Here is a 144179-nt window from a genome sequence, read left to right on the forward strand (position 1 = left end):
CCAAAAGGTAGTGCCTTGTGATGGAGCACTCCGTGGCTGGTCTCTTCCCTGGTGGTGCACCGGACTTCACTTTTCTTCGACGACGAGATCATCTCTACTCTTGGCAAAGACCCGACGTGCATCCACCACCAGGAACAACTGCCCCCGTCGGAGATGACTCTCCACAAACAAGGTACCGTACCCGCCTGGCTTCCCTTTCTGCCGGATAGAGTGAGGTGTCTGAATCCTCGCCTTTCCATTGGGTCGCCTCCAAGCGTTCTTTAACTTTCTGTTCTGAACTGGTCCAACCTTTCCATAACAATTTGCGATAAAGACTCGAAGCGCATTTCCACTGAGACACTTTTGGGACATATCGCCTTGCCTCTCTCCGAGTGGGCCTGGCCTCTGAACTTTGTGATCTGCAGTAGACCCTGCCTTACTTGCCTTGCATTTGTCCGTAAAGTATTGGTACCGAGTTGATTTCATAACCTGCCTTATTTTTCTCTCCCGTCCTAACGAATACTAGAGTGCCATCTAGGTTAAAGCATACACCTCTGTCTGCAGATAAGTGATGCCAGTGAACCTAGACTTGTCGAACTATTGTTAGGGGGATTGATCTTTTTCTTCGTATAGTAATTGTGATTGAAGTTGTTTGCCGTATTAGTGCCAGAGTGTTTTCTAAAGATGTGTTGTTATAAATAAATACCCTTATATCTTTACACCGAAGCCTTGTTCTGTGTTTGCTTGTTCTACTGTGTAGATTGCCCTATATTGTATATTCCACATACTGCCTAACTCTTCTTGAGGGAAGTCTGACTGCTCAGCCACAGCTACCAAGTGAATCTGTGTGGTACAGACTGCTACCAAGTGGGTTTACTGCCAAACACCTGTAGTCCTAAATCTTTTGCAGTGGTCCCAGAGGGAACTGCACAGGTTTCCGCCTAACAGTGCCCCTGGATGCTGGAGGGTGGGGGTGCTGGGAGACATGAGTGGGGGCCTGGTGGAGGGTGCCCCTGGATGCAAGGGGGCGGGGGTGCTGGGAGACATGAGTGGGGGCCTGGTGGAGGGTGCCCCACAGTGCTGGGGGGTGGGGGTGCAGGGAGACATGAGTGGGGGCCTGGTGGAGGGTGCCCCTGACTGGTGGGGGGTGGGTTGCTGGGATACATAAGTGGGGGCCTGGTGGAGGGTGCCCCTGGATGCTGGAGGGTGGGGGTGCAAGGAGACATGAGTTGGACATGAGTGGGGGCCTGGTGGAGGGTGCCCCTGACTGGTGGGGGTGGAGGTGCAGGGGGACATGAGTGGGGGCCTGGTGGAGGGTGCCCTGGATGCAGGGGGGTGGGGGTGCTGGGAGACATGAGTGGGGGCCTGGTGGAGGGTGCCCCACAGTGCTGGGGGGTGGGGGTGCAGGGAGACATGAGTGGGGGCCTGGTGGAGGGTGCCCCACAGTGCTGGGGGGTGGGGGTGCAGGGGGACATGAATGGGGGCCTGGTGGAGGGTGCCCCTGGATGCAGGGGGGTGGGGGTGCTGGGAGACATGGGTGGGGGCCTGGTGGAGGGTGCCCCTGACTGGTGGGGGGTGGGGGTGCTCGGAGACACGAGTGGGGGCCTGGTGGAGGGTGCCCCTAGATGCAGGGGGGTGGGGGTGCAGGGAGATATGAGTGGGGGCCTGGTGGAGGGTGCCCCACAGTGCTGGGGGGTGGTGGTGAAGGGGGACTTGAGTGGGGGCCTGGTGGAGGGTGCCCCTGGATGCAGGGGGGTGGGGGTGCTGGGAGACATGAGTGGGGGCCTGATGGAGGGTGCCCCTGGATGCAGGGGGGTGGGGGTGCAGGGAGACATGAGTGGGGGCCTGGTGGAGGGTGCCCCACAGTGCTGGGGGGTGGGGGTACAGGGGGACATGAGTTGGACATGAGTGGGGGCCTGGTGGAGGGTGCCCCTGGATGCAGGGGGGTGGGGGTGCTGGGAGACATGAGTGGGGGCCTGGTGGAGGGTGCCCCACAGTGCTGGGGGGTGGGGGTGCAGGGGGACATGAGTGGGGGCCTGGTGGAGGGTGCCCCTGACTGGTGGGGGGTGGGGGTGCTCGGAGACACGAGTGGGGGCCTGGTGGAGGGTGCCCCTAGATGCAGGGGGGTGGGGGTGCAGGGAGACATGAGTGGGGGCCTGGTGGAGGGTGCCCCACAGTGCTGGGGGGTGGTGGTGAAGGGGGACTTGAGTGGGGGCCTGGTGGAGGGTGCCCCTGGATGCAGGGGGGTGGGGGTGCTGGGAGACATGAGTGGGGGCCTGATGGAGGGTGCCCCTGGATGCAGGGGGGTGGGGGTTGCAGGGAGACATGAGTGGGGGCCTGGTGGAGGGTGCCCCACAGTGCTGGGGGGTGAGGGTACAGGGGGACATGAGTTGGACATGAGTGGGGGCCTGGTGGAGGGTGCCCCTGGATGCAGGGGGGTGGGGGTGCTGGGAGACATGAGTGGGGGCCTGGTGGAGGGTGCCCCACAGTGCTGGGGGGTGGGGGTGCAGGGGGACATGAGTGGGGGCCTGGTGGAGGGTGCCCCTGGATGCAGGGGGGTGGGGGTGCTGGGAGACATGAGTGGGGGCCTGGTGGAGGGTGCCCCACAGTGCTGGGGGGTGGGGGTGCAGGGGGACATGAGTGGGGGCCTGGTGGAGGGTGCCCCTGGATGCAGGGGGGTGGGGGTGCTGGGAGACATGAGTGGGGGCCTGGTGGAGGGTGCCCCTGGATGCAGGGGGGTGGGGGTGCAGGGAGACATGAGTGGGGGCCTGGTGGAGGGTGCCCCTGGATGCAGGGGGGTGGGGGTGCAGGGACACATGAGTGGGGGCCTGGTGGAGGGTGCCCCTGGATGCTGGGGGGTGGGGGTGCTGGGAGGCATGCGTTGGTGGGCAGTAGTGCAAGGTGACATGTGGGTTGGCTGGGGGGTATGGCCATGGTGGATGGGCTGCCTGCGGGACATGTGCAGGGGTGCAGGGTAGTCCCCTGTGGTGTGGGCCGCCTGCAGGGGCCGTGGAGGGTGTAGAGGGAACAGCTGGGAGGACCCACACGGCCAATTCATGTGTGGGACTCCCCGGCACCCCAGAAATACATGTAGGCTGCTGGATTTGCGTGTGGAATTTGCCGCGCACCGGGAGTACACGTACCCTGCTGAAATTGCGTGTGGAACTTCATGCGCACACCGAAATACACGTACCCTGCTAATTCACGTGTGAAACTTCCCCTGCACACCGAAATACACGTACCCTGCTAATTCGCGCGTGAAACTTCCCGCGCACCCCGAAATACACGGACCCAGGGCAATCGCGTGTGGAACTTCCCGCAAACCCCGTAATACACGTACCCTGCAAATTCGCGTGTGAAACTTCCCGCGCACCCCGGAATACACGTGCCCAGGCCAATCGCGTGTGGAAATTCCTGCGAACCCCGTAATACACGCACACGCTAATTTTCACACAGTGGGTGTCCGTGTTTGTCGATACCCCTTTGCACCTCATTTGTCCTAGAGGGCCACTGTATGGACCATTATCATGGCTGTATATGGGTGCTTTTTGTTACCGCACATTTTGGCGCACATTTATTTCAGGCGCAGGGACGCTACCGCCTGCTTTCTTGTGGCGTACTTGTTTGGCCCTGTGCGCGTCTTTCACCGTGCGCTGGTTTGCGCTATTCGATTCCATGAATACGGGTTGTAGGCGAGCGTGTGGGCGTTCCGCGCACTTGCCTCCTGTACTTCCCCCGTGACGCCCATATTTTCACGCGTTGTTCCCCATTCCGAGTTTTACGCCCCGTGTTCCGCCTACTTTTGTGATGTGCGCTGCGCTATGTGCGATTTCGCAGTGGCCGTGGCGCATGTCGTTGGATGACCTGTGCGCCGGTGTGCGCCGTGCACTTTTTCAGCGCACATCCAATGTTTTTCTTGTGAACGGACTTCCATGAATCGATGTGCGCTGGTTTCCCTGCGATTTTCGCACTTTTACTGCGAATCGTACGTTTTGGCACCTCTGCTTGGGAATTTTCGGCGCACATTAATTCCATGAATCAACCAGATAGTCTAGGTATGACTTTAAGGACACTGCACCAGCCTGCATGCAGAATAAAAAAGGCCTGCCCTACCTATTCATGGAATTCACTGCTCAAAGTAACCATATTCACAAGTTGTGGCTCGAATGCCCCCTACATGCCCACACGCAATGCATAAACAGCCAGAACAGCTACCTTTGCTCTCTCCCCCGGGTGCGAATGCATGCACCCTTCAAACAGTGCGTGGAGTCCTCCACGAGTAGACCTGCAACTCAGGGATAACAATGGGGGTCCTTGATGTCCCTCTGCCAGACATTAGTCCTGGTTATGAGAGCCTTACCCAGAGTCTTTAGCTCATTATCTTTCACAGAGGAGAAATATCCAAAACGTATCAGTCTTTGTCCTGCCCTGGGGCAGTCCAGCACCGAAATGCTAGGCAATTCTCCTCTGAACAAGGGTACCAACAGCAACGCCAGACACGTGTTTCGGTCTGGTTGGATCTCATCAGTAGGATGGAGCTGTGCCTCTCTAAGAATAGTGAGCAAGGGGTCCCCCACGAGTATGCTTGCAACTAGGGGACCCTGCACAGGGTCCCCCATAACTGTTTCCGGCACGCTGATAACATGCGTATGAAAAATCGTAACTCGGTCTAAACCATTCCTGCACCCGCTACACTGCTTAAATGCACCCCTGAGTAATATCAGAACCCTGATTGTGTAAACACACCCCTAAATCTGACACACAAACCGACCTCGACACGGTGAATCCTATGCCCAAGTATACTTACGCATTGCCTTTGGGTGGCGGATAGTATGAAGGACTTGCATGGGCAATTTCCTGCCAAGTGTGCGCAATTCCATGAATACGTCTTGTGCCGTACAATCGTGAGCATGCGAGGGAATGCCTGCGGGCCATCTCTCGCAACGTCCACTTTTGTGCATGTTCTTCCCCATTTTCTGTGTTCAGCCCCCTACTCCACCCTATGCACAGGCCTCACCTACGGTCTGCGGCGTAGTGTCTCACGCAAGGTGCTCGACAGCTCTCAGAGACATGCCGAGACAGCACAAACTCCACACAAGTCTTGAAAAAGTACAGCACATTTGATTCCATGAATTGACAAATGCGGATTGGCGCACAGTTTGGCGCGCAAGTTCTCTATTTTCTGCACAGTTCCATGAATCAGGCCCCAGAAATATTAAAAGATGATTTTAGTGCTTTTGGCTAAAATCGAATTTTGGTGTGCATCCACCACCACTTTGGACTGTTTTTAGTGCTTTTGGCCAACATTGAATGTAGGTGTGCTTCCAACTGTGCATCCACCACCATTATGTACTGCTTTTAGTGCTTTTTGCTAAAATCAAATGTAGGTGTGCATCCAACTGTGCACCCACCACCATTTTGTACTGTTTTTAGGACTTTTGGCTTAAATCAGATTTAGGTGTGCTACCAATGTGTTAACTGTTTTGTATATCTGGGCATATCCAACATGCTCAATGATCTCTATATGCTTGGCAGTCTGGTATGTTTCTACGGTTACATTGTGTTTGACCCTCTCCCCTGGTATCCTCTGGCTCCCTCCACCTCCTCCTCCTCCTCCTCTTCTCTCCCCCCCATGCCTCTCTCTGTCTCCCCTATCTTTTCTAACTGCTTCCTTTTCTAACTGCTTCTTCATCTCATATCCTCACTCTGTCACTAAGCCTGGAAGGTAGAAATTTAAAAAAAGGTATTCCTGACTTCCAACCCTGGCCTGCCCATCACAGGCACCTAGACCAATGCCTCCTCTAGACAGACTATCACTGACATTCGCTTTAACGTTCCTTCTTCAAACCTATGGACCCCCCCATATGGTCTCTGTCCTCTCCCCTTTCTCCACCACTTCCCATTACAGCACCAGATGGGAAATGCTCTTGGCGCACTTCACATCTTCCAAATGCACCATTAATGTCTATCATAATGGCACTGTCATGGCCCAGGGTTCTTGGTCCAACCTCTGCCTTCTTGACAGCTGCCTCCCTCTCCTCTAACGCCTCCTTACCTCATCCTCCCTCCTCCTCCCCCAGTGGTGGCCCCTCATACCTGGGCCCCCCTCCCAAATCTTTTAAAGGGGGAAACCAGATTCACTTAGCCACCCTCAATTCTCGATCTGCTATCTAAACTTTCTCTAACATCTGTCACCTCCTTGAAGACCTTGACCTTGACGTCCATGCTCTCACTGAGACCTGGTTCAACACCAGCTCAGTCGCTGCTTTTGACACTCTTCTGCCTGAAGGCTACCAGATCCTGATCAATCCCAGTTCTTCATGGGCTGGTGTTGGAGTAGCTCTGATCTTCCCTGAATGGGTTCCTTATGTAGGAGATTTTGTCTTTGAGGCTAATTCCTGATTTGGCAGTATTTTAGTATGGTGGTAGTTCAGTATTACCCTATTTTGGTAACAGTTCAGTACTATCATATTTTGGTGGTAATTTTAGTGGTGAGCATATCTTCTATAATACTGCCCCATAATAAAACAAACTTTCCCTCTATATAATTATGACCCACCTTTGGCTGACGGTAGATAACCTTTTGGACTTGGCACACTTTTAGAGAACCCAGTAAGATTATACAGAATGTCACTTATTGCATGTAGCTCATGTTACTGATTTATTTACTTCAGTAACCTATGTGCCTTGGAGGACACTGCTTTGTCTTCAGCATGCAGAGAAGCACATTCACATCCACACACATGCACTCTATTCTACCTAGACAAATATCCACTTTTCTGTGATTTTTACCACCAGTGGTACATTTTTACCACTGTGGTGTGAACATCAGAACCCTTTAGACTCTTTCTCACCCTGAAACAATGATCACCAGATGTATGAAGTGAAACAAGAAACATATCACCAGCCTTGTTTATGCAATTATAATTATTGTTATTATTGGCTTTGAACACAGCAGCACAAATCAGAAACAATATTTTACATTTCATGAGATCATAATCTTACTAACAGCGAGCACAGTTTCTACCCTCTAAGAGATAAAACACAAATACATAGCACAACATGAAACACATTTATCAACATGGCATTATATTCTCTTTGCATGTACAAGAGAGAGAAAGAAAAAATAAAAGGAAGGAAAAATGTGACACTTTGTTTTGAACATAGACCCCTATGCTGACTGAATGAATGCACCCATTCTACGTTCTCCTCAATTTTAACCAGCACTTACAATGATTTGGGAGGCTCCCGTTTTTCGCCTGGTTTATCTTTTTCTGTTGTGGCTATCTGCAAGGGAGTACTACTGCCTTTGCACTGCCCAAGGATTTATTTCAAAGCCAGACATAACCTCCCCCAGCGCTATCTTCAGCGAGCGCCTTATCGAGGCACCAGAAGCCAGCAGAATCCCAGAATGAACTGCCAACCCCTCAGCTCAACTGCCTATATTTTCTCTGTCCGTCCATCAAAGTTAGCTCTGCCTCCCCTGACATGGCCCTGACACCCCCAGACTTCTACCAATCACATAACAAGAGCTTTCATGTAACAAATCATTTCCTGCGAGAACAGTGGAGGCTTTAGTTTGCACAATAAAACAGCTCATTTTTTTTTACATTTCACTTCCATGAAGAAATACCAAGGCAAAATCTCCATGCGAGTTTACTGATCTTGCATTTCAATGTTAATCAGAGTTAAGGTTTTGTTAATATGGAAGTTAGCGTTGTTATATGTTATTTTCCAAATGCAATTCTTCACAGACTCTTCACAGATAAGAATGCCTCAGATGGGAAGGCTCCTAATTTTGTCTATGTGCACTGCACACCAAATCCACTGTTTTCTTTCTGCATTCTGTTTTGCCATGAAATGCCTGAATCACTGTCCCACTGTTCTAATAACCCAATGTGGCATTTCCTTCAGGTTAATCCCATTGCCATGCTGAAATGCACCCCTATATTGCACCCACTTTAAAATGACTGCATGTTTCATTTAGTGTTTCTTAAAGTGCACACTCATTTCACCGGTTTGTTACTGAAAACTTCTTGCTGAGTGCTTTTAAAATGAGCACCACATTTTACTGGTTGCTACTAAATACATACTGTCATTTTAAAACACTGCCAATGAACACATTGCCCTTCACACGCATTCTGTAGTGGCTGCTTTAAAAAGAAAACTGCCAATGAAGCACCCTTTTTGCTTCCCTTGGAAACACTGCTACCTACACATGTGATGTCATTTGCATGAATATATATATATATCCCTACAGTTCCTGCCTTCATCATTCCTACTCAATCCTATTCATCCTTTGAAATCCTAGTCTGCAGGCTTTCGGCCTCACCTACTTTCTCTCTTACTCTCTTACTCCGGACCATCCTCCCTCTTCCTCTCAGAATGGACCGACCTGTCCTCCTCTCTTCTTGCCTCCTCCCCCAAACGTATCTTCCTTGGGGACTTCAACATGTATCTCACCTCTCTCAATGGGGCCAATGTTCTCTTCCAGAACCTTTGCAACACTCTTTCCCTCTCTATCCTTCCTTCTGGCCCAACCCACTCGGCCGGACACACCCAAGATGCTCTCATCTCAACAGACCATATATCTAACCCTCTCATTACCCATCTCTCCTGGTCTGACCACTCCCACCTCTCTTCTCACCTTGACCTTCCCTGTCCCCTGATGCCTCCACCTGCAATGTCAGTCTCCTTCTCCATCATTCGGCCGATGAAGCGTGTGTCAGCTGCTGCATTTGCCTCTTACTTCATCCCTCCTCTGCCCCCCTCATTGACTCTCCCTCTGACTCTGCTCTTGCTAACCTCAACCTCTATATCTCAAACACCCTGGACATCCTTGCTTCTGTCATGAGGATCTGCATAAAGCTTGCCTCCAAATGCAATTTTTGGTATGACTCCAAATTGGTCGCTTTTGAAACACAAATGCAAAGCTGTAGAGCAGAAGTGACTGGCATCTAGCTCATCCTCTGACAAACTGACCTGCCGCCTTCTCTAAAGGCAATACCACTCTCCATCTGCTCCAAGGAGAGGGCTCATGTCCAAGCCCATTTCTCAGGAGCCACTAACAACACGACTGAACTCTTTAAAATCTCTAATGAACTTGCCAACCCTACCGCAGTCTCCTCTTCCCCTCCCTACTTGCAGGCCTTCTGCTTTGCACTGGACGCCCACTTCTCCTCCAAAATTACTTTGGACATCCCATCCGCTCTGTCATCTGCTTCCCCCTCCATCTCCACACCACCTCTCTTGCCTCCGTTGTCCCTACCCTCCCCCCATACTCTCCTCTTTCTCTCCAATTGCGTCTGAGGAGATCTCTAGAGTTGTCCGCTCTATGAAAGTCTCCTCTAAACAGGTGCTTCCCTGCTCCTCCAGAACCTTCAAGGACAACATTGTCTCTCTCTCTCCTGCCTTGACTGAACTCTGCAACCACTCATTTGCCACCAGCTCCTTCCCCCAACCCCTCACACACTCTCTTGAGCACCCCCTCCTAAAAAAGCTGTCTGCTGACCCTTCTTGCCGGGCTAACTATCGCCCTATCTCTATCACCTCTTTCTTGGGCAAACTCTTCCCCCAACTGATTCTCCAGAGTTACTTTTTTGCCCCAGCACTTTTTGCAACTACACTTGTGCAAAGTTTCCGTAATGCTGCCCATGCATCGAATTTCACCACTACCCCATGCACATTTAAACACGTGGTTCAAAACATACATTTTATTTTACACAAATCATTTTTGCCAGTTTACATCATGGATGCTGTAGGGGTACATTTAATGAAGATGAAATGTTATTTAATAAACTAAACACAATAGGCTTGGATTGTACATTTCTATTATGAAAATGGAGGGAGACATCTTTAAAAGATCAGCTTTGCACACCACCATATTGAAAATCTGATAGTTTCCCCTGGGAGGTGTAACACTGTTCTCATAAGTTTGAAGCAAATTGTATATTTACAGTGTTTTCAGATCTGTAATATGCACCGCATTCAGAATATGTGTAAATCAATATTCTACTTGGATTAATGCTTCTTTCCATGATTAGTGGATTTAACTGATGCACTACCATTTCCCTAGATAAATATGCCCCCACATTCAAGTTGTTTGTGAATAATGTAAATTCGAACTCTGCGAGTTGTTAAAACTGTGCATGGAAACAAAACTGCATTGTGAGTGCATTGGATAATTTTGTATTACATAAACATTCGTTTATGCGTTTATGTGGTCTCTTTAAGACTCAAAGGAGTGCAACTCAATTCTATCAATACATGGTATTGGAGCTTTAGAGGCCACTGGTTTTGAAAGTCACAAGTCAGCCATCTGTCAAAGCCAGGCCTCTATCCTTCATGAAATAACCCCATTAACATGAGCTGCATCAATCGAGTCACATGCTCAGCTTGAAAAAATAGAGCTAAAATACTCTTTTAAAAATACATTTCTTCTGTCTCCACTTTCATTTTATAGCTGGGAGTTGATGGTATGTTGGGAAGTCCTATTTCCAGAAACAAAGGATCACATAACTTAATTCAACTCAGCTATGACCTTTTCTAAGATATAGTTTAGCAATAAAATAGCTTCTGTCCAGCCCTTATTGAATGGTTGATTACTAAGAAACTTGAGCCAGTCCTATTTCAGATAATGTACCTCATTTTAAGGCTGGCGGCCATGGTATGAACAGTGCCGGTAAGGCACCGGCAACGTTCATACCGGGCCGCTGCATTACGAGTTCTGCTCGCGGATTCCTGACAGCCTGCCAGGTCTTACCTGGCGGGCTGTGCGGCACCCGCGAGCAGAACTCGTGATTGCACTTGCGCCGTTGTCAACGGTGCCTGTGCAACCATGCTCCCCACCCCCATTCTGCCCTATGGATCAGAATGGGGATCGGAAGCCCCGCATAACCACCACCCACGTATGGGCAATTACCAGCCCACTCATCTGGTAATGGACCGGTTATTGCCCAATCAGGGGAGGCGGTGCCGCCAGCGAGCATGGCGGTAGCCGTGCCTGCCATACAGGCACGGCTACCGCATTTTCGTAATGAGTCCCAATGAGTAAACATTTGATCTCCGATTCAAAGAAAAGTATGCACATTTTACTATGTAGATTACTATGTAGTATGCAGCTTATCTTTTTCTTGATAACTATGCAACGAAAAGTAAAAACTGCTGGGGAATTGGAAGAGCTTGTGCCATGCGTTGCGACTAACAATGACTTATGAATATTGACATACTTGTAATTATTTTGTCAATGTTCATGCAAATGGGACATATTGTATATGCCCAAATCAAGATTTGTTTGGCAATTCTGAAAATCGATATAGCATTAATGGGATATGTTCCTATCAAAAGCTATTAAAGAATTATGGATTTCAGTCCAAAATTCTAAAGAACCAAAACGTGTCACATGTCTAAATATGATGAAGTTATCGAATAAAGGGTGTTTTTTCTCAGAGTTTCAACTTTTTAAGAAAATAAATGGGAAGATTCAACTAGTCAAAAATGATGATGTCAAATGACACTGGGCCTCATTACGACTCAGGCGGTAAGGGTTTTACGGCGGCGTTAACAGCGCCGACCCTTACCGCCTGAGTACGAGGTCCCTTAGCGTCATGGCGGATTTAACACCTGCTTTTATCAGGTGTTAAAATCCATGGCGCTAAGGGACCATGGAGTTAATTACGCCACCGTAATTTACGGTGGCGTAATTAACGCCTTCCCCACTCCCATTATGCCCTATGGGGCAAAAATGGGAATGGGGAAGGGTAAATGGGGATTGGGGACTTACCGCCCCGCCAAGGTCGGAATGGGGCGGTAAGTCCGCCAACCACCATGGCGTAAACGTAGTTTACGCCATGGTGGTAAAGTCACGGCCCAGGCGGTAACTTACCGCCTGGGTCGTAATGAGGCCCACTGGGCCTTATTCTGAGTTTGGAAGTAATTTGTGGTAATTATACCGAATCCCTGCCAAAATCGCTAACAGTTACCATTTCTTTACTGGTTACTGTTACCGCCACTTGGTCCCATGGGTTTGCCACAGGATTACAAGTGGTGGTAGGGCAGTGTTAGTCCCCATTTCTTGAGTCCTTAGGGGATTTTGGTGGAAATACTGCGAGCGAGAGCTGTAAGATGTTTTTAGCAGACCTCCCAGTTCTGCACCTTAAAAGAAAACCCTGAAGTCTTCAACAATCAAATGAGAGCAGTGACACTGAAAAAGAAGGGACTGTGGGACTGATATAAAATAAAATGCTGTAGCATTTACCAGCACACAATGCACCTTGCTCTCTGACAATAAGCAGAGTAAATGGAGAACTGATGTAAAACAGAATCATGTTACCATTTTCTGTATGAAAATAACATTGGGCCTCATTACGAGTATGAAGGTAGCCATGCCAGCATGGCTACCCTCATACCGGGTCAGGGTTTCAGGAATAGGGAATTACTGGGCCATGGCGACTTTGGCGTGCCCGGTAATTCCCATTCTCGGGACCCGGACCCCATACATCCCCATTCCCATTTGAGCCCCCATAGGGCTCAAAGGGAATGGGGAGGATGCTAACAACGGGCCCGTTAATGATGGGCCCGTTGTTAGCATCCTCGTCTGCTAGCAGGTCCCGCTAAGGACGTCTGGTCTGACCAGGCGTTCCAGAGCAGGACCCGCTGCAGACCTCGTGATAGGGCGGCACCGAAGGAACGGTGCCGGTCCCTTACCGGCACTTTTCATTCCGCGGCTGCCTAACCTGTAGTGATGACCATTGTCTTTTAACAGTAGCTAAGTAAAAATAAACACTGGGCCTTATTAGGAGACTGGCAGTAGCCGTGCCTGTAATACTGGCATGGCTGTCGCCGGTATTCTTTTTTTCAGGTGCCCAGGAATGGGTAATTACCGGGTCATTAGGGGGTTGCTGGACCCGGTGTTTGCCCATTCCTGGGCGCCGGAAACAATTCTTCCCCATTCCCATTTGTGCCCCATAGGGCTCAATGGGAATGGGGAAGACGGATGCAATGGCACCATTATAAACTGAGCCGGTGCATCCGACATGCTGTGCTCGCGGGTGCCGCTCTGCACGCCAGGTTATACCTGGCGGGCAGAAAGACACCCGCGAGCACAACTCATAGTTTGCCTGTCCGGGAACTACAGTACCGGCAAGCTTTCTGGTACTGTAGTTCCCGGACCGGCAAATTTATAATGAGGCCCACTGTGTTTCACAGGAATATTCGGAAGCTGGAATTGTGAACTTGTATGCACCACTTCATAATTTAACAGTGGGTTGTTACATATTCAACCTGTGGAACCCATGATCAGTCAAAGATACTTTATTTCGGCTGGACGCCATAAGAGTCGAACACAAATAATATTACCTTATTTCACATCATAATTAGAATACAGTGCAAAATAATAAGCAGGTACATTCACAAGCCAAAACACAATATCAATCTAATGACCTAAGCATATAAAGTGCAAATGCATTATAAATTATAAGTACATATACATTTAAAATGTATGGCATGAATGTCAGAAACACAATTGATCACATAATGCCCAAAGACATTCATCATTCATAAAAACGATAGATCCTGACCATCTTGGCCATTGGGCCACTCTTTATGTAAGCTTCAGTGTTGCCAATCTTTTCAGCCATGAACTATATACATACTTGACCCCCCGTTGTTATGTAAAAGAAGAATTCTGAGCCCAGCCATACCCTTCTAGTGCGATGTGAGGGAGACTAGCTTGTCCTCTACCTTTCACGAGAAAATTATACAATTTAAAATTACCTTTGAACCCCTTCTCTAGACAGAGTACAGACAGGAGAGGACCCTGTGTTAGATAGATCCAAATTGGTGTATATTTTCCTTTCATAAATTTATAACGTTATTAGCCTATGTTGTGTGACAGTACACATATTTTGTGCTCTCTGGAAAATGAGAGCACAGCTTCCCTTAACCTAAGCCTATAGGTTCTTAAAGAAACCGACCACAGTTTAATTTTTTACACATCATGCATACACTAGAAGACAACATCACTCGATAGCTATACAAGCATGCTACATAAGTGAGCAAACATATTTGAATATTGTGTACATATGTTTCATGTCGAAGCATTCTCTCTAATACCAACACTTGTTGATATCAGAGAAAATACATTTTATTAAATTGTCTGTGGTCAGTTAGAATAAATGAAGCCCTGAGTGATGTCACAGGTAGAGAGAAATCCAGGAGGATCAGAACAGAGGGAGAGTTGGAATCCAGGATGGAGAGTAGGTCTTCACGGGTGATCAGGAGATCAGTTTGTGTGCCTCTGGCAGCTATAAAACTGTACTGGTGATCGTGGAGTCAGCCGGCCATTTCAGTGTAAAAAACATGTTCTTTCAAGGCATTTGTGTATGAGGACAATGTTTGTCCTACTTCTAGCCCATTGCCTTAGTGCAAAAATGCATTGAAAGAACATTTGTTTACACTAGGGTAATCTTTACATAGTGATGAAAGCACTTTCCCCAATGCAGTGTTTCTTAATGTAGTCTCTCGTATGTTTGTTGTTGGGCCAGAGTCATCCAATGACATTAATTTTTCGATATTCTCAACTACTTGTATTAGAAAAGAAATAGAATTTCCTGGTGAGAAAGGAGAATTTGCATGTATCTCATGAGATGAGTGTTTTGTTTTGTTGTTGTTTTTTTGTTGTAAATTTAAACAGGTCAATTTGTAGATCTGTCACATTACAATGTTGTGTTGGATAACATTTCTGACACTGCTTAAGAAGTACTATCTTCGCTGTGGTCTTCGGGAATACTCTGGATTAACAATGTTTGAGTGAGGGCGTTTCACTAGATCACATTTGCCTCTGGCTCAAGTGGTTCCATCTACCTCCTCAGTTGATGTGCGTGATCTGGGGTTGCTATCAGTGTCACTGCTGCCAAATTTTGTGTTGCTCCGAAATTAGGGTTTGTTTTGAAAACTGATTTGTTTGGAAGGTGGCTCTTGTTTCCAGATGGGAACTTTCTAGCCCCTTCTAAAAAAATAAGTCATCAGGGTTTTGGTAGTTGACATAGTGGAAATGCCTCTTCCTTCACTGGATCTGGGAGCAATTGGAGCCTAGCACGAGCCAACATCGTGTTCCACATCAAGTTAGGACTAAAAGAGTTAATTGGCTGCATTGTTCAATGGCTTCATCTCGCTTGTCTCAAGCGCCTGGTAACGATCTTGTAGTGCGTGTTTTATAAGCTCCAAAATAAATACGCAAATACATAAATATATACAGGTTAGCACAGTTCAGCAATTATATTAACAATGCAGATATACAATGTTTATTATTGTGCCTTCCTTTTTTCAACCTTCCCATCACTTCTATCACTCCTCACTGCTTTAATACACAATGGTATGTAATTGTGACAAATGATGGCACTAATAAATGGCAATAGATGTTCAGGATGTTCTGTTTCTGCATGGGGCGTAATGTACTTTCTTCCTCCCCGCCATTTTGGCAACTGCACTACCCTACATTACACGGCAGTGGTTTCATGTGAACCATGCTAGACATTACAACTTATTCCGGTTACATATAAGTAACACAAGCCACAGAACGATGCTTTTTGGGTCAAAAATAGTATTTTTGATTGGTAATTGGGGGTCTGTGGTTTACACAATCTGAGTAAAAATATAAAAATGACTATGCTGTTGATAATGCTGTAGCGATTTCTACAATTATTTCGAATACAATTTCATGATGTCATTTTTGAAAAGTGGGCTACCTCTGTTTTTTTTATCTTCATAACCTGTAATAGCTCATCACACACACAGCAAGCAGTTCGATCTCTGTTTACTTGTGTAGTGATTTAAAAGCCTGACAATGGGGGATCATTTTATTGGGGGCGGAGTGGTAAGTCAAGGTGTCAAACAAGGAGTACAAATGAATGCTTTTGGTCATCTGTCCGCCCCATTTTCAATAACTTTGAAGACAGAGAAAGGACACGAAGCCGAGTTAACTTCTCTGCATTTCCTTTCCCCACCGTCTTAAAAATAGAATTTATTTTACGCCTTAATGAGATTTCCATGCAGGCTTAAAATTAATGGATTCCGTAGGAATGCTTTGTAAGCGTTGTCTGCAAAGCATAATTAGCAGGATGCATTTATTTTACTTTTTTTTATACAAAGCGTAGTGTACAAGTAAAGAGTAACGACAATTTCGAATGGTTTTACTCTTTACTTTTACACGTTTACACTCCACTTAGCAAAGGTTATCCACTTAGCAAAGGTTACATGCATCCTATTAAGGCAGGCAGGCAGGCAGCCTCGTGGTTCAGCCCTCTATCCCCTGGCCACCACCACAAGCTGCTGGAGTAGCGCAGCCACCACCACCGACAAGGTAAGCCGTGACAGGCTTTTTGATACCACTTTTGCAAAAGAAATGAAAACGTGAAACGAGCGCTCCACTCCAACTGCATTCATTCCAGTCAGCCTTTGCATTCTCTGCTGTTAAGGCGCGCACGTGTTGCAGCGTTCTAAGGAGTTTTTACTTTAATTCAGTGAGCTTGGCTATTCAACAGCATATTTCGTAAAATTGCTCCAATATGCCTCTGCATATTGATGCATCATTAGACAGGCCCCTTCTGTGATTGGGCAGCAGTATCCTGAAACCCACCAATCATGTGCGGCAGCAGGCATAAGCCACCCCCTGCATCAAGGCCCCGAAGTAAGGCTCCTGCCTGAGCCTTTCCGGACCGAATAGCTTGGAGGGCTCCCTCCCTCTGGCCCCCCCTGCGCTCATCAGGAACCAGTTGTTGCCAACTTGGTCTGTCGCCCCTGGATCCCCACGCTGCCTGCATGTCGTCAAGTGAGTGATGGCTGAACTTTTCCACTGCCGCCTCCAATAACAATTCAAAGTTTAAGTGTGCCTCTCTCATTCAGCCTCCGGTCTCACTTTATCTTTCTCTACCACACTGCATTTTTTACTGTTATGATTCTCAAACCAGGAGTTGTGCCCTTTTACATCCTGCACCCCAGATTGCATTGCATCTTAAACCCTGCTTTCACTCTCAAACGTAGGTGTTGTGCTTGTTAACACCCTGCACCCCAGATTTCATTGTGTACCCTGCTTTGACTCTCAAACTTAAATGGTGTGCTTCTTAACATCCTGCACCCCAGATTGGATTGCATTTTCTTACCCTGCTTTGACTCTCAAAATTAGGTGTGGTGCTTTTTAACATCCTGCACCCCAGATTTCCTCTGATTGTGTACCACTGCTGTAACCACCTGACAGCCTTGTGATCTGAGCCAGAATTAGCAGTGAAGCCTCACTCCTCTTTCCTTCAAATATTCTCTTCCACCCTCATGGCACTCACAATTTATCCTATTTACTCCAACTGCTATCGCCTACCCTCCCTCTCTTACAAAGTCTGGAAGGAAAAAGCACATAAAAGACATACTGAGAGCCAACCCTGGCCTACCCATCGTAGACACCTATGTCAGTGCACCTTCCAGAGAGGGCTTCACCGACATCCTTTTCTCTGTCCCTTCTCCAGATCTATGGATTCCTCATCTCATCTCCACTCTCCTCCCTTTCACATCCTCTCCCATTAATGGTGGCACCAAGTGGGTAGTCCAGGTGGGTCGGCTTCTCATCATCACGCTACTTCATTAATGTCTACCACACAGGCACTATCTTGGTTCAAGGCCCTCAACCCAACCACCTCCCCTTTGACTGGCGCCTGCCATCCCTCATTAAATTCCTTCCTTCACCTGCCTATCCTCCTACCACTCTCTCTGTCCTTCCCCCACTGACTGGTGTACCACGCCCCTGTACTCCATCTCTGAAAACCTTCAAAGTCAGAGACCTCCTTCACCTGACTACTCTTAACACCCGCTCAGCCAATAAACACTCCGCCGACATCTGCTTCCTTCTTGAAGACACTGACCTCAACATTCTCGCTCTTACCAAGACATGGTTCAATGCCAGCTTAGTCACTGCTTTTGACTCCCTTCTCTCTGATGGCTTCAAGATCATTTCGAAGCCACAACCTCACTGTGCTAGCGGCAGGATTGCATTAATCTTCCCCGAGTAGGTTCCTTTTTCTGTCTTACCCACCCTGCTCTACTCTTCCTTCGAGAGCCTGGTATGCAAGTTGTCCTCTCTCCCTCCTCCTCTCTGACCATTGCTACAGGCCCCCCCGGCGCTACCACCCTGTTCCTCTCTGAATGGGCTAATTTCTGTTCCGCCCTACTCTCAACCACCTCCAATCTCCTCATCATGGGAGACTTCAACATCCAACTCGACTCCCCTGTCACAGCATCTACCCTGTTCCTTGACCTCTGCACTTCTCTATCCCTCCCATTCTCCCTTCTGGTCCCACCCACTCAGCTGGATGCACTCATCTATTTTGACCTCTCTGTGTCTCCCCTCTGGTCACTCCAGTGTCTTGATCAGACCATTCTCTCCTCTCTTCTCACATGGTCTCCTCGGCCCTCTGACTGCACCTGCCCCAGCCCTGCCAACGTCGTTCACGAACATACATCTGATGAAACGAGTGTCAGCTGCTGCCTTTGCATCCTCCTTCATCCTCCGTCTCCCCAGCAGACTCTACCACCAACCTGCCCTCAGCAACCTCCATTTGGCCATTACAAACACCCTTGACATTCTTGCCCCAGTCATGAGGATCCACCTGAAAGCCACCTCCAAACGTAACACCTGGTACAACTCCAAACTTTCAGCCCTGAATCTTAAGTGCAGAGCTGCGGAATGTAAGTGGCAAACCTCAGGCTCACCCTCTGACTAACTAGCCTGACACCTGCTCCAAAGACAATACAGACTCCCCATCCATGCCAAGAAAAGGACCCACATGCAGGCTCAGGTATCTGGTGCTCCCAACAACACAGTTGAACTCTTTAAAATCTGCAGGGAATTAGCCAACCCTTCAACAGTCCCCTCTTCCCCTCTTCCATCCCAGGCCCTTTCCAGCGCACTGGTCACACACTTCACCACTAAAACAATGGACATCCTGAGCACCATGGCTACCCTCCTGCCCAACCTGACCCTCATTCCCCTGCCTCCTATGGCTTCTTCATGCCCTCCTTCCTCCTCTCTCACCTCCTTCTCCCCTGTCACACTTGAAGCAGTCACCAGAGTTGTCCGCTCCATGAAGGTCTCTTCCAAACAGGGTTCCCCTTGCTCCTCCAGAACCATCAAGGACAACATTGGCTCTCTTGTCTCCACACTTTCTGATCTTTGCAACCACTCTGTTGCCACTGGATCTTTCCCCTCCTCTCTCAAGCACTCCCTTGTGTGCCCCCCATCCTGAAAAAACCTTCAGCAGAGCATACCTGTCCAGCCAACTACATCCCTATTCCTATCACCCCCCTTCCTTGGGAAACTTCTGGAGGAACTGGCCTTTCCACAACTTACCTCACACAGTGAACTTGTTGGTGGTCTCCACAACCATGAATCTGGATTCTGAGCATCCAGAGGCACAGACAATGCTCTTCTGGACACCTGTGAAGAACTGCATGCAACTCTGGACTCTAACTCTCCAGCTGTCCTCATCCTACTTGATCCCTCCTCCTTCCTAACGGATCAATCGTTTCAAGTCATTTTGGGCACCTTCTCCTCACCTACTTTCTTCTCTACCTGTGGTGTCCCCCAGAGCTCAAACTTCTCCCCCTGGCTCTTCAACACCTACCTTTCTCAGCTGGAACTCCTAATTTCCTCCTTCTACATCAACTTCCAGTGCTACACAGATGACACTCAACACTTTTTCACACTTCCCTGCATCTTCCATCATCCACAACTACCTATCTGCCATCCATTCCTGGTGCACTTCCAATGATCTCTGCCTTAATGCCAGCAAGACTGAAATCATTCCCACTGGGAACCCTGCTGCCTCTTTTTTCCCTTACTTTGGCCATCTTCTATGGGCTCTCCCCCTGCTCCTTCATCTGAACAAAGAAACATTGGAGTCATCCTTGACTTCTCTCTCTCCTTCCTCCCTCACACTCAGGACATTGTCAAGAAGTCCCAATTTCAACTCTTCCTTCTCAAAAAGAATTCTCCCTTTTCTCACTTTCCCCAGAAGAACAATGTTACCCGAGCCCTGGTTCTCTCTAGGCTTGACTACTGAAATAGCCTTCTACTGACTCTACCTTCTTTAACTCTATGACCCCTACAGCTAATCCAGAATAGGAGAGCAAGACTTATCCTTGTCCTTAAGTCGAGGGACCACATCTCTTAAGTCGAGGGACCACATCTCTCCTACACTAAAAACTCTTCACTGGCTCCCGATTGCTGCACATATTAAATTGAAATCCCTCTGCATCATCCACAAGGCTGTCTGGGGTCTGGGTCCACACTATCTGCAATGTTCTCTTACTAAATACTCTCCCTCTAGACCTCTAAGGTCTTCTGGCACCAACTCTCTGTGTGAAAGTGTTTAGCTAAACAGAGGGCCAGAAGCTGATCACTTTCTTCAACTGGCTCCCTCTTATGGAACAGCCTCACCCTTCCTCTTCATCTTAAGCAGGACTTCCTCAAATCAAATAATACAAACAAATACAAATGTATAGACTAAATGGAGAGGACAAAGAAGAGTGGAAGGTAAACATAGAAGTATGTAAAAAAGAAGAAAGACATTTATTTTTTGAAAAATGTTCAAAATGCAGTTAAGAGTGAGAACCTTGAACAAAAATAAGAAAAAGACGTAAAAAGGAATACGTCTGAAAATATATACATTCATAAATATAGAATGAAGGGCTGTATAAATGCAAAGAACATATCTAGGTGCATGATCTTAAAGAACAAAGTCAAACAGAAGTTATCGGCATGTGTGATGGAGCAACAGGATTTATACCTGTAATTTATAATCAAATCATAGTTTTCACAATCTGAAAAAGTAAAAATATTACTGTACATAAAATAATTGTCATACTCATTCAATTTCATACAATTTCATCAAGTAAATTAACACTTAAAACAATATGACATTACATCCATATGAGCATACCAGTTCAATATGTGCAGACAATAAGCAGATAACATCATCTGGTATTGTGAAAAGCACTATGAGAATTAAATCAAAAATGAGCATCACAGCTGACCATAATAGAGGATATTGATTAGAAAACATTTAGAACATAGTCACAAGGGGCATAAGTGCGGAGTGGAGTGGTTGAAAAGGGTGTAATGGGTGGAACGGGTGAAGTGGGTGGAATGGGTGAAGTAGGTGAAACGAATGAAGTGTTGTGGACGATACGGGTGAAGTGGGTAGAATGGATGAAGTAGGTGGATGAACGGATGAAGTATGTGGATGGAACGGGTGATGTGGTTGTAACAGGTGAAGTAGGTGGAACCGGCGAAGAGGGTGGAACCGGTGAAGTGGGTGGAACGGGTGAAATGGATGGAACGTGTGAAGTGGGTGGAACGGAAGAAGTGTGTGGATGAAACAGATGAAGTGGATGGAACGGATGAAGTAGGTGGACAAACGGATAACGTATGTGGATGAACGGATGACGTATGTGGATGCATCGGGTGAACAGGGTGTATGGAACGGGTAAAGTATGTGGATGGATCATGCATGGAGAACGGATAACGTGGGTAGAACAAATGAAATGAGCAGACCGAGTGATGAAGGGATAACATGCATAGATCGGATTAGAAGGAATACATAGAACTGATCAAACTGATTGTGGGCATAGAACTGAGCAAGTACATGCAACGGATGGAATGCATGGAACAGATAGAGGGCACAATATGAAACTGTACAAAAATGATTAGAGTGTAAGGAACGATCGGGAAAGCATAAAACGATTGAAGTGAATAGAATGGTTGGACTCCATAGAATGGTTGGAGTGCATAAAATGGTTGGAGTGCATAAAATGGTTGTAGTGCATAAAATAGTTGGAGTGCATAAAACGGAGTGAATAGAATGGTTTGTAGTGCATGGAACGGTTTGGAGTGCATGGAACGGTTTGGAGTGCTTGAGACAAAGCACCTAAGTTAAACCACCATACCACATCTCCACGCTTAGTCTCTTCTATACACCACCACTCAACTAGAACACAGCGATACTATGAAACCATTCGGTATAGCTGTTCTCATACCATCACTTGCCTCATACTCCCCATCATCCTATCTAAACTCAGCTGGTTACACACCCTCCAGCCTGGGCATTCTCCTCAGACCTAACACAGCCAGAATCGGTCTGGATAACAACCTCCCAGAACAAACACATACTTTTGATCTCCCAACCACCACACCTACCGCTAAGAAGCAGCTATCACACGAATGCCACACCTGCTGCACACATATCCAGTGCTCACACGCACCTTATGACTCTCTCTCCTCTCTCTACTACTTGAACTTCGGTTCCTGTGGGCGTTCAACCTACCAGCACCTTGAAATCATACCAATGGTACATAAGGCGCTATTTGATGCAAAGTAACATAACATAACATAACAAGAGTAATCAAGATCATAGATCTCAGTGCAGGCTGAGCTCTTCATTCATACCCCCTGGAATAAGGGTGTAATGCTTCTTTATCCAAAATGCTTCTCTGTGTGTCAATATTCCTATAAATATCTCCAACAAAACAATGTGTATCAATCACTTCAAGAAACTGAAATGTCATTTGGGCTATCAAATGTTCAATGAAAAGAAGATCAATTTTGTCTCAATTGTCCCCTTCTTTCCATGTACCTGACACTGAGGGGGTAATTCATAGAATCCAGCGCACAAGTGGCGCACGCGGCTGGCGCACAGTGTGCGCGTGCGAATCCCTGCGCCAGCCGCGTGCGCTAAAATCCAATTCCGCGCACAGCGTATTCATGGATTCCAGCCACCAAAACCAGCCGTGGCGCACAGTGGCGCAGCGACCCTGCAGCAGCGCCAGTTACGCCCCCAAGAACGCCTCTCGCGCAGGGAAAAGCCATCAATATACCCAATCCAGCACAAAGGGCTGCGCTAACCCTGTACCAGCACAGCAAGCGGGCTACGTGTATCACTGGGGTGCGCGGGAAGTAACTCACGCGATTCCATCAGGGTACGTGTACTTCGGGGTGCGCGTGAAGTTCCACACGCGATATCAGCAGGGTACGTGTATTTCAGGGTGCACGGGAAGTTACACACGCGATTTCTGCAGGGTACGTGTATTTCAGGGGTGCGCGTGAAGTTCCACACGCGATATCAGCAGGGTACGTGTATTTCAGGGTGCAGGGGAAGTTACACACGCGATTACAGCAGGGTACGTGTATTCCAGGGGTGCGCGGGAAGTTCCACACGCGATTCCATCAGGGTACGTGTATTTCAGGGGTGCGCGGGAATTTCCACACGTGATTGGGCCCGTGTGAGCAGGGTACGCGTATCTCAGGGGTGCGCGGGAAGTTCCACACGCGATTCCATCAGGGTACGTGAATTACGGGGTGCGGGGGAAGTCTCACACGCGAAATCAGCAGGGTACGTGTATACCAGTGGTGCGCGGGAAGTTCCACACGCGATTCCATCAGGGTACGTGTATTTCGGGGTGCGCGTGAAGTTCCACACGCGATATCAGCAGGGTACGTGTATTTCAGGGTGCAGGGGAAGTCTCACACGAGATTACAGCAGGGTACGTGTATTCCAGGGGTGTGTGGGAAGTTCCACACGCGATATCAGCAGGGTACGTGTATTTCAGGTTGCAGGGGAAGTTACACACGCGATTACAGCAGGGTATGTGTATTCCAGGGGTGCGCAGGAAGTTCCACACGCGATTCCATCAGGGTACGTGTATTTCAGGGGTGCGCGGGAATTTCCACACGCGATTGGGCCTGTGCGAGCAGGGTACGCGTATCTCAGGGGTGCGCGGGAAGTTCCACACGCAATTCCATCAGGGTACGTGTATTACAGGGTGCGGAGGAAGTCTCACACGCGAAATCAGCAGGGTACGTGTATACCAGGGGTGCGCGGGAAGTTCCACACGCGATTCCATCAGGGTACGTGTATTTCGGGGTGCACGTGACGTTCCACACGCGATATCAGCAGGGTACATGTATTTCAGGGGTGCGCGGGAATTTCCACACGCGATTGGGCCCGTGCGAGCAGGGTACGCGTATTTCAGGGGTGCTGCAGGCACCTCATCCACCATGGCCATGCCCCCCAGCCAACCCACATGTCAACTTGCACTACTGCCCACCAAAGCATGTCCCCCTGCACCCCCAGCCACCAGGGGCACCCTCCACAGGCCCCCACCCATGTCTCCCAGCACCCCCACCCCCCAGCAGTGCAGGGGCACCCACCACCAGGCCCCCACCCATGTCTCCCACCACCCCCACCCCCAGCCACCAGGGGCAGCCTCCACCAGGCCCCCCACCCATGTCTCCCAGCACCCCCACCCCCCAGCCACCAGGGGCAGCCTCCACCAGGCCCCCACCCATGTCTCCCAGCAACCCCACCCCCCAGCACTGTGGGGCACCTGCCAGCAGGCCCCCACCCAACCCACATGTCAACTTGCACTACTGCCCACCAAAGCATGTCCCCCTGCACCCCCAGCCACCAGGGGCACCCTCCACAGGCCCCCACCCATGTCTCCCAGCACCCCCACCCCCCAGCAGTGCAGGGGCACCCTCCACCAGGCCCCCACTCATGTCTCCCACCCCCCACCCCCCCCAGCACTGAGGGGCACCCTCCACCAGGCCAGTCCCCCACTCATGTCTCCCATCACCCCCACCCCCAGCCACCAGGGGCAGCCTCCACCAGGCCCCCACCCATGTCTCCCAGCAACCCCACCCCCCAGCACTGTGGGGCACCTGCCAGCAGGCCCCCACCCATGTCTCCCAGCACCCCCACCCCCCAGCACTGTGGGGCACCTGCCAGCAGGCCCCCACCCATGTCCAACTCATGTTCCCCAACCCCCCCACCCCCCAGCACTGTGGGGCACCTGCCAGCAGGCCCCCACCCATGTCTCCCAGCACCCCCACCCCCCAGCACTGTGGGGTACCTGCCAGCAGGCCCCCACCCATGTCTCCCAGCACCCCCACCCCCCAGCACTGTGGGGCACCTGCCAGCAGGCCCCCACCCATGTCTCCCAGCACCCCCACCCCCCAGCACTGTGGGGCACCTGCCAGCAGGCCCCCACCCATGTCCAACTCATGTTCCCCACCCCCCCACCCCCCAGCACTGTGGGGCACCTGCCAGCAGGCCCCCACCCATGTCCAACTCATGTTCCCCACCCCCCCACCCCCCAGCACTGTGGGGCACCTGCCAGCAGGCCCCCACCCATGTCTCCCAGCACCCCCACCCCCCAGCACTGTGGGGCACCTGCCAGCAGGCCCCCACCCATGTCCAACTCATGTTCCCCACCCCCCCCACCCCCCAGCACTGTGGGGCACCTGCCAGCAGGCCCCCACCCATGTCCAACTCATGTTCCCCACCCCCTCCACCCCCCAGCACTGTGGGGCACCTGCCAGCAGGCCCCCACCCATGTCCAACTCATGTTCCCCACCCCCCACCCCCCAGCACTGTGGGACACCTGCCACCAGGCCCCCACCCATGTCTCCCAGCACCCCCACCCCCCAGCACTGTGGGGCACCTGCCAGCAGGCCCCCACCCATGGCCAACTCATGTTCCCCACCCCCCCACCCCCCAGCACTGTGGGGCACCTGCCAGCAGGCCCCCACCCATGTCTCCCACCACCCCCACCCCCCCCCAGTCACCAGGGGCAGCCTCCACCAGGCCCCTACTCATGTCCCCCTGCACCCAGGTCCTCACAATCCCCAATCATGTGCGTTATGGTCAGCCTCCACAGCCAAAAGGCCCTACCAAGTCACCCATTCACCCACATGGAAATGGAAATTACATGTTACACCACCAATGTTCATAAACTAAATGAACCCATGTCCGTCACACACAATGGTTGCAAATGAATGGGAAAACACCCAACATGACATGCATGAAACCAATGAGATGATACCACACAGTGAAGTATGAAAACAAAATTGTATTAAAAAAAATTGAATGCAAATGAAATGAAACAAACTACAATGGCAATGAAAAAAAGATAAGCTGCATGTCCGTCCAAAAAAATCAAAACTACAAATCCAAATCCAAAAAAAAGTTGTTCAAAGTCACATTAAAAATAAAATCAATCCAATGAAGAACTATGTACAAAACATCCAAGGGTCCATGAGCCCAACTGAACAAAGGAAACCTACAAAAAACCCTAACTAAAATGCAACTATATACAAAAAGTGGAGCTGTGTCCGTCGACTCCAAATCATAAGAAGAAACAAATGAAACCTAAAACTAAAGAACTATATACAAAGGCGGCGGGCAAGTCCAGCGGCTCACTCCGTGGTGTTCCGGGCCAGGGCATCATCAAACTCCTCGTCTATGTCCCGTAGGCGGTCCTGTTCCATGGCCCCGAGGGTCCGCAGGGACGACGCCATCTGCTCCTCCAACCCCCTGCGGATTGCCTCGAGGCACTCGGCCCGCCTTAGGGCCCTCCGCATGGAGTTCTCCGCCCTGACCATTGTGAGCCGCGCCTCTTCCGCCCGCCGCCGCTCCGCACCTATATGTTGGCCCAACCGCTGCCACACGGAAGACACTTCCCGTCCTGGGTCCTCCTGCCCTCCGGCCGATGCCTGCCCCTCCGATGTTGATGGCCCCGAGCCATGATGCCTCCCACGTTGACTCCGCTGTTGCCTCCGACGCCACTGCCTCTGCCAGCACGACGGCATCCAGGCTGATGGAATCCACCGACGCCGTTGTGCACGTGCCCTGCCTGATGATGCCGGCACATCCTCCATCTGCTGGGGTACAGTTGCTGTGGTGTCCACCCCTGCTGGACCTCTGACTCCCGACTGTGGCAGGGATGGGATCCCCACCGAGCTGGCTGCATTGGTCAGGGCAGGTCCACAGGGGGCCCTGGTGGCATCTGGGCCGGAAGACGACAAGGAGAACGACTGGCATATAGTCTCCACAGAGGAGGAGAGGGCCGCCAGATTGGCCGACACATGCAGGAAACCCCCGAACATGGACGATCCCAATTGGGCCACGTCGGCACGGTGCTCTTCACGAATCACAGCCGTGCGCATCGCGACCCCAATCAGGACCTTCTCCATACGGCCAGGGGTCCCCTCGTCCGCAGGTGGAGGGGAGTCAGATGACATGGACATCCCCTCTACCTGCGGACGGGCCTGGGACGGGGCATCCCTGCTGGTGCATGGTGGTGCACCCACAGGGTCAGGGACAGCGACATGCACAGGCCCCTCCACGGTGACCTGTGCTGCCTCCTGCCCCTGCCCCTGGACTGCACCACTTGCACCAGCAGGGATGCCCCCACCAGGCCCCATGTGCGCCTCAGTGGCGGCCTCCTCCTCCTCTGTGGAAACCACCAACCTGGATGGCTCCTCACCGTCTTCCGCCGTAGCAGGCCCCTGTGGGGGCTCACCCACCCCTTCCGCTGCAGCCGTGGGGGCATCCCCGCCGCCTTGCTCCACAGCGCCGTCTCCGCCCTCTTCTTCACTAGCCGCTGCGTAGAGGGAGACATAGAACACAAGCATCAGGGTACTGTACAATGGTCCCCTAGACAGGAAGCAATAGCAGATGAGTGCCACTGTCAAAGTACACTTCCATCATGTCCCTCCACAACACATGTGTCAGTCCAGGCAAAACACACACAGTGACAGTCATGGTGCATGCCATGGACATTTCCATACATGTCCAATGAACTCTCGAAACATACAATGTAATGGAACTCACATGCATCATGGGTCATGCCTATCACATGCACACACTTCACATCAGTCACATCCATCTGGCCCCGTACACCCCAATCACAGTGGATACAAGGATGACTAGGCTGCATCAGTGAATCTGTACATTGTCACAGACATGTGTCATGCATCCATGGCATCCACAAGTCACAGACACGCAGGTCAGGCACACAGACATGGACACCATATATGTACCTGGCATCAGCACCCATCCATCACCCCCACCCATGTCCAGGAACAGAGACTGCCGTGCTCTCATGTGTACAATCTGCATAGGGCTCCCCATGTCGCATTTAAACACATGCAACAACCGTGCGGTTCACACATTACTGGTCGCACATGCATTACCATGATGTCCCTGCACACATACATGCGTACATGGCCTATGTCACACATACAGGCAAGTATCAGACAACCAGCACACTGCAACATGCCCTGTCTCACACAGCAATGCTTGGCCACTTACCGCTCAACTCCAGATGGGTCTCCCTCTCAAGGACCTGGGCGTGGAGCGCTGGGTGTACGCGTTCCAGGACCCCCATCTGGATGGAACTCATGCGGCCCCGGCCCCCCTCCACGAGGCGCCGGGCCTTCATGAGGGTCCTGGACCTCATGTCTTCCCAGCGCTTCTTGACCTTCTGGATGGTGCGGGTTGCCACCCCCTCTGCGTTGATGGCAACCACACAGTCGGCCCAGATCCTCTCCCGTACTTCCTTGTTGGCGCGGGACGATCCGAAGAGGGCATCATACTGCCCCAGGACTTGCTCCACCAGGACACCAACTTCGGTGGCAGTGAAGCTGGTGCCCCTCTGCCCCTCTGGCCGGGGGTTGCCACTGGTGCCAGATGTGATGTGCCCGACATGGCAACCCCAGGGGCAGGAGTGGGTGGGCAACTGGGTCCTGGGGCTGGGCTGTGGAGCGATGTTATCTGAGTCGGGAGTCTTCTGTTCCAGCAGGGGTGGACACAGCAACTGGACCCCTGCAGATGGCTGATGTGCAGGCACCAAATGGCAGGGCACGGTGGCAGCAGGCAGGCAGGCAGGCTGGCAGCAGCAGATGGCACGTGGGAGGCTGCTCGGGGCACTGGGGGGCAGTAATTTGGCCTTCTGGGCAGGAGCGTGGTCTTCCGTGTGTTTTCGCGTGGCCAGCTTGATACGGAGTGATTTGGCACGTGAAAATCCTGCACGTCAGCGTGAAAATCGAGGAAAGGCCCTTAGCGCGTAAGCGCGTCAGCACGCGTACGCGATTTCATTGGATCAAAGGCCCTTACAGCGTAAGCGCGTCTGTGACGTTTTGCGCACGGGCGTTGCCCTGGCAGGGCTTGGAGATCCCGCGAGCCTTTACACTGTTCTGTACGTGCTTTTCGTGCGGTGCGTGTGTTTTCCATCCGTTGGGGTTCACACGCTATTACTTCACAGCGGGTGTTGGCTACGCGTTCTTCTACACGCAAGGCAGACGGTGAGTGGTACCCCGCTCCCCCAGGCCCAATCGCGTGAAAAATTTCACGCGAACACCTGAAATACACGTAGCCCGCTCCCCCAGGCCCGAACGTGAAAAAGTTCACGCGAACCCCTGAAATACACGTAGCCCGCTCCCCCAGGCCCGAACGTGAAAAAGTTCACGCGAACCCCTGAAATACACGTAGCCCGCTCCCCCAGGCCCGATCGCGTGAGAAACTTCACGCAAACCCCTGATGTACACGTAGCCCGCTCCCCCAGGCCCGATCGCGTGAAAAAGTTCACGCGAACCCCTGAAATACACGTAGCCCGCTACCCCAGGCCCGATCGCGTGAGAAACTTCACGCGAACCCCTGAAGTACACGTAACCCGCTCCCCCAGGCCCGATCGCGTGAAAAACTTCACGCGAACCCCTGATGTACACGTAGCCCGCTCCCCCAGGCCCGATCGCGTGAAAAACTTCACGCGAACCCCTGATGTACACGTAGCCCGCTCCCCCAGGCCCGATCGCGTGAAAAAGTTCACGCGAACCCCTGAAGTACACGTAGCCCGCTCCCCCAGGCCCGATCGCGTGAAAAACTTCACGCGAACCCCTGATGTACACGTAGCCCGCTCCCCCAGGCCCGATCGCGTGAAAAAGTTCACGCGAACCCCTGATGTACACGTAGCCCGCTCCCCCAGGCCCGATCGCGTGAAAAAGTTCACGCGAACCCCTGAAATACACGTAGCCCGCTACCCCAGGCCCGATCGCGTGAGAAACTTCACTCGAACCCCTGAAATACACGTAACCCGCTCCCCCAGGCCCGATCGCGTAAGAAACTTCACGCGAACCCCGCTCGCACAGGCCCAATTGCTGTTTGTTGCCACTTTTGTAATGCGCAGGGACGCAGGGACGCTACCGCCTGCCTTCGTGTGGCGGACGTGTTTCGGCTTGTGCCTGTCTTTGGCTGTGCGTGGCTTTGCCCTATTCGATTCCATGAATATCTGTGGTTCGAGTGCGTGTGGGCGTTCCGTCTGCTTCCCTGCAGTACATCCCCAGTTACGCCCTTATTTTCGCGCGTTGTTCCCCATTCCGCGCATTACGCCCCGTGTCCCGCCCACTTTCTGGTGTATGCGCCGAGGTTGTGCGCTTTCACTGTGCGCGTCGCGCACGCCTTTCGGGATGTTGCAGTGACTTGTGCGCCATGCACGGGTTTGGCGCACATCCCGGGGTGTACACGCGCAGGGACTTCCATGAATGTTTTTTTCCGCTTGCGCCTGCTTGCGCCTGCTTGCACCTGCTTGCGCGTAGATTTTCGGCGCACGTTTGTTCCATGAATCGGCCCCTGAATATTTTCATAAGCTTGTGAAAGATTAAGCTAAACAACTACCAATACAAATTAAATAAATTAACAAATAAATACACATAAATACACTATGTGGCACATTTTTCCATCATAAATCCAGAGCCTCCCATTGTTAGCTTTATACTGCCATGGTATACACAGGTACTTCAACCATAGTTTAGATTTTTCCATACAAGTCTCAAATGTGCCAATCAGCTGTGATGCATTGTCAACATAATTCCTGGTATACATCACATCATATGCAAGATCATGGGCAACAGAAGGCAAGGCACAGTGGAACAGATTACCTGAGGCCATGCACTCTTCATAATACACAACCTACCTTTAGGTACAGTAGCTGTAGTAGCTATGTTTTAACATTATATGCCTAGATGCTCTCATCATAAGCCAAGTCTTCAAATCAAATGTACAGGATTACCTTTAATTTGGCAGGTACTCAAAATATACCACAGGTGCTCCCACAACATATCAGCTTTTCGTCATCAAATGCCCAGACATGTTAATCATTTACTAAGTGTCACCATCATATAATGTGGTGATAATTTCCTTTACAAGTTATTTTCATCCTATGCCCGTATATGAAAATGTGGTATTGGGGCGAGTGGTCAAATAAAAGGGTCTGACAATGTGACTGTTTGTTAACAAGTGGTCACATGCCTGGACTAGTAGACCCTTTAAACAGGTCAACCTGTCCAACTTGTCAGACACCTACTGACGGTCAGGGCACACAGCTAGAAGGTAAGTAAGGGACTGAGGTGGGAGTGGGTGGAAGAATGCATGGTGGGGTATGATTGGGAGGTGGGGAGAATGGTGAGATAGGAAGAGATGGGGGAATCCATGGTGAGATATTGTGGTAAGGTGATAGGGGACTGTGGTGGAGGTGGGTGATTGCATGGTGGTGATATGCGTGAAAGATGGGTGGTGGCTGGGGTGAGGGGTGAGGGAATGCATGGTGTCTGTATATTTCTAGTATGGGCAGGGTGCTTTGGGATGGCTGGGGTAAAAGGAGAGTATGAGGTAGGCAACTACAAAGTTGAAATGGGACAGGGAAGGTAGAAGATGATGTAGTTGAGAAGTGGTAGGTGATAGAGTCAGAGTGGATGGGAACATGAAAGAGAGACAGATGGGAACCCCCTGAAATTAAGTGAAATGTTAGGGTATTTTAGGAGAGGGAAAGGGTATTATGGTAGGTGTAGTGATTTGTTTTTCAGGGGGGATGAATGCCATTTGTCTTGTGTCGACTTAGAATGCCCTTCAGCTATGCCCAGTGAGGGGTGTTCACTTTGCTTGCCAAACAGTGTACCTCGACCATAGTCAGTGGCTTGTGATCATAGTGGTTTTATCACATCATCTTTGATGCCCTGGGTGTTAGTTTTAGCAGTGCACGGAGGTAGCACAAGTTATGGTTGCTTAGCTTACCATAGCTGGCAAATTCCAAGTTTTTTTTCTCGGTTTTACTTGTAACCATGACGTTTCTTTAACAATGTTTTTTCATGGAATTTCATGGGTTTTTCTTAGTGCAACTTTACAATAATGTCCCTTTAACAAAGCTTTTTCAGAATTTCATAGATTTTTATTAGTACAACGTAACCATAATATATCTTTAACAAAGCTTTTTCAGTGAATTTCAAAGGTTTTTATTAGTGCAACTAACCATAACGTTACTTTATCGAAATTTGTCAGTGAATTGGGTTTATACTCATAATCTCGAATACAAATATGTCGAAAGTCATAATGTCGAAAAAATAAAGTCGAAAACAAAAATGTCGAATTTCTTTTTTTTTGTTGATTTTTATTCGAAAGGGGGGGGTTCCCCCCAACCCCACTTTTTTTATTTTTTTTAATGTTTTACCCCTTTTTTTACCACCGGAACCCCCCAAAAACATGTAAATTAAAAAAACAAAAAAATTCGACATTTTTGTTTTCGACATTATTGCTTCGACATTATTGTAATTCGACATTTTGTTTTCGAGATTATGACTGGACACCAGTGAATTGTATAAGTTTTTTTACTAGTACACCCTTAATCTGCTACAAGTTCCTTATATGTGGCAGATATGGATTCCACGGAGAGTGCAGTAGTTAGCGCCCATTGGAAGGCATTCACAAAGCCCAGAATCATAGGGAGACCCAAAGAAGTTGTACCCATCAACTAACAAACAGATGTACATAACATCATTACTAATGTTTACAGCACTCAAATATACCTTTTTGTACAAACAATTATTTCAAAAGATATTTTTTTCATTTAGCACTCATTATAATGGAACGCACCAATCAGAAACTATAACTGTACTTTTCCTATAATCTCCTCAGTAGAACTCTGCATATGGATTGAGAAACACCAGGTGCTTATTCGAAAACAAATGCTCACTAAATAGTAAGTACATTGTATTTATTTCTCTATTATTAGCATATATTATGTAAACATGCATTATAAGACAGATTTTTTTTTTTCTCACAGAAATCGCAAACACACTCGAGTGGTTAGAGGAGATCTTCCTAAAAGAAGAAATGAGTGAAGATAACATCTCTAATGGTGCACAATACATATGTTAATATAAACAAATAATGTAATTTTTACACACCTCAGTAAAGTAATAATTTCTGTTTTTCTTACAGTACATAGTCTTCATGAAGAAACCACACCCTAATTAAATGATATACAATCCGAAGAATCACAAAGAGAAGCCCTATCCCCAACTGTACCTAATCAAATAGTGAATTTGTCTACCAAATTGAATGAACTAAGTGATGATTTTAAGGAACCTTTAAAATATGTCACAAATCATGTCATTAAATATTTTCCCTATAACTGTCCTTCTTGCACCTGCCCCCCTTGTCCCCAGCAATCATCCCCATCAAATTCCCGACATTTAAATGAAAGGTGCTTTGATGAAACCTCACTCCCTTTCTCTCCTCATTATTATTGTACAGACATGCCTAATTCTCTGATTTATGTTTCTCATTCCGATACCCCATCTCTGTCTTAAATGTATGTTTTATTCTGCTCTGTCACCCTTATCTTTTATTTAACTGCCAGTTTTGAGTCCGCGGACAATACGACTGTCGTATTGATTCCCCCAGAGAGGTGCGATTTCTGGACATGTCAGTTTTCGCATTACGAACTTATAATTAGTCCGCGGACACTGTGCCTGTTTTACAGACACCTAGCACATATGCGCTGCATCTCCCGCCCAATGGGTGACTGGGCACAGCCTTCATGGCTGCGGACGTCCCCAGACATCATCATGTAATCGCATCCATGCGGCATGATGGGAGTGTCTGTAAACTGGGTTTGTGAATGCAGACAGTTAAAAACTGTATTGTCCGCCAAACTAGGCTGTTTCAAGTTGAAGGTTTACCCCTCTAGAGCTCCTAGTCCCATTGATAGTTGATCTCTCAACTTTTTACAACTTTCCAAGGCCTATTTTCGAATCAGTAGTAGGCAGAGGGTGCGTTTAAAGAAGAGGAGGATTAAGAAGAAGATGAAGATGAGGTAGAGTAAGTCCCCATCTCTAACACCTGGAGTGAGTCCTGGGTGTAGCAATTTTTCACCACCTTAGGGTGTGTACCACAGGCAGCCAAGGCTCAATGAACTCAATCACGGAAAACCGGGCTCGTACTCCTATGGGACCACCTCCATGCAGTGCCACACCAAGTCCAACCACCCAGGGGCAGTGAGGGAAAAGAATGTTGACACCCTCTACCCCATCTTCTTCAACTGCTCCTGTCACCATAAGGATTTCTCCTTTGGGGCAGAGGATCCCAACGGCCACCTCGCGGACAATACAGAACACTGTTGACCTTTACCTTTACCTTTACCTTTTGAGAGTCACAGTACTATGTATGTACTGCGATGCACCGATCTGTAGGGGATCTATAGGGGAGATATTTTGAGTGCTTCTGAGTCTGCGGTCAAGGAGCATGAGAAACACTGCCACCTACCTGATTAAGACCCGGCCAACATCTTCCTCTCTCCACCTGCATCTTCATCCCTGTTTTTAGTGTCCCTTCCCTCCCTTTCCTCCCCTGCAAAAAGAACCCAAAAAATTCCAAACATAAAAAGGAACACAAAAAAGGTTCCTTTAGGAGCCACCATTCACAGTTGAAAAATAGAACTGAGAAAAAAAAGTCACACTTAGAAAATTCTGTATCTCCAGAAAACACTACCGAAAACCTCTTAAACACTGACATCCGAACAAAGACATAAAAAAAATTGTTTCAAAACACATTTTCTGAAAATAGCAGACCAATTATGTGTCTGTTGTCGCAGAACTTTTTATTAAAAGAGCACAAAAAAGTAGTCAAAGCCTATAAAATAGAGGACAATGAGGAATTCCAATGGTTCCAATTAGTTTTTATGTCTAACAACAGAAACTAAATAAAAAATAACTGACCCCTCAATAGTTTGCAAGTACTGGAACACAAAGCTTGACCATAACCAAATGCCATCACGTGCTATCAATAATAACTTAGAAATATTCCAACTTCCAAAAGCTCTCCAACAACTTAACTTGTATGAGAGCATTAAAATCCAAACCGTACACCGATTTCAAGCTACAATATGCCTTTAACCGAAATCAGCCAAATTACCCCCATCAGAGTTACTAAAGTTCATCCGTGGCAAAGTAGTATATTTGCAATTTGATCTCAAAGAAAATGTAGAAACTCTAGGAGTTCAGCAGCCAATAGATCAATCTTTCATTGTAGTAGTTAATGGTGTACTAACAAAAGACAAAAAAAAATGGCAACAACTAGTCGACTTAAACAAAGTCAGACAAGCCCTACAATATCTAAAACAAAACAATGAATACTACAAAGATATACACATAGAGGAAAAATTAAGAGAAACCAACCAAATAATTCAAGACTCACTAGCAACTGGCCAATTTGAACATGTAGATCCTGTTATTGCAGCCAACATGTTAAACCAGTATACATTTATCCACTACACTCCAAAGACACCATTGAGGATGCATTAGAAACATATCAAATGGATCAGGCAAAAAGATCCCCAATGAGCATATGGGAAAAAAGTGTAGAAACATGTTCCTTTCCTCTTCTCTTTCCTACAGGAAAAGGGGGAAGATATGATGAAAGGTCCACACAAATTAGTGTATCAGAATATCACTCTTTAAGAATGTCTTCTGAAGACCACAGAATCAGACAAAATGTCAAATACATTGTCCACCACCTTTTCGAAAGTGAACAAGCAACTCTATGTTATGGATTTGCACACACATTGAAAACAGGCCAAAGCTTTTTAACCATGTCTGCTATCCAACTGCTTAAAAAGATAAAAGACCAAGATGAAGTTTTGCAGTCAAGTACCACAAATCTCTTGGCAAATATTTGAGGAAAAAAAGAATACTTGTTCTGATGACATACTGGTGTACGTTGTATGCTAAGGAACCTATGCCTACCCACATGGTTTGTTACTTTAAGTCATGCAGAGTATGCATGGGATGACTTTCACGACTTCGTAAGCATTGCAAACCAAACTAAAGACAGAATAGATATTGAAACACCAGGATAACCCTGTTCTCTTGACCCTGTCAATGTATCAAGGTACTTTCACCATCACTTCATTGTCATGCTGCACTTTATCTGCAATAAAACTACACCTCTGTTTGGAGAAGTGCAACACTTCTTTTGAAGAAAAGAATATCAATCCAGAGGAGCACCACACATCCACATGCTTTTTTGCATACAAGATGCTACAAGATTTGCCCATGATATTGACACCACTATTTTACAGTTTATTGAAAAAAAAACACCTGTGACATCACTTCAGAATACACAAATCTTACGCTTACACAAACATAAGTGTTTCAAATACTGCTGACATAGATATAAAAACAAAGGCAAATACCAAACCAAATGTTGCTTTTGCTTCCGTAGATCAGTTTGCAAAACAGGACAAGTAAATAGCTTGTTAGACATAACGTAAAAAGCACACCCTCTAAAACACATACAACGTTAAAAGGGATGAATTAGAATGGAATCATTGTTGTCCTATCGTGGAATGCAAAGGTAGACATACAATACATTGCAGACAATTCAACTGCAGTTGCAAGATATTTAATTATTTAAAATACGTTTAGTTCATAGAACTTTTCGTATAGAAATTCACATTACACATAAAAAATATATTGATATAAAAAATGTCACATCACATACATTGTATACTTCAATTCATCTACAATGTACCCTAATGCAATATGTCACAACCTTTCTGACCAAAGTTGAAAAAACAGAGCTTACAGACCTCTGGATGACATATCATCTGACAAAACACTATCACAAAAATTGTACAGCTTCGGTATAAAAATGCTCTCCCATAGAGAATGCGGGTGCTGCAAAGCTGCAGACCGTTAACAGCTACAGCCTTATATGGCAAATCTCAACACATTGTCTGCCTGAACTTTGGTGCAACTTTATCCCGAAAAAGAGTATTCAAATCATAGTAAGAGATTGAAACGATAGCCACAAATGATCCCAACAACCAGGTCATTTTAAAAATCAATTTAATTGACACATACTACCCAAACAGAAGTGCTGCTTTGGAAAACATGTGTTTGTATGACATTGCCTAAAACCACACCGACAAAAACAATGTCATACCAAATGAGGCAACTGGCAAATATTCAGTCTCAACCTCTGAAGGAAGCCTAGTGAAACTCACCAAACCCAGTCTAGTTAATCATATAAAGTTATTTAATTCTCCACATCATAGCGACCTGTATGACATGGGCCTACTCTAACTTTTTAAACCTTGGAGACAAGAAGAAGAATTATTAGCTGACTATGACTCATTGGAAGCTGCATTCGAAGCAAATGAAACCATTACAACAAATGACAATTTCAAACAATACAGAGAAATGTTGGAAAATGAATGCCAACAAGAGCAAGAAATTGAAGCTCAACTAGTAAAGACGCTCCAGAGGGCAGTCAACCTTCCCGTAGAGTAAGTCAAGAACCACTTGGAGAACCACTCATTCTAAATGAAGCAGAAATAGCCATGACTTAGGTAGAAAATAACATATATCAATATAAACAACCTGAGGAAGACTTGGCAGTGCCCGAATCACAGCTAAATGATGAACAACTCACCATTTATCTAGAAGTCACTCAAGAAATTGAACATGGCTTTAAACATGAAACTAAAACCTGTAGCTGTAAAAATGATAAACATCTGCTCCTATATGTAAGTGGTGAAGCTGGTTCTGATAAAAATAAATAATTAAAATAATCAGAAAATGTTGACAAAACTTAACAAACAACATCCTTTCAGCTGTAGTAATAGCCCCCACAGGTTTAGCTGACTACAACATAGGAGGTGTAACTTACGCCGACTACTGCTCCTCCCCGTAGAACACCAACACAAATTGGAATACTACAAATTATCAGCAAATGCTGCTACTGAAGTACACAGCATTCTGAAACAAATGAAATTGCTCCTGATAGATGAAGTAAGCATGGTTTCCAACCTCATGTTGGATTTAATTCATGTTAGAATGCAAGAAGTCCTAAAAACCAACTACGAAGAACTATTTGGAGGAAAACATGTTATTGATTTCGGAGACCTCCTACAGTTAACACCAGTGAAAGGTCAACCTATTTTCAAAACATTAGGACACAAACAATGCCTCAATACACTCGACAGCATTGGAAATGTAAATCTCTAGCAACATTTCACTACAGAGAACTAACTCAAAACATGTGTCAGTCTGCAGACCTCACCTATGCTAACATTTTAAAAAGCATTAGAACTGGTCTGCTTACTAAAGATTCAAAATCCATCTTAAATAGTAGACTAATCCATGTGCTATATGGATGAAACACATCTGCTCCTGATGTTATGGAACAATGAACTCTACAAAATATAAAATGCATGTCCCTAATGCCAACCCTTGCAAGCTGTAGTCAATTCAACGAGACAAGGTTGAAAAATGAAATGCAACCCGTACTGCATATCAGCTCCACAGACAAACTAGAAGTGCCCTCCTGCGTGTCAATAAGCAACAGCACAACTAAATAGCTTAGAAAAATCTCTAACACAGCTGGATTGGAGAAGATATTTACTTTTTGTCTAAACTGCAGAGAATTTCTAAAATGTAACCTTGATGTAGAACAAGGTTTAGTCAATGGAGCAATTGGTACAGTTGTTGTCTTCCAAACATATCAACATGACAACAACATTCAGGTCATAAACATCCACTTTGACAAACTTGCAGAAGTTAAACAAATTGGCCACACAACAGCATGTTTCCTTTTTTTCAAAGACATGTACGTACCGGGAGAACCATTTTCTCTATCTCTTGCATATGCTGTCACTATTCAGAAATCGCAAGGTCTAACCCTCGATCAAGCTTTGATTGACATTGGCAGCACAGTCTTTAAAGAAGGTATGAGTTATGTAGCACTTTCACATCTGCGTACACTCAATCGTCTATTCCTAGTTAACTTTGATGCAAACAAAGTCATCGCTGACATTCCTTGCATCCTGGAATACAACAGGCTATGTGCACTATACACCCCCATCTAGATATATACCCTGTACCTCAAAAAAGGAAACCTTTCAAAAGAAAACAAATACAAACCAAATCTTTAACGGATCTCCCAACAATACTGCTAAAGAAACTCTTTCTGCATCCAAGAATACAACCACAAAAATTGTCTATTACAAAGTCAACTGCATGTCCATTAGAAAACAAAGACACAAATGCCTCTTCTCCAGAAACATGTGCAGGCCTATCAAACGATCCACAAACAGAACTCTCTGGTCCATTCGAATTCAGAAACACAACTGGTGTAAATTGTTATGCTAATGTAACAATCAATTGTCTTTTCCAATTGCCACCAATTGTTTACAACATTTATTTAAACCGCTCAGACCAGTTCTGTTTGAAAATGCTCATGCTTCATAAAAATGCCACAAATAATCCTGACAACACTAACAGTGTCTCTGGTATAAGGCAAGAATTTGACTACTTTGCAAGAATGATAAAACGAACCATAAAAACACAAGAAGATCCACCATAATTCCTAATTTACTTACTACAAGTACTTGAAACCAAAAATGTCCCTACAAATGAAATTCTGCAGATTTCATACACATCAAAACATACATGCACTCTCTGAAACCATGTTTCACAAGGGTACATCCCTAATTAATGATTTGTATATGCATCCATACCAAATTCTGAATTCATTGCATTTCACCAGCTTCTGCAGAATGCAAATCATGGCATATAATGCCCCTTTTGCAATTCAGACAATTGTTCTACCATACAAATGAACTCATATAGCCAATATGTCATACTAGTGCTTCTAAGGTACAATGCAGATGCTACCAAAAATAAATGTACGGTTACAGGCTTCACACATGGCCAAGTACCTCTCGGAAAGAAAACCTTCACAACAGTAGGTATAATATACCACACTGGTGACACAACCACTTCAGGGCAGTGCACTGCATATGTCAAAAAAGAAAGTGGTTGGTTTTAATGTAACAACACCTCTGTTACCCCAAAACATAGGTTGACAGCAAATCTAAAAAATGCCTACTTAATATTCCTTCAACCCAAATTTAGTCACTAAACTATAGCACAGTTAACAGTTAGAATACTCCAACAGGTATCAAACTACATCCATAATACTACAATAGTACTTTTAAAAGTCAATATAGTTACAATACGCCAACAGGTATCCAACTCCTTAAAAAGTATCCTTCATTGCAAAACACTTCAAATACAACAAAAAAATATTCTAAACTCTAACGTAGTTAGAATACACCAACAGATATCTAACTATATTAAGCATTCTCTTAATCACAACATACTTCAAACAAGCATAATATCACACGTACACTCCCATAATTGTGATCAATGTTTTAAAATCCAGAATGGATTTTATTTCCCAACAATTATTTAATGTCAATACAACAGCAGTGTGTCATACACTAATGTTGTACCAAACATAGAATGTACTGTTAATGAGGGCCTAAAAAGTAAATGTATATGTAAAATTGTATACAATGAAAGCTTTTAAACTATCCTGCTTAACAAATTATACAGTTTTTTTCCACAAAAGACGAACCAGAGATTCCAGCTTCATAACGCTATGGAACTAAGTAACCATATAATCAAATACATATTCTATGAGCACTATTCTCAATTGTACTACAATTATACTACAATCATAAATACCATATACAGTTCAATTATATCATTCCATTGTATTACAAACACTAAACTATTATTACTGTACACATATTGCTACTGTGGTGATTCTGGCCATACTCCTACTACACTACCTATAATTACTATACACATAATTACTACTGTGGTGGTTGTGGCCAGTGGACAGATTCTTGGGGCCATGGCCTACCACCATGCCCCCCAGAATCTGGCCACTCCCCACAACCACCACAATACAATTAACCATATAACAAGTAGGTACAATACACAGTCAAATAATAAAACTCACCCTGAACCCCCTGCAATGGAAATAATGTTCGCGGACAACAAAATTGACTGCAGACCCAGTGGCATTTCCAAACCCTTTTTATACCTAGAAAAACAACTCCATATCACCTTCATTAAACTCCCCTCTTCTTCTTACCTTAAAAAACAGCTTCATATCATCTTTATTCCACACTCCCCACCCTTTCCAGCCCCTTTTCTACCACCAAATAACCCAAAATGTGTTTTCCAGACATTTTCCCCACCGCGCTATGCACGGACACCGGCCCTTCTCTGCGGATCCACCATGGTGGCCATTTCCAAAAATATGACGCACCTCACGCTCTTCACCATCCAATTGTATTTGTATTTGTATTTTGTTTATTTGTAACGCGCACCATCCGGCCCAGGGGCATCCGGGCGCAACTAAAGGTTCATATACATACAGGTAGTATTCATACTTGGTTATATACATACATGATTATATACAAGTGAGTGTGCAAACATGAATATATACAAACTAACAATAGGAGTTAGAAGATAGGCCTAGCGGCAGAGGTGCCTTAGTTATGCTAAAAAAACAGAATTTCCTTTTTTGCTTGAAGGTGTTAAGAGAGTTTACAGATCTGATGGTGACAGGGAGGGAATTCCACAGCTTGGAGGCAAGGGCAGGGAACCTTGTACCCCCCGCTTTTTGAAGTTTGAACCTAGGGATAGAGAGGCTGTGGAGCTGTGCAGTTTTTTGCGGTCGGATGGAGGAATGGACGGAAAGCCGGTTGCAGTGGTAAGGGGGGCCTTGTTGGCTAGGCATTTGTGCATGAGGGCAAGTGATTTCAGTGAAATTCTTTGCTTGACAGGTAGCCAGGGTAACTTGGATGTAGATTCGGAGATATGGAGGTTTCTGGGGATGTTTAAGGCTGCCCTGATGGCATTGGTCTGGGTGGTTTGAAGTTTATTCAGATTCCCTTGGCTAGTCCCTAGTATAGAGCACTACAATAGTCAATCTTAGACATAATGAGCGTTCTGGCTAAGGTGACACTGTTCGGAGTGGTCAGGAACAGTCTGCAAGCTGTAATGAGTTTGCACGTGTAAGCCGATGCTGACCTGACAGCATTGGTTTGTCGGGTCAGGGAGAGGGTGACGTCCAGGTAAAAACCAAATGTTTTAGTGTCTTTGGAGACTTTGATGGTATTACCATCTATGATAAATTACTGGTAGGAGGGATCAAGCTTGCCAAGACGTTGCGGTGTGCCCAGGATGAGGAGCTCCGTCTTGTCGTCAATGAGACATAATTCATGTTGGGCCTGGATGACCAGATAAACGTCATTCAGGGCCTTAGTGTCAACTAGGTAGTCGCCAGTGATGGGGATGAGTATCTGGGTGTCATCAGCATAGTTAGTATATGAGACACCCAAATAATCAAGTGCATCAAAGAGCGGCTAAGTGAAAACATTATAAAGTGTGGGTGACACACAAGATCGTTGTGGAATGCCACAGTGAATTGGAGCAGGGTCAGCGGCTGCAGATGGTGAGAAGACCCTCCTGGATCTGTTGATTGGCGTCCGTGGACATCACAATGGACCCTAGACTAATCGGAGGCCTGACCACGGAACAAACATGTCAGTGAGTCCGCGGACAGAATCCAAATATCACTAATTTACTTTAGCCCTACTTTTTGGCCATTTTAAAAATCAACTACTGGACAGATTTACACTAAATTTACAAAAGCATGCTTTCAGGACCAAGCCATCGTTCCTGCCACAAATTTGGAGAAAATATGTCAAGCGGTTTAGGCTGTAGGCGTGAGCAACATTCTTTCCATTGCATCTATGAGGAAAACCACACATTTTGAGACCCCCCTTATAACTGCCCCACCTGAACAAAACCTCACCAAACTTGACAGAATCAATTTGGGGTTGGGGAGGGGAATACATTTTTTGCAAAGTTTGGTGAGGATTCGTCTAGGGGTGGCAAAGTTATGTCACACAAAAAGTGCTCTTCTGATGGGTTGAGCAACTAAACCATAGCTACAGGGCCTCTACCACAGGCCCTGTAATATATATATAGAAATTCAATGACAAAACTTTGTTAAAGCGACATTATGGTTAAGTTGCACTAATAAAAACCTATGAAATTCAGTAAAATAACGTTGTTAAAAGGACGTTATGGTTACAAGTAAAAGCGGAAAACCCCTGAAATTCCCCAGTTATGGTAAGCTAAGCAACCATAACTCGTGCCACCACTGTGCACTGCTAAGACTAACACCCAGAACATCAAAAATGACATCACAAATATCATTGATGACATCACATGTCTAGCCCCTTCTTCTTTGTTCACTGCCATATCTAGGCCAGGTGCTTTTATTTACTGAGTCAGAAACTTAACTTTCAAAAGGTATTACATTTATAGATATTGCTATTCTCACATGTTCTTACACTCCTTTCTTTAGAATTTAATCACATTTTATGTTGTACATATATAGAGGAAAAAGCAGGCCTGAAACACAGCAATAATTTTTGTGCGCAAATACAGTCATGTAGATTATACACAGTTGCTAATGATACTGCCTCTTGTTTGCTTACTTTACTCTCCATATATAAGCCCCATATTTGCATGCATTGTAGTCTATTTATGATTTGTGTGTATTTGTAGAAATATGTAGTAAGTGATGCATTATTACCTACTTAGTACATGTTTCACAGTACGGAAAAGTCTGATACAGAACATTCACCGTTTTATTATATAACTTTGGAATTTTACAAATATAGCACCTCTGTGGTGTATGCTGCAGCCAATACCTACATTTCTGTATCAGTAGGTTCCTGTACTAGAAAGAACACTGCAATGGAATGTTCTTTAGAACACTACATTGCGTAATGAAGTATGTAGTTTATTACACATTTCCCGATAATACCTAATACTTTTTTGCCAACATTACATTCACAACCCCTTGTATGAAAAGTAAATGCACATGTGATGTCATCAGTGATGTCATCAATGATATTTGTGATGTCATCTTTGATGTCCTGGGTGTTAGTCTTAGCCGTGCACGCTGGTGGCGCGAGTTATGGTTGCTTAGCTTACCATAACTGGCGAATTTCAGGGGGGTTTCGATTTTACTTGTAACCATACTGTCCTTTTAACAACGTTTCTTTTACTGAATTTCATAGATTTGTATTAGTGCAACTTAACCATAACGTCCCTTTAAGAACGTTTTTTCAGTGAATTTCATAGGTATTTATTAGTCCAACTTAACCATAACATCCCTTTAACAATGTTTTTTCAGTGAATTTCATGAGTTTTACCAGAGTATGCAATTTTCCTACAACTTACTAATATCATACTTACCAAATATAACAATATTTGGGTCCAATTTACAAAGTGTCACCTTAAAACTCTGCTGTTTCCCACCTTCTAGAATCATTTTTAACACTTCTATATGCTTTTTGCAACTATTTCTACTAGTTTTGCATCCATAGACGTCTACGAACATCTGACTTCATTGCGGGCCTTCAGGGCAGCACCACATGACCATGCGCTGACGCGCGGCATGATGACGTGTCTGAGAACCCGTCCACACTTCACGATAAGATCCGTCCGGTGCGGACAGTTCGGAACTGTATTTTTGACTGATCTAGGAACTTTCAACTTCAAAATTTCCCTTGCACACCTCCTACACCTGTTCATACTCATTATCCATTACCAATCTAGTACACAGTACATACTTGGAAGAATTTTATCAAAACTGCTATTTATCTTAAAAATGATTTCAGTTATTGCCATCCCTCCTCCCCAAGAGCCACCACCACCACCAGCTGGAGGACCTTCACAACAAAAAAAGCGCAGTACTTTCAAAGACAATGAAGAGGACCAAGAAGATGAGGTAGAGGAAGTGCCTACTTCTAGCACCAAGATCAAATCCTGGGTGTGCCAGTTCTTTGCTACTGTCGGGAGTGTACCAAAGGCTAAAGCTACCAAAGTGAAATCCACTCATTCGCAGACTATCTGGACAGTACTCCTATGGGACCACCTCCATGCGCCGCCACACCAAATCCAATAACCGCAATGGTCTCAGAAAGTTTGTTCCTTTCTCAGGAAGTAGTAAGCTGTCTTCCTCCATCTTATCTTCCTCAACAAATACTGTAACCACACAGCCTGATGTCTGCGGGCATTGGTGTGTTATAAATAAATAAATAAATAAGCAGGGCTATGGACCATTATCATCCATTGCAGCCCCTGAAATGGGGGATAAAGGCCATTAGCACCCCTGCTTCCCAAAGCGGGAATCCAGGGTGCTAAAACATAGATTTTTCTTCCTATAGCAAGATGCCTAGGAAGGAAAATCCTTTTCCAAGACAGCCAACATGGAAAGAGAAGGCGGGGTTCGGTACACAGCCCCTCTTCCCTTGCCATGGCAGCCTGCAAAACCCAATGAACTTATTACCACAAGCACTTTTTTTCCCTTTCAAACCTATTCTACCTTCGAATAACTTTACCACATAGCCGGTCCCAGGTAGACATAGCCACTTTAACACAATTTTTCGTCCCTGGCGGTCATGGCCAGTAGCCAGATTGTCCGCGTCATGATCTTATGCCATGACCCAGACAATCTGGCTACTGCCCACGCCACAGGCTATACCTCAGTCACCAAAGGTATATGACTATTTCTTGTACCTACATTATTACACTTGTAAAAAAATAAAAGACGGGCACATTTGCAAAACCATGCTTTAATGTCCTTGCCAATGCGCCTCACGAGTTTGGTCGAAATCCGCCCATGTTTTTTTGTTTAAAGTGTCAAAATGTATGTACATACAATAGTCATATAACTTAGCTCCCACTTGACAAAATCCATTCAGTCTTTACACAAACATTGAAGGTTGGGTCTATAATCTTTCTCAAAACTTTTGTTCACATTCGTCAAATAACAACAAAGTTATCTAAAAATGTTAAGACCCCCCTCTAATTTCGCCCTCTCTTGAGAAAATCCCACCAAACTTTAGAAAACCATTTATATCTAGATTCAAAATCGTTTTGCCAAATGTTCTGCACATTCGTCAAATGACACCACATTTATATGCCTCTACAATATTTTGGGACCCCCCTCTAATTTTGCCCCCTTTGACAGAATCCCACAAAACTTTGCAAAACCATTCACGATTAGTTCTAGAATGAAATTGCAAAATTATATGCAGTTTCTTTGGATGGCGCAAAAGTTATAAGCCATCCAAAAACTGCGTTTCCCCAATCCTGTAATGCAGAAATAGGTACAGATGTCCTAGGACACATGAAGTGTCCGCGAACACCACAGCACTCCCCCAGGACATCTGGAATGTTCGCGGACTTTCGGGGGTGAAACAACCCGTGTTTTGGCTTCTTATGGACATATCATTTCCAATCTTCATCCCCCCCACATCCCCAGCGATTGTTTGTTGAGTGTGACAAGTGAAATGCTGCTTTTTAAAAAATGTTTTCACTGCGCTGTCCGTGGACCCCAAAAAAGTCTGCGAATCCAAGTTGGCGGGCTCTTCGGGAAAACCGACGCATTTCACGTTTTCCCACCAGCCAATCTGCGAGCGCGTCCCGATGTCTGCAGACCACGCAAAAGTCCGCACATTTTCTGGCCAACTGGAGGCCAGGCCGCGGACCGAACAGGGAAGTGAGTCTGCGGAGCGAACATAGATATCGCACATTTTTTTGCCTCACATTTTAGTCATTTAAAAAAAAAACTACTGGACGGATTTACACCAAATTAAAAAAAGCACGCTTTCGGGACCAGGCCACCGCTTCTGCAAAGTTTTTTCCCTTTATGTGTATGGAAAAAAAAAAAATTTTGGGACCCTCCTATAATTTTGCCCCTCCTGGACCAAATCTGACCAAATTTTGCGAAAAAATTCAGAACAGGCCATATACTAGCTTGCAAAGTTTGGTGAGGATTCGTCCAGGGGAGCGAAGTTATAAGCCGCCCAAAAAGTGCTCTTCCTATGGGATTAGCAATTTAACCATAACTCCATGGCCGCTACCGCAGGCCATGTAATATATTATTAGTACCCAGGGTGGGGGGAGCAAACAATCAGGCTGCTCGGATCATAGGCTGAATCTACCAATCCAAGCCCACGCTCCGAGCAACCTGATGGCTGATTCCCCTGCCCCGCCATTTTACCTCCACCGTCCCTTCTCTTCTTATTTTTAAATCCAGCCAGCCCCACTTTCCTGATTACTGCAGCTCCCGCCGCAGTTGCTTCCCTCTGTTGTCTCCTCTGGCTGCCATAGAAATGGAAGAGGGGCTCTGTATGGAGCCCCGTCTTCCTGATCCATGCCAGCCATCTTTAGAGAGTATTTTGTTTGAATGAACGGGACCCTGCAATGCGCCCTGTTCAGTCACACACAATACATTGCTCTTAGCACCCTGCATTACCGGATTGGCAACCCAGGGTGCTAATAACAATATTCAACCATTGCATGGGCTGGAACAGGTGGAACCGGTGATTATTGCTAAACTTTACCTTAAAAAATCTGCTGATTTACAGGTGCACAATCACTGTTTGTGGTAAATCTGACAAAATACCCCTGTATTCCTATAAACTATGAACAAACACTGTTGTTACATGACGCATAATCCCACAATAAATGTATGGGACCATGTGGTGCTAATTACCACCCAACTCACAATGAAGTACATTGTGTTTAATATCTATATCCTGCCAAAAAGTCAACATAATACTATAAAACAGAAAATGTATTAATTACTGCAAGATACTTGTTGGAATACCCAGAAGATGTTTTGATAACAAGTGTCAGGTAGCTATGCTATGCAGTATTGCTGCATGGCAAAGCACGTATTTCAAGGTGCCAGTACTGATCAAGAGAAAAATAAATATTAGCCCATGAATCTGTCCATATACTGAATTGGAATAAAAGTAAATGGACCACGCAGATGCAATAGACTGTGTTATTTTGTCAATTAATATTGCTAAACTACAAGAGCAACTGAAGATACGCATTTTAGTAGTTGAATGTGAAGGTATCTTCGTAGAAAATTGGAATGTGCATAAATAGATTTATATTTGTAAGAATGAATAAACCAAAACAAGTGAAATTAATTCTACCTGTTATGATCATTAGGTGCTTGCACAGAAATTAGGCACTGTTATCGATGCAGTGAGCAAAATGACATGTCTTCAGTAGGAGAATCTGGACAAGATTATAAAATACTAACCGGAAAGGAAAAAAGTCAACATAAAGAGCGAAAATTGAGTAAAACATTAATATTACAGATATCAGTTAATACTTTCAAATAAAAGACATTCCAGAGATTTCTGGAAATGTCTACCTATTGTGTAGCAGTTGCATCGGAAAGGCCAATGCAAGCCAGTGTTGTGGTGCACAAATATTGGCTGGACGTTATCACTGAATTGTACCACAAATGGAATTGCATCTTGAATCATGGTTTTGCCTGGCAAGAGAGTTAGGGCCTGATTCATGGAATCGGGCGCAAAAATGCTGAGCGCTGAGAAGGACCTTGCGCTTGCCGTGGCACAGATAAAAAGTTGCACGTCACGCATATTCATGGATTCCAAGAGGCATACTTAGCCGTCGGGCAAGTAATCACTAGCTGTGCAAGGAATGCCCCCAAAACACCTCCACGCACACCAAAAAGCAAGTGAAAGGACTAACACGGCGCAAGCTTCCACGCCATCCCTGGCCTAACATCCAACACAGAAGCAAAATCATGTGACAACTCCTTGCAATCTCCGGCTGCACCCCAGACAAAACAAGTGCCATCCCACGCAAGCCAGGCCATACCCCAGTGAAATCGTGCAACAACACCTCGCAATCCCTGGCCGCACCCCAGACAAATCGCATGCCCTCCCTTGCAAGGCCAGGTCGTACCCCAGCAAAATTGTGCAACAACACCGTGCAATCGCCGTCTGCACCCCAGACAAACAGTTTCTAGAAGAGGCCATTCTATGAGGTTGGAGTGGTCTGTGCGCAGGGGTGGTTGTTGTATAGTTGATCTATGTTTATCTTGGTGGGTTGACTAACCATGTATTTAGCCATTTCTCGAAGGTTAGGTGGTCCTATGTTGTTCTTATTTCCTTCAGGACTGAGTCCTATAGTTTGGCTATCAGATAGGAGAAGTCGGTTACTCTGAATGTTCTTTTCTCGTAGTGTATTGTACTGTCTTGTTTCTATTTGGAGGTCGGTGCTGGATCTTAAATCTCTTTTAGGTTATATTGGGTGATTTATGCTTGTAGGAATTTGGCTCTTGTCTGTGTAGTGATTTATGGGCAATGCACTGGTGTAACAGGGGCCCCCGCACCTCCTGCGGTGTGGGGGGCCCCGCAACCACATGTTCTGGAAGGGGCCCCCACTTGGAGTAAAAAAAAATGTTTTTATGTAAATTTCTTTTTTTTTACATTTCTTTTTTAATTCACTCTGCATTTCTAAAGAAATGATTTCTGTAACAGAAATAATTTCTTTATGAAGGCAGAGTGAATACAAAAAGTCAGGTGGCTACCCCCACCCCATGACATGAAGACCCTAGGCTGGAGGCCTCCATGTCATGGGGTGGGGGAAGCCCTATGACTTCAAAAATAAATATTTTATTTTTGAAGTCACTCTGCCTTCATAAAGACATTATTTTCGTTATGGTTCAGTCCTTAACGGAAATAATTTCTTTAGGAAGTCAGAGTGACTTCAAAAAGAAACAATGGGCCTCATTACGAGCATGGCTTGCTACCGGCACCTCCTCCCGCGATTGGGCAATACCGGCCCATTACTAGATGAATGGGCTGATAATTGCCCATTCGCGGGTGGCAGTATTGCCGGGCTCCTGATCCTCATTCTGCCCATTAGGGCAGAATGGGTGTTGGGAGCATGGTTGCGCCGGCACCGTTTATAACGGTGCCGGCAGAATTATGAGTTATGCTTGCGGGTGCCGCACCGCCTACCAGGTAAAACCTGGCGGGCTGTCAGGGACCCACGAGCCGAACTTGTAATGCGGCGGGACGGTATGAACGTTGCCAGTACCTTACCGGCACCATTCATACCGTCACTGCTAGGGTCCTAATGAGGCCCAATGTATTTTTGAAGTATTATGGCTCCCCTCAACCCATGACATGTGCGTGTGTAAGTGTATGGTGAAAGAGTGCACACATATGTATGGGTGGCTGGGTATGCATGTGTGTGTGTACGGTCAAAGGATGCACAATTAAATGTATGGGTGGCTGCTTGGGTGTGCCTGTATGGTGAAAGTGTCCACACTAAATGTATAGGTGACTGTCTGCGTGAGCATATGGTGAAAGGGTGCACACAAATGTATGGGTGGCTGGGTGTGCGTGTATAGTGAAATGATGCACACTTAAATGTATGGGTGGGTGCCTGGGTGTGCCTGCATGGTGAAAGGGTGCACACTTAAATGTATGGGTGGCTGCCTGGGTGTGCCTGTATGGTGAAAGAGTGCACTCTTAAATATATGGATGGCTGGGTGTGTGCGTGTAAATATGGTGAATGGTTTGTGTGCTTGTGTTCAGGGGCGCAACAAAACCTACATTTCAGGGGGGCTAACTTTTCAAATGTTGGGAGAGGTGCTAACTTCATGTGTGGTGGGGAAGAGCAAACTTATTTTTGTGGGGGCATCTAACTTCTTCACGCATTTTAATGAGACTATTTTAGTGCAGCTTGAATGTTACAAGCAGTTAACTCTCTCCTTTAGGTCGGAAAGCACCCACTTATGGGCTGCTGTGAGAATGACTGGTCTCCTGTTTCCGCTCTACCCTTCCAATCACTCCCATGCCATGCAAGTACTAAATCCACATCACAATTTCAATTACTTAAAAAATGTGGCATTCGAATGCAGGTACAAACAGTGAAATGCTGTACATTAGTAATTGCTGGGCCGGCCCTTGTTAACGGCAAAACCCAGGTGCTGTTTAACATATGTGTCCTTTTCTGTCCGGCAACTGCTCTGTAGGTCAGCCAGGTCAAGTCAACATAGCCCACAATTTCAGTGGGGGGGGAATGCTGCAGCCCAGTCAGCTCAATGGTGTTGCACCACTACTTGTGTTTAATGCCTTGATTAATTATTGGTAATCTTCTTTACACCTAGTCCTATTCTTCCTCATCCCAGTACTTGTGTATGAGGCAGTACTTGTGTATGAGGCACTATGCCTCATACACAAGAACTGGGATAATGTAGAGGTACATGAAGGTAATGCCTGACTTAGCTACCTGTAATCTTCATTACTCCTAGTCCCACTCGTCCTCCAGTACTTACCAGTGAGGCAAGGAGCCTTATACGTAAGCACTGGGACAAGGAAGAGGGACAGAGGTAATTCTGGGCCAATGAGCTGATTTTGGAGGTTGGGGTAGGGGATGGGAGGGAGAATGGATGTGTGGGGGGTTGGGGTTGTGCAATAAATCATAATGGTCGTCCATGTCCATGCTAAGCAGGCATGATATGTGGTATTAGTGGCTCTAGAGGCATTTTTGTGTAGCCAGTCTAGTCATTCCTCAATTTGGTATGACTTTTTCTGATAAAGCAGTCCTGCTAAAACACTTGTGTACAGGTTGCGTTATATATATGACTTATATCATAACATAAAGCAGTCCTGCTAAGTGTAATTACCTGGCTAGACTGGCATTTGGGTTCTGCCAGTCTAGCCGTTTCTTACTGCGGCACTGTATATTTTTCTGGGCATCTGTGATAAAATAATATGTTATGATATGATAAGTCATATATAACGCAACCTGTACACAAGTGTTTTTAGGCACAACAAGACAAGAGAAGGAAAACTGAAGGAGGACGAGACAAATTATCTTACTAAGCCTTGTGTCATTCAGATTGTGCAAGTGGAAGAACGAGAAGTGCAAGGGGGAAAGGAGGGGGGAAGTGCAAGGGAGAGGGGAGGGGAAAACAGGGCAGCAATGCTCTAAGTAAGTGCTGTCAGGGCAGCACCGCTCTGGGTAGTTCAAGGAGAACAAGGGACTGTAGGGTTACAGTTACAGCCCCTAACTGCGTGATAGGCCTGGAGGCAGTGCAAGGGTGACTGATCAAGAAAGAGCCTGGACTCAGTGAGACAGAGGGTAGCCAAGCAACCAGTTGGTACAGCAGACAGGTAAGTCAGGTAGTTCAGCAGGAGAGGGAGAGAGAGAAAGCAGAGGAGAAGAGGAAGGTTTTGAGCTGATTCCGGAACTTCAGGTGGTCCGGCTCAAGTTTGGGAGGGTCAGGGAGGCCATTTCAGAGGGAGGCACCTGCAGGGGAGAAGGATCTACCCCCCCCCCCACTCTCTGCCTGGAGAAGCATATAACCCTTAGGGCTCTAGAAGGAAGGTATTTTGGAAGATAGCGTTGGATGTAGTGCGGATCCCAGATCCAGAAAGCCTTGTGGACAATGAAAATGGTCTTGAACTTGATCCTTGCAGCCACCGAGAGCCAGTGGAGAGATTTCATGGCTGGAGAGATACAGTCCCTGGGCTTGAGGCCAAGGATGAGTCTTTCAGTCCTGTTCTGGATTAGTTGCAGAGGGTGGAGAGTAGAGGAGAGCAGATTGAGAAAGTGGCTGTTGCAGTAGTCCAGCTTAGAGAGAGAACCAGAGCTCTGGAGGCAGTGAGCTTTTGGGGGAAAGTGAGAAATGGAAGAGTCTCTTTGAGGAGGTGCAGCTGTTAGTGGGACTTCTTGGCGACGTCCGATATGTGAGGAGAGAAAGTGGAGTTGAAGATGACACCAGGAATGAGCGAGAGAGGAGAGTAGGCTGAGGGGAGCCTGAAGGAAAGCTGAGTGTCATCCGCATAAGACTGTAAATTAGAGGAGAAGGTAGAGATCAGGTGGTTCAAAGGGGCCAAGTAGAGGTTGAAAAACCAGGGTGAGAGGATAGAGCTCTGGAGAACGCCACATGTAGAGAGAGGTGGCGGAGTGAAAGGGACAAAGTTGGACCTGGGAGGGGCTGTCCAAGAGGAAGGAGGTCAGCCACTCCATGGCCTCATCCATGATGCCCAGGTTCTCACAGAGTCAATTGATCCGGATGGTTTGGTTGACCGTGTCGAAAGCACAGGAAAGTTCTAGGATGATGAGGACAGAAGGAATACTGGAATCAAGGTTAGAGATAAGATCTTCACAGGTGGTCAGGAGAGCAGTTTCCATGCCTCTAGCAGCTCTTAAACCAGACTGATGGTCATGGAGACAACCAACAAATTCAGTGTGGAGAGTAAGCTGGCAGTTGGGCAGCTTTTCCAAGAATTTGGGAGAGGGGAAAGTTCCAGTGGCCAAAGAATGATTACAGAAATCGGCCAAGGCTGGATCAAGGGTGTCAATGTGGTGCTGAATGGTTCTGGAGGAGCAGGCAAGCACCTATTTCGACCACACTTCCATAGATGGGACTTGTCTAGAAACCTCATCAGGTGTTAGAGAGAAAGAGGAGAAAGGAGGAGGAGAGGGAGAGATGGCCAAAGGGAGCCGAGAGGAAGAGGGAGAGGAAGAGGAGATAGTGGACAGGATGTCCTGAGTTTTAGCGGAGAAGCTAGAGGCCAAAGCCGTACAGAGGGCCTGTTGAGGGAACAGGAGAGGAAGAAAACGTAACAGGATTGGCCAGTTCCTTGCAGATTTTAAAGAGTTTGACTGTGTTGTTAGAGGCCGCAGAGACTCAGGCTTGAATGGGTGCTCTCTTCTTGATGAGTCTTATTGCTTCGACTGACATTTTGGTGCAACCAGTCTAGGTATGTCTTAATGTGGCCTGGCATGCTTTACTGTAATGTTATTATGTGTCTACACTGGTCTACATTGTGCAGCCAGTTGGACATGTTTTCATTGTGGCATGGCATTTGTAATAGCAAAGCATTAATGTTCATGTGCACTGTTGGTGACTTGCATGTTTTGGATTGCTGTTACCCTACACAACAATAGCAAAAACTGTGGCTTTTTAGTAAAATATTCTCAGAAAGTGTGCTGTATATTGCATGAAAACACATATTTAGATCTTTCTCCTAGTACGTTGTGTGGCATACCCCTTAAGCAACACGTTTTTGCGTATTGCGCAAGCGTGGTAATCTTTGGTGGCCCAGAATGTGGTGCGACTCGTGATTTGTTGCAGATTTACGGTGGGGCCCCCCTCAGCGTGGCTTGCAGGGGGGCCCCCGGAGCTTGTGTTACGCCACTGGGGCAATGGAGAGGGCTTTGAAATTGATGTGTGTCCACACTCGTAGCCAGTGTAGACTTCTGAAGCTGGCATGATGTGGTCTCTTCTATTTAGTCTTAGTAGTAGTCTGGTGCCAAACTACATACACATGCTGCCCCCTTGAAGTATGCCAGGGCCACCTTTGGCTGTCAAATGAAGGATAGGCCTCCCAATATGTTGTGACAGACATGTAGTCAATTATCAGAGTACATTGATAGTGTCAAGGGAAGTTTTTGCACCATGGACTGCTGTAGTTCCTGCCTGTAGTACCCCTTTGGGGAGAGAAAACATCAGTCTGAAACTGCCCAGCAGTGACCCACTTTTCCCATAAGGTGGCAGAATCCAGGGTTTTCAAAAAAAGAATAGTACATAAGATATAGATCTGCAAAGTTAAATCTAGATTTAACATCAAGCAGGAGTTGTTTGTCTTGGGACTTGTGATATTTTTGGCCACGCTCAAATGCTTCCATAACTCTGCTCTGATGTAATTGTGGATCACTGGTATGTGCTACTGGGGTAGAGTTAGCTGTCCTACTCCCAAGCACTTTACATAGCTGCATCATTTTCAGGGGCTATTGTGCAGACTGGTGGCAATAAGCTGTTTGTATGATGGTATGGGGATGAATACATCTGAGATATTTTGACTTCTTGATTTGTCTTTTCATGGTGCTTGATCACATGTGACCACATATGTGTGGTACCTTAGTTGGTTCCTGGTTTCCCTTGGCAAACCATTTACCAGCAGAGTGTGCAAGTGACTAGTGTTTGTTGCTGTTTATTATCTGTGAGGCATTGCTGAACATGTGACTTTCAGAGTGGGCCACCAGACAGGCTGGGTTCATGTGGGCATGATGATGGTGTTGGTGGTACCATTCTGGATGCCACATAATATGTGGTGTGCTTTCTGATCTGCAGGAGGAAGGCATGGGTAGCTTGTTCCATATCCAGCCAGTTCAAGAGATGGCTTCCGGCTGATGTGGTACTCACCTCCCTGAATCTCTGCTGCACCCTTCCAGAGAAATCAGGTCTGAGGGATTCCTGGCTCCTCCCACTGCTCCTTCAAGCTTTCACCCAATGGCATATGTCTTGGCCACTCCATTCAAAAATCAGACATTGACTGATGTGTCACCCTCCTCCCTGTGTCTCTATTGCACCATTGTGGCACACATCTGATTGACTCACTTCAAGAGATGGACACTGAGTGATGTTTCAACTACCTCCCTCAATTTCTGCTTCACCCTCTCACCAAAATCACACAAGTGTCTTTCTTTCACAAGCTGCACTCAGGGTTCCCAGGATCCTCCTACTCCTCCTTCCAGGTGTCACCAGATTGCACATTTCTTGCCCACTCACTTTAATGGATGAATTTTGACTGGTATGTCACTCACCTCCCTGAACCCCTTCTGCTCTGACATCCGAATGTCAGGTGACCATGTCTCTCCTAGAAGATGTTGTCTTAAAATATGTCATCCAAGGCATGTCTTTTGTCTAATCACTTCAAAAGACAGGAACTGACAGGTGTGTCTTCCTCCTCCCCAAGTCTCTGCTCATGACATCTCTGTTCTTCGCCCACTTCAAATCACTGTAGGTGCCACACAGTGATGGGTAAAAAAACAACACACTTTGACTGGGTGCCAGTCACTCATGACCTCTTCCTACCCTTCTTCCTACAATGAATGCAACTCTGCTCCTGTTTATTAACCCCTCCCTAAATATCCCAACCCTGCCTCTACTAGCAATGACCTTCTTCCTTTCTGAAAGCAGCCTGAGACTGAATAGGAGCTCCATACATATCCCCCGAACCCTTTCGGCCATGAGGGTGAAAACCTCCTTCAGACAAACCTTTAAAAAAATCACGAGAACTTCAAGTGATACATTTTTCTGTGGGAAAGTTCTTCTAGGCCTAATGGCAGTGGTCTAGGAATCCCCCACATCATCTATGTTCAGCCTGCCATGTTATTGTACAAAGGAAAAGAACGTTTGCAAATCAAGCTTGATCCCACCCAAAAAGGAGCAGTCCAGAAAGAACTGCTAGATCCCTTTCCTTCGGCATGACAGCACAAGTGACAACAGACATTTTTTGATATCATTAGTGAGGTATAACTTGGTCTATAGGCAGGGGAGCTGCGTTTGCATACGCCTATCCCACTCAGCAGGAAATGTACAAAACTGAAGATTGATGGTTGGAATGTTTGGAATGAATTGTCATCTCTGGCAGAGTGCTAGGCAAAACCCTAGACAATCACTTCCAGCCTTCTCTGCAGTTACAAAAGGAGGAAAACCAAATGAAAATTAGGCTTGGTGCCACTCCAAAAGGGGAAACCCCTCCTGGCAATTCTCCCATTGTATTCTGTATAAGAAATCAAGTGGTCGTTATAGGACTCACTCATACTGAGCACTGATGCAGCGTTTGGCTTTTTCCTGATGTCCACTTCTATTCTGGCTATTGTGCAGCATTTTCACACTTTACAATGATGTCTACAGCTTGGTACTACCTGTGCAACTCCCTATGGGACACAGGTCAGTCCTCCTCACATTAGACATTCAAACCAAAAGCTTTCCTTATCATGATAATCAACATGTTTATTTTGCTACTGGGAACAAGCAGTGCTTCGACAATAGGTATAGGTTTATTGTGTTCCCTTTAGAACTGTTGACGGTATGGGGACAATGGAGGGTGAACGTCGGGTCAGTGAGTCGGAGAGAGTAGGATTCAACATCCATGCACTGTTTCACAGTATGTACATATGATGATGCAGGACATAGCCAGTTCCTCTCCACCTTACTGAATGTCTCAGTGTTTAATGATTTGTGTTGTGTAGTACTTGTCTGAAGTGTTGTAGCTAGTGATGTACCCCAGAATGTTGACAAGTGAATGGTGGAATGCTTTGTGTGAGAGTTCTGAGTGGTGGCAGTTACAGCTGGCCTGCCTGGGTGATGGGAGCCGGTGCTGCAATAAACTTATATGAAGTCATCATAAAGAGCTTGGAACCCACTTAATTTCATTGGCGACGAGCTGGTCTCTTTGTGAATCTACGCTGCCAAGCTGGGAAAGGAAACACGAAGAACCTGCTGCAGGGGGTGCAGAAAGGACAAGGCCAAGCAGCTGGAGAAGGAGAGCACTGCCCCCGAAGACAGTAAGTCCTATCACCCAGGGCGCAGGGGAAGGAACAGGAAAATGGCCCCATAGCTGAGGGATCAGCAGTTGGAGCTGGAAAGAGAGCTGAGTCCCAGGGGCTGGAGAGGAAGCTGGACCCAGCAAATGTAAAGTAAATGTGCCCTTCCTAGCAGAGGATCAGCAGCTCATAGGTAGTAGGAATGCTCGGTCCGAGGGCTTAAGGGAAGAGTGATAGCCAGCAGGTGAATTCACGTAAGGTGGAGTAGTCCCATCAGCATAACGGGGCTTGAGGAAAACGCTGATGCAAGTCGTGGAAGAGACAACGGAAATTTGTTGGGTTTTTTTATACGTAAATTGCCCTGTACTGAACAGTTAGCTTCAACGGAAAAATATTCTGAATATGAGCAGCCCTGGAAGTGGCTAGGGCATAAGAGCCCGAAGATGCCGTACTTGCGTGGATCGAGTAGTCGAAGGTGCTGTTATGACTGTCTCAGTGTCGGTCACCCAACTTGGCGTTCGTTGGGCAAGGAGATCTCTGCTCTGCTCCGTGGAGCATGGGTGTCTGATGACATCACACAGCTCTTTGTGGGAGTTGGCGACGGAGAGGAACGCGGCCCTGCTAACGTTCTATCCAGCAAGCCCATAGTTCTTGGCCATGCAAGTGCTGAAGTGGTATACGACTGGATTGAGAAGTGAACCGTCAGGTTTCGAGTAAAGGACTCATCCTGCTGAACGCAACATGATGAGGACATCAGGATGAAGTCATAATTTGAATACTGTCTTCGGCTGGTGATGCTGTTCCGCCTCGGCTTGCGAGGTGTTAGGAAGCGGCCAATGTCAGGAATGTTCTCCTTGATGGAAACGGAGGCCTGGAGGAAATGTGATACAAAGGTCGCTGCTCCGCCCAGCTACTGAGGCGTACTGCAGCGGCAGGCATTCACTAGATAATGCTCCGCTTCAGATAGTTGGGTGAACAGAGGCGGCCCACTGCCAGGTGTAACAGTGGCAGTTTTTATTTGTATTTTTACTCCACTTGACGTGCAACTGATGATGTAGAGGCTCATCAAGGGTCGGCAATGTTTGTACAGAGGTATAGTTCTTCCTGCATTTGGATGTAGAGTAATGTGTTATGTACATGATTTAAGAAGGGTCAAGCATATCACATGTGGAAGAATACATATTTTGTCAAGAGGAATGTATTTTTAGTATAATCTGTTTAGGCATAGGGCAAAGATGAAGGTATAAGTTTGCCCTATATGGTTGATTATGGCATGTGTGAGTGCTGCAAAGTAGACATGGTTTGAGTATGTCTGTGTAGCACTTCGGTAGGATTGAGGTATATTGTTACTGCAGAACTTTTACTAACTGAGGATTTGCAGGGATGTGGACTATGTGAAATTGATATTGATATCGGTATTTTATTTCTATTGCGCTCATACACAAGTGTTTCAGAGCACGACAAGGCAAGGGAAGGGGAACAGGGGAGAACAAAAACAACGATCTTACTAGGACCAGTGACATTGAGAACGTGCAAGTGCAGGGTAGAGGAGGAAGGGGGAGAAGTGCATGGAAGGGGGAACAAAAGGAGAGTGCAGAGCGAGAAGGAAAAAACAATAATAATAATAAAATAATAAATAAAAAGGCAACAAACAATGGGAGTGCAGCCAGCAAGTGGCAAGTGCTGGGTTTATGGCAGCAGGCCGGGTAGGTCTGAAAGTGCAGGAAGAAAAGGGGAGGGCTGTATGGGTACAGATACAGACCCCAGTGCAGGGGGTGACCCGGAGGCAGTGCGTGAGAGTGGCAAGATGAGCAGGTACCTGGGCCCGGAGGACAGAGGTGGCCAGGTGCATGGTGCCAAGGGAGAGTAGGATCAACTGGGGAGAGGAGAGGAGAAGGCAGAAGCAAAGAGGAAGGCTTTGAGGTGCTTCCGGAACCAGAGATGGTTCTCCTAAAGTTTTAGAGTGGCAGGGAGGCTGTTCCAGAGGGAGGTCCCAGCCGAAGACAGAGATCTACCCCTATCTCGTTTCTTTGAGAAACGACTGACCCTGAGGGAGTTAGAGGTAGAGGAGCGGAGTGCTCGAGATGGGAGGTATTTTCAGAGGGATAGTCGAAGGTATGTTGGACCAACGCCCCAGAAAGCCTTGTGGACAAAGCTGAGGGTTTTGAATTTAATCCTTGCATCCACTGGGAGCTAATGGAGAGATTTCAGAGCTCGAGAGATGCGATCCCATGGCTTGAGGCCAAGGACAAGTCTCGCAGTCCTGTTCTGGATAAGTTGTAAAGGGCGGAGAGTAGAGGCAGGTAGATTAAGAAAGAGACTGCTGCAATAGTCCAATTTAGAGAGAACCAGAGCTTGGGAGACAGTGAGCTTCTGGGGGAATGAGAGGAAAGGAAGAATACCTCTGAAGAGGTGCAGTAGGAAGTTTGACTTTTTTGATACATCAGCGATGTGGGCAGAGAAGGAGAGTGTGGATTCAAAGGTGACACCAAGGTTCTTGGCCTCGCAGGTGGGGCTAGGAGGAGGGTCAACGGCCCTGTGAACAACTTAAAAATGTCTATGAATGTGAAGAGCTACTTGTGTTGATGCAGAGATTGAAGTGTGGATCTTATTTGAGTGAACAAGCTAGATTAACACTTTTCGGAATTTTAGGTGTTAGGTTGTTGAGAACAACAAGGAATTTTAGGTGTTATAATCCTAATCTTCATACAGAGTTGTAGTGATTAGAGTTGCATGAAGCAACACAACGTGGACTGGTAGTGTTGAAAATGGTACGTTTAGAGTAGTGCCCATTCAGGTTTGTGGACTGTTAGGTCTGCTTTAGAGCCTAAAAAGGCTACGGACTTGTAGGCTCATAAAAGTGTAGGTTTAGGTGTTTTGCTTTACTTTTGCAAAATATGGTTATGGCATTTCACTGTTAAAATGCATATGTTTCATTGCTGTTTTGCCTTAATTACAGCAAAACATACGGTTAGAGCATTCAATGGTTTTGGAATGCATGTTATCAATCTGACTCTGATGACATTGTATATAATATGCAATGTTTGTGTCTGGATGGAGAGAGTCAGTGAGAGCTTGTAATGGATTGCACTCACAGTGAGCTTGCAGTATGTCTGTGAGTTTTCTTTTTTGGATATGCGAGGTAGCAAGTGCGTATGGTGTGAAGACGATTTATGTACAAGTGTTGCGTTGTGCAATGCATGGTTAGAGTTGTTTGGGTGATGGCTGTAGGAGCTATTGTCTTTCTGTTTGGGTATTGGTCTGGTTTAGGAAGTTTAACTGATTTGGTAAACGTTGAACAGTCATGCGGTTGTTCTAGAGCGAGGTAGCGCCTCAGCTCTTTTAGCACAAGGTGGTTTGATTTTACTAATTCATGTTTGGGTATTGGTCTGGTTTATGGAGTTTATCTGATTTTGGTAAAGGTTGAACAGTGATGTGGTTGTTCTAAGGGTAGGTAGTGCCTTCTCTAGGGTTGGTTACCCTTCTCATCACGGGGGACAGTATGTAGCTGGTGGCAAGGGGGTAGCTGGGGACGCCTGGCAATGACCCATTGGAATGGGGTGTGGTGGTGTCCTGAGGTGATGAGACAATTGTTTTCTATGTTACTTGTACTGTTGAGTGTGGACCTTGTTTTATGCTATGGGTTCAATGTTCTGACTTGTGTGAGGATGTCATCTGAATGGATTGGGGCGTTTAGTTTGCCAGTATTTGTTGATGGCATTGGGAGTGTGTGGCCACCGTTCCCAATGTGTTTGGTAGGTTTGTACAACGTAGACTGGTGGTATGCGCTCTGTTTGTCGTGTCAATGGTGTCTGTGAAATGAGTGATGTGGTGTTTCCACTATGTGAGTTCCTTGCTGGTTTGAGGTTGTGGTTGGCTTTTTGGGGGCTTTGAGGCCCAATTGTTCTCTAGAGTGGCAGTCTAGAGGCTGCTGGAGTTCCAGGTTGGCAGTCTGGAAACCTGCGATATTTGAGGCGGGGCGGGTAGTAGGTGGCAAAGAAGTTTTGTGGTGGTGTCAGAACATAGGTGAAGTAGCCCAGACTCTGGGCAGGTTTGGTCCTGGGGTGAGAGCCTGGTTGTCTGTTTGTGGCAGGAACAGACAGAGGGAGCATGGTGATTTTGTGATAGGCTCAGGGAATGTAGTTCATTCTGGTGCGTTGTTCTGATGGTGGGATTTGCCGTGGAAGTGTTTTGCCGTGGAAGTGTTTCCTGTACCCCCTGCAGCAGGTTCTTCCTGTTTCCTTTCCCAGCTTGTTAGCGTAGATTCACAAAGAGACGTGTAAGTGACGTGTCCTGTGTATGTGTGGTTGGGTAAAGGAGGGAGGTGTGTTGTGTAATACTTGTCTGACGTGTTGTAGCTAGTGATGTCACCTGGAATGTTGAAAAGTGAATGGTGGAATGCTTTGTGTGAGAGTTCTGAGTGTTGGCAGTTACAGCTGGCCTGCCTGGGTGATGTGAGCCAGTGTTGTCCTAGCTAATGTCCTGTGTACTCCTTATATGTCTTGTAATGGTACTGTAACTTAAGAAGCTGGAATAAACTTATATGAAGTAATCATAAAGAGCCTGGAACCCACTTCATTTCAATTTTGTTAGTTACATCTAATGTTACGTCGCAGTCCCTGTCATGGTTTTCGACAGGTCTTGCTCCCATCACTGCACAATGAGAAGGCACATCATTTTACTTTGATGTTTTGTTAAATGTATTGGCCTGGCATGCAGTTCATATTAAATACATTACATTGCCAATGCTGTACGATAGTTTGACCCAATGGGGATGTTCAGTTGGGGAACATTTTAATTCGGTAGACCTAATGTTAATGGGAGGCTTTGAAATTGTGTGAAGCTAGAGGTGGATGAGACTGAGCGATGATAGTCTAGGGAGTACGGGGTGATGTTAAGAGGCATCTTTAAGCAGGCATGGATTGAACCCATTTATATTCTTCTGGCAGTGCTGGGTATGATACCTATAAACCATGACTGGAAAATCTGCACATTCATTGTTCTCAAATTAAGAGGGAGGGAACCATCAAGGTTAACATTTTAATTATTGCTGACTCTGTAAGACAACCCAGCAAATGTTTGAACATAATATGTACCATTTCACCCAGCGATTATTTGGGGGTGCTCACATTGACCTGCTCATCACCCAAACACATGGCTTGTCATGGCTAGTCAAGCCAGGGTGCACATGCACTCTTCTTCATTGTACCCAATGAGGACTGGGTAAAGGGTAAGGGCGTGCAAGGAGGAATCAATGTTACCCAGCTGACAATATCCTGTACACTTGGGGAGTGTTGGTGTAGGGGAAGATGTCATTGGGAGGCTGTCAGGTGAAGGTGTTGTGGATTGTATTGGTGCCAACAGGTTCAGTGCAACCAGCTGTCGTGATGGATAGGCAGGGTGTCGAGGGTAGGTGAGAATGTGTTGTGTGGGGTGAAATATAACCCCTGAAGGCTAGAAATAGAGTCCAGAGTGATTTGTAAATGCCCATTGAAATCAGGGCCAGCACAAAAATGGTGATGTCAGACATGAGGCCTATTGAACCAAAAACAGGCCCAAATCACCAAGGAAAGAAAGTGGGCAGGAAGTTCAAAAGTGCATAGATATGCACAATGCATTTTAGCAAGGAAAAGAAAGACATGTGAGTGACAACGCCATTTCACTCAATCAATGGAGATGTTCACTTTTACTTCAAGAGACAGCAGTGCATACATTATCTTCAGTGTAATTCCAGATTGTGCTCCAGCCAGCTAAAGTGATACCCAGCTCATTGCATTGACAAGAAATAAAATAATTTCCTTTTCATGTTTCCCTCATCCAAATGACAGTATGCTAAGAGACATGCTCACTGGACTTTCAAAGTTTGAACATGGTTTCCTCATGTAACTGCCGTATACATATGGACAATCCAGAAGTGATACCCATGTATTTTGAAATTGTGAAATTAAAAAGAAACATATGGATAAGGCCCAGTAAGTGCACACAAACACACAGTTATGTGGAATGCCAAAGAGCTCCTAGTGTTGAAATGACTTCACCCATGAAGCTCTATTGGCTTTATGTTTGCGAAAATGAGGAGCCAACTAGTGGCGATATCTGATGATAAAATAGCAGTTTTGTGCAAGAAAAAAAGAGTGACATGTTGAAATGTTGAAAATGGTGAAATGTTGCTCTGAAATACAGAATGTCATTTGTCATTTGAGGATGTTATCAATATACGGTAAGTTCAATTATGCACCCAACGGCTGGCAGGTCTCTCTGGGTACAACCCAGCAATGCCAGTGTAGTATATCACTGTCTACCATTTATGTATTTCATTGCCATGCCACTGGGATCAGAATGATTGGAACATTGTATTACAAATGCTGGAATGTTATGCAAGCAGAGTCTAGAATATAGAACATTTGGGTGTTTTAGGAATGATGCACAGTTAGTCAGTTGCTGTTGTAATATTGATTTGGCCAGTGGGCTTTACTTTTACACTGAATAAACATAAATTGTAAAATCAATTTGTGTGAGAGAATTCATCAGTGGCGACGAGGAGGTGATCAGGAGAGCCCACCAAGTAGCTGTTCGCCATGACATACATTCCACCGCGTGAAACTTACAAGGACCTGTCACAGGGAAACAATTGCAGCCTGTAACTGATGCCTGAGGAGATGGAGCAAAATAATCATATCTAAGAAGAAGCTATCCAGGCTAAACCAAGTGAGCAGCAAGCAAAGTATCTTTAACAGTAGTAAGTGCAGAGCGCATACACAAAGGCTCTATTTCTTAGTCCATACATATTTGAACGACGGAGCGGACAGGCAAAGAAAGCTAGAGCGCATATGCTACACGCTTATAAACCTAAGCAACTACTTGATAGCATCACTGCGCGTAAGTAATTGCGAGCCAGGGAAACAGCAACGCGTACATAAATCCAAAGGAGCCATATTGACTACTTCATAAAATAAAAGAGTCACATTGACTGTATAATTGAGAGCTGCGTAACTGCCGAGATCATTTTATGTGTAAATACAATATAGCATGCTGTATTATCACGAACAGACTGCTACTTTGAAAAGAAACATTATTTGAAGAGCAAAATTATTCTCAGCAGAGTATATAGTTTTGTTCTGTCTTCAGCCAGGCCAAACAATTCCAAAACCTTCTTCTTATTCTTAATTATTGGGTGCGTGGGCGGACCCACGCAGGCGCTTCCCCATCCTAAAGGATGATGTGCACCAGGCCCACCAATCAATACTTGTCTCACATAAACTCACAACTCCTCCCACCGCCCCGTCTGCCTCACAAAATCCAACATCACACTGTTCCTCCTCCTGCCTCTCACCCCTTCACCTCCCAGCAAAGCCTTCCCATTCAGCTCAGCCACATCCAGCGCAGATAACCGAACCCTCATCAATTCTCTCGATTCAACATGTCTCTCACATCTAAGCAGAAAATGTCCCACAGTCTCAGGCACCCCACACACTGCACAATCCCTCGTCTCACGCTTCCCCACTCGATACAGACAGTCATTCAGCCCCACATGCCCTATCCTCAATTGATTCAGCATCACCTCTTCCCCCCTCCATCCCAGACTCCATGCATACACCTTCACTGACACTTTCCCACGAACACCAAACATCCACCTGCCCTTCACCCCACTCACCCACCTCTCCTGCCACTCATCCATGACCCGTCTCACCACCACAGCCTTCACCTCATCCATACTCAAAGGCAGCCTCACATCAACCGCTCCCCTTCTCATACCCTCACCCGCCGCCAGATCCACCAACTCATTACCCAAAATTCCACTGTGACTGGGGACCCACGCCAACTCCAAATCCATTCCCCCATGCACACACCGATCAATCTTCCTCCTGATGTCCAAAATCACATCCTTCCTGTCGCCATCCCCTGCCACAATCGCCTGCAACCCACTCAATGAATCTGAAAACATCACCACCTTCTCTAACCCCAACTCGCACACCCTATCAATCGCCAATGCAATCGCCACCAACTCAGCCGTAGAGATCGACACATCATTCGTCAATCGTCCCACTTTATACTCCCCAGTGCTTTCCAGGTAATACGCCATACCCACTCTCCCAGACACAGGGTCTTTCGAACCATCCGTGAACACCTTGCATCCTTCCTTTCCTGCCACATACGCCTGACCCAAAGCTTTGATCTCGCCCCGCAATCCTCTCTTCTTCGACACCACATTCGCCAACCCCAAACACACCTTTGGAGACCCCATCATCCACCTCGGCCATCTCCGATTCCAAAACCGAATCGTGATAGTGATGCAATGCAAGCAATATTAGAGGAGAGAACCTAAAGACTTAAATAAATGTGCCGCCATTTTAATTTTCCCGTTGTCACGGTGTTCATTACCATAGTAACAGCTGTGAAGCTAAATCAACTGAGGGTGCTTTCATTGTTACGACAAAAGTAATGCTGCAAATTCAACAGCACTTGTTTAAGTTGCATCATGCACAAAATGCGATATCACTATTGCAGTATTTCTTTACAAAATAAAGGGACATAATTGTTGTTGTGGCAGATCAAATGTGAAAGAGAAATTCAAGTTATTAAAAGCAACGCTAGTAAATGTAATAACAAGCCAGTAATTGTATGATACAATAGAAGGTTTCCACGCACATCAAATTGAGTTTAAGATAATAGTAAACAATATCAGCAGCACATTTCTTTGGGAAAATTATATGAATACAGCAAACAAACAAGTATTTTAACCTAAATACTGTCAGTTAACTGCAAATTCAGCATACAGTGCTTGCGTATTCGAAAGTAGAAACAGTACATTTTGTGATCACACAAACCACTTCCAAAATATTTTTTTAACACAAAGGGTGACCCAACCAATTCGTGGAAACGATGGAAGAAACGCTTTGACCATTATCTGTTCACAGTGCATGGTTTGAACTTTTCCAGTGAAAGGAAAAAGTGTTTATTAATGCATTGTTTAGGAAATTACGGACAAGAACAGTTTGAAAATCTGCCTGCACTGTCTGAAGAGTATGCTTCAGGTCTCACTGAATATGAGAAATGTATCAAAATGTTAGATGCACACTATGAGAAATCAGTGAGTATCATTCTGGAGGGATATCATTTTGGAAAGCGCAAAAAAGAAGATGGTGAAACAGTGGAACAGTTTATTACAAGTTTACGGGGCTTGGCTACTTCGTGTGAGTTTGGTAATACCCTAGATGAGCGACTTCGGGATCAGTTCATGCTAGAATACAGAGACAGTCAAATAAGGGAAGCACTCTGTCCAAAGGAAATCCTTCCTTGGATGCACTACTTAGGTTTGCAAAAGAAGTAGAACACACTAAAAAATGTGTAAAGGAACTAGAAAAAAGAGTAGAGCATGAAAAGAAGAAAAAGAGATATCACAAGCACCAGAAATTCTGGTCATTCAAAGAAAAGATTCTGCAAAGAAGAAATTACATTTCAAGAAAGATCAAACATATGAGAAGAAGAAATCTTCTGGGTTCAAGGAAAGGAGAGAAATGAATGACACACAGAGGTGCTATAGGAGTGATAGTATTCATCATTTAGCAAGCAGTGAAGAAAATGTGCTGGTATCAAGGAGTTGTGCAAAAGGTGCAATAAGAAGGGACATTTTACCAACTGCTGCAGGACCAAAATGGAGAATATAGATTATGCTGATGAATTATGTGAAGGGCTTGAAGAATGCATGTTTGCAGTAGAAGGTTCATTGCATTACTCAACAATTTAAGATGATGATGCCGACATGGAGAAACCCATGGCAGTTGTAGAGGAGGTCCCAGACATGGCCTGCACCCCTTCCCCTCATTTTCAGGTACCAGGAGCGTACTCGCCAAGGTATGTGACGTATGAGGAGCAAACGAACCAACAAAGAGCTGCACTGGGACTCTGCCCAGTATACATCAGAAGATCCATACCTGTTGAAGCACCCATAACCAGACAACCCTGGGCAGCACGGTACCCTATCAGACAGCCGTACCAGCCACAGATACGAAACGAAGAGTACCTACAGATGGTCCATGAAGAGACCCAAAGAGCCCTAATGGAAGGCCAGTAGAAATGACTCAAGGGCCTGAACAGACTTGTGAATGAACAAAAGCAGCTATCGAAGATTGCACGCCAGAGCGAGTAACTACGAAAATAAATGTAATGGACACAGAGAAGAGACAATTTTAAAACGTGAGGAAACATTGCTACGAGACAAGATGGGAGCAACCGATGTGTCAAACATGTGTAAATAGGCTTGGAACGCAAGAGGCAAAATAAACGCTACTGCTTGCAATGCTTAGTAGAAGATTAGAGCGACAAGCGTCAACCATATATCTACCTCAATAAGGCACATTATACAAGTGCGACTGCATTTTGTAAAAGCAGAAATGTACCCAGGCTGCCAGAAGCCTGACAGGCCAAGTTTCGTAACCCAGCCAAAGGCAAGAGAAGGAGCGGAATCGAAACTCAACAAAGAGCGGCTCATGCCTAGGAAATCGAGGTCAACCAGAGAAAGGGAGGAGAGCATCAGCTAACAAGACTCAAACTTTGGAGCGTACCAGCCTGCCTCATGAAGGTCAAGATAAGGGGGGCCCATGCAGGTGGCGAGGCTGAAACAGAATTAAATGCACTAAAAGCTGGAAACTGAAGCAGATTCATGGTGAACTAACACGTGTCCAGTCATGCGCGAAGAAGTACCACCGCCTGATGTCATCCAGGACCCGAGGATGCCATAACTTTTCCCGATAAGAGACTACAGTTTCGAGGCCATCCTTAGCCAACTAATTGACACATAGCCCTAAAACACTGATTGATAGAAGGGAGGCAGGGTGAAACTTGGGACACCAGGCACCTGGTTGTCCATTCTGCATGCTGCTAATTAAAATGGAGATTTATGTCTAGGGGTGTAACCTGCCCAATCACAATGGACCAAGTTATCTGGAGTCCTATAGATAGTAGAACCAATAAGACATCGTACTTGTAGTGACATCAATCACGTGTGGTATAGTGTGATGTGCGTAGACACCCACCCGATAAGAGTTATCCAATCCGCATGCCCTATTATCATATACAGATATAGCACCTATACTTAAGTTCCCTTTCCTAACCAATTATATTGTATGTTGAGTTTTGTAGAGTTAGACGTCAATGATGACGAATATTGCCTATAAGAATTGCTGTTCAACTGAAGTTCGAGGAAGTCGGAGCGAGACAGGTGATCGCAATGCTGCTGATTTCCATTTGTTTCTCTGTTTGATGTACTTGTCATTAAACGGACTTCCCTTTGCCAACTTACTCATTATTGAGTCATGTTGGAGTAAATGAATCCTGCACCCCCTGTCCTCACTTGGCGCAGCTATTTTGTCTTACAAGTTCTAGAGGGTGAGCGCTGGCCTATGGGCCCGTCAGTGAATTCCTCTCCTCCTGAACACTTGGTAGCTTGAGGATGGTTTCGGCCATTAATTATGGATTATATAATACTAAGACACCTTAGACCAATGGCACGAAGTAACTCCGGGCCTTCGGCAATATCACAAGTCCTTATGCCATTCCGGCTGAGTAGACTTAGAAGCTCCCCGTGGACAATGATAGAGTAAGTCCATAAAAAATCTTCAGTGGGTTTGAAGGAACCCGCCTTTCCAAGCATAACCCTTCTCATTCCCACGGGCAGCCAATCAGACAAAAAAACCTTAAAAGGCTGGAGGAGGAAGGGGCGGTGATCCTGAAGTTCCAGAGAAGAAAAGATGCGATCGGTGAGTGAACCAACAAACTCGTTACTTTGGCAAATGTCCTAGGCATTAGAGCCAGTAAGAGAAAGTTAATGGTGGGTGGCGGATAAAAAATTAAATAGTCAGAATTAGAGAAGACTGTATATGTATAGGGGGTAATGACTCGAGCATAAGAGATAAAGAGTGGATAACGGGGGGACACCCGAGAGAAAAACAAGGGGTACCGGGGGGACACCCGAGATAAAAACGTAAGGATTACCAGGGGGGCACCTGAGATAAAAACGAAGGATTTGCCTTATTCCTGCGATTTAATACAGCGGTCAGAAGAAACGTGAACTCAGCGCCCACAGTGGGGGAACAATTAGGCTACGGTAACGTTTAAAGACGTCATCAAGGGAGTTTGTTTAAATCCCATGATGGGGTATTAATTAGAAGGCAGGTATACGTATGACCAGCTGGTGTTCGTCTAGTCTGTCAAGTGTCTGTAATACGTGTCTTGTTGTATGTCAAATGTAAAAGAATTGTATTAATGACTGTTTGAAATGTATTTTGGCTTTACGCGATTCTGTAACTAAGAGGGAATCACCATTGAATTGATGGGTTTTGAGTAAAATGTTGGTATACATTTTGGCGGGAAAAGATTGGATTGGAGCTTGCGTATGTGGTGCTCGCTCATACTGTTGGAAGGTTAAAGAACTGTATAAATACTGTTAGTGACGAAATCAAAAATGGAGGAGGTCACCCCACTTGCGCATCTGTGCATGCAACTACTTAAGCATGCACCAAAACTCAAGAAGTATAGCACAGAGTGGGTTAAGGGTACCGCCCACAAAATGTTCATGCCTTGGCCACAGAATGTGTCCCTTTCTAAGGCTGTTTTACAGCATATGACAACCTTCCTACATGCCACATATACAGGCAAGAAGCTAGAGAAGTGTCTTGCTGTTCTAGAATTGTGGAAGATGTTTGAAGAAACGAAGGTGGAAGAACCACCCACAGACTGGATACTAAATGTATGTACAGAGGGGGGTGAGACGCCTACCGCGCCACCAGCCCTGCCTGAGCCAGTCATTGAAGGGAGTAAAACCGAGGGGCTTTACCCACTAAGAGAACTTAAGGCAGCCACGGGGTATAGCAACCCTGAATATGAGTCGCCTATGTACAGTAGTGACAATGATAAGGGAAAGGAACAGGAAAACAATATCGCCTCCGCGGTCTCAAGGGACAAAGAGAGATGCGAAGATGAAGGAAAAGATTGGGCACAAGTTGTGCACCTCCAGATAATGAGAAAGAGGGAAATAAACGTAAAGGAAATGAGGGTAGAGGTGATGAGATAGCATTCGCGAAAGACAAATGGATGGGAGGTCAGATATTACTGAAGTTGGATGGAAAAGGAAGTGATGATTTGGGGCCAAGGGAGAGGTCTGATGAGACGCAAAGGAGAGAGAGAGAGAAAGAGATGGAAGTAAGGGATGAAAGGACAAGAAAGAAAGATAGGCAGAGGCGAGAACAACTATATCACGAAGAGCAAGGAGTACCGCTCAGTCGCGCACAATACGCAGCCTATGAAAAGTACAGGTAGAACATGTTAAAGTTAGAGGAAGAAAGGAGAGTGTACGAAAGGACAGTAAAAAAGCAGGAAGATGAGGAGATTAGAAGGGCAAAAGAATGTAGAAATGAACGAATGAGAGAAGTAGATAAGGTTAGAGAAGAAGCAAGGAAGTGCAAGGAAATAAACGAGGAAGTAGAACGTAAGCGCAGACAGAGGGCACAGGATCTTGAATATTTGGAGCGGGAAGTCATTAAACCCAATCCTACAGTAGAATGGGAAGACATAGAAGAATTCTTTCCTGCAAGCGATGCAGTACCAGGTACAAGCGGGACAAATATTGAAGATGACTTCGACACCAGAAGCATCGGGGAAACGATTGATAAAATATACGATGAGATGGGGCTAGAGCAGATATCCGATGGGGGAAGGGAAGATGAGCGCTTAGAGAGCACTCAGCTATATGACACTGAGGATGTCACCCGAAGTAGTGGGAGCAGGGGACTGTCCCTAGACAGGCTGGAGATTGGGCAGAACCAAGAAGATGCAAGGAGTTGTGTAAATTGGGAGCATTCAGGATCTGACTCTGGTGGGGAAACGGAGGATGTGGCACATGAAGAAAGAAGATGGTGTGAAAAACGGTGCCCAGGGGACCGAGGGGTACGATGGTCAGACACTAGCGGGTTCACAAGTAGGACACAGAAGTCTGCCGAGCAGTCCGGCCGACAAGAAGGAACACCCCCCAGTTAGAGGGGGGTCGCAGCACCTACCTACGCAGACAGATTAAGGGCATTGCCAGGAAGACGGCAAGGCGGGAATGCCACCCCAGCGGTAGAGAGAGGAGCTATTCGGAAGGAAAAGGAGGACAGCGCATTCCAATTCCCGTTGCAAGAAAAGAAAAGGGGGGAGCAAGACCACAATATATTCCATGGCCACACATGGACCGAGAGAACTTAAAAAATAAGCTTCCAATGCTGACATCGGGAGCCGGGAAGCGGATACATGAGTTAGAGAAAATTACGGGGGGTGTTACCCTAGCTATAGGGGACATTAAGGGTCTCCTAATTGCTATACATGGTGAGACAGCAGATGATGTATGGAAACGGGCAAGCTACCCTAGGATAACCCTAACTAACTCCTCCCATGATGAAGCGCCATTTAATAACTGTAGAGCAGCAGTGTGGAAAGTGCTGCAAACGTTATATCCAGACATGTCTGATATGGGGGCTATAATGACTCGGAAAATGAAAGAGTCAGAGGATCCGTTGATTTATATCCAGAATTTTCAAGACGCGTGGGTGCTCGAAACGCATGAGTCTTGGACAAAATCTATCCTTGTATTCTACCATATATTATGCCAAGGGTTGCTGAGCCAGTGCAAAAACAGCTCAAGAAATTAGTAGGAAAAGAGGCTAAACCATGGGCTGAAATACAGTTGACAATTGCACATTACTCTAGATTGCTGCAAGAAAAGAATCGGAAAAAGGAAGCAACCCGTAAGGGTGAGGAGGCAAAGCTGGTGCAAAAGAAACTCTCAAATTATGCTCTTGAGGGAGCCATGCTGACAAGCTCAGCTGAGCCAAGCGCACAGCAAGCAACTAACCCACTGCAGAAAAATCAGGGTAATGCTGGATTTTACCCGAGGGCAAGGGGTTTTGGAGGAAGAGTATGGCAGAGTAATCAGGGAGGGTTTCGAGGTAACCAGGGAGGCTTTCAGACTAATCAAAGTGGCTTTCAGAACGCGCAGATGGACGATCCAGCTATGCCAGATGGACAGATGGCCCGACCACCGCCAGTGTGTTGGCTGTGTGGAATAACAGGACATGTGGCACGTGTGTGCAGAAGCCAAGGCATATGGCAAAATAGCCAAGGGAGGGGGGCAGGCATGGTGAATCAGCCTGTCGTCCCGCAGCAGGGCACTGCACAAAAACACACAGTGCAGCAGCAGGCGCCAGGCCTGCAGCAAGGTGCACAGCAAGTGGTTCAACCCCCGGACATGGGGACCGTTCCGCAGGGACAATCCCAGCAGGCACCACCGCAAATGTCACAGGGCACTAACTCCAGAGGGGGAGTCAACCCTGGGGATGGGGGAAATCAACAAGTATACAGTGGGCCAAACTTATATATGAAATAGGACAGCTCACGGGGGACTCTGATGTGTTCTATCCTATCAGTGACACCAGACCCTAATAGGGAACCTAGGGTGAATGTCGTCATAGGGGGTAAAGAAAATTCCTTCTTAGTTGACACGGGTGCAACGCGCTCGTGCATACGAGAAGGCAAGTTTTACTTGTCCTGCGAGGCCATAGATACTCAGAGTTTCATGGGAGCTCACAGTAGAGTTCCCTTTACAGACGCACTCCCAGTCTCTGTGAGAGAGCGTGAAATGAATGTACCCTTATTATACTCATGTCAGACCCCAGTAAACATCCTGGGTCGGGACTTAATGACTACGTTGAATATGACAATCTCGTTTACCGTGAACGGTATAGTGTGCTCCACTTCAGGAATGCATTATTCGAACGTGTGCAAAATGTCAGAGCATACTCCGGAAGTATAGCCATGAGAGCTATAGCGTTAGAGCCAGAAGTCTTCGCATATGGGGTGCGGGTGCTCATGGCGGGATTGCCAGGCCTCAAAGATAGAACTATGAGGACACCTGATGAGTTTTCATTCAGAGCCAGAATAGCTATGCACGAAGAGGAGGGACAAATATTTCCCTTAATGATACAATCTGCCGCAGTGCGAGGGAAGGTGGTATTGGTAGAAGGATATGATGACGAAGGCAGACAGTGGTGTGCTATTATTGCCATCGATGAAGGGTATCGAGTGACTGACGTCACCGACGATGATCTGTTTGAAGAACACCCTGACCTGGAAGAGACGAGGGTGGAAGTAAGTCTCACAATTTGGGTCAAAATGATCAAACGGGAGGTGCCACAGAGAATGATGTTGGCGCTGATACGTTCAGAATACTTTGATGATGACATGGCGCAAGTGCCTGCCGCGGTATGGACCACAGGGCCCTATGACGTAGGCCTCCAGAAAGGGGCAGGTGAAGTAAAAATTAAACTGAAACCAGGAGCAATTTTACCACGAGTGCGACAATATCCCATGTACAGAGAGGCAGATGAGGGGATCGCAAAGACCATTTCCGCCATGGTGGAGCAGGGCATCCTAGTGACGTCAGAATCACCTTGCAACACAGTTATTTACCCTGTCAAGAAATCAAAGGGAGGGTCTTGGCATTTAATCCAAGATTTACGAGCATTAAACGATATAGCTGAAGCCGAATTCCCTCTAGTTCCTAATCCATCCACAATTCTGTGCAACATACCAAATGAGGCAAAATATTTAACGGTGATTGACCTGAAAAATGCATTTTTCTCAATCCCGTTGCACCATGACTCTCAAGATCTGATGTCATTTACTTTCAGACAAATGGGCCTGAAAAGCATGAGGCTGCCACAGGGGTACTGTGAGTCTCCATCCATTTTCAACAGAGTCCTGCAGATGGACCTAAACAATATTGCAGTAGACAGTGTTGTTTTGCAGTATGTGGATGACATTCTGATCTGCAGCACCACTGAGGAACAATGCAGGCACAACTCTGTCCTGCTACTGACAATCCTGTCTGAGAAAGGATATAAAGTTGATAAGGAAAAGTTACAATACTGTCAGCGAGAGGTGCTGTACGTAGGCCAGCTAATCTCACACGAAGGGAAAAAGGTAACCCCAGGAAGGGCTGAAGCTAACATGAACACGCCTAAACTACTCACAAAAAAACAAATTCAAAGCTTCTTAGACCTGTGCAATTATGTCGGAGCATGGGTTTTCGACTACAGCTTGTATACCAAGCCCCTGCTTCAGGCTTTGAAGAGAGCCCAGGCAACAAAAGGAGACATTAAATGCACTGAGGCAATGGAGAAGGGGTTTGCAGAACTTAAGGGGGCAATTTGTAAGGCCCCAGTTCTCGGGATTCCTAATTATGTAGAGGAATTCTACCTGTTCTCACATTCTGGTGGTAATTTTATGACGGCAGTGCTTGTGCAGTGAACCTCACTGGGGTACAAGCCCGTAGCATATTACAGCGGGAGTCTGGACCCGGTCATGAGGGGCCACTTCCTATGCGAACAAAATCTAGCTGCTGCCGCGTTCGCTATTGAAAAGGCATCATCTATTGTGATGGGGTGCTCCATGACATTGTATGTCGAGCACTCATTATTCGCCATACTAGAGAAGCCAAAGGGCACGCTGACATCACAGAGAGCATCTGCCTATAAGGTGATTATCTCCAACCCATCGATCAAAATGAATTCCCATCTCACTATTCTGCCCAAGCTGCAGAACTGTTGGCGCTGATACTCACCATTTAGAATTATGCAGATCAGGAAGTAACTGTGAACAGTGACTCCGCCTATGTGATGTCCACAGTACATGCAGGTCTAGCGGGCTGGAAGAGGAGGGGCTACCACGCCAGTGCAACACACAGCCTTACTGGACAGGTTGATAAAAGCACTACAGCTCCCAGTGGGCATAGCGGTCGTGAAATGCGCCGCCCACACCAAGGGAACAGATTTCGTGTCAAGTGGAAACCATGAAGCGGACATGGAAGCCAAGCGCATGGCATCCAAAACAGAAACAATCATGGACGTGGAGGTGGCACGTACCCATGAGAGGATGATGGTAGCGCGAGCCACACCAGAGGCCTATAGTAACATGGGGCAGACTTAGCTAATGGAACTCCAAGGGGAGGCACCTCAGGAAGAGAAAAATTTGTGGAAGCATTGAGGGTGTTCCTTAAACCCCTCTGACGGTTTGTGGAGGCAGGACAGCACTGGTAAACCAGTAATGCCTGTCGCCCTACTGAAAGTAGCTTTGTAGCAGTTACACTACCTTATACATATGACAAAAGAAAACCCTGCTGCAACACTCGCAGAAGACTGGTTCACACCGAATTTAGCAGAGCATGTTGCATTTTTCATGGTGAACTGCATTATCTGCCAACAGTTCACCGCTGGGCACACATTAAAAGTAGTGAGAGGAGTTATCCCCTGGCCGAATGGGCCATTCCAGCACTTTCATATCGACTACGTCGACATGATTCAAGTGTGCAAGGGGTGCAGGTATTTAATTGTGGTGGTTTGTCCATTCTCTAGATGGATAGAAGCAGGTCCCTGTACACACCCAGATGCTACCTGTGCTGCCAAATTCCTAATGAGGGTAGTGTCCCCTAGATGGGGGGGGTGTGTGAAGTAAATAGATCAGATAACGGGGCTCACTTTGTTAATGTAGTGTTCGAACAGATCAGCTTGTTCCTTGGTATAAAGCACAAGTTCTCGTCGGTGTATCATCCGGAGGGGAATGGGATATGGGATATGGGATATGTGAGCGGCTCAACAGCCTGTTAAAGGAGAGGATAGCCAAGTTGAAGCTCACATTAAGAAAGGGATGGCTGCACTGTCTACCACTGGCATTGTATGCACTTCGGAACCAACCCGGCTCCGACCATCATCTTATGCCGCACAAGATAATTACAGGCAGAAGAAGGATGAGGACCCCTCTTGCCTCCGAGATAGAGCTAGATGTGATGCCCAGCCAACTAGAGAGGTGCTGGGGACAGAGATGCAGGAGTACCTTAACTGCATGACATCCAGTGCCGCTGTCATTTCAGGCCAACTGCTGCGACGGCGAAAAGTGGACAGCACAGCACGAAACACATCAGGAAGTGCTGAAGTAGACACCGCACAAGGTATACATGCGCCCCTCGTCTTCTCTGGCGATAGAGTACTCATAAGGAACTTTACCCGGAAAAGGTGGGACGAGCCAAGATTTAATGGCCCTTTCATCGTAGAGGACTGCACCCCCTCCGCCGTCAAGCTCCAGAGCAGAAGGGCATGGATCTTCATAAATAAATTAAACCGTATATAGGGGAGAGCCCTCCTGCTGCATGCAACTGCAAAGAAACCACAGACAAAGGGGAAGAACTCAGCATGTGCAGACAAGATCCATGGCGAGGAAGAAGGACGCATGAGCAGCATAATAAAGGCAAAAGGAACACTGATTTAAAGTGTGGCTTATAAACAATTCATTTTCTCAAACCAGTGAAAGATAATAAGGGACATAAAATGAACACTCTGTGCATCCCAGTTGCAGGGTAAAGAGAAACACATCCAAAGCCACAACAACATTGATAAAACGAACTTTTGAAAGCACGTCATGCCCAAGTAGTACAAAGAATCAAGACTCTGATAGACTGTAAACAAAATATTCTCTGAGAGTGCAACACGGTATCCTGATGCGACCAACATTGAGACTTTGTGCAAAGAATTTATGGTACATGCCAGCAGAAATCTCAAGTGGGATGTGCTGACCTATTTTCAACTCGTGGTGTTATCATACCCATCACTGATAGTGAGAGGAGCCAGTGTCACAGACTTTATTCAAGATCCAGCTAACAAAAAAGTAATCAGGCGGCTGCTAACCGTCATCGCAGAGGTCTTCGCTGAGTTACCAGAGCACAGTGAGAAGGACACAAATGCTTCCTCCGCAAACAGACGTTGAAGAACTCACCTTCGCATTGTTCTTCCGCATAATTGAAAGTTGCCCAGGACTCGTTGGAAGAACAACTGATACCCATATGTTCATCAGGGACCCAAGACATATCGAAAGTTTGAGTCAACTGTGGACCAAACTACACAATCTGGTGGTAATCCACGCAACGGGAAGGTGCAAAGACTGTGCAAATCAAAAGAAAAGCTCGTGATCAGGACACAGCCAAACAGGGATATGTCCCTATCACCCGAGGACACCCGGCTGGCACAGAACGTCCTGTTTAGATTAGTCACAGACTATCTAGAAATGGTAGGAAGGCCAACAGATGTTAATGTCATCGCCCTCCTTAGAGATCCGGCCAACGCCCCACACATGGGCACAATTCTCCATGGTATAATGCTCCAAGTGGAGCTGTCCAACTTCCAGCGAGAATTCCTAAAGAGATTCCAGTGAGACTTTCCGCAGGGGACAGATCAAGGAGACAGAGACACAGTTCTTCATTCTTCCACCGAGGACAGATCAAGAAGAGCAGAAACGAGGATTACGACATCTTGTTGCTAGTTTATTTTTTATATTTTCTCTATTTTTTTTATTATCCTTTTCGTCATCTTTCCGCCGTGGAGCAGATCGAGGAGAGAGACACTGTTCTTCAACTTCTCGCCGAGAGACCGAGCAAAAGGAGCAGACCCAAGAACTTCAACATCTTATTTTCCTTTTTCTTCATTTTTCTCATTTTTTCCTATTTTTTCATATGTTCACTTTTATTTTTATTTTTGTTTTATTTTTATGACATTTTATTTTTGTGTGATTTACAGCAATTCCATCTGTTCAGCCCTTCGCATTGAACAGATTCCAGCATGTCCTCAGGGCCAAGGCAAATTAGAGGAGTGCACTGGGATTTTGTCTATCATAGAGATGCAGAATGAGTGTGATGTGTTAAAGACGTTAGTCTAACCCTTTTCCATAGTCTAGCACAGGAACTGTACTGAGTGCCCAGAGACTACCGTCGTCACTCACATTAGGGGGGACATTTGGAAGGCACTCGTCACTTTAATAGTAATGAACTCTCGAACTACGAGACCAGAGCAAGAGATGGAATAAATATCTGACTATGAACTCATTCGAAATAGGGACCCAGAACAGTAACTTGGTTTTACCACCAACAGAAGGGCGCCCCCACTTCCTTGGAAGAAAATGCTGCAAATTGTGGTCCGAACAATTATGTGTATATGTATAGTTATTATTATTGTTTTTCTGTCATTAACATTCAGAACTGCTTTCTTTATTGGTGCACGAAGTGTCCCAATCTCAGTGCACCCACCAGATAATGAACGTCTGGGGCCTACGAAAGCACCCAGACCCTATATAGTCATTCCAGTCCCAAGAAAACCTGATGATAAAAGTAACAAACTAAAATTAAATGTAATTAGCAGTAATTTAGACACATTTGAGGTCACAAATGAAGAGAAAAGCTGGAGACAGGGTCAGCACGGAATGAATGCAAACGCTGTATTGACAACTGCACACACCCACACACAGGATGCACATAGACAAGGGCAAATGTCAATGGCTATAGGGCCTCCAACGAAGTCAGCAGAGAGGGGGAGACTGCCTGCCAAACAATCAGTTCCAGAAAACAGTGGAAGTACCCAAGAGGAGCCAAGTGAAACACTAGAGAGAGAGGGCATAGCAAAATCCCTCAAAAGAACAGAAGTAGCCACAAAGGAATTCACAGAGAAAACACAAAGGCTGATAGACTATTTGTTCCCCTTCATAGTCAGAGCAAAGAAACTGCACGAGGAGCTGAAAGGCAGGACTATAGAGACTATAACAGCAAGCACACCTGCTCCAACACAAGGAACAAGCCTCAGGCCTACAACATGACCACGCATTGGGAGGTTGGGTATCCAATGGCGGTTAGAGGAAGTCTATGACAAAATACAAAAGGGAAGGAAAGGAAACACAAAACCTTCTCCTACCACAGCGATGCAGTCGAGGCAGCCTGCTCCACTGAGACACCCAGACAGCAAAAGCTTGCCCAGACGCATTTGGAGACATAGTCATAGCAAACTACAGAAGAACGCTGAGAATCAAGAGAAGCCTGCACAAAGATAACAATGAACTTAATGATTACCTGGACAGCACAGCCCATCTCGGAAACAACATATGGTACCAGCACATGAAGTAAGTAGGGCGAAGGCAGTCGGAAGGAGAATGCTTCGTCTGTGCTCTCCTACCATACAGCATGGGAAAATCCAAGATCTTCGTGGCTGTGCTTGATGTCCCTACAACACACTATATGTCACACGTAGCAATGTGCAACACCAGAGGACAATTTATGGGAAGAGACGCTTCACTGATATGGGCCACCGAAAAGGACTACCCAGACGAAGATGGCTACGTCCAGGACATTAGAACAAGAAACAGGGCGCACACCAGGAATCACGTGATCCGATACGAGAATCCTGATGTCAAAGGATCAGGGACACAAAGGGTGACAAACCCGAGACTGAACATTCACAGGAAAACTGCAGAAGTGGCACAAATCTGGAAGAACAGAAGCCAAATGCAGATTTGGGGAACAGTGGTTTCCCCAAATGGATGGGAAGAAGGAGTAGTGATCTGCCGAGCTTGGATGGTCCTTGGAGCCTGCAAAGAAGCAATAGAAAACTCTCAAAAAAACTGTGTAAACCCCTATGGCCAAAGCTAGTAAAGTTACTAACATGGGTCGAAGATAGAGGGGGACCCCTGCAGATAGTGCCACTGGAGAGCCCGAAACTATGTTTCAGAAACGATGGCACAAGGAAGATGGGAGAGAATCAAAACTGCGGACAAATCTTTGAAGCTCCAGGAATGAAACAAGGAACCACAGTTATTATGGACCATTACTGGGCGTGTGGATCCAAGGCATACATAAGGCTGCCGAAAAACTGGGGAGGCATATGCACACTAGTGAACGGCCATGATCCCGCGCTAGTGATCCCTAAGAATGACCTGAAGTTGGACAGTTTCCCGAAAGCAGATGCTCATCTAAGAAGAAGGAGATCTGTGGAACTGGTATCCCGGATGAAGAGGGAAAATGTTCTCCCAAATCAGAAGAGGCATTCCATGCAATCCCGTACGAACACAGGCTATTCAGCCTCACCCCTTACAGTATTCACAACACTACTCCTGCCCCACATCCAAGTTGGAGTGGATGCTATATGGTTGCAGATAACCAGATGGGAGTTATTGCAGACCATCAATACCACTATAAAAGGATTCAACGCGATCAAAGAAGAGCTGAGAGCAATCAGACTGATGACCCTCCAAAACAGATATGTGCTTGACATGATCACTGCAATGGATGGAGGTGTTTGTGCAAAAATCAGAGAATCATGTTGCACATATGTACCATCACACGATGAAGAAAACGGAACCCTAACAGAGGCCATAAGCATGTTGACAAACCTGAAAAACCAGATGATCGATGAAAGTGAGGAAGTGGATGATGACAGCTGGTTTGTAGATCTATTCTTGTGGGTCCCACAATGGATGGCAGATATATTCAAGTTTCTGGGAGCTCTACTAGCAATGGTATTGCTAGGATTCTGTGTTATCAAGATAATCATTACACAGTGCCAGAAAACTGTGAAGAAAGCCATAGGAATGAAAATAATGTTTGGCGTCGAGCCAGGGTGGAAGCCCAGAGACCTGACTGATGAAGAAATAAGAGACTTTGTGAAGGCCAGCAGATTTGTGCCAGAAGGAACAAGGTTCACATACCCTAAGAAACAAAGAAGGTATGAAGGATAATGGATCAACTGCAGCCCAAATGGACAATGCCAGCTAATGACATGGAACAAAGATGAACATGTGAAAACAGCAGGGAGTTTGAAGGGAGTGATAAAAATATGGACTCCAAAGGCTCACACATTCATACCATCATGTACAAACCCTGAAGACGATGAACATGACACCGAAGAAACAAAAGAAATAAATGCAAAAGAGGTTGCAGAAGTGGTCGATGAACCGACCAGACGGGGGAGTGTAGAGGAGGTCCCAGACATGGCCTGCACCCCTCCCCTCAGTTAGAGGTACCAGGAGCGTACTCGCAAAGGTATGTGACATATGAGGAGCAAATGAACCAACAAAGAGCTGCACTGGGACTCTGCCCAGTATACATCAGAAGATCCATACCTGTTGAAGCACCCATAACCAGATAACCCAGGGCAGCATGGTACCCTATTAGACAGCCGTACCAGCCACTGATACGAAACGAATAGTACCTACAGACGGTCCATGAAGAGACCCAAAGAGCCCTAATGGAAGGCCAGCGGAAATGACTCAAGGGCCTGAACAGACTCGTGAATGAACAAAAGCAGCTATCGAAGATAGCACTCCAGAGCGAGTAACTACGAAAATAAATGTAATGGACCCGGAGTAGAGACAATGTTAAAACGTGAGGAAACGTTGCTACGAGACAAGATGGGAGCAACCAACCTGTCAAACGTGCGTAAATAAGCTTGGAACGCAAGAGGCAAAAGAAATGATACTGCTTGCAATGCTTAGTAGAAGATTAGTGCAGCAAGCGCCAACCATATATCTACCTCAATAAGGCACATTATACAAGTGCGACTGCATTTTGTAAAAGCAGAAATGTAACCAGGCTGCCAGAAGCCTGACAGGCCAAGTTTCGTAACCCAGCCAAAGGCAAGAGAAGGAGCAGAATCGAAACTCAACAAAGAGCGGCTCATGCCTGGGAAATCGAGGTCAACCAGAGAAAGGGAGGAGAGCGTCAGCTAACAAGACTCAAACTTCAGAGCGTACCAGCCTGCCTCATGAAGGTCAAGATAAGGGGGGCCCGTGCAGGTGGCAAGGCTGAAACAGAATTAAGTGCACTAAAAGCTGGAAACTGAAGCAGATTCATGGTGAACTAACACGTGTCCAGCCAGGCGCGAAGAAGTATCACCGCCTGATGTCCCCCAGGACCCGAGGATGCCATAACTTTTCCCGATAAGAGACTACAGTTTCGAGGCCATGCTTAGCCAACTAATTGACACATAGCCCTAAAACACTGATTGATGGAAGGGAGGCAGGGTGAAACTTGGGACACCAGGCACCTGGGTGTCCATTCTGCATGGTGCTAATTAATATGGAGATTTATGTCTAGGGGTGTAACCTGCCCGATCACAATGGACCAAGTTATCTGGAGTCCTATAGATAGTAGAACCAATAAGATGTCGTACTTGTAGTGACATCAATCACGTGTGGTGTAGTGGGATGGGCGTAGACGCCCACCCAATAAGAGTTATCCAATCCGCATGCCCTATTATCATATACAGATATAGCACCTATACTTAAGTTACCTTTCCTAACCAATTATATTGCATGTCGAGTTTTGTAGAGTTAGATGTCAATGATGACGAATATTGCCTATAAGAATTGCTGTTCAACTGAAGTTCGAGGAAGTCGGAGCGTGACAGGTGATTGCAATGCTGCTGATTTCCATATGTTTCTCTGTTTGATGTCCTTGTCATTGAACGGACTTCCCTTTTCCAACTTACTGAGTTTTCATTATTGAGCCGTGTTGGAGTAAATGAATCATGCACCCCCTGTACTCACATGGTGCAGCTATCTTGTCTTACAACTTCTAGCGTGTGAGCCCTGACTTATTGGCCCGTCAGTGAATTCCTCTCCTCCTGAACACAGTAATCGAAGTAGATTACAAACCGCTATGCATGGTAATTGACTCAGGTGCAAAATATACCTTATTACCCAAGTTTTTATTTGAAAAGGATTTCCAAGCAAGCACCGTATTGAATAAGGTTGATGTCAGGCCTGTTGCATCTGGTAGCAGGTGCATTGAATTGGAAGGATGGTTCTGATCTGTGATGAAATTCAAAGACAGGTCTGCGAAAGGGAAAGTTTATGTCTCAAAGAAAGGCATGCAACCACTCCTGAGCTAATCACATCAAAGGCGTTTGAAAATAAAATTGGATCCAAATGCAGAGGAGGCAGTGTATGCTGTGGATCAAGAAACCACCAACAAGACTCTTACTCAACATTCAGTGTTTAGAGAAGAACTAGGAGTTTTAAAGAATTTTCATCACAAGATTAAGTTAATCATGATGCCATTCTAGTTCTACAAAAAGTAAGACCCGTGCCTTTGGCGATAAAAGCAGCAGTTAAACATGAACTTGAAAGAATGGAGGCAGAAGGCATCATTGAAAGAGTAGAGTCATCTGAATGGGTTTCACCTTTAGTGATAGTACACAAGCCCAATGGGAAGTTAAGGCTAATCATAGATCTCAGGAGTTTGAACAAAGGTGTAATCCCTGATAGGCATCCCTTGCCTAATGTAACTGAAATGCTAGGAACAATTAAGAATGCTAAGATAATGAGTACGTTGGACTTGAGATCTGCATATCATCAAATTATGTTCAATCCTTTGTCCAGGAACATTACTGCTTTTATGACCACAGAAGGTTTATTTTGTTGTAGAAGGATGCTGTTTGGGCTGGTATCCGCTGCCACAGTTTTCCACTGCGTAATGTATCAATTGTTCTATCAAATGCAGGCTGTGCTATGTTTTCAAGATGATGTATTAGTCTATAGTAAAGATCAGAAAGAACATGACAGTAGAGTCTATAGAGTATTGAATATATTTAAAGAGGCTGGTCCCACACTCATTAAAGAAAAGTGTAAATTCAACAGATCTAGCATATAATATATGGCCCATGAAGTTTCAAATCAAATGAAGGTATTAAGGCTAAGGAGGAGTTGGTTAATACTATTATACATTTTCCATGTCCAGATAGTAAAGATAAACTGATTTCATGTTTGGGTATGCCAGAGTATTACACAAAATGTATTCCTGGATTAGCAAGTAAAATGTATCATATGAGGAAACTAGTGAAGAAGAATGTAAAGCTTGATTGGAATGGCTGTTGTGAAGATGAGTTCAATAATGTAAAGGCGGAATTAAATAATGCTCCCACATTGAAATTGTTTGATACTAATAAAAGGAGTATACTCACCGCAGACGCCAGTAATTATGGTTTAGGGGCAGTGTTATCACAAATAGAAGATGGAGTGGAATATCCCATTGCTTTTGCTTCAAGAGTACTAAAAGAAGCGGAATGTAATTATTCCACTATTGAAAAGGAGTTACTGGCTGTGATATGGGCAATTGAAAAGTTTTGTTCATTCATATGGGGAACCAGATTTGTGGTGAGGTCTGACCATAAACCGCTCAAAGAGATTCTTACAACAAAAGGTCTTGATAAGGTTTTGTCAAGAATTAGGAAATAGTTGGCAAGTCTACAGGATTACAAATGGGACATAGATTTTGTTCCTGGTGTGAAGAATAAATCTGCTGATTGTCGGTCGAGATTGACCAATTTTGTTGAGACTGTAGATGATGAAGGAAATGATGAAGAACAGATATTGAGTGTGCGCCAGGAAATAGTATCGGAAGATGATTGGTTGGAAGCAATAGAGTCTGATGAAACTCTAAAAAAGTGAGGGAGCGAATGGGAAGTGGAGCGAGGAGTAATGATATTAAGAAAGGTGAGCTCCTTGATGCTGTAAGGCATGTATTTGACAAATTACACATAAACAAAGGTTTAGTGTTGAAGAATGGAAAATGATATCCACTGTTTGGTATTATGAGGTAAATACTGCAGATAGCACATGAGGGACTTCTGGGTATGACCAAAACACACATTTGATTAGGCAAGATTTTTGGTGGCATGGTGTAGATTTAGAAGTTGAGAGATTGATGAGAGAATGTTGTAGTTGTGAAGATTCTGCAAAGGGATATGTTGCAAGACAGGAACCCTATCACATCCATACCCACCATACCTTGGGACCGTGTTGGTTTGGACATTGTGGGTCCAGTTAGAAGCCAAGGTATGTTGAAATATTGCATAGTGCTTATTGATATGTTGTCCACGTGGATGAAGGTTAAATGGGTGCAAAACATTTGTTCAAATTATATTATTTAATTTCTGGAGAGTATATTCAAACAGGAATGTTATCCCACTACAATCATTAAAGACAATGGAGTGCAATTGAAAGGGAGAGAGAGGAAACTGAAAGATGCTAGGGGGGTGAATGGAAGAGGTAGGATTTTATAGAAGTGCGAAATGAGGGGTATGAGGTAGTTGAGTTGACGGGGAGGCTAAGGCGGTTCCAATGGAAAGGAGTGAGAAGTTGGAAGGAGCGGAAGCGGGAAGGGGCACAGGGTGCAGCGGGAGGAGAGAGAAGAAATGAAATAATTTCTCAATGATAATGGGGTTGAACACAGGACAAGTTCTATTTATCATCCCCAGACTAATGACTTAGTCGAGAGATTCAACAAGGTAATTAAGAATAGTATTAGGTGTGCTTTGGCCAACAATTGTGATTGGAAAAAGGCAGTTGAAGATACTGTTGTGGCACATAGATTCACTCCTCATTCCACCACACGTGTTTCCCCTTTTGAAATGTTAAGAGGTCATAAACCAAACATGAGAGTATGTCCTGTGTGGTTAGGCAGAGCATGTATCAAGAACATTGACTTTGAGAAGGTGGGGAGGAATATGTGTCAGAGACATAAATGTAATAAACCATTGTTTGATGTGAGGAAGGCTGTCAGGAAATGTCTAGTAGAAGTGGGAGATTGGGTGAGAATCAAACTTCAAGTGGGTAGTGGTAAAGGTCTTCTTCAATGGTCAGATCCTATTCAAGTTGTGAAAAGGTTTCATGGGGCCATTAAAGTATCGGAAGGAAGAGTGTGGAACAGTAACAGAGTGTGCAAATGTTCCAAGCAGGAGTGCATGATTAGAAATAATGATAAAGGTAAGGAGGAGGTAAAGAAGGATATTCTATCTGGAAAGAGTCAATGCTTGGAGAATGTGTGCACTAAACGGCCATGTAAAAGACCATGTAAAAGACTATCATATCTCAAGGATTATGTGAGTTGAACTCATGTCATTATGTCTTGCAGTACATATCATTCAGTACAATCTGTGTGATGTATTGTATTGTATTTGTATTTATTTAGATTTATATAGCGCTTTAATCCAAAGTGCTTTACATGAGAACCAAGCAATTAGAACAAGCAATACATAACATTAAATCAAACCAGAAAACAGTACAAGAAAACATTTACATTATTAGTGACGTTAAGTGCATATGGAGGGGGACCAGAGTGAGAGAGGAGGGTTCGAAGGTGAAGGAGGAGGAGGATTCAGTGGAGAGAGAGGAAGCTGAAAGATGCTAGGGGGGTGAATGGAAGAGGTAGGATTTTATAGAAGTGCGAAATGAGGGGTATGAGGTAGTTGAGTTGACGGGGAGGCTAAGGCGGTTCCAATGGAAAGGAGTGAGAAGTTGGAAGGAGCGGAAGCGGGAAGGGGCACAGGGTGCAGCGGGAGGAGAGAGAAGGAAGAGATCCACAGAACCGAGAGAACGAGAAGGGGTGTAGAAAGTGAGAAGGGAGGATAGATAGGGAGGGACAAGACAATAGAGGGCTTTGAAAACTAGACAGAGGAAGTTACATTTAAGCTGGGAGTGAAAAGGGATCCAACCTAGTGAGTCAAGGGAAGAGGATATGGAGTTGTGAGGTGAGAGAAGGCTGAGGGAGTGGATAGCGGAGTGATAGATGGATTTGAGGGGGGAGGGATGAGAGGAGGGGAGTCCAAAGAAGAGAGTGGAACAGTAAAATAGTCTAGAGAAGATGAGGCAAGAGATTAGGAGTTTAGTAGCATGAAAGGTTAGGAGAGGACACATTTTACGGATGTTGTGGAGGTGGAAGCGGCAAGATCTAGCAGTGAGAGAAATGTGGTGAGAAAGAGAGGGGTGGGGGTAGGTGTGGAGACCAAGGTTGCGGGCATGAGGAGAGAAGGGGAGTTGGGAGGGGGGAAAGAGAATGAAGGGAGGAGGAAGAGTGTTGGAAGGGAAGAAAAGGAGTTCAGCGTTGAGAGAAAGGAAGTGAGAGGATATCCAAGATTTCATAGCAGAGAGGCAAGAAGAGAGCTTAAGGTGGATGTGAGGTGATAAGGAGGAGAAGGAAAGGAAGAGCTGGGTATCATCCGCATAGAAATGGTGTGATACACCGAAGGAGGAGATAATGGGAGCTAGGAAGGAAGTATAGAATGAGAAGAGAAAGTGGACAATTTGTATATAAATATCGTGTTATTTATTCCTATTCGGTTATGTTATAGATGTGTCAGTTAATATTTTGCAGCATCAAAATGCTGTTGTTGTTATCTAAAGAAGGGAGGTGTGTAGTATCTCAGTGTCTGCCATTTATGTATTTCATTGCCATGCCACTGGGATCAGAATGATTGGAACAGTCTATTACAAGTGCTGGAACGTTGTGCAAGCAGAGTCTAGAATATAGAACATTTGGGTGTTTAGCAGTTAGTCAGTTGCTGTTGTAATATTGATGTGGCCGGTGTGATCGGTGGGCTTAACTCTCACACTGAATAAACATAAATTGTAACATCAATTTGTGTGAGAGAATTCTTCAGCCAGTTTTTAAAACACAGAGAACTGTCTGGAAGTGAGATTGTTTAGCATACATGACTTTCAAAGTAGAATCCATTTACTAGCTTTGCAGAAATTTCATAAAACCCAGGCGATTCCCCCTAGTAGATGGAAATCCCTAAGAGACAGACACTAGCATAATGGCATTACTTGGTCATAGCATTGCAATAGCTGTACAATGGTGTTAGTATCTGGGCACATGATGTCAGTGTTGGTCAAATTCCCATCTCACACCTATACACAATCCATAACTGTTGGCTTTTCCAAAGCTTGTTTTAGGAGGATTTTAGTGCATGGAATAGGCACAAAGACATCCATACTGGCCATAAATCAAGTGGCCAAAGGCACACTTGGCCATGACATTTTTATTACACCAGAAGCTCATTTACAGTGGAAATTAAAGGTGACAGAAATAACTTTGCCATGTCCGATAACGCACAACGTTTGATGTTACTTTGTGAGATAGCTAGTTCCAAAGAACCCAGGACGGTATTGAGAAGTGCAAGTAGTGGGTGAGAATGTCGATGGGGATTCGCATGGCCAGGTGTGGTCAGTGTTAGGTTTTGTTTACTATACAACGCCTGCATGCAGTGTAACGCTCCTCACATACTATCGTCCTCCTTTCTGTACTTCAATGCAATAGTTTCATCTTATGGATGGCTCGATAGAGATACGTATTAGCAAAAACTAATCATATGCACTAACGAGAAAGTATGCCATCCGTTTAAGCTTTTACAAGGGTAATTTTGATCTGGCAATTAGGGTATTGCCCTTGGCCAATAAAAGGATAACCCTTGCAAATTCAGTTTTATTATTTCTTTTTTGTAAACCCACATGGATATTGATTGTGAGTGGTAAACGCGCTCCAATGGTTCCATTTCAAGTATGTCTCCCTACACTACATTGATGTCCCCAGTTGGGTTGAAACGTGAATGTGGTTGGTTGTTCAATAAATCAATTTGATTTGGTTGGTTGTTGATTCAATGAGAGCTTGCGTTGATAAAGCTATGCATAAAATAACTATCTCCCATAAGACTAGGGCTGTGTCCTCCTATGAAGCAAAACACTCATTTGCATACCGTAATGCATTACTTTGTGAGTTTGGTCTGGTGGCATACACCCAGTGATGGCTACTAGGTGGTCTTGCACATGTGTGGCCTTTTAGCTAAACTGGCCTATTTTGATATCACATTTCAGGTGCAAGGGTTTTTTCTGTTGTTTCTTTTGGTAACCATCATAATATTGATGGTGAATGGTAAACAGGCCCCAATAATAAACCTTATGATTCCATTGAGATTCCTCGCTGTCCTTTGTTAGATCCCAGCCTGTGCTTTTCACTTTGTCCAATTTATTACTGTTGTACATTGTGTTTTTGTGTTGATGCCAAACCGGCCATAATATTGCTAGTGAATGGTAAGCATTTTCCAATGCTTGAATACTAAGGATCTCAATGTACGGAGGTGGACTGCTGACTAGGATACCGCTTGGAAACAGTGCCGTACCTTTAACGAACTTTGCTCTGCCCCTCCAGGACGCAGTACTAAAGGCTTCCCGCCTCGCCCTTGCGGCATCAAGCCCTGCAGGAGTTAAGGGCTTTGTATACTACTGTTTGTGGCTGTTTGGGCTGGAGGCTGGACTGCAGTTTACCATCGGTCACTTCCAGCTAACACATTTATCTCCGGCGGTAGTGTGAGCAGAAGTGAGCCTCTGTGTTTTGCGGTGGACGCGCCAGCGCAGTGCTGCCGTGTCTGCAATCCCGCTCAAGATCCACAGAAGTCCGTAAGACCAACGAGAAGCGACTCTGGGAAACTATTCAAAACACAAGTAAGGAAGCTTGCGAGGGGAGGAAGGGGGAGGGGAGGGAGGCAGCCTAAAAAAGGCTAAACAGGGCTCCTCCGTTTTTTTCAAATCGAGTGCCCGTGCCCGTGGGTAATAAAGAACCGACAAGAATTGCTGCCACTTAAAAATACCCCACACCCAAGCCCCTTTAAAAACTCACACCTGCCTTTTCATAACAAAAATCATAACAAGGATGCCAGGTGCAGCTCACAATGACGGAGAAAACAGACTCTCAGACTAGGACTAAGACTCTTCAAAAACGACCAATGTCTAATCCTTGGACTCTTGCAAAGCCTCCTGCTGTGAGAGTAAACAGCAAGAAAGGCGAGAAGGAGGCAAACGCCTCACCCGCCATAACTGAACCCACAACAACAATCTGTTCACTAGCTCTCAAGGAGACAGCTAGACAGTGTGAGGCAGCACCAGCCCTTTCAGCATCACAACCCCAACCATCATGCGACCCAACCCTGCATGGATGCATAACAGTGCTCGACGAAGACGCAGAGAGTGAAAACTGCGAAAATGGAAAAAAGCAATGGTTGCAAGGAAGTAATGAAACTCAAACTCAACAACAATCTGTGGAAGTGCCGACGGACGACAACAAAAAGAGTATATGGCAAACCTAATACACTCTTGTCGCTGTTGGATTTAGCACCAGTGGAACAGGAAATAGGAGGATGGGATAAAATCCAAAGTGCCGACATTCTGAAGCCTTTTTTACCCCATTTAACTTAACTGAAGTAGAACTGCTGGGTGCTCTGAATGTTGAACCCGGTCTGCGACTCGGAAATGGATCTGAGTCAATCTTGGAGATTCAATCTTTGTCACCATCCGTGAACCCACTTCTGCGAGCCAATGTCGGGACCCAAGTTCATGAAATTTAGGCAATTCTACATGCAACTCCATCCCAGACCCGACGTGCTTCATCTCATTTGATACATTAAATTGTAACTCTCTACCACAATTCAGCAATTTAAACCTTGGTCCTAGAAATAAAGCTGAAAATAAGATCCACCCAGGGCAACCAAACGTAGATCCCTCTGAGGGGAGTATAACAATACCTGACACTCCACTAGATGGGCCCTGCAAGCCGAATTGGATTCCAATAAAACGGACATACGCCTGGACGGCCCCGTGAGAATTCAACACAAGCCCAGCAGGGATCGTTTACTCTCAAACAGAAAGTCACTTAATCAACACGAGTCCGGCCATTCTGCCAACGGTGCTGTGAATCCCAAAGAAAATGCGAGTGCACCAAGATGGAAGGAGAGCACCTCTGCTATGGATCGTCTCAAGCAAATGCCAATCACTAGCCTGCACACACCAGTCGGAAACATGAGTATCGATTCTCCTAAACTACAAATGAATGGTCCAAAGGACCCAGCAACAAAATCAAATCTCTCTGCCGCTGCGTCAACACAAATACATAACAACGTATTAGCTGCATCGTCCCTGGCAATGATTCCTTTCATAAAATTATATGAATCACTCAACGAAACAATCAATGATCAAGGAGCTCTGTTGAAGAATTTAACACAAAACTTGATAAACTGGACGTCTTCACAAGCTTTCTTCAATCCCAACTGGAGAAAGAAGCAGATGTTTCAGCGGGTTGGCAAGCATGTCTTGGCGACGTAGCGGCCCGATACCACTGCGAGAATGAAAGCCTATCAACAGGCTTACTGGAAGCAGTAAAATGGATGAGACACGAAGGACGACAACCAACTGCAGCTAACTCACAAGCGCAAAACTTCATGTTTAATTCTTCAAATGTAAACCAGGCAGCACATCCGATGAAGTTCTCTCCACCAAACCTGGAAACAAATAACCACGACAACACTCATAAAACGAAAGTTGATCCACCTAAGAGAACGCTCGGGAAAAACAATTCTGGGCTCCAAAGCAGAAGGCAAGAGTCATTGCCAGAATTACAAAAGATCCAACGTCAAGTGCCACAGGTGACTGAAGGTGACGAACTCGGGAACACAACACATTAACAACTAAAACATGTGAGAAAGAAATTTTACAAATCAGTGATGACACGCATGCTTCATCATCGATTGAAAAGCATGCCAGCATGCCAGGTAAAATTTCTAAGCAAGCAGCATTTGGAATCTTTGCTGGAGGTGGCAAAGATGTCCTAAAAGCTGCTAAAGGCCCTCCTAACGATCTTGTAACTGATGTCAACACAAATAAGCCGTCGTCCTCAATAATAGAGCCCGCACCAAAGAAAAGGAAACGAGCGACAAACTTTAAAAAATGAATCAGGAACCTACCACTTCCAATACCTCCTGCAATGTTCGTCCACCCAGTGAAAGACACAAAGATTCCAGCGAACCCAATCACTAAAGATCATTCAGAAGCATGTGATAACTCAGTAATCATGAAACCGAACAGGAAACAAATGAGTTCTGTAACAGTGGACACAAGTCCATCGTTGTCCTCTTCTGCTACCTCCACTGATCTCTGTAATCTTTCAACTTATTCCCATAACACCGACGCAAACAGAGATGATGCAGACGTCTCCTTAGACAGTGATATAAACGAAGTTCCCCAAGGAACATCAGACTTCGCAACAAGCTTGCAAAAATTAAGATCAAATAATGAAGTAAAAAAATCAGCAAATGCAAAGCATGCTGGACCTGTGGACCAAGTACGGCAAGGACATGAGGATTCAAAACTAAATCCAAAACTAACAGCGAACCAAAGAAAACTAGCTGTGCACTACATCAAAAAGACAGCAAAATCACAAAAGAGAACAGCAAAATCAAATCAGGAAATTGCCCTTGCAAAACCTCCACACAGATGACCAGGAGATGAACCTAAATCGTTCAAACGTGCTGAAAATGTTCAAACGTGTGCCTTCTCTAAGAACAATCCATTCTAATGACATCAAAATTGTGGAATATGCATCTGAGAAAACAACTGATCAGGTGTTACTGCACATTGAATTGAACGCTGTGCGAAACACAATCCAGGGTGCTGCGGACGAACTGTTAGCATACAGATTTGATCTGATGGTTGAGCCCACGGATTGGCCAGAGGACGGCGGCCACAATCACAATTACAACAACACTAACGACGTCGCCTCACCAACGATAAAGTCAAAAATCCTTATGCTGCGACAATCAATGATCAACTCTAACGGAAATCAAAGCATAAGAAGTTCCGTGAATCAAAGATCTAACAGTACGAGGCAGAGGCAACGACTTAAAGAGACACACCGATAGCCATGACTAACAACTACCGAAGAGACATGTGCAATCTTGTCTTGGAACACCCGAGGATTCATGCACTTGTTCAAAGAATTCACTGTGTCATTGGAAAACACTTTAGCCATTTGTTTACAGGAAACTTGGCTACGAGAAAAACTCTCAAAAGATGGGTTCAGTGTTTTCCTTACTCCGGCGGAAAAAATCAAAAAGGTCGCCCTCTTTCAGGATTGGTAACCTTGATCAACATCAATCGGCGGTGGGAACCAATAGAATCACACAACCCAAATCTATTTGTGCAAAGGGACTTTGATTAAATCCAATCAAGCGACCAATGGAAACTGTGAACACATCTTAATAATCAATTGTTATTGGAATCCTCTGAAGATTTCCAACGATGATTTCATAAACTCAATAACTGACCTCATGGACAGTACAATGCGTACCTACAATAATCTGTGGATCCTATGACGTGGGAATTAGAGCCCAGTGTTGGCAGATTGCAATGACGAATAGAAACTGCCAAATGACCAACGGAAACATCAAGGGAGACATTCCGGCAAGATCAAACTGGATCGGACCAACCCAGTGTGAAGCCAAAACACTAGACTACATCTGGATCTCTCATGAGATGTATGTAAAAATAATTGACATGGAAGTCATCAGGATGGAAAACAGCGACCACAAGTTAATATGTTTGCGCTGGCTAATGAACTGAAAGGAGAGTGTCACTGCTGTAAATCAACCAATGACCAGTAATGCGGCAGGTAATCGATTAAGAATAAATGGGCCTCAAATCCAGCGCCTGACACTAAAAAATGTTGACAGTCTGAATTCAGGAGCAACCAACTAAGCCCCCCCTCTTAGTAAACTTGACAAAAACTGCACCAAACTTGAGCTTGCTGACCAGTTCTCACAAGCATAACTTCAGCAGTGTTCTTTTTGAAGCGAAAAAACAACTACGACGCAACATAAGACGTCTGAAAAAAAAATCTTTATGGGAATGATGCTGTTTTAGGAGTAAAACTCAGGAGGCAACAATATAGAAACTGGGTGAAATCACAACATGTCATCATTGACCAAAATCGTGTGGAACTCATAATGGAACTCCTGATAAAAAGAAACTCCAGAGATACATGGCCAATTCTAAACGCTGGAAATACTAAATGTCAACCCACGATTTCCAACGATTTAGCAGGTAATATCTGGGTAAAGCATTTCTTGAATGTTTACAAAAAAACAGTTGAAGAACCGTTGGTAAACCTCGTACAAACGCTGTTTGGGGTACGAAAATATCAGCAAGTGATATCAGCTTGGCCATAATGCATTCGAAGAACTCTCGGGCACCTGGACCCGACCTTATCACCAACGTAATGCGGAAAAAACATGTAGCCGAATGGACCATCTATATTGAAGCTCTATTTGACCGAATCTCCACAACAAAGCAAATGCCTGAGTCCTGGTTAAAGGCGGTAGTAGTGCCAATATACAAGAAGGGTAGTCGGGACGATCCTAACAACTACCGACCGATTTCCCTTCTTGACACCATTGGAAAGATCTGTGGCGCATTTTTGAGGCAGAAGCTTGCGGCCTGGGCAAAATCAAAGAAGATCCTCGATATTAGGCAAACCGGTTTCATGACTGGAGTAGGTGTCGATGTAAATCTCAGTAAACGAAACACCTTAAAAATGGAAACACTCAAGGGAGGACACAAACTGTTTCTTGCATTCATCGACATGAAGCAGGCCTTTGATGGAATAAATCGAGGCAAGTTATGGCTCAAACTAACGAATTGGGAATGCCCACAAAATCTGCTCGAGCCCATAATTGCCCTATATACCAACACCTCCATACGAGTTTGCCTCAATAACAATGGCGACCTGTCAGACAACATCAAAACTGAAAAGTGGGTAAAGTGCCCCCTAGCTTCAGAACTTTTCAAACTGTTTATAGCTGACCTGCCAGTCAATCTAAAATAAGCTGCCTCCTTTCCACCGAAGATAAACAACGTCCCTATAACCTGCATAACCTATGCCGATGACCTAGTACTAATTGATCGTACACAGGTAGGTATACAATGCCTTCTGACACATCTGCATGAATATCTAACCAATAATGACCTTCAAATAAATACAACAAAAACAAAGATAATGGTAATTGGACCCAAGGGAACCAAGAAAGATCAAATCTTTCAATGGAAGATTGATGGCGACACGATAAACAAAGTAGCCTCAATAAAATATCTAGGCATCACCTATAATAACTCGATCTGTGAAAGTCCCTGCATTGACGAAGTGAAAAACCGAATGAAGAGATTGGCCCTACAAGGCCTAAAAATTGAAAAGGAATTTGGAAAATTCTCCTTGGCACCTGTGCTACTTTTTTATGCCCAAAAAGTGGTCACGTTCGGCACCGAGGCTGGCTGCAACATCCCGGAACGCACTTGGCACTTGCTTGAGGGCATCTTCTGGTGCAGAGTGTTGAATTTACCTAGATATGTCTCGATAGCAGCTCTGAGACACAAACTAGCAATACATTCGTTAAACTTGAAAGTAACATGGAAATCACTCATCACGATGTGCAAAATGCAGCTAAACCCTCCAATTCCTGCATACGAAATTTTCAACAAAAGATATGGTACTCAAACAACACTATTGAAAGAATGGGAGAGCAAGTTAAACGCCATTTTGGCAGCTGTGGACATCAAAAAATCGGAATTGCAGATGATTCCTCAGATTGCCACAAAAAAAATCAAACATTGGGGCTGGATCATCAATAAAGAGACAAGAGATAATCTCAAATCTTCGATAAACTCAATGTCCTGCGGGAATAAACTAAATATTCCCCCAAAGTTTATGTTACGGTGTCCTTCACGATATTACCTGCCAAATTCTTGAGGCTGAAATTAAACACGTTGGACACAAACGAGATGTTGTGGCAAAGAAAAGACAAAGCGACAGTGGACAGTAATTGTAGATTCTGCACACTGGAGACAGAATCTTCCAAACATCTAATAATAGAGTGTACTAACACCATCACCCAACGCATAACTCACCTTGGAAAGTTTGCTCCTTTAAACAACGATATGGAAGGGTGGTGGGCGCACCTCTTATCAGGTCACAATGTGAAATGACTTGTGCTGCTGTCGATTATATGGAAGAGCTGTTGAAGCCCAAAATATTGAGATAAAGGAGCTGAGGATCCTGTCAAATGACGAATCACCAATTTCCCTGAAATACGACACTATGACCTGGAAGTTGTTACAAAAGCTCAACATAATTTTTGAACTGTAGTTTTACAATAAAATAAAATTTTAAAAAAATGTACATATTCCTGTCGACGTCAAAGAGGATTTCAATAGAGCTGTGTCACTTAAATTGGTAAAGCTATGCATAAAACAGACCGGTATCTTATATGAAACAAAACGCAACCTTTTCAGCTAATTTGCATACCCATAGTGCATTGCTGTGTGGCTCTAATATGGTGGTGAATTGCAGTGATGCCTGCTAGGTGGAACTGTGCATGTGTGTCTTGTTTAGCTGAAATGGAATATTCTACTATTTTTTAAGCCTTTTTTGTATCTAGTTAACATCGATTCTACCTATTTCTTTTTTTTAAACAAAAGACAAGGCAGAGCATGGGGATTTGAGAAACATGAGAAGTGATGTTTAACCGGTGGCAGAGATATTGCCTCACCGTCTATTAGTAAAACTGCTCCCAAGAGGAATGATAATGCATGCAAGCACTGCACAGAGCACATGCCTGAGCACTCCCATGCAGCCCAGGGCTGAGACATGATTCAGAGTAGCGGACCTGCACACATTTTTCAATTGCTTTAAATATTATTATACACGACACTTACAAATGATGTCAGCTATTTACTGCTTTATTGTTTCTGCCCCAGAACAAGTTTGCATAAAGACAGTTGACAACCAACAAATGCGTTGGCAGCCGACTCCTTCTCCCAACTGTAATACCCTGAGTTCCTTCCTGGCGGATACGCGAGCACAATGGTAGGCTATTATGAACGACGCTTGGCAATAGATTTCAGCTGTATTTACAAGGAGCAAGGGAGTTTCTACTGGAAAATTATTGACACAATTGGTGGTCTGACATTTCTCGCTTGTGAAACACTACACCGCTATTTTTACAAGTTTTCCATTCGAACACATTGTCTGGTTTTCTGAAAATAAAATGACGGTCCTTCTTTTGCACTATTTAGCTTTTTATTTTTTTATTTTGCCAGTTTGTATTGCCCATTCTGTACCAAAGTCCATGACATACATCAACATTTTACTTTGGTGACAGTGATCCCTAACCTTCCACAGTCTGCAGGTGCAGGACTATGCCGACAGTCTATTCATGGCCATAGCAGATGTTTCTGATTCCCTATTCAGAGGTTATACTCTCCCCCTGCCCCTGAGCGACATTTCAGGAAAACAGGAAACCCGGAATGCCTATGAAAGTGGAGAACAATGTAGTATAATCACTTGATCTACGGGAGAGGTGAACTTAAACCAGACTGTCGCATCACACAGAGTACGTAGGTGATAAGCTGAGCCCTTGGAAAGGAATGTTATAAACATGTTCCCTAGTGTAGGGAGGAAATTAATTGATGGGGTGGAAATTGCAGTGTAACAAGCTTAGAGAGCTGAAAGGGATCCCCCACGGATAAAATGGAGAGGTCATGAGGCACTGGAGAAGGCCGCTCAGCCAATCAGGTGGATGGAACAGCGTGCAAGAATACACATTCTCCGCCCGCTGTTTCCAGCCACCCGAGGTCCTTCACCAGGTAGTGCCACATTTTTTCTTTTTAATGTGGCGAGGCAACAGCCCAAAACTATCCATACCCCTTACCCTCCCCACTTACCTGCTGAAGCAGAGCTTTGTGCTCCGGTCCTGGCGCTCTGCTCATCTCCTGACCGACGGACATCTATTTTCTTCCTCAGGACGTTAGCTGAACAAGTGATGCCAATCTCCTGAGGGGGAAAAAAAAACAATTCGCACCCAGATAAACCCAGGGGGTGCAAATGGCTTTCACCCCCGCCGTGGTGGGCAGACATGGCTGGTAATGTCCCCCAGCCCTTGCCGTGGCCCTCGCTACCCTCGGGCCTACCTAGGTTCAGGCTGGCAGGCCGTTACCAGCCGTGTCCGCCCCACCTACAGCGTGGGTGAAAGCCATATTCAGAGCTCTTCCAATTATTTATTTACTGTAGAGTTATAGTGCCACCTCTATGATACGTAGTCACATCATTCCACCACAAGTGAAAAGGGGGGGGGCTGACAGGTAAGTGCTACGGGACGGGGAGAGGGTAAGTGCAAGTGTACGCGCGTGTGCCCACAATGCATGAGCACAGGGAACCAAGCCTATGACAACCATGAACCTAAAAACAGAACAGACATTTAAGGAGAATAGAAGGAGAGCGGATAAGAGCATGAACACACAGCCGGTGGGCTCTTTATCACACACGCAGTACACACTCATGGTGTTACCATGGACTCGTCATGTCCTAGTGGCAGAATGTGCCATGGTATTTGATTTATCACAGGAATAAGTCCAGGAGTTGACACCATTTTGGCAAGAGGCCACTGAACTGGCGCATAGACTTCTCAGAACCCAGAGACAAGTTGATTTGATGTTTTCTAATATGACACCTCGCACGTACAATTACGGCATGCTAGTTTTTAATATATAGCAGTAGTACTTTGTAGGTAAAATCATATCAAAGAGGTCACCAATAACCTAATTAACCTCAATGATGAAAATCGACCAACTCCAATTAAGGTCTTCTTTATTTTTACAGTTGTCACAGTAGTATGCATTTCTTTTAAATATACGGTTCGCAGGTCAATATAATAAGACAGAAGCAGTAGCCCCCAAAGCAAGCTGCATGGGGCATATACCACTATTTATTGAAGAGTATTGCCTTCATATCATACACACTTCTGATTAGAATATTATTTTAGTTTCGGCCCTCCCTGAGACAAAACTATTGGCATAGGAGTATGGTAAGAGATGGCACAGCATGTGAAGAGGGACACACCCCTCCACCCCCACACACAGCTCATTCGTGTGTTTTGGTTATGTATCCATCCATTCAAGACCATTGCCCATTGTAAAACCCACGTCTATCTATCCCACTCACTCCCGGCCTATCTTCATCTCCGAGATGTGCAAAGGTCCTGCAATTGTGACTGGTCTTGAATGAGTCGGTGCATAACTGAACAACACCAGCGTGTTGTGTGTTCCTACTTGTATGCCATCTCCCCACTGTCCCCATGCATGCTGCTGGAAAGCGATACATTATTTGTTTCCTGCTTGTATCCCTCTTCCTCCTGCACGCAACTACAAGGTGGTGTCAATTCTTACCCCTTCTCTCTCTCACATAAACCCTTTCACACTTGGGTATGCTGGGTTCCCTACCCATAATGGTGTACGCATCCATTATGCCCTAACATTGTTGTGTCGGGCCTTGTGGCATCTTCCATTCAATTTTCAATGCAGCAGACCAGTGTTGGCAGGGAAATGAATGTCTGCCTCTGAATTGTGAGTTTATGTTGAATGTTTTTATCAATTTGGTGTTAAGGTTATTTTCACCAAAACGCACTAATAGAAAACTTTATGGACAGTTGGAAATTGCAGCGGCCATCTTGGAAGTCTAACTGGATAATGCGACACCTGAGCAACATGAAAATGTCGAGCAGTGCCTCCTGCTGGCAGAGAGTGGAAATTGTTTAAGCTTAAATCTAATGTGGAGCGGCAGCCTGCTTACTTCTTCAGGATGCCCCTAGCTAGGGCTTTTGAAAACTCTTTGTGTTTTGTGTATTTGATTCAAGAGCTGTCCACCCCATCAGCCACTATTTCGTATCATAAACGGCGGCAGTTTGCGGTGGGCAATAGCCGCTTTGGGTGCTGACTATGTTCCGCATTCTTATTGGTCAATTGAGAATTTTCATGGTATGGATATGCCTTTCGATAAAGAGGCCCCTGCATTTGCTGGGTGTTGGTAGGGATGGTCATGGGGTAAGGTGCCACCACCCGTGCCAGGATGCTGGGCCCAGAGAAGGTACTTGAGGGATGCCCTTTAAAACCCCACCTCTGTCAGGGCTGTGGCAGTGTATTGTCACCACAGATATGAACATCCATTACCTTTCTCATTGCCTGCTTGTCGAATCAGTGGCTTGTTGTTGGAAAACATATCCCCATCCAAATAAGGGAGCCTGAGCCGGAGAAACTAGCTGAAGGTTTTACTGCACCCCAGTGAGCAGGGCCAAGCAGGGGCAGCTCCACATAGCCCAATTTCTTATGGAATACAATGGAGAAATATTAAGCGAGGGAGGTTCATATGGCAGAGACAAATACAGGGCTATAAAAACCAGGATGGTGGACAAGCCTAAAGAAGAGTTGGTCATCAGCCGGATGGATTAAATCTCTGATCCCAGCTACACCAATCCGTGCAGTACACCAAGTATTTCACACACGTGCAAGCACTCAGAAAAAAGATGGACCCTGGTGCTTTATAAAAATTGCAGTCATTTGATGAGTAGTGTGTGTGTCGAAGGAATTGAAGATTGAACAGCATAGCAGAGGGAGGCAAAACAAGATGACAGAAAAGAGGAGAAGAAAAGAGGAAGCTAAGGTGACATGACTGAGGAGAAGAAAATCAGAGATTGAGGTGGATGCCCTGAAGCAAAGGAAGGAAGAAGAGACTGAGGTAAAAGCAAGAAGGAGAAGAAGGAAAGAATGAAGGTAGACTCGGTGGGTAGAAAATAGAAAACTTAAGAAGCACTTTATTCTGAAACAAATTATCATTGGAAACATAATGGAAGAACGAATATGTGCAACAAAATCCATGTGCGTGTGGTTGGTTACCGAGAGGTGTGATGTGCATTAAACCATAAAACATTTCAAAGATACATACTTTTAGAACTAGTGGTGGTAAGTCTTTTCCCTTTCGAAGGGATATACAAAAAAGAAAAAGTCAATCACTCGAACAAATTTAAAAAGGTATAGAAAAGACTTACCTCTGCTAGTTCTAAAAGATTGGTTTGCTGGTTGGTTAATGTTCTAACACCCCTCGTTGGAATCTGGATCCTAGGCAGGAAAGCCTATGAAGTTGGAAGGACCCCGTTTGTATATTAACACATTACATTCTTGATAATGATGTACATTTAAAAAAAAAGATCAATTTCAACAATGCATGGGGGGTCATTCAGAGTTGGGCGGTAAGGGATACCGGCCACCGGTAAGGAGACCAGTGCCGGTAATCCCTTACTGCCCAATTCCGAGGTCCCTTAGAGGGAACCGTAAAGGATGTGTGGTAATGTCATTGTGGACTTTTTGTAAGCTTCTTGCTTACTTAGTTGGGATCTGGATTCAAATCCTACAAATATAAATGTATTTTTCTTAGTTCCGTTAATAAGGATACATAACCTGTCTTTAATGTGAACACATTGTGTTGCTCAAACAAAAATCCTACCTGTTTTCTTTTTGTCTTATGTATCCTAAAAAGAGCAAAATGATATTTTACTTGGCCATAGAGTTATGACTTTTTATACATAACTTGCTGCTCCCATATCATAGTAAAATGAAGTAGCAGTGTCCTATTGGATGAACCCTGTGATTGGTCTCAGGTCTCTAAGGAATGTCATGAGTACCCACTTCAGTTTGGTGTGATAATTGTATGTAAATGGACTATGTATAACATTTTGGCAAGAGCACTATATAAATCACAAATCATTATCATTATCCTCCAGCTATCTATCTAATTACATACACAGAAAAGTATATAGAAATCTAGAGCCGCATTTGAGAACCCATGATCTTGTCTATTAGATGCATGATCAATGCTTGAATCATGAACCAGTTAAAATCTGCCCACAAAATCATTGGAGAAACAAATATACAGTTTGCTTTGAAAGAATTTAAAAGATTCTGAGTTAGCTTCATTATCGACATAAACTGAACGAACAAAGAGTACTTTCCTGACTCCTATGAAATGCATGGAGAATAACCCACTTGCCTTGCATATCAATTATTGACTTAGGTACAGCGAAAGAGCTCTTACGGATTAGGATGGCTATTCCTCTTAGTGAAACAGTTGCTTAGAGCATGCTACTTTCTAAACCACATAAAAGTGACTTCCATTTCATCAGCATATGTGGTATGAATCTCCATTACTCATATATAATACTCCCAATGGAAACCCCATACTAAGACACTGTGCATAAATATTGATAAATATTTATAAATAAACAAAAAGCTTTCCACCAGCTGGCCACACTTTTACTTATTGCTTTTATTTGTTCTATTTATTGATTTTTACTTTTGATCCCATGTACTGCACTTTGCCCTCCCCCTTACCTCCCAGCACTTTTTCTCTTCCCCGTCCCCTGCACTTGCACGATCTCAATGACACCTGGCCTTGTAAGATCGTTGTCTCTGCCTTCCCTCTGTTCCCCCTTTCTTGCCTCGTCGCCTGAAACACTTGTGTATAGGCGCGTTATAAATGCCAATCATGTCATATCAATTGAAAACAAACGTATTGCTTCTTAAAACGTTCCCTGCATTAGAAAGCCCCAGCATTCTACCTCCAGCCACTGGAACAACACACCCTGCCTTCTGAACTTCTATTTCTTAAGCATGATATAGGAGGGGTTTGTTCAGAAATCATATGACCACCCAGGCCCTTCACCAAACCAGCAGCTCCGTGGTCACTGCACTCTTAGATGTGTCCTATATCAGTGCATTAACACGTTTACATCAATTTATTAAGAAATTTAACAATATATTCAACAAAAAGAAACAATTCATCATTCATTTTATAGCTTTTTAAAGAAATATATAACGCTATTAGTTCAAAGTACTTTGCACATTGAGTATAAAAATACATCCAATCATAATATTCTATTGATCGGTAAGTCTCACTTCAGTTTCTTCAGCAGTTTCATAGCTTTGTTTTTTTAGCAGCACAAATTCTCAGATCACTAAGTGTCGCTTGAGTTACTTCAGCACTTTCCTTCATTGTTCAGCAGCACTAATTCTCTTCACAGCAAGTTGCGTTTCAGATTCTTCAGCAGTCCCGTTGCTTTGTTTTTTAGCAGCAGAAATTCTCTGGTCAGTAAGTCTTGCTTCAGGTTCTTCAGCACTTTCATTGTTCTTTTTCAAAGCATGATTTATTATATCAGCTTCATGGTCTTGAGATCTTCCTTCTTCAGAATGTTGATTATGTTGCAGCTTTGATGCGCAATGATAAGCACATCCTTCAAATGATCTGGCTGTGTAGCACCACAAAACGTAAAGCTGACAAACAAAGCAGAAAAACCAAAAAGATTAATTATCTCAGGAATCGAGTCAGAAATAGTTGCATTAATTTGGCAATGCAATACAGAATATTCCATGCAACCTTCATGACACCAGACCTCACTCCTCATGAGGAGTTACGTCCCCAAGAACGCCACATACAAACCCACAAACTCACAAACTTATACGACTACGTTTTATATATAGAGATTTCTTAGAAATCGTATCACCATACATCCCATCTTACCACCCACCCTACAGCGTCAAATTTCCTACATGCTGCTACACCCAGCTCAATTATGGCTTTTTCTAAGACCTTGTTGATTTTATGCCAGATGGCTGTTGCTTGCCATTAAACATATTTTCCAGAAAGAAGATGTTTTTATCCGTTCTACATCATCAGCAAAATCAGCTAGGAAAACCGTATAAAATGAGCTGAGTGTACTGCATCTCATCATAATATCTCTATTGGTTTCCTGCACATGTTTGAATGTACACAGCCCACACCTTATTTCTCCTAGTGGTATCCCTTTTCAGGGACCCCCAACTCTGAGTGTGGATAACTGATTGAGCGGCATCAACAGAACAAACCTTCTCAGTACGGGGGCAGGAGAATGCACCAGATATTTCTGGGGACAGAAACATGAGGTTTGACACACCAAAAAATCTTTATATGTTTTTAGTTTTGGCAAGCGCTCATGGTTGCGATTCCAGTCCCATTCTTTTCGTTTCACTGTGAATTCTTTTGTGAGATGATGATATGACAAGTCCCATTTGGGTTACCAGCCAATACACTTAAGCAAGTCCTTATTTAGCGTTTTAAATTCACCTAGGGCACAGCCCTTTGGATCTTTCAAATTGTCCTCTATCAAAGACGCGCTTTTATATAGAGTGTACCTCGCAACATAAAAGGGGTCCTATCGGAGAGGTAATTCCCAGCTATAATCTTAGAGCCTCAACAGGAACACACTGAGGCAGCACCAAGAAACACCTCCAAATGTTCCCTTGAGTTAATTTGAGCCATTTCAAATGTATGATATAGGCGGCATCCAGCCTGTATATTAGCCGTAACACTATATCGTTTATACACAAACATAACACCGTGCAGACTTCAACCTGCAATTATTTCCGCTCTTTTCTTTCTTTTTACTGTGGACGTTAAGGCTAATGCATAGTTTTGTTTTGCATTAATCAAATTGATATATGTTTTATCTTTACTGACATAGAGACCAAGATATTCATGAGTGGTCACCTGTTCAATGCGGTCTTCCTCGAGATATAAGTGACGGCCGATCTGCTGACCCTTACCTATAGTCATTTATTCGTTTTTTTTTTTTTTACAGTATATGACAAGGCTATTCTCTTTGGCATTAAGACTTCAGCCTTAACGGGGATCTGTAAAATATATGTATTGTTCTTATTTACTTTAACACATACACTCTTCTGAAGATAAACAACAGCCCCTTTATTTTTAAACCAGTATTGGTATTTCTTCAGGTCTCACTGGCACTTAGACATACAGGTGACTCTCATATGAAAGGACATTGATAGAAGAATCACCTACAACTAACAAATGCTTCGTACAAGAGATACTAACCAATTTCTATTTAGGAGAGTAAGTGAAAAAATGTCCAATTATTGCTTTCAGCATCTCTCTTTTGGGATCTCTCATTATAGCAACCCGATGGACATATTGCATATCCTAAACAATGGTTAGAACAGAGAAAACACCTTTAAGAAGTTGTGAACCAAAGCGATGAAAGCCAGTGCCTGGCTCTTCCATTAATTCTGGCACCCTGAAATGTTCATATTAATACACCGGGATTTGGTTTCTTACAATCAAATTGTATTCCAAAGTCTACACTTAAGCAATAAACAGGGGGGCTTCACCGTCTGCTAATGTCCTAGGGCCCATGTAATAGGCACACGCAGTGTAAGGGTCTAAACACTGGGCCCGGCACTGTTATCAGCCAGTGAAGCCCTCCGAGCTGGCCAACCTGAAGCCAACCCCTGGGGCGCTAAGAGCAATGTATTTGTGAGCAACAATTGGTCATGGCGTTGCGACACGTTGTTTCTTACAAGCACTTCCTCACCTCAACTTGGCTGCCTTAGAAATGGAGGGTGGGGCTCCACACAGAGCCTTTCTTCCGTTTCCATGGCAGGCAGAAGCATGAAGTGAGGAGCGCAGAGCCGAGAAGGCTCCAGGACCATGACAGCCGTAGGTAAGTGGGGGCTGGGTTTGGAGGGGGCGTGGACAGATACAGATGAGGGAATTGAATGGGGGGTGCTTAAAGGGAAATGGCTGGTGGGTTCTCCAAACTCAGGCTTGGATCCTTAGTTTCAGCTGAGTTTTGGAGCAAACTAATTGATTGGCTGGCGCGCCCAACAAATGATATAAGGTAGATGTACCATCCATGATTTGCTGCAGATCTTAAACTGTTTGGGATCTAAATGATCCTCCCTGGAGCCCACCTCCTCTTCCATCTCCTGAATGTGCTCATTAGTCGGAGTAAAGGAGTTCTGTAACTTATTTAGTCACATTTCCAAATAGTTATGGTTAGCTTGCATTGCCTTATATAGCATAGCTAGAGCAGAGGAAAACTGTACCTCCACACCAAAACCCTGGTTCTTATTGTGAGCTATAATTGCCACAACACCTTGTTGCCATACATTGGTTAAAGATTTGGTATGGCTTACAATGACGACCAAGCTAACTAAGTAATCAATCTCTAAGTTTAAACTGGGGGCTGAAATATATTCTGACAAGTTTGCAAAGCACCTCTATGATGTTTACCAATTCTTGTCTAGCAATTCAGCACCTAATTGGCACACTTCTGAGGCATGCAGAGCAGAGTCCTAAGTGAAGAGGGAAACATCAAGGCATTGTTAGGTACATATGTCTTTTGTAGATGGCGAAGAGCGTCAAAACAGTGAGAACCACAGGTACATTTGGTAGGTGAAGAGAAGGTTTTACACAGTGAGCATCCACTTGAATTTACTAGACAGGGGAGGAGGCCAGCATCCACTTGAATTTACTAGACAGGGGAGGAGGCCAAAGTACTGTGTGCAGAACATCTATTTACAATTTGGAGGGGAACGCCAAAGCACTGAGAACCCATGTGTATTTCATAGGCATAGATGAAAAACAAAGCACTGAGAACCCCATTTGCATTTTGTAGGTGGAGAAAGTGAGACGATTGAGGACCCCATTGGGCATCTTGTAGATGAAGAGGGCCAAGGCAATGGGAACCCCTCATGCATTTCATAGCAGATGAGAAGGCCAAAGCATCGCTAGGCACACCTCAATTTTTTAGATTGACAAGAAGGGCAAAGCAGCAATAATGCACATAAAGTTAGTAGGCAAAGGAGGAGGTCAAGTTACTGAGGACCCTATGATATGATATGATATGATATGATAGTTTATTTATATAGCGCCTATACACAAAGTGTTTCAAAGCGCTTCAAGGAGGGAGGGGACATAGGAAAATACAGTTCATTCAGTAAAAGTCCTTGAACAATACAGAATGTGAAAAATAACTATCATAAAAGGCCTGTCGGCATTTCTGATAGTGCAAGTGCATAGAACCAGTAAGGTAAGAGCTAATGGATAGGAAGGAGAACAAAGCAAGCAGTAACATTACTATGTCTGACGACAATTTACGCAGTGCAGGCGGTAACATGAGGTGGGGCGGGAGGAGGGGTAAGGGGAGGAGGGGGAAGGAGAACAAGGCACGCTACTGAGCAAAAATGTCAGTGACAAATTTAAAAAGCAGGGAGGGGGGAGAAGGGAGAAAACAAGGGGGGGAAGAGGGGAGACAGACAAGCTGCTATCGAGAGTCACGGAACAGATGATAGGAGTAAGTGCTAGGAGGGGGAGGGCTGAGAGGAGGAGGGAGTAGGAAGGTAGTAGAGGATGGAATTGTGGAGGGGGTTACACAGTGACTAAAAGGGGGGCAGGGGGGCTCACAGTGACTAACGGGGAGACAGGGGGTCACACAGTGACTAACGGGGGGCAGGGGGCACACAGTGACTAACGGGGGGCAGGGGGGCACACAATGACTCAGGGGGGACAGGGGGTACACAGTGACTAACGGGGGGCAGAGGGGTACACAGAGACTAACAGGGGGCAGGGGGGCACACAATGACTCACGGGGCGGGCAGGGGGGCACACAGTGACTAATGGGGGGGCAGGGCGGCACACAATGACTCACGGGGGGGCAGGGGGGCGCACAGTGACTAACGGGGGGGGCAGAGGGGCCCACAATGACTCACGGGGCACACAATGACTCACGGGGGGAAGGGGGGCACACAGTGACTAACGGGGGGCAGAAGGGCACACAGTGACTAACAGGGGGGCAGGGGGGCACATAATGACTCACAGGGGGGCAGGGGGGCACACAGTGACTAAGGGAGGGGGTCAGGGGGGCACACAATGACTCACGGGGGGCAGGGGGGCACACAGTGACTAACGAGGGGCAGGGGGGCACACAATGACTCACGGGGGCAGGGAGGCACACAGTGACTAACGGGGGGGCAGAGGGGCACACAATGACTAACAGGGGGGCAGAGGGGCACACAGTGACTAACGGGGGCAGGGGGGCACACAGTGACTAATGGGGGGGCAGAGGGGCACACAATGACTAACGGGGGGCAGGGGGGCACACAGTGACTAACGGGGGCAGGGGGGCACACAATGACTAACGGGGGGCAGAGGGGCACAAAGTGACTAACGGGGGGCAGAGGGGCACACAATGACTAAACAGGGGGCAGGGGGCACACAATGACTCACGGGGGGGCAGGGGGGCACACAGTGACCAACGGGGGGCAGGGGGGCACACAATGACTCAAGGGGGGCAGGGGGGCACACAGTGACTAACGGGGGGGCAGAGGGGCACACAGTGACTAATGGGGGGGCAGGGGGGCACACAATGACTCACGGGGGGTCTGGGGGGCATACAGTGACTAACAGGGGGGGGCAGAGGGGCACACAGTGACTAACGGGGGGCAGGGGGGCACACAATGACTCACAGGGGGCCAGGGGGGCACACAGTGACTAACAGGGGGGCAGAGGGGCACACAGTGACTAACGGGGGGCACACAATGACTCACGGGGGACAGGGGGGCACACAGTGACTAACGGGGGGCAGGGGGGAACACAATGACTCACGGGGGCAGGGGGGCACACAGTGACTAACGGGCGGGCAGGGGGGCACACAATGACTCACGGGGTGGCAGGGGGGCACACAGTGACTAACGGGGGGCAGGGGGACACACAATGACTCACGGGGAGCAGGGGGGCACAAAGTGACTAACGGGGGGAGGGGGGCACACAATGACTCACGGGGGGGCAGGGGGGCACACAATGACTCACGGGGGGGCGGCGATCCAGCGTACCATGGTGGACAGCGGTAGACAGGGCCTTAGGAGTGGGCCTTGTGAGGAGGGCCGGCCAAGCCTGCCGGCCTTCCCATTGGCCCTGATGTTACATGCTCCAGCCAATCAATGCCCCCCAGCAGCATCAGGCCCAGCACTCCAGTGCAGGGTAAAAACGAGTGGCCATCTTGGAATGGCAGCTCCACATCAAAACGGAGCACAAAGGACAGCAGAGTATAATGAAACGGAGCGATTTGTGGCTCACAGAGTCTGCAATTTATAGATGTAGCACAAGCCTGTGCATAAAATATTATTTGCATAAATGTTCGTTTTCGAGCGTCCTCGCGCGCATCTTGGAGTGGACCAATGGTAAAGGGCTTACCTTCCAGGGTGTCCAGGATCATAGTGCACAGAGTGAAGAGAAGGTCAGGTGGAGGGGAAAGCGGAAGCCGCTCTGGCAGCCCCATCAGAAAGAGGGATAGTGAGGAAGAGTGAGCAGTGGGGAGGGCCAGGAGTGGGCCTTGTGAGGAGGGCCGGCCAAGCCTGCCGGCCTTCCCATTGGCCCTGATGTTACATGCTCCAGCCAATCAATGCCGCCCAGCACTCCAGTGCAGGGTAAAAACGAGTGGCCATCTTGGAATGGCAGCTCCACATCAAAACGGAGCACAAAGGACAGCAGAGTAAAACGAAACGGAGCACCCTACATGAATTTAGTCGAAAGAGGAGAAGGCCAAAGCACAGAGAATCTCAAATGCATTGGCTAGGTGAAGGTAAGACCAAAGCACTGCGAAACACACAAGCACTTCACTGCCAAGGAGAAGTCCAAATCAGTGGTAACACTGTGTACATTTAGTGGGCGGAGAAGAAACCCATCCCATGACCATTGACAAGTTGGAGGAGAAGGCAAAGCCCAGAGTGAATGTAGTAGTTGGAGGACAAGGCTAAAGCAGTGTAAGGTACACTTGCATTTTGTAGGCAGTGGTCGATAATCGAGGACCGAGAGTCCCCGTGCATTTGATAAGTCAAGTAGAAGGTCACTTCACTTGTGCGTTTAGGTGGTGGAGAAGGCCAACACACTGAGAATGCATGTGCATTCTGTAGGCAGAGCAAAAGGACAAATTATGAAGAACTCCACATGCATTTAGTAGCTATATGTGAATATCAAGGTACTGATACCCCTATATGCATTTTGTCGGTGGAGGAGAATGCTAAGGTAGTGAGAACCTCCTATGCATGTTGTAGATGGTGCAGAAAGTCAGAGCAGTCATGGACAGCCTGCTTACTTTGATTATACCACAGAGAGTGAGAGGTAGAATGAGAAATAGGAGGATCTTTGCATTGTCAGACCCATGCAATTGTCAAATCCAATCACTCTGCACAGGAAGCAAGCTTATGACACTCCATGTGAGCCAGTGTACTATCGTTTTCAGAAACAGACAAGAAAATCACATGCTAGTGGTATCTGAACTTTTCAGTCGATCAAATCAATAGTCTGGCTTCTCAGTCAATAGCACCTGTACAATATCCACTGCAAAGTACACCAAGCTGACCCCAAGAAAGAGACCAGGGGCCTCATTACGAGGAAGGCAGTAGGGGGTTAACGGGCCGGTAGATTTGCCGGCCCTGTTAATCCCCTACCGCCGCATTACGAGGTTTGCTCGCGGGACCCGGGTCCCGCGAGCATACCAGAATGCAAACAATGGGCCTGTTATTAACGGACCCGTTGCTTGCATCCTCCTATGGGGGCTCGAATGGGAATGGGGATGTACAGGGTCTGGGTTCCTGGAATGGGGAAATACCAGGCCCTCCAAGGTCGGAATGGCCTGGTATTTCCCCATTCCAGGAACCCGGAACTGGTACCCGGAATGGGGGTAGCCATGCCGCAAATAGTGGCATGGTTACCTCCTTCCTCGTAATGAGGCCCAAGGTCTGGGCCCATCTCAATCCTAAAATATGTCTTGTGGAGTTATTTAACAGTAGAAAATTAAAAATCATATCTCACCATCTACCATATATGCAAAAGAAGTCTTGTTACAAAGGCCAAGCAACAATATGGGCACCTTGCCACTCTGGGCACAAGAAAGATGGCATCGTTCACATGCACTTTAAAAGGAAAATGTGACACAGAAGCCTCCCACCCCTTGACTGCAGGCAATTCACACATTTTTACCACCATCCTGCTCCATATTACCAGCGTCTTGATGATTATCACAAGCCCTGTTGGAACACCATATTTGCCTCCAAATCCCAGAGCAGGCAAATGATCTCCCCTTTCAATTGCCAGTGCCCAATAGCTGAACCTTTTCAGTGTGTTTCAAAATATAATTAAACAGTACAATAAGACACTGCATATTTCATGACAACCTTGGTGTACAGGAAACGTGGGCAGCTGAACCTGTAGCCTAACACAAAATTTGGGGGACCCCTGCGAGCCATGCTGAGGGCCCCCTGCAAGCTATGCTGAGGGGGCCCATCCCAACTCAGCAACAAATCACGGGTCTCACCACACTCTGGGCCGGCCTACATTACCACGCTTGTGCAATACGCACAAATGTGCTGCTGCAGGGGTACGCTGTACGCTGCACTAGGAGAAGGATGTAATTTGGTGTTTTATGCATTATACAGCACACTTCCTGAGAAAATTGGGGAAAATTGGCTAAAAGGCCAGAGCGTTTGCAATTGTGTTGTAAGTTAACACCAATCCAAATATCCAATTCATGCAAGTCACCAACAGTGCACAGGAACATTAGTGCTTTAATGTATATAATGCTTTGCTATTAAAATGCATTGCCACAATGAAAACATGCCCAGCTATCCGCACATTGCAGACCAGTCTAGACACGTAATAACATATTACAGTAAAGCATGCAAGGCCACATTTAGACATACCTAGACTGGTTGCACCAAAATGTCATTCGAAGCAATAGCACTAATCATGGTTATTTTATCACAGATGCCAGGAAAATATACAAAGCTGCAGTAAGAAATGGCTAGACTGGCCGCACCCAAATGGCAGTCTAGCCAGGTAATTACACTTACCAGGACTGCTTCATCAGAGATGCCCAGTTAAAAAAAGTCAAGCCAAACTAAATAATAGAACAACTTTGCAAAGAATTGCAAGAAAATCCAGGACATTGCGCCCATTAAATTGCAAAAGTATTCTTTATTTTCAAATCACGAGGTTTGCCCTCTTGATTGATCATTAAATTGCAAAATTATTCTTTATTTTCAAATCACCAGGTTTGCCCTCTTGATTGCACGTGTTTCGGCCCTCACCAGCCTTACTCAAATCAGGGCTAGGTTTGATTACTCAGGTTTTTCCAATGTCAGAAATTATGATAAAACTAAAACCGAGTTGGTTGGTGACCCATATGTCTAATACCAGGTATGTATAAATAATGAACAAATAAATGATCACATATTAAATAATATAGTTGCAATTAACAATAGTTCATATATATATAAATAACCCAAACCATCATAGGTAAAAAAGGCAACAAAAATAAAAAACAAAAAACATAACCCCAAACGAAAAAAAAACACACCAAATTTCGGTATTGGTATGTGCACATCATAATCCACAGCAAAGCAATACAAAATACAAATATTTAAACCACTAATGGATTGCAAAATGTAGGGCAGAGTGAGAGAAAACGGGGATGGACAAACAAACATAGAGAAACAAGAAAAAAGAATTTACATTAATCATGGTCACATAAAACCAAAATAGACTCATTAGTTATGTAGTACCAAATCTTGACGACTTACCCACTCGGGTGGTCATTGCTTCCTCTTATACAGGTTGTATGTAATGGGTCAAATCCCAACTACATTTTCCGGATAATTCACACAATTCAGTGCACAAGTGGTGCACGCGGCTGGCGCACAGTGTGCGCGTGCGACTTTCTGTGCCAGCCGTGTGCGCTAAAATCCATTTCCGCGCACAGCGTATTAATGGATTTTAGCCTCCAAAACCAGCCGTGGCACAGAGTGTCGCAGCGACCCTGCAGCAGCGCCAGTTATGCTCCCAACCCCTCCCCGTGTGCCATGCACAGCGCACAAATCCCGTACATGGCGCACAGGCCCCGAACCACGAAAACGCCAGTAAAACACCCGCGCACCCCTCCGAATACATGTACACCCCGGGGCGGGGAGTTTCCCACGCGATTGGCCCTGTGCGAGCAGGGTATGTGTGTTACTGGGGTGTGTGGGTACTTTCACATGCGATTGGCCCTTAGCAAGCGGGGCACATGTATTACTGGGATGCGCAGGAACTTTCACACACGATTGGCCCTGTGCGAGCGGGGTACGTGTGTTACTGGGGAGCGCGGGAACTTTCACATGCGATTGGCCCTGTGTGAGCAGGGTACGTGTGTTACTGGGGTGCACGGGAACTTTCACACGCTATTGGCCCTGTGCAAGCGAGGTATGTGTGTTACTGGGGTGCGCAGGTACTTTCACACGTGATTGGCCCTATGCGAGCGGGGTACGTGTGTTACTGGGGTGCGCGGGAACTTTCACACGCGATTGGCCCTGTGCGAGCGGGGTACGTGCGTTACTGGGGTGCGCGGGTACATTTTAACACGCGATTGGCTGTGTGCGAGCGGGGTACGTGTGTTACTGGGGTGCGCGGGTACTTTCAGACACGATTGGCCCTGTGTGAGCGGGGTACGTGTGTTACTGGGGTGCGCGGGAACTTTCATACACGATTGGCCCTGTGCGAGTGGGGTACGTGTGTTAGTGGGGTGCACGGGTACTTTCACACGCGATTGGCCCTGTGCGAGCGGGGTACGTGTGTTACTGGGGTGCGCAGGTACTTTCACACGCGATTGGCCCTGTGCGAGCGGGGTACGTGTGTTACTGGGGTGCGTGGGTACTTTCACACGCGATTGGCCCTGTGCGAGCGGGGTACGTGTGTTACTGGGGTGCGTGGTACTTTCACACGCGATTGGCCCTGTGCGAACGGGGTACGTGTATTACTGGGGCACGTGGGAACTTTCACACGCGATTGGCCCTGTGTGAGCAGGGTACGTGTGTCACTGAGGTGCGCGGGTACTTTCACACACGATTGTCCCTGTGCAAGCGGGGTACGTGTGTTATTGGGGTGCGTGGGAACTTTCACACGCGAATTTGCTGTCAGAGCAGGTTACATGTATCCAGTGTGGTGCGCAGGGAGTCCTACACGTGAATTGGCAGTGTGGGTCCTCCCAGGTGTCCCCTCTACCCCCTCCACGGCCCCTGCAGGCAGCCCACACCACAGGTGACTACCCTGCACCCCTGGACATGTCCCGCAGGCAGCCCATCCACCATGACCATGCCCCCCAGCCAGGCCACGTGTCACGTTGCACTAGTGATCACCAACTCATGTCCCCCAGCACCCCCACCCCCCAGCAGTGAGGGTCACCTGCCAGAAGGCCCCCACTCATGTCCCCCAGCACCCCCACCCCCCAGCAGTGAGGGTCACCTGCCAGCAGGCCCCCACTCATGTCCCACTCATGTCCCCAAGCACCCCCACCCCCCAGCAGTGAGGGTCACCTGCCAGCAGGCCCCCACTCATGTCCCACTCATGTCCCCCAGCACCCCCACCCCCAGCAGTGAGGGTCACCCGCCAGCAGGCCCCCACTCATGTCCCCCAGCACCCCCAACCCCCAGCACAGCAGTGAGGGTCACCTGCCAGCAGGCCCCCACTCATGTCCCCCAGCACCCCCACCCCCCAGCAGTGAGGGGCACCTGCCAGCAGGCCCCCACTCATGTCCCACTCATGTCCCCCAGCACCCCACCCCCCAGCAGTGAGGGGTACCTGCCAGCAGGCCCCCACTCAAGTCCCACTCATGTCCCCCAGCACCCCCACCCCCCAGCAGTAAGGGGCACCTGCCATCAGGGCCCCACTCATGCCCCACTCATGTCCCCCAGCACCCGCACCCCCCAGCAGTGAGGGACACCTGCCAACAGTCCCCCACTCATGTCTCACTCATGTCCCCCAGCACCCCCACCCCCCAGCAGTGAGGGTCACCTGCCAGCAGGCCCCCACTCATGTCCCACTCATGTCCCCCAGCACACCACCCCCCAGCAGTGTGGGTCACCTGCCAGCAGGCCCCCACTCATGTCCCCCAGCACCCCCACCCTCCAGCAGTGAGGGTCACCTGCCAGCAGGCCCCCACTCATGTCCCACTCATGTCCCCCAGCACCCCACCCCCCAGCAGTGAGGGTCACCTGCCAGCAGGCCCCCACTCAGGTCCTCCCGCACCCCCACCCCCCAGCAGTGAGGGGCACCTGCCAGCAGGCCCCCACTCATGTCCCACTCATGTCCCCCAGTACCCCCACCCCACAGCAGTGAGGGGCACCTGCCAGCAGGCACCCACTCATGTCCCACTCATGTCCCCCATGACCCCCACCCCCCAGAAGTGAGGGTCACCTGCCGGCAGGCCCCCACTCATGACCCACTCATATCCCCCAGCACCCCCACCCCCCAGCAGTGAGGGGCACCTGCCAGCAGGCCCCCACTCATTTCCCACTCATGTCCCCCAGCACCCCCACCCCCCAGCAGTGAGGGGCACCTGCCAGCAGGCCCCCACTCATGTCCCACTCATGTCCCCCAGCCCCCCCACCTCCCAACAGTGACGGTCACCTTCCAGCAGGCCCCCACTCATATCCCACTCATGTCCCCCAGCACCCCTACCCCCCAGCAGTGAGGGTCACCTGCAAGCAGGCCCCCACTCATGTCCCTTTCATGTCCCCCAACACCACCACCCCCCAGCAGTGAGGGTCACCTGCCAGCAGGCCCCCACTCATGTCCCCCAGCACCCCCACCCCCCAGCAGTGAGGGTCACCTACCAGCAGGCCCCCACTCATGTCCCACTCATGTCCCCCAGCACCCCCACCCCGCAGCAGTGAGGGTCACCTGCCAGCAGGCCTCCACCCATGTCCCCCAGCACCCCCACCTCCCCAGCAGTGAGGGGTACCTGCCAGCAGGCCCCCACTCATGTCCCACTCATGTCCCCCAGCACCCCCACCCCCCAGCAGTGAGGGGCACCTGCCAGCAGGCCCCCACTCATGTTCCACTCATGTCCCCCAGCACCCCCACCCCCCAGAAGTGAGGGTCACCTGCCAGCAGGCCCCTACTCATGTCCCACTCATGTCTCCCAGCACCCCACCCCCCAGCAGTGAGGGGCACCTGCCAGCAGGCCCCCACTCATGTCCCAACCATGTCCCCCAGCACCCCAACCCCCCAGCAGTGAGGAGCACCTGCCAGCAGGCCCCCACTCATTTCCCACTCATTTCCCCCAGCACCCCCACCCCCCAGAAGTGAGGGTCACCTGCAAGCAGGCCCCCACTCATGCCCCACTCATGTCCCCCAGCACACCCACCCCCCAGCAGTGAGGGTCACCTGACAGCAGGCCTCCACTCATGTCCCACTCATGTCCCCCAGCACCCCCACCCCCCAGCAGTGAGGGGCACCTGCCAGCAGGCCCCACTCATGTCCCCCAGCACCCCCATCCCCCAGCAGTGAGGGGCACCTGCCAGCAGTCCCCCACTCATGTCCCACTCATGTCCCCCAGCACCCCCACCCCCCAGCAGTGAGGGGCACCTGCCAGCAGGCCCCCACTCATGTCCCACTCATGTCCCCCAGCACCCCCACCCCCCAGCAGTGAGGGGCACCTGCCAGCAGGCCCCCACTCATGTCCCACACATGTCCCCCAGCACCCCCACCCCCCAGAAGTGAGCGTCACCTGCCAGCAGGCCCCGACGCATGTCCCACTCATGTCCCCCAGCACCCCCAGCCCCCAGCAGTGAGGGTCACCTGCCAGCAGGCCTCCACTCATGTCCCACTCATGTCCCCCAGCACCCCCACCCGCCAGCAGTGTGGGTCACCTGCCAGCAGGCCCCCACTCATATCCCCCCTACATGAAATAAAGATGCACAATCATGGCCCACTTCTACACCAAAATACCACAGCACACCACCCCATTACTGAGATGCACTGATTTCCCAATCAAACCCACACTGACATGCCCATCTCAAGACACAAACCAAAAGTCAACTATGTACATCAACACATGTCCGTCACACACACACACTCGTTGGCATTGATTGTGTAAACCCACATTTTCACATGCATTAACCCAATAGGCAAATCCCACACATGGAACTAAAATATGAAAATGTATTATGTACAAAAATAAATCAATAAAATGAAAGCATAACAAAATATCAAACATGAAATGAAAAGCATGTGCAAAAGAAGAGGAAATGAAAAGTATAACCAATACAAAGAAATCCAAAAGAAAAATATTCCAAACTCTCCCTCCACCAACGCAAATCCAAAGGAAACAAAAAGAAATCCATTGATCCATGGTGAAATCAAAAGAAAAATTTCAAAATAATCCATTGTCCAACTATGTACAATCCATTGTCCAAAAGAAAAATCCATGAATCCATGTACAAAATCAAAATCAACCCAACGTCCAACTATGTGCAATCAAATTTCCAAGGGTCCATGAGCCCAACAAAACAAATGAAACCTATCTAATAACCTACCTAACAAAAAACTATTTACAAAAGTGTAGGGCATAGTGCAAAAGCCCCAAAATAAAGAAAAAAAAGGAAACCTAACACTATGAACTATTTAAAATGGCGACGTGCAAGTCCTGCGGCTCACTCAGTGATGTTTTTCGGCCAGGGCATCATCGAACTCCATGTCTATTTGCTGGAGGCGGGCCTCTTTCCTGGCCCCGAGGTCTCCCAGGGAGGCACTCATGGCCTGTTCCAACTCCCTGCGAGTCGCCTCAAGGCATTCTGCCCGCCTCAACGCCCGACGCATGGAGAACTCTGCCCTGACCATGGTGAGCCGCGCCTCTTCCGCCCGCCGCTGCTCCGCACCTATACGCTGGCCCAACCGCATCCACACGGAAGACACATCCATTCCAGGGTTCTCCTGCCCTCTGGCCGATGCCTGCCCCCCTGATGTTGATGGCCTCGAGCCATCATTGCTCCAACCTAGAGCCTGCTCCTGCTGCTGCTGCTGTCCATGTGCCCTGTCCGATGATGCCTGCACATCCTCCATCAGCTGGTCTCCAGTTGTGGTGTCCACCCCTGCTGGACCGCCGACTCCCGACTGTGGCAGGGATGGGATCTCCACAAAGCTGGCTGTCTTGGTCAGGCCAGGTCCACAGGGGGCCTTGGTGGAATCTGGGCCAGAAGACGGCAGGGAGAACGACTGGCGCATAGTCTTCACAGAGGAGGAGAGGTCCTCCAGAGTGCGCGCCACATGTAGTAACCCACCAACCGGGGCCCCTCCTAACAGTGCCACGTCGCAACGCTGCTGTTTGTGATGGCATGCGTTCTCCGCCCAGGAAGAACGCACGTCATCACGAATGTCACGCGTGCGCAACGCAACACCAATCAGGACGGAGCCCATATGTTCATTGGACCCCTCGTCCGCAGGTAGTGGAGAGGCAGATGACATGGCACTCTCCCCTACCTGCGGACGGGCCTGGGACGGGGCATCCCTGCTGGTGCATGGTGGTGCAGTCACAGTGTCAAGGACAGGGACATGCACAGGCCCCTCCGCGGTGACCTGTGCTGCCTCCTGACCCTGGCCCTGGACTGCACCACTTGCACCAGTGGTACTACCCCCACCAGGCCCTATGTGCGGCTCAGTAGCAGGCTCCTCCTCCTCTGTGGAGACCACTAACCTGGATGTCTCTGTACCGTCTTCCGCCATTGCAAGCCCCTGTGGGGGCTCACCCTGCCCTTCCGCCACAGCCGTAGTGGCAGACGGGCCACCAGTCCCCTCACTCCCGGATGATGGCAAGTCCTTTGAGGGTTGCTGGGCCTTGCGTCGCCGCCCAGTGGAGGCATCCCCGCCGCTTGGCTCCACATCGCTGTCTCCGCCCTCTTCTTCACTTGACGCCGCTCCGTAGAGGGAGACATAGAACACAAGCATCAGGGTACAGTACAATATTCGCTTAGACAGGAAGCAATAACACATGAGTGGCAGTGTCTAACGTCACTTCCATCTTGTCCCTCCACAACACATGGGTGAATGCACGCAACACACATGTATAAACAGGCACGGCGCATGCAATCAACATCAGTATCCATGTACAAGGGCCTCTATTAATCCAAATGTTGCCTTCAAACTCACGTGCATCATGGCTCACACAGATCCCATGCACACACATCACCGGAGGGTCATGCATCATGCCTTGTACATCACAGACACATTGGATAGACACAGTGCATACAACAGTGACCGCACTGCATGAGTGAATGTACACATCATCACGGACATGTGTCATGAATCCATGGCGTATAAAAGTCACAGACACACTTCTCAGACACACACACATGTGCGCCATACATGTACATGACAGCAGCACCCATCCGTCACACCCCTACCATGTGCAAGAACAGACACTGGCATGCCTTCATGTGTGCATTTGCCATACAGCTCCCCATGTTGCATTGGAACTCATGCACCAACCATGTGGTTCGCACATTACTGGTCTCACATGCATGAACATGATGTCCCTGCACACACACATCCATACATGGCCCATGTCACACATACAGGCAAGTATCAGACTACCAGCACACTGCAACATGTCCTGTCTCACACAACAATGCTTGGCCACTTACCGCTCAACTCCAGATGGGTCTTCCTCCGAAGGATCTGGGCGTGGAGCGCTGGGCATATGTGTTCCAGGACCCTCATCTGGATGTCACTCATGCTGACCCAGCCCCCCTCCGCGAGGTGCCGGGCCTTGTGGAGGGTCCTGGACCTGAAGTCCTCCCAGCACTTCTTGACGTGCTTGATATCGCGGGTTGCCACCCCCTCTGTGTTGATGGCAACCACTACGTCGTCCCAGATCCTCTCCCGTCCTTCCTTGTTGGCGCGTGATGTTCCGAAGAGGGCATCATACTGCCCCAGGACATGCTCCACCAGGGAACCAACTTCCTTCACACTGAAGCTGGTGGCCCTCTGCCTCTCTGGCTGAGGGTCACAGGTGGTCTCGGATGGTGTTTGCCCCGACATGGCGATCCCCGATGCAGGCGTGGGTGGGCAACTGGGTCCTCGGGCTGGGCTGTGGAGTGATGGTATCCCAGTCGGGAGTCTTCTGTTCCAGCAGGGATGGACACAGCAACTGGAACCCTGGCTGCTGTGCAGGCCCCAAATACCAGGGCACGTGGGCAGCAGGAAGCTGCAGATGGCAAGTGGGAGCGTGCTCGGGTCTCTGGGGGGCAGTAATTTGGCCTTCTGGGCAGGAGCTCGGTCTTCCGTGTGTTGTTGCGTTGCCAGCTTGATATGGAGTGATTTGGCATGTAAAAATCTTGCACGTCAGCTTGTAATTCGAGGAAAGGCCCTTCGCCCGTAAGCGCATCAGCACACATACGCAGTTTCATTGGACCAAAGGCCCTTAGCGCGTAAACGCTTCTGTGACGTGACTTGCGCAGGCATTTCCCTCGTGCCGTGGGCATAGTGGTTCAGCGCACGTGAAAAACTGCACGTCCACGTGTGAATGCGTGTATTCCGAGGAAAGGGCCTACGCGCGTAAGTGACGTGACGCGCGTGGGTGTTTCCATCAACACGGGTGCATGTTCCTCGTACACGTCCAAAAACTGCATGTCCGAGTGTCAGCTTGTGTAATTGGAGGAAAGGGCCTCAGCGCGTAAACGCGTAAGTGACGCTGTACGTGTGGGCTGCTTTAAAAGGTACGTGTAGGACCCCATTTCCTTGTACGTGCTTTTCGTGGAGAGCGAGTGGGTGAATTCTGAACTTCTTGTCGGTTCACACCCGATTACTTCACAGCATTTCAAGTTTGTACTCCCTGTTACCTCTGACAGCGTTCATTTTTTTTTTGGGGCCTGCTTCCTCAAACAGCGTTCACTTCTTCTTTTGTCCTGTCTCCTCAGACAGCGTACAATTCTTCTTTTGGCGGGGGTATTGCCAACGCGCACACGCGTGTTTTTTTCATGTTCTTTTTCCAGGCAGACGGTGAGTCGCGCACGCATTTACCAACTGTGCTTGCCCCGTGTGTCGCATACCCCTTCAGAGGTCATTGTAGGCTGCGTGTAACACGCGGATGCTTATTTTTGTGTTTCTGGGTGCCACAGCTTAGTGCAGGTTCATTTTTCCACGCACATGGTCTACGAGGGGTTGCGTGCACGTTACGTTTTGTTTTCGGGGTGCCTGTGCATTGGGTGACCCTTCATCTTCCCCCAGGGGTCACAGACAGCCTTGCAAGAGCACTAGGGTACGAATTCCATCTAGTACCCTACCCCTTTCACTCCCAATTGCCCAGGACAATTGTTTACTGCAACTCCCATACGAACAACAACATCAATGCCATGGTTGGGAGGCGACCAAGCGGTAAGGGAGGCAAAGGTGGCCGACCTCCAAAAGGTGGGCATGGTGGGTGCAGTAGGGGACGTGGCCAAGATTTGCAGGGTGCCCCTAGACCCCCATGTGTGGAGGACCAATCAGGGACACCCATGCTCCCCCCCATGTTTGAGGGAAACGTGGATGACACCATCCCAGCTCAGCCCTTGTTGGACCAGCCCATTGTGGCACCTGATCCGGCACAGGATGACTCCCAGGCTGACTTCCAGGTCAGCAAGTCTAAGCCACGTGTGCCGGTGCAAGTTGGTGTCACCAGGCCACGTGGATCTGGGGCAGTGATGTCATCTGCTGCCCCAAGTAGGCAGGGTGGGGAGGCTGTAGGGGCAGCTGCAGCTCCATCCACCCCAGCTCTGAGTCTCCCAGGCGGGACAGTATCGGTCCTGGACCATCAAACTGACGTTGCCCCTGCCAACATCACACTTCAGCCAATGCCTGCACCAAGACCTATGGTCATTGTACCTTCACACACTCCCAGTACCCAGTCCACCTGCGCTTCTGCCCCTACTGACCGGAGTGGCGCAAGCCACTCAGGCTCTGCTCCACCTTTGAAAAGAGGAAGAAGGGTGCTCTGGCACTACAGGCTGAGACCCCAGACACGGCTACACAGTCCGCACGTCAAGGAAGCCTAGCTTTAATGACCCTGAACTTGATGCACTTGTGACCTATGTGTCGGCACATAGCCGCAAAATGGTGGTGACTGCAGGCTGCAAGACCATACCTGGTCAACGTAGGGCACACAGGCAGACCATCGCGGACCGCATAAGTGCCCTTGGATTTGTGAGGCGCACAGCTGATGATTGCTAAAAGCGGTGGAATGACCTGAAACGCAGAGCAAAGAACAAGATGGCCTCAAATCATGCCGCTACTCTGGTGACTGGCAGTGGGTCTCCACCAGAGGACAACAAACTCACTGAACATGAGTCTGTTGCTGGGACCTTCGTCACAGAGGAACAGATCCAAGGCGTGGGAGAGCTACCTGATTACGAGGCATTGTCCGGTGAGTGCCCATGCATGTGTGTGTAATCCATGTGTTTGTTGTTTGGGTGACGGCTTCTGATTGAGTGACAGGTGAGGTTGTGTAATCCTGAGTGTTGTGGGTCACCCATGTGCTTCCTCCAATACATTCATGTGCCTTTGATTTGGGTATGACAGTATCCCTTCTGCCCACAGTGGCCAATTAGCCCCACATTACTGCTGTTGCACTTGAACTATCACCTTGCAACAACATTATTCTGATTTTTTCTGTGTTCATTCAGGCTGATTGTTTAGATTATTCAATTTTTCATATGCTTTTTACATCCCTAATGCCACATATTCTGTCATTGTTTACACCCCACATTGTGCCACTTTAGTTACCTGGTTATGTGAATGTTTAAACCATTTAGGGCGAGAGAGTATTGGCATGCTGAAATTTATTTTTAGGGCCTGTTTGCATGTGGAACATGATAGTTGTTTCCTGTCATGTTGAAGTGACCAACCATTGATGTGTACATCTGCCTACAATCACTGTCTAATTGTACACTGGATGTGTTGCAGTGTGCGGCACATGCATATTTTGCATCACTATTCTGCATTATTCTTCTCATCATGTCTATGTGACATGGATGTGTGATAGTACTCATTCACTGACATATCCCTGTAGTTGTCTAATTTAACATGGCTATGCTACATGACATATGTGTGCTGGCATGTGTCATGTATGTGTATTGGACATGCCATTTACAGGCTGATGTGTGATGCCAGTGCTACACGACATGCTGCGAATGTGTTGCTTTTCCATCTTGGTGTCCCCATTGTCTGCCTTTTTGACTCCCCTTCAGAATCATTGACAGTGCATGCATGCCAGGGTTATAGTCATGTTGGACATGTGTTAACCATGTACAGGATCTCTGTCTTGTCAGGCCTATGTGTGTGCTATGGTGCTCATGCCTGTTTCCATTTCTTGTGTTTCATGTTTTTGCAGGTGACGACGCACTTGATGCTGGTGAGGTTCAGGAGATGGTGCAGACCTAGGAGGATTCTCAGCCATGACCAGGCACCAGTGGGGGACGTGGTGTGGTGGTGGGTGAAAACACTTTGGTACTGCAGACCATACTGTAGTGGGATGCCTCTGGGTGCAGCTCCCCAGACCTCTATTCAGGTGCTGAGTCGGATGATGAGACTTATGTGCTGTCGCAGGTCAGTGCTTCTGGCAGGGATTCTGTTCTGTCCAACCCACCTGGACCAGGGGTAGAACCCTCTATGGGGATGTCAGTGTTGGTGGAGGACTCCTTTGGCGGTTATGGATGCAGGGACACACTCCACAGCATCTGATCCTATTCCTGGGCCAGTAGATCAGAGGGGGAATGCAATCCTGCAGCCTCAGGCAGTGCCAGCACCGCAAGGTGCAGATCTCCTTGCCCCAAACTGGTGTCGTGCCCGCTGACGTGGTGGCCATGCGCCACCAGGCAATACTGTATGGGAAAACTCCATGTACGGTATGGCAACCCAACAGGCAGCATCAGTAGAATTGATGGCTCAAGCAATGAAGAGGGTGGCCACTTCCATTATCCCCCCTGAAAGGCAGATGGAGCAACAACAGCAGGCAACAGACTCCATTTGCCAATCACACAGGGAAGACATGTTGGCGTCCAACAGGGACCGACGGGCGGCACTGGAGACTCTGCGCGAATCCATATCAATAGAGTCACAGGGCCACAGGGAAGCCCTGAGGGTGGAACTCCATAACCTCAGGCAAAGTCTGCTTGAACTTGAGGCTTCCCGAAATGTTCGGGCAGAACAGCAGCTGGAGCAGCTCACAAGTTTGCTCTCAGCTGAGCTGCAGGCAACACGTGAGGAGATCCTGGGATCCCGCGAGGCCATGCGTGCAGAAGTGCAGGCAACCCGTGATGTTCTGCCTGGGGATCTCCGCACTTTAATCCTCCAGAATCAGACCTTCCCAACCCGCATGCTTGCTGCCATGGAGGACCATACCAGGGCTTTGCGTGGGCTGCCTCCCATAGTGCCACCACCTCCTGATGCAGCAGCAGAGGATGAAGAGAGCGACAGCCGTGCAGGCCATGAGCCCATGGAGGTATTTTTTTTCCGCAACATCCACGCAGGTGGGTGTTGGTGTGCACCCTGTCCTCGAACCTCCTGGGTGGCATCCCCCCTGTCCCCCACATGGCCATTTTTTGTTTTTTATTTGTTTTACAGTGTGTTGCCTTGTGTGGCTCCCGTGGGCATCCACTGTATTCCGGATGGGCACATGCAGGCTTGTCCTGAGTTTGGGTTAGATGCTTGGGTTCGTGACACACACACCCCTCCTGCTTCCAGTTTCCATGGGCTTGCAAAGGGTGTGACCAAGTGACAGTGACTTACACAGTGACATTGGGCTCCAATGAGCTGTGTGGGCAGTCTGTAGTCAATACTGTGTGTACATCCCTAGTGGGTATTGTTGTTGTATTGTACACTGCATGGTGTATTGATTTGTGCTTGTGCATCCATGTCTTCCTCCTAATTTGCAGGTTCCTTCCTCATGTCTTCACAAGGCCATCTCCTTTGCAGATGGAGTTCATGTTGAATGCAGTACACTGACACATTTGCGTGGCAGCAACACTCTACAGTTGGAAGGGGTTGATGTGCTGGCTTATTCAGGTTGTAAGACTACCACTACTTTGACTTAGTACTTTCATGTTTTTGCAATGTTTCATGGTGTACTGCTGTATTGTGTTGGTGGTAAGTACTTGTTCATGTGTGCTGTTTGTTATTGATTACTGGGAGCATATTGTCTGTGGGCAGTTTCCATTTGGGACAGTGCACTTTGTGACACTTGTGTCAGGTCTTGTGCATTTCTTTGTTTGCTTTCACATTGCATGACATGCCATGGTGTGTTGGGTGGCGGAGCCGGGGAGGGGTTGGGTGACATGGTGCTATTTTCATGTTGTATTTTGCAAGGGGGTAGTTATTCATGCACCATAAATGTGTGTTTTTTTTTTTGTGACACAGCATTGGTTGTCTTTTGGCAAGTAGGGATGCACACAATGCAAAAATTCCAGGTGACCAATCTCAGACTGGTATGGTTGTGACAGTTGACTGTCCCTTATGTCATCATCATTGATTATCAGCTGGTATATGCCAGGGATGTGTGCACTCCACAGCGGTGTGATTTTAGGTGAAGTAATTAGCCACCAGCTGAGTACAGGCTGCCTCACCACATGCCCTTTCCTCTCCCATGCGCAGCGGCCGTGCTAGTGGTTGGGGATGTGGGGGTACCACCATGTCCACGGGCAGGCCCCGGCGTGTTGCAACGTTGTGCAGGACACATGCTGCCACTATGATCCTGAACACTACTGGGGGCGCGTATAGCAGCTGCCCACCAGAGCAGTCAAGGGATCGAAAGCGTGACTTGAGCACTCCGAATGTGTGCTCCACTATGCCCCGGGTTGCAATATGGGCTGTGTTGTATTTTACCTCGGGTGGTGCGGTGGGGTTCCGAATTGGTGTCATCATGTGGGTGCTCAGTGGGTAGGCACTGTCCCCTGGGGAGGTGATGATGGGTATCATTAGTGGGGTTTTGACATTACTCAGTATCTGACATGCATGCATGTGCAGGGGCATTTATACTCACCAAGCAGCCATGTATCGCCATGCCGCCCAGCTTCTAGGTCCCGGTTTAGGGTTGACATTCTGTAAATGAAACTGTCATGGGTGGACCCTGGATAGTTGGCATATACTGAGGTGATGATTCCCTTGGCATCACATACTACCTGCACATTGATGGAATGCCAGTGCTTGCGGTTTTTGTAGATGTGCTCAGTTGCCCTGGGAGGACGTAGAGCCACATGGGTGCAGTCAATGGCACCTAGCACTTTGGGGAAGTGTGCCACCCCGTAAAAATCCTGGACGACAGCCTGCCTTTCTGCAGGTGTTCTGGGCAGGTATATGTGCCTGCGGACTGATGGGCGTGCAGTCATGATGGCCAACACTTGGTGCAGGCAGCGTGACTGTGTGGCCTGTGAGACCCCCCCCACTATGGCAGTAGTCTGCTGAAATGAACCAGTGGCCAAGAAGTGCAGTACATTGAGCACCTTTTCCAAGGGGCTCATGTTTGGGAGCACAGGGTGGGTGATGTGAGGTCATCCTCCCACTCACTCACCATGTCGAGTATTATGTGAGGTGGAAACCTGTACCTCCCATACACCTGGTCATCAGGCATCCCAAAAAGGCTGGTTCTGGTGGCATCCCACGATCACTGCTGCGAGGAACGGTATATTCATCTTGGCGTCTGAGCTTGTTTGTTGTTTGCACGCACTTTTATGCTGCGCAGGTCCACATAGCCTGCTTCCTGCTGGCGGAAGTGTTTCCGGATTACCGTGTCTTTTTTGGCGCACGCATTAGCCCCGTTCGATTCCATGAATACGTGTTGTAGGCGCGTGTGTGGGCATTCCGTGCATTTGCCTCCTGTACTTCCCCCGTGACGCCCACATTTTCACGCGTTGTTCCCCATTCCACATGTTATGCCCCGTGTTATGCCTACTTTTGTTGTGTGAGCTTCGCTATGTGCGCTTTCGCTGTGCATGTAGCGCACACTGTTTGAAGACGTGTGCGTCAGCGTGTGCCACGCAGGATTTTAGTGCACATCCATGGATTTACACGCGCAAGGACTTCCATGAATCCCTGTGCGCGGGTTTTGCTGCGATTTTCGCACTTGCGCTGCGATTCGCACGCTTTCGCATGCTTGCGCGGAAATTTTCAGTGCACCTTAATTCCATGAATCGGCCTCTTTATCTGATATCAAAATAGTTACGGAAGAACCCATTAATCAAATAATGTAGTCTACACTTTGTGTTACCTTATCATATTAAAAGCAATAAGGAGGTACCATAACCCTCAAATGGCACTAATTATATAGATTCATACAAGCAGTACAAATCTTAGATTAGGCTAGTTAGCTGTGCGGTCGATCGTATTTTATCCGTTCGGTTTTATTAATCTTGTGCTACCATAAAAATTGAAAATTGAAAAATAAGCATTGCGTTCAATTAATATCGGTTCTGGTTCGAGTATGACCAGGGTTACATCATACGCATACATACAGGCACATTTGTTCACTGGTACTATACCATACGATCTAATATGCGTCATACGTTCGATTTTAGTAATCTTTTACTTACAAAGTTCTGAAAATATAGTGTTCGAATTCCCTGAGTTCTAATCTATATACAAGTAAACTTCTACAGCATACGCGTATGAAGGAGCACTTACTTTGTGAGATTCCAGTCATACGTGTTGGCTTCATCCAGTTGCTAAGAGAACAGACGCCATCTTGGGACTATTTGTTTAGTTGTTCCCAAGGTGACGTGCGGCCAAATCCGCCATTGCACAGTGTTGCTAGGCAACTGGCACGCAAATTCACGAGTTTGTAGCACAGAGCTGAAATGATTTAGGTAAAGCTGGTACTGCCTATGGATTCTTCCGGATATATAATATAAAGCTGATAAATTATGAAAAGCATACTATTAAGTTGTTCTGTTAAGTTAGGTGATCGCAAAGGTTGTCATAGCAACCACGCTACACTCTTAGAATGTTAAAGGTATACACACTCCATTATTCTTTGGCTGTGCTTGTTTTAATAATGCAGAGTCATGTATCGCATTCACATGTATTATCAAGACACCTAAAGAGTGTAATGGGGATTCAATTCTATAGGAAAAATACCAATTCCATTTTTGAGTTTAATCCGAATAAAAAATTATTTGGATATTATCAAAACTGTTGTTTCCTATGGTTTCATAAAAAAGATGCCATTTCAGTGTCCAAGTTCAATCCAAGTACAGTTGTGTTGAAAATGCAAATTAATCTTGCTTCTGCTTGCCGTAAGGCTTGTATTCTGTCTCCACCCCTTTTATTCATTGTAATGTGTTGTAAACCAAAAAATTGAATGTTTGTCTTATCATCCATCTGATGATTCCTTTGCCAATGTATAGCTAATGGCAGGGACAGATCCTGACTTCCAATTTTAGCAAAATGTTCCCGTATTCTTATCCTAAGTTCTCTCTTGGTGCTGCCTATATACAATTTTTTTACAAGTACATTTGGTGGCATAGACTACATACTTTGTTCTACAGTTAATCATGTGTTTAATCATAAATACTTTGCCATTCTGCCCTTCAAGTTTTTTGGTTTTATCACCTGCAAATGTACACATCGTGCAAAACCCACATTTCCTAAAACCAGGTTCAAGTTCAGTGAGCCAAGTAGTTTGTTTCTCATTAGGTAGGTCCAGTAGCAGTGAAGAACAGATGATTGTTTTAAGAGTACTTGCTTTTTTAAAAATGAGTGTTGGTCTATCATCAATGAATTTACATAAGTGTTCATCCAACTGTAATAAATGCCAATGTTTTTGTAGTAACTTTCTAAGTAGTTCATGATATTTATTAAATTGAGTTATGAACATCAATTTAGTTTGTTTTTCCTCAGATTTATTCTTAGGGATCAATGTCTCTTCTTGTCATAAGTTCCTCGTCATCTCAAAAGCTTTATTCAAGCATTTATTAGGGTAACCACTATTCTTAAAACGATTCCTCAGGAGTTCACATTCTCCTTTAAATTTCTGGTCATCTTTGCAGTTGCGCCTTGCTCGAATATATTCTCCCAGGGGAATATTACGGATCGTTGAACGTTGATGACAGCTATTTACATGTAGGACCGAGTTCACCTCAGTCGGTTTACGAAAAGTCCAAGTTTCTAAATGTTCATTCTGTACATGGATAGTGAGATCTAAGAAATGGATTAATGTAGCATTGTGTTCTCCATTGAATTCAATTCCAAAATGGTTCATGTTCAGTCTATCAATAAATCCTTGAAGCAAAATTTCAGACCCATGCCAAATCAGAAAGATATGTCTATGTATCTTGTCCAAAGTTTGCATTGATCCCTAAATGCTGGCTCCTGATACACCGTATGTTCTTCCAACATCCCCATAAAGATGTTGGCTAATGTAGGTGCATACTTGGTCCCCATCGCCACTCCTTTCAGTTGTTGGTATAGACAATTATCGAAGGGGAACCGATTAGAGTCCAAGGTGATTTGCAGCATTTCTTTCAGCATGTCAATTTGAAGATAATATGATGCAGAATAATTTCTGAAGGTATAGTCGATGTAGGCCAATGCCTATTGTGTTGTATGGATGTATATAACGCCTTGACATCCAAGGTAGCCAGTATGAAGGAATCCTGCCAGACAAATGATTGAAGTGTACGAATGAGGCTTGCAGAGTCCGTAGATAAGATTTTACTAAGGTTGCACGTGGTTTCAATATATCATCCAGTTATTCTGATATGTTTTCAGAGACTCAACCAATCCCACTTAAGATTGGGCGACCTTGAGGTATGGTGTAATAGTGTTTATGAATCTTTGGTAAAAAGTACATGGTTGGTGTAACAGGATTTTTTTGTGATAAAGTAAGATTGTTCCTCATCTGTAATAGGACCCTTTCTATGCCAGCTCAATATTGATTCCTCAATTCTGTCGAGAATTATTTGGCGATCTGACTGATTACGTTTTCTGTAACATCCTGGCGTTGATATGTGCTGGGCAGCCATATCTAAATAATCATCTCTATCCATTACCACGATATTACCTCCTTTATAAGCCTCTTTTATAACTATCGAGGTCTCCTCAGATAAGGTCTTTAAGGCTTTTCTTTCACACTTGGTGAGATTATCTTTGTCAAATGGTTTCCAACTATGGTCATGATTCATACGTTGAGATAATTTATATAGATCTTGTGTTACCGATCTATAGAAGGTGTCTATGACACTGTCCGGGGATAGTTGCGGATTGAATTTTGATTTTGTTTTTAATTCTTTGGTGCTTAAAAGATCTGGTTTAATCCTGAGTTCATAGAGTAAATTATGCATCTCAAAGTTTTCATCCTCTGTCAGAGATCTTAGTAAGAAGGTATCCTCTATATCCTGTATTGTTAAATCACTAATGGGCATTGATACTTCTTTGGCTCTATGATTCCCAGGTGCTTGGGTAGCAAAGTATTTTTTTAACCTTAATTTACGTCGAATTTAAATAGGTCAATATGTTTGTCAATATGATTAAGCCTAGTTACTGGTGTGAATGCCAATATTTTGTTAAGCAACCTTCTTTCATCCTCAGAAATGGGTCTTGAGGAGAAATTCAATACCAGGTCCTTGTTTATTTGTTTCTGTAGTATTCCTTCGAACAGGCCCTTGTCTGTCTCTTGTTTTCTCTTCCGGTGTCTTGTCCTCCGCTGTTTGCATCCCCCCCCCTCCTTCCTCTCCTCCTTGTGGTGGGATAGGTGTATTCACTGTTCTTGATAACTGAAAACTGACCGTTTTTTGAGATGAGTTTCTATTACCCCTTTTGTAACGTTTAATCTGGTTCATGTATCCTGTATCCTGTTTAGGTTGTGAGGTCTCAGCACCAACAGTTTCCGGTTCCGAGTCGACAGCAGAACTAGCTGATGATGTATTGGGTGTAGAACTTTTCGATGACGATTTTATATAACTGTCGTATTTTGTTTGAAATGTATACACTCTGTCTTCTTTATATTCTCGAAATCTGAAGAATCCCACAATACAGCTTCCTTCCCTTTCTGCTAAGAGTGAGTAATCCTAGATGTATGCAAACTTAGTCATGTTCACCCCTTAACCAAATAACGTGCGAGTAACCATGTCATTATCAAAAATATATACATTTTAATATTTACCAAAATACATTACACATTACAATATATTTCTCTAAAAATACACACACCAATATGATCAGACCACATTCTGAAACACATGTCTATGCGTATACATATTCTACAAATGGCGAAGAAGCTAACACTTAAAACCCTTTCTGTGCCTAACTGTAGGGTAAATCTCTTTTTGAACCACCACTGTTATTAATACTACCCTTCTTAGTTCATACGGGCAAAAGGCTGTGCCCAAAACCACACCACCACCCTTGTCTGCTGGTTTAATCACAAACATTTTGTTGTCTGCTAGATCTTTCATGGCTACGCTTTCTCCTTTAGAGAAATTATCTTTATATGTATTCATTGTCTTAACAAGTGTTTTCATCTCCCTAATGATCTTGTTCTCAAAACTGATAATTTCCGGGGAAACCATAGAAGTTAGTGTGGTGAACATGGAAGGTGGTTTCAAACCTGAGACATTCCTGTCCCGAGGTCTTTGATTGTCGTGGTCTTTGAAAAAATACTTCAAACGAATTGTGCGAAAAAAATAGCGCATTTCTACTTCAGTGGTGAAGAGATCGGCTTTATTTACTGGTACAAAGGAGAGACCTTTACTTAAAACACGGATCTCTGTGGGTGTGAGGATGTGATTGCTCAAGTTGAAAATCGGGGTCACCATGTCGGTGGTCCCGGTTGCCACTGGCGCGTTCGCATCCCATGATTGCCCGGTTGGCGGTTCTTCCCTCGTCTGCCCCGGTTCTGAAAAGGGCCTCTTTGCGGATTCCCAGTATTTACCGGGCCTGTACTTGAACCACCGTCACTGCTGTTTGATGAGTTCGAAAAGGTGACGAATTTCCTAAAGGGACGCCTGTTGTTGAAGCCCTGGTACTGACCTTGGTTCATATTACTTTGTGTAAAGAAACCTGGGACTAGGTAAGGTTATGTAACCTCTTCCTTGTAATTTTGGACATCTTTTTTAAATTTCCACAGTTTCTTGTCCATAGTAAAGGTCTTGAATTTCCCCATGTCTTCTTCTATTTTCTCTAGTAACGCTTTCACATCGGGTATTATGGACTCTTCCTGGATTTTTTTCTCTAGTTCTGCTAAATCCAGTTTCTGCTTTTTTGCTTCTTCGTCTGCCGTCGATATAACCAAGATGATCCAATCACGGGAAGATTTATTCCCTACACCCCTAAAATTTGCCATAAATTTAGGGTTATCTAGAAAAACTCTAGGTATATTCTTTACCTGGAGAGCCTCTGGAATGATCCCTGCCTTCAGATATTCCACCATTAATTGTCCATGGGATTCAGTACGTATACGTTTTTTGACTTTTTGAGTCAAAAGGTCCAAATCATTGGTATTAGGCGGTGTGGGATTGGCTGTTGTCGGAGTGGGCCTTCCCAGAACCGACAGCAGTTCAAAGAATTGTTTAAACTGATCCTCCGAAAAGGAAACTATATTTACATTTTCCATATTGACAAGCTAATTAGCTCTACCAACCACAGAGTTGTCCTATATCATCGGCTACCATGAGCTACAAAAGTCCTCTTTTTAGGGGCTGTGTGGCTGAGGACAGTGAAACACAAAATCTGAAGAATCCCACAATACAGCTTCCTTCCCTTTCTGCTAAGAGTGAGTAATCCTGGACGTATGCACACTTAGTCATGTTCACCCCTTAACCAAAAAACAGGCGAGTAACCATGTCATTATCAAAAATATACATATTTTAATATTTACCAAAATACATTACACATTACAATATATTTCTCTAAAAATACACACACCAATATGATCAGACCACATTCTGAAACACATGTCTATGCGTATACATATTCGACAAATGGCGAAGAATCTAACACTTAAAACCCTTTCTGTGCCTAACTGTAGGGTAAATCTCTTTTTGAACCACCACTGTTATTAATACTACCCTTCTTAGTTCATACGGGCAAAAGACTGTGTCCAAAACCACACCACCACCCTTGTCTGCTAGTTTAATCACAAACATTTTGTTGTCTGCTAGATCTTTCATGGCTACTCTTTCTCCTTTAGACAAATTATCTTTATATGTATTCTTTGTCGTAACAAGTGTTTTCATCTCCCTAATGATCTTGTTCTCAAAACTGAGAACAAGAAGGGTAGTATTAATAACAGTGGTGGTTCAAAAAGAATATTTTGGTAAATATTAAAATATGTATATTTTTGATAATGACATGGTTACTCACCCGTTTTTTGGTTAAGGGGTGAACATGACTAAGTTTGCATACGTCTAGGATTACTCACTCTTAGCAGAAAGGGAAGGAAGCTGTATTGTGGGATTCTTCAGATTTTGTGTTTCACTGTCCTCACCCACAGATCCCCTAAAAAGAGGACTTTTGTAGCTCATGGTAGCCGATTCTTTATAATCTCAGACATCTCTGTAATCTTTGCGTAATTTTCAGATTTTAACTTCATCCTGATATATTTGCAAAATATCATACATCTTTGTGTAATTCTTAAGTTTCGTCTCCTCATTGGATTTCATCTCTTTGATTTCTTTCTTGATTACCTCATTCCCTTCTATGGATCTTTTATGTTCTCTTGTAGCGTGTTCGATTAACAGATCCATCATCTTCATAGAACTATTGCTAAGATTTGCCTCCCAAGCCGCAGCCAAATCTTTATCTTCATTGTTATTGACGTTAGGGAATATGAGGATTCTGAGGCCATGTGGTACTTGATAATTCTTGACGTAGTTTTCTAAAGATACCTTTTCATTTTAAACCAAACAAAATAATGACTAGATTGGCAGCACCAAAATGCCTCTCTAGCCACTAATACCACATATCATACCTGCTTAGCCTGGATATGGAGACCATTGCGATTTATCGCACAATACCCAGACCACCCCACGGGCCCCACAAATCCCCTCTCCCTCTCAGCCCCTGCCCCAAACCCCAAAATCAGCTTCTCGGCCTAGAATTACCTCCACATCCCTTTTCCTTGTCCCAGTGCTTATGTATGAGGCTCCTTGTCACATAGGTAAGTACTGGGATGAGGAGGAGTGGGATTAGGAGTAATTAAGATTACAGGTACTAATCCAGACATTTCCTCCATGTCCCTCTACCTCATCACAGTACTTGTCTATGAGTCAAAGAGCATCATACACAATTACTGGGATGAGGAAGAATAGGACTATGAGTAATGAAGATTACCAATAAGTAACCAAGGGATTAAACACAAATAGTGGTGCAACACCATTGAGCTGACTGGGACTTAGCCCTATGCCCCCTCTCCCCGACCCCCCTTGACATTTTGGGCTGAGTTGACTCGACCTGGCTCACCGGCTGAGCGGATGCCGGACAGAACAGGACAGAGATGTTAAACGGCACCTGGGTTACGCTGTTAACAACGGCCCAGCAATTACTACCATAAAGCATTTCACTGTTAGTACCTACATTCAAATTCCTAATTCTTAAGGCAGTTGAAATCTTGATGTGGGTTTAGTACTTGCATGTCAGGGAAGTGATTGGAAGGGTTGAGAGGGGACATGAGACCACTTATTCTCACAGCAGTCCATAAGTGGGTGTGTTCAGACTTAAAGGAGAGAGTTAACAGTTTGTAACATTAAACCTGCATTAGAATAGTCTCATCAGACTGCATAAAGAAGTTAGATGCCCCACACAAATAAGTTTGCCCCTCCCTCACCACCTCTGAAGTTAGCACCTCTTCCAAAATTTGAAGGGTCAGCATCCCCCCGAAATGTAGGTTTTGTTGCGCCCCTGAGCACAAGCACACACACACCATTCACCATAAACACACATGCACACCCAGCCACCCATACTTTTAATTGTGTACGATTTCACCATGCACTCACACAGGCAGCCACCTATACATTTCACCAGCACACACACCCCTGCAGCCACTCATACATTTAAGTGTGAACCCTTTCACCATACACTCACACAGGCAGCCACCTATACATTTAAGTGTTTACCCTTTCATCATTCAGGAACACCCAGACAGCCACCCATACATTTAAGTGTGAAACCTTTCACCATATACTCAGCACACACACCCAACCACCCAGACATTTAATTGTGAACCCTTTCCCCATACACTCACATAGGTAGCCACCTGTACATTTAAGTGTGCACACTTTCACATACACTCACTCACACACGCGTCATGGGGTTGAGGGGAGCCCTAGTACTTCAAAAAGAAATGGTTTCTTTTTGAAGTCACTCTGACTTCATTAAGAAATTATTTCCTTTAAAGGGCTGCACCATAACGGAAATACATTCTTTACGAAGGCAGAGTGACTTAAAAAAGAAACTATTTATTTTTTATGTTTAGGGCTCCCCCAGCCCCATGACATGGAGGCCTACATCCTGGAGGCTTCCATGTCATGGGGTGGGGGCAGACCCAGACTTAAACAAGAAATAGTTTCTTTTTGAAGTCACCCTGCCTTTACATAGACATTATTTCTGTTATGGTATAACAGAAAGAATTTCTTTATGAAGGCAGAGTGACAATCATTTTTTTTTGTCCAAGGGGGCCCCCCTCCCAGGACATGTGGTGGTGGGGCACCCCACACCACGGATGGGGCTGGTACCCCACTTACGCCAGTGAGCTGCGCTGGTACCCCTACAAGGCTTTACTCTTTATCATAAGCTAGGCACAAGATCATGCAGTAAGGAGCGTCCTTCGGGTGGTCTGGTGACATATATAGCTAATGCCCTGGGTTGGAGCATCAATGAAATATATTACCCAATAATAACCAGGGACATCATTTAGGGGTCGCCAGAGGTCGCAAATGCGACCTCTGAGGTCGCCCTTGCTACCCCTGTGGTCTCCCTTGTTTGTTTGTTTAGTATTTATTATGCGCACCGGACCCTAGGTTATAAGGGCGCAGGAGGTAAGAAAACATACAGCTTAGTGCAGGTTACAGGTTACAGAATGTCAAAAATATGAAAGATTCAACAATCTAATAATTTAGTAAAATCAGCAGTAAAGTGATAACAGTTTTGGCAGGCAACTTTGTACATTCATTTAACATTTGTCACTATCAACCAGCTGATCACATTTTGCCTGAATTTGGTACAGGATTGTTCTATTCTCAATGTGACAGCTAACTCGTTCCACAGTTGAGCGGCTTCTGACTGGGAAGCTAGTTCTGCCTATAGTGGAGAGTTTGAATCGGGGTACTTGAAGGTGATTGGTGTTTGTTAGTCTCATTTGTCTAGTGGATTTTGTTCTAGAGAATCTGTCTGCTAAGTATTGTGGGGCTTTGTTGTTTAGGGATTTGTATGTGAGGGACGCAGTTTTAAGTCTAATTTTCTCATAGGTGGTAAGCCATTTTGTTTCCTTCTTGTTTCTGAGATATGTTCTCTCTTAGGAATGTACTATGCTGCTCGAAGAGCATTGTTCTGCTGTATCTGAATTTTGTTGATGGTGGATTTATTTGCTCCAATGTACAAGGCATTACAATAGTCTTGTTTGGAGATGATCAACGCTCTGGCTAAAGTTAGGCAACTGTTCTGAGATAAGAATTGTTTTCCCGCTCTAATTAGTTTACATGTGTTAGCTGTTGATGAGGCTAAAGTATTTACCTGTTTGGTAAATGATAGGGTAGACTCAAGGTATATACCTAACGTTTTTACTTCCTTAGCTACTTGGATGCAGTTCTCATTGATGATAAAGGAAGAGTAATTCGTACTTAGTTTGTTGAGGAGGGATGTTGTGCCCGGGATGAGAAGCTCTGTTTTATCATCGTTCAGGCATAGGCCATGGGTGGCGATCCATGATTGAACAATGCTGTAGATTCTGTTCATCATTGCTAGGTCCTCATCATAGTCCTCGGTTAGTGGGAGGAGGATCTGGGTATCAACTGCATAATTGGTGTAGGTGATACCCAGATGGTCCAATTCATCAAACAGGGGCTTAGTGAAGATGTTATAAAGCGTTGGTGAAACGCATTAACCCTGTGGCACGCTGCAGCTGATGGGGATGGGGTCTGCAGCTGCTGTTGGTGAGAAGACCCTCATGGTGCAGTCACTAAGGAATGATTGGATCCACACTATTGTCTCAGTGGAGAAGTGTGCTGCTGTATCTAAGTGGCCGCAAAGAACCTTGTGATCCACTAAGTCGAATGCAGCAGATAGGTCTAATAGAAGGAGTAGTGCCTGTTTTCCAATGTCTCGTAGTTTATCTATTTGGGCTTTACGATCGATAAGTGTGGTTTCTGTGCCATGTAATGGACGGAAACCAGATTGTAAAGAGCCTAGTAGCTGGTTCAGTTCAAGGAAGTTCTGGATTTGGATATATGCCACCTTATCCAGAATCTTCAGAAGGAACGGCACGGTTGTCATCGGTCTATAATTGGTAGGTATAACTGGGTCTAAGGTTTACTTTTTGAGGAGTGGGAGCACCCATGATTCCTTTAAGTTGCTCGGGATGGTGCCGGTGGTAAAGGAGGCATTAATCAGCTTAGTGATAAATGGTGATAGGTCCCGCGCAGCATCTTTGATCAGTTGTGCTGGACAGAGATCTCCTTTGCAGTTGGAAGGTTTCAGTCCAAGTATTACTTTCTCCACCTCTATTATAGAGACTTTAGAGAAGTAAAATTGGGAGGAAGGTTTAGTTTTGTGAGGTGTTATTGTATTGGGCAATGTAGAGGTGGCTAATGTCTCTCTCTTTAATTCTATTTTCTTTGGAGGTTGAGGACTGTGTTGGATAATGCATACTGGATTTCAGAGCACCATTTTTATCTTTAAGACCGTTGTCTTGAGGAGTTACGGGATTTTCCAGTTCTCTAAGTATGAGAACAACTTTTTCATGCTTGAGTTTGTTTGTGTAATTCCGTTATTGTAAGTCTCTTGCTTTGCTGAGAGGATCTCCTTTTTATATTGTGATGAAATGTTGATTAGTTTCAATTTATTTTCCGGAGTAGGGTAAAGTTTCCAAGTGTTTTCACATTTTATTTTTTTATAGTCTAACGTTTTTTAGAAGGGGGTTGAACCAATTGTTCAGATGGCTGTGTGGTTTGCTGTTTCTGAGCTTTAGCGGGCAATATTATCAAGGGTTTTGTTCATGATTTTGTTGAATTCTTCAACTAGGACATTAGGATCTGAATTGTCTGGTAGAGCATTTAAAGTAGGCAGGATACCAGGGAGTAATTTGTCTGTCGTCATGTTTTTTTTAATTTCTGGTAAGTGTGTGTTACGCTCACCTGGCTCCCACAGAGGCGTTGATTGGAACTGGACACCTGCGGTCTCCACCAATGTGACGCGTAGGACCGAGATGACGGACTGGACTGGCCCACCTAGCTTCGTTTGCTTGGCCCGTAGGAATATTCTTCTGCAAATGGAGAAAGGGAATTAACCACCCGTGGAGTTGAGCGTAAATCCCCCCACCCCTGCTGTTCTCCCCACAGATCGTCTTTGATGTCCCCTCTTATAGTCTCACCTGATGGTTTGAAAAGATGAGCTCTCCATCCTGCATTGAGCGCAGGGGCGCATTGATAACCAGTTGCTTCACTGGCTCGAAGGAATTGGTGAGTTCCAGAACAATATTGACTCCGAGATTCCCGGCAAGACGACGTAAGTATAACGTTTGTAAGAGTTCAAATGCCTGACTTTCACTCTTGTCCGATTCCTTGCAGGTTGCAGCTTGACCCTAATGAAGAGTTTGTCGTGGCAACCGAAAGTATTCTGGTAAGGATTTGTATTTTCCAACACAGTTCGATAAAATAATGTCAATATGTAACCTGTTGCTTTCTCCCTTATTCAGGCGCTGAGAGAAAGTATGAAGTCTTGGGGAATAATACCTCCAGCGGTAAAATCAGGTAAGTCTATTGTGGCGAGGAGGGTTCCCCTTGTTAGTCCATTTGTTTCACCTTGCTGTCCTTTTGTTTCCCCTTAGGGGCTGGGGTTCGACAAAGATGCAGTGGAAGCTGCGTCAACCCGTGAAGAGGAATAGTACCCCCAGTGGTAAAATCAGGTAAGTCTATGGGGGGTAAATAATATTTCTCTGTGTATTCCCTTGACTCACCTTGCTGTTCTTGTCTTCTCCTTAGGTGCCGGAGTGCGGCGGGAAAATGCAGGAGGATGCGGTGGAATGTGAAGATGCTGCGAAGGCCGGTGAGTTTAGCGCGGCGCTGCAGCAGGCGAGGCGACGCGCATAAAATAACTTCTTTCTTCCAGCTTGAAGGTGCGATGGATGGGGAATTCAGGTAAGGATTAAAGGTATTGCTCTTGTTCTCACCTTTTCTCCTTCTTTCTCCCTTTTTCTAGGAACTCCAAACTCGAGGCGGGCGTGGCAGAAGGCTGGATGCAGACTTGCAGGCATGGTGAGCGTTACGCTGCTGGATGCAGAATAACGCAAAGCGTGTGCTGCTCTTCGGGTGGGGTTTAAATAGCCTCCAAAGTAGTCCCAGGTAAGTATTCCTCCCCCAGCCCCGCCCGAGTAAAAAATAGTCCCTAAGTAAAGTAGTCCCTTCCAAGCCTCTTTTGGCTTGGAGCTCTTGCAGCATGGTCTACATCAGGTAAGTTTGCAGCATGGTCTGCATCAGGTAACTTTTAATTTTTGAGCCTGGCGCCTGTGGCGCCAGGACTGACTCTCCATATGAGCCTGGCGCCATAGGCACCAGGACTGGAAGCAAATAGCCCCTAGCAGGGGTTGTTGGGCTTGCTTAGGATAACTTGATGCCTGCTTCCGGGGTTGCTGGACATGGTCTGGGTCCCCGGGGGTAGGGATGATGAAAGTGTGGGTGGTGCACAGAGTTGTTGTGCGTTAGGAGTTTTTGTATCTAGCGTGAATGATATCAGATGACGGTCTGTCCATATATGAGGTGAGAGGTGTTGCAGTTGTGGTCAGCAACCCAATCTAGGATTCTCCCTTTGATGTGAGTAGGCTCATTCACTCTTTGGGAGAAAGCCCAGTTCTGACAGAATGTTAGATGCTGCCATAGCGTGTAGATCATTAATGTCATTAAAGCCTATATTAAGGTCACCAAGTAGTAATGTTTGGGTAGTGTCTTTTAGGTTTTCTGAGAGGATGGTATGTAAGTCTTCTGTGAATTTCTTGATGGGACCAGGAGGTCTGTACATCAAGTGGATGTTCAGCTTTTGAGAGTTGGCTGTGGGTATTTTAGTAGACATTATTTCGCAGGATTCGGTGACAGGTGAAGGAGAAAGTCTCATGCCAAGCTTAGTTTTGGCAATGATGGCTAATCCACCACCTCGAGCTTCGCATCTATCCATTCTAAGGATAATGTAATTGGTCGGAACATCTAGGGACGGTGCTGAGCCTGATGCCTCATGGAGCCATGTTTAGGTAACGGCTAGGAAGTCGTAGCCTTCAGTGGAGATAACTTCAGATATTTCTATAGCATGGGCGACTAGAGATCTGGCATTTATTAAGGCACATTTGAGTTTAGGTATAGATTTTGTTGGAGGAAGTAAGGTGATACTTATTGGCACTGTAGGGCTATTCGTTTTGTCTCTATTTATTTGAGGGTTATTATACCTTTTATAATTATAAGAGTTAGATAAGAGTTAGATTTGGGAATAGGTTCAAAGGCCATTTTTGTTCGGCGGGTGTTAGTTTCATATTTAATAAGACGATCAAAGATTCTAGGTAGTCGTGCGCGTAGTCTAGCATTTCACAAGGCTATATTGCATTTTGTAGTTAGCTGTTGTAAATTATGCTGATGGCTAGCTAGTGTAGGAGGCGATAAGTGGTTATTAAAGGTGTCTGTTGTAACTCCTAATGGGGACGACATAATGAGCAATAACACTAATGTGAGTAAAGTGCCCAGGTATGCTAGGTTGGACAGTGTTAGGTACATTGTATGAGATGTGAAGTACACTAGGTCTGGGTGAATAGACTGACTAGTCTATCAGGGTAATTCATAGATTTCAGCGCAGAGGCAGCGCACGCGAGCAGCGCAAAGAGCTAGCGTGCGCCAGCGTGCGCTAAACAGCATTCTGGCGCACCGCATATTCATGGAATATCAAAGCCATTTTGAGTGCTGGCGCAGAGAACATCTCGCAGCGCCAGTTACGGCCCTCAAGAACACCCCTTGCGCAAGGATAAGGCAATCAAATCCCCAATGCAGCGCAAAGGGCCACGCTAACCCTGCACCAGTTGACCAGGCCGGGACAGTGCATTTTGAGGGGTGCGCGGGAAGTTTCACACGCGATAGGCATTGTGCGAATGGGGTATGTGTATTCCGAGGGGTGCGCGGGGAGAATCACATGCGATAGGCCTTGTGCAAGCAGGGTACGTCTATTCCGAGGGGTGCGCGGGGAGAATCACATGCGATAGGCTTTGTGCGAGCGGGGTATGTGTATTCCGGGGGTGCGCGTGAAGTATCCCACGCGATAGGCCTTGTGCTAGCGGGGTACATGTATTTCGGGGCTGCGTTTGAAGTATCACACGCGATAGGCCTTGTGCAAGTAGGGTACGTGTATTCCGAGGGGTGCGCGGGGAGAATCACACGCAATAGGTCTTGGGGAGTGGGGTACATGTATTCCGAGGGGTGCGCAGGGAGAATCACAAACGATAGGCCTTGTGCGAGCGGGGTACGTGTATTCCGAGGGGTGCGCGGGGAGAATCACACACGATAGGCCTTGTGCAAGCAGGGTACGTGTATTTCGGGGGTGGGTGCGTGTGAAGTATCACACGCGATAGGCCTTGTGCTAGCGGGGTATGTGTATTTCCGGGGTGCACGGGGAGAATCACATGTGATATGCCTGTGTGAGCGGGGTATGTGTATTCCGAGGGGTGCGCAGGGAGAATCACACGCGATAGGCCTTGTGCGAGCGGGGTATGTGTATTTCGGGGGTGCGCGTGAAGTATCACACACGATCGGCCTTGTGCTAGTTGGGTATGTGTATTTCGGGGGGGCGCGGGAGAATCACACGCGATAGGCCTTGTGCGAGCGGGATAAGTGTATTTCGGGGTGCGGGTGTAGTATCACTGTTAGGGAGAATTCTCTGTTTAGGCTGAATTTCCTAACCTAGTGAGTCCCCCAGCAGCTTTGCTGGATATCTGGAGTTTGTTTTTTTCCATCCTGCCAAGAGTGAGACTCTTTTCTCCCACTCTTGGACATGTATGTGTGTAATTTCTTTGAAATGTCAATGTGTTCGATGGGCTATGGGGTCTTTTACTCCATAGGGTCTCATATGTTTTTCTATGTGTGTTACACCGCACCCTACGTGTCGTAACACGGGGGCGCCCTAGCGGGTCCCCCACCATAAACTCCATACCCGGGAACTGACTACTGTCTCCCCGGGCATGTAAAGTCACCATTGGCTTTACTAGACCTAAATTTACTAACAGAACTAGTACCAACCATCTTATTGTGGACGTACTAGTAGGGGTAATTCGATTACTCCTGGATCTGTTACTCGAGGGGGCACTGTCCCGTCCCCCCTCGTCGAGTTTTGGCTGGTGGCAGTGGAAACTACTTGTTATGTTCGATCCCGAACATAACCCTATGGGATTCGTCCCATTGTTGGAGATTGATACTTTTTCTCATTTATCTCTGACGTACCACCGATCTACTTATCTTAAATAAGTTTATCGAGTGGTATTTTCTGCCACAACTCGGTTTTAAAATGGCGTCTGTGTTCGTCTCTGTGACTCCTAAACCAAAGGTTGAGACCTTTTTTCCACTTTTGGCGGGCCTCTGTACAGAGACCCTCCAAAGTGGTGCCATTCTGTCTGGGTTACCTCAGGGGTGTGGGAGGGGGTTTAGGCACCCTGGACCGAGTTGCCTTGCAAACTCAGGTCGCACTCTGGAGTGATTGGCCCAGGTGGTGATTATTCCGGCTCACCACTTAGCATGTGTTGATTGACAGCTAGGCTGAATGAATGGGGGTCTTCTGCATAAAAGCAGGGCTTTTGGGACTGGATCTTCAGAAGTCGCCACAGGACCTAAGAATCCGACGAGGGTAACGCTGAACCGACCTGCAACGACGACACCTCCAGTGGAGCCCTGCTGAGCCGACTCACCACTTTCCGACGACAGAGGAGATCTCCCTGCCGGAGAGTCTCTTCCCCTGACTGGTGGGAACAACCAGTCCCCTTCGCTTTTTATTCGCCTCAGGACGCAGTGGTCGAATTGCCCGTGCAGAGCACCTCAGCAACCGGATAGCCACTACCCCTGTACCGCGACCAAAAGGTGGTGCCTTGTGATGGAGCACTCCGTGGCTGGTCTCTTTCCTGGTGGTGCACCGGACTTCACTTTCCTTCGACGACGAGATCATCTCTACTCTTGGCCAAGACCCGACGTGCATCCACCACCAGGAACAACTGCCCCTGCCAGAGATGCCCTCCACAACAAGGTACCGTGTCCGCCTGGCTTCCCTTTCGTTCGGTTCGAGCTAGGTGTCTTAATCCTCTCCGTTCCGCTGGGTCGCCTCCAAGCTTTGCTCATTCTTTGTTCTGAACTGGTTCAATCTGCCGATAACAATTTGCTATAAAGACTTTAATGCATCTCCACTAGAGACTTTTTGGGACATCGCGCCTTGCCTCTCTCCGAGTGGGCCTGGCCTCTGAACTTTACGATCTATTGTGATTCTTGCCTTCCTGCCTTGCATTTTATCCGCATAGGATTGAACTGTGTTGATTTCATAACCTGCCTATCTTTTTCTCTCCCGTCCTAACTAATATTCGAGTGTCATCTAGGTTGAGGTATACACCTCTGTCTGGAAATAAGTGGTACCGGTAGAACCTAGAGTTGTCGATATTTTGCTAGGGGGATTGATCGTTTTCTACTTCGTAGATTAATTGTGTTTGATTTGTTTGCCGTGATTTGCTTTAGTGTTTTCCATAGATGTTGTGTTACAAATAAATACCTTACTATCTTTACACTAAGCCTTGTTGCGTGTTTGCTTGTCTTACTGTGAAGAATTGCCCTATGTTGTATACTCCACATACTGCTCAACTTTTCTTGAGAGAAGTCTGACTGCTCAGCCACAGCTACCAAGTGAATCTGTGTGGTACAGACTGCTACCAAGTGGGTTCACCGCCAACGCCTGTAGTCCTAAATCTTTTGCAGTGGTCCCAGAGGGAACTGCACAGGTTTCCGCCTAACACTGGTGCAGCGGTGGGATTTGTATCGAGTATACAGTTTAGAGTGCTTTTCGACGCTGTAGGATAACTAACCACAAAGCTTAGCACTAAAAAGCAACTTTCACAAACATGTCTACGATGGGAACTTACAGTCAAGAATCCTTGTCAGGTGAAAATACTGAGAGTTTGCGAGCTCTCTGTAGGCAAGAGAATCTTTCTGTAAGAGGCAAGAAGTTAGAACTAATAGAGAGATTGCTGGCGAACCAAAGTCTGGGTACTGGTTCAGAGGAACCACTCTCCTCAGCGAATGTAGACGACAGTAATGGTGTTGATCTGAATCGTAATTCTGATAATAGCGATGAAGAGGCTGACGAGGACGGAGAGGCTAACGAAACTGTCTCCCCCGCTCCTCTTCCTGCCTTACCAGATGTGCCTACGGGGCCCATACCAGGTCCCACAAGTATCCCTGCTTATTTTGAACTTGAAAAAATGAAGCTCGAATTAGAATATAAACGGTTCTTGGCTCAATCTGAACGAAACCAAGAGCTCGAGTTCAGACGGATGAATGCCCAGGCTGAGCAGAAGCAAGCTGAGTTAAGACTCAGAGAAATAGAACTTAATCACGAGTTAGAAATGAAAAAGTTGTCTATGGAAAATGCTTCTCTCTCCTC

This window comes from Ambystoma mexicanum, chromosome 7p (genome assembly GCF_040938575.1).
Source record: "Ambystoma mexicanum isolate Mex_15411 chromosome 7p, UKY_AmexF1_1, whole genome shotgun sequence".
NCBI lineage: Eukaryota > Metazoa > Chordata > Amphibia > Caudata > Ambystomatidae > Ambystoma > Ambystoma mexicanum.